The 144179-nt window shown below is 45.8% G+C and overlaps 1 long non-coding RNA gene across 1 annotated transcript; it reads right to left on the bottom strand.

Annotated features, from left to right (window-relative positions):
• Positions 1-30269: 30269 nt before the first annotated feature.
• On the bottom strand, positions 30270-119791 carry LOC141174650 (uncharacterized). Its single transcript, XR_012252932.1, has 3 exons — positions 119638-119791; positions 31628-31795; positions 30270-31157 (listed from the first exon to the last, which is right to left on the bottom strand). It is a non-coding gene; the product is annotated as an uncharacterized lncRNA (long non-coding RNA).
• Positions 119792-144179: the final 24388 nt, after the last annotated feature.

Raw genomic sequence — 144179 nt, 5'->3', positions numbered from 1 at the left:
GTAAGATACAGAACACGCACACTACCTTTCTCTTCGGCTCCAGCCAGACAGTAAACAACTTCCCCACAATCCCCCTAGGGCTCTGCTAAAACACTCATCTTCTCCTGTGACTGTGTTAACCCCTCTAGTTGCTGGATGCTTCTGGAGCACAACACTTCCTGTCCCCTGTGCTTGTGTTTCTTCTAAAAGTTTCTGAATGATTTTAAAGCAACAGCACTACTTCTGCATGTCACATTAAGTTATGAATATATCTGTAACTGGGCTGCATGGTGGCTCAGTGGTTAGCAAAGGGTTCTAATCCCACCAAGGACAACATCTGCAAGGAGTTTGTATGTTCTCTCCGTGATTGCATCCGGTTTCCTCACACATTTTAAAGGCATACTGGTTGTATTTTAACTATTGTATTTCTGGCTTGAAAAAGGGCAAATATTGCTGAAACGTTGCCTTCTCTACTTTGTCTTTTAATTGTTACTATGCTATTTTAACAATGAAATGTTAAAATGTTTTTACATACAAATCATTTTTGATGCCTTGGATTCCTTGGAACTTTTACTTCAAAGACAATGATAGGTGATTTAGATTGTGATCCCCGATGGGGAAAGTGATGATTATATCTGTAAAACGCGCTAGAATTAATGGCGCTATATACACAGAATTATTAGGCTAATGAGTATTTTGATCACATGATACTTTTTATCCATGTTGTCCTACTCCAAGCTGCATAGACTTGAGAGCCAACTACCAATTAAGTAAATCTGGTGATGTGCATCTCTGTAATGAGGAGGGGTGTTGACTAATGACATCAACACCCTATATAAGGTGTGCTTAATTATTAGGCAACTTCCTTTCCTTTGGCAAAATGGGTCAGAAGAGAGATTTGATGGGCTCTGAAGAGTCCAAAATTGTGAGATGTCTTGCAGAGGGATGCAGCAGTCTTGAAATTTCCAAACTTTTGAAGCATGATCACCGAACAATCAAGCGTTTCATGACAAATAGCCAACAGGGTCGCAAGAAGCGTGTTGGCCAAAAAAGGCACAAAATAACTGCCCATGGATTGAGGAAAATCAAGCGTGAAGCTGTCAAGATGCCATTTGCCACCAGTTTTGCCATATTTCAGAGCTGCAACGTTACTGGAGTATCAAAAAGCACAAGGAGTGCGATACTCAGGGACATGGCCAAGGTAAGGAAGGCTGAAAAACGACCACCTTTGAACAAGAAACATAAGCTAAAACATCAAGAATGGGCCAAGAAATATCTTAAGACTGATTTTTCAAAGGTTTTATGGACTGATGAAATGAGAGTGACTCTTGATGGGCAAAATGGATGGTCCAGAGGCTGGATCAGTAAAGGGCAGAGAGCTCCACTCCGACTCAGATGCCAGCAAGGTGGAGGTGGGGTACTGGTATGGGCTGGTATCATCAAAGATGAACTTGTGGGACCTTTTCGGGTTGAGGATGGAGTGAAGCTCAACTCCCAGACCTACTGCCAGTTTCTGGAAGACAACTTCTTCAAGCAGTGGTACAGGAAGAAGTCAGTATCGTTCAAGAAAAACATGATTTTCATGCAGGACAATGCTCCATCACATGCATCCAACTACTCCACAGCGTGGGTGGCCAGTAAAGGTCTAAAAGAAGAAAAAATAATGACATGGCCCCGTTGTTAACCTGATCTGAACCCCATAGAGAACCTGTGGTCCATCATAAAATGTGAGATCTACAGGGAGGGAAAACAGTACACCTCTCAGAACAGTGTCTGGGAGGCTGTGGTGGCTGCTACACGCAATGTTGATCGAAAACAGATCAAGCAACTGACAGAATCTATGGATGGAAGGCTATTGAGTGTCATCATAAATAAAGGTGGCTATATTGATCACTAATTTTTTGGGATTTTGTTTTTGCATGTCAGAAATGTTTATTTCTAAATTTTGTGCACTGATATTGGTTTACCTGGTGAAAATAAACAAGTGAGATGGGATTATATTTGGTTTTTATTAAGTTGCCTAATAATTCTGCACAGTAATAGTTACCTGCACAAACAGATATCCTCCTAAGATAGCCAAATCTAAAAGAACCCCACTCCAACTTCCAAAAACTATTGATCATAGTTGTTGATCAATAATAAAAATAATCCTCTAAAATACAACTTGCTTAATAATTCTGCACACAGTGTAAGTGAGTAAAATAAATATATATAAACTGTAGAAAAAAAGACGCATACTGCAAAAATGGACAAAGTTCTTAGTTAACATTATGATCAGAATGTATCGCGCCCTCAGCAAACCTCTTAGTGAGTCCCTAAACTTAAAGAGGTGGTCTGAAAGCAAAGTCATTTTTCTCCTAACTCCTTATCTACCGTATTTGATGCCTTAATTTAAGCTATTATCTAATACATTTGCTTTAAAAATTTCCTATTGTTCCCTAACTACACTATCTAACAGCTATTCTATTTTTTTTTATTTTCTCTCTGATGGCGAATCGTTTGAGAAAAATGAAAAATCATCAACAGAGCATGGGGCATGGGCTCATCATGCTTGTTTCAGGGGCTGGTCCCTGCTCTATCCTTTTTGCACTGTCCCCTCTCTCTTGAGCACAGTCTCCTGTGCGCTGTCCCCTGTCACCTGCACGCTGTCCCCTGTCACCTGCTCACTGTCCCGTCTCCTGTACGATGTCCCCTGTCACCTGCACACTCTCCCCTGTCACCTTCTCATTATCCCTGTCTCCTGTGCACTGTCCCCTGCTCACTGTTCCGTCTCCTGTGCACTGTCCCCTGTCACCTGCTCATTATCCCTGTCTCCTGTGCACTGTCCCCTGCTCACTGTCCCGTCTCCTGTACGATGTCCCCTGTCACCTGCACACTCTCCCCTGTCACCTGCTCATTATCCCTGTCTCCTGTGCACTGTCCCCTTTCACCTGCACGCTGCCCCCTTTGCGCTGTCCCCTGAGCACTGTCATCTGCTCGCTGTCCCCTGTCATCTGATCATTGTCCTGTCTCCTGTGCGCTGTCCCCTATCTCCTGTGTGCTGTCCTCTCTCTCCTGTGCAATGTTCCCTGTCTCCTGCGCACAGTCCCCTGTCTCCTGCGCACAGTCCCCTGTCTCTTGTGTGCTGTCCTCTGTCTCCTGTGCAATGTTCCCTTTCTCCTGCGCACAGTCCCCTGTCTCCTGCACACAGTCCCCTGTCTCCTGCTCACTGTCCCCTGTGCATAGCATCCTCTCTGTTGTCGACTTAAATGAATAGTAATAAGCCAGCAGCAGAGAGGTGTCAAAATACCCAGTAAAGACCAATGACATTGACGAGCCCCCAGGGCAGTGGGATACTCGGTGTCCAGGCCTATGGATGCTGGGGGGAAATATGTCACAGTGGCTGGCCCGGTCCGTGGCCCAGGGCGGTCAACAAAAAGGGGATAGTTTATATGGGATTTGTAGTTCAATCGTGACGCCACCTGTGGTTTCTGGTAATTTGTACCAGCGCTGCTGCAGACCTCTGAGGCAGTTGATAGGCAGCTAGGATGGAACAGCTCCCCACAGGCGGAGCGGGCCTCATGGCAGTGTAGAGTTTGATGGTGGGTGGTGATGCTGGGGCTTGTAGTGCAGGCGGCATGGCGCAGCAGGAGTAACTGACAGAGACAGGGGATTCGCTTCAATACCTTTACTGGTGCGGATGTCAGGTACGGTCCAGGGTACTCGGTAGGAAGGGTGCACTTCAGGACTTCTCCCCAGTGAGCGGGTATAAGGCCTCCTGGTCCGTGTCTCCCTCTCTCTAAGCTCCTGGCCAGCCTGCAACTGGGCCTAGCTTATGTGTCGTGCTGTTCCTTCACCTGTCGCTTGGTAGTAGGACCTTCTGCTGGCAACCACTATCCCTGGGTGCCGGGGCCTTTGTGGTTCCTGGTCCTGTAATGGGTCTAGCTTCAGGTCGGCCAGGGACTTGTAGTCCTCCTGGTATGCCAGTTATCCCTACTGGGTAGGCGCGGACCCGGTGTCCGGTTTGTGTACTCGGGGGTGAGCCTATGAGGCTCCTCTGCCCCCCTCAACTCCTCTCTCCTCTCCTCTTTTCCTCCGGCCACACTTGGGGCCCTCAATTCGGCAGCTGATGTGCTGCGTCTTCGCTGCTCTTAGCGTCAGCACACTCTCAGACTCTTTGACTCTGTCTGACTAAACAACTCCCTGACTGCTTGGCTCCACCATTCATATATATATCCCTAACGGGCTCCCTCTGGTGGTATGAGGTGGAAGGGTGGAGGTGTTTGTCTGTAATGAGGGCCTCTTGTGGAGAAGTCCATCTGACTCGCCCCCTAGGCCGTGGGGCACCCGGAACCAGGCTTTAGTGCGATGATGGGGGTAGTAGTGGCAACCCGTTCCCGTGGCTCAGGGTGGTCAGACCAAATGCTGTGGCAGTCTATTTGTAGAGTTATGAATGTCCGACTACGCCACCCGTGGATTGCGGTCAGGGATATCCGCCGCTGCAAGGCAGACCGCTGAGGCTGATGTTGGTGTGCAGCACAGGGATAGGATAACCCCCCACGGGAAGAGTGTAGCCTCAGGGCAGCGTATGTGAATGCTAGGGGTGACAGTGCAGGCCGCAGTAATAAGAGTTCAGAGTCCGCTTCAAACAGTCCAGGGTCTTTATTGTAGCTATTACTACTGACCCAACAGGAGTACAGGGTAGGAATGGGCCTGGGTGTCTGAGAACATTCGGGCGAGCCCCACTGGTCAGGGCGAGTGTGAAGGCCTACCGTTCTCTCTCTGCCCTTGCTGACTATCCCCCTTTTCGTGGTGTAATAGCCCACGTCCCTTTGATGGCCGTGTACTTCGCCTGTATGGCTTGCGACTCGGGCCTTAGGTACCTTTTGCTTCTCTGTGCCGTACTGGTCCCTCTGTGTGGTGGAGCCTCCAGGCTTCTTAGGCCAAGGGACCTGAAATCCCTCGCGGGTTGGTTCTCTGCTGCTGGGCTTACAACCCTGACAGCTTCGGACCCCAATGTCCGGTAGTGTAGTTCTCTCAGCCAGGACCGGCTCTCGTCGCCTCTGTCCCTGGCTCGCAGCTTCTCCTCTGCCTCACGGACTCCTTGGCTACAGCTGAACTGTCCCTCCTTCTCTGGGACTAGTCTCAGTCCTGAGCTAGGTCGTCCAGTTCTTTCTAACCCTGCCCTCAGTTCCAGTTTTTATAGGGGCTGCCAGCTCCCCCTACTGGCCTGGGACAGGAGGTGCTGTATGCTAATTGTCCCTGACCAGGGAACCTCCCTCCTGCTCTCAGACACAGCCTTTAATATTTGTGGCATCCAGGCCTGGGGTGACACACATCCATGCACCCTTTTGGGTCCTGTGGTACCTGTGAACAACAGGGTGCCACAACATCACCTGCGGGTACGGCACTGGTCTCCTGCATGCCGGGTATTCTAACACCTCTCTGCTGCCAGCTTATTACTATTCATCTAAGCTGACAACAGAGTGAATGAAGTGCACATGGCACAGCGCAAGAATGAGATGGGACAGCGCACAGGGGACAGAGCAGGGACCAGCTCCTTAAACGAGCATCACTAATGATGTTCTGTTTCAGGGAGAGGAAAGGGGCTGTGACAGTGACCGCAGCCTCTGCCCTCCATCTGATATGGCTGCATATCAGGGAGGGGGCAGAGGCTGTGACAGTGACAGCAACCTCTGCCCTCCATCTGATGTGGCTGTGTTTCAGGGAAGGAACAGGGGCTGTGACAGTGACCGCAGCCTCTGCCCTCCCTCTGATGTGACTGCGTTTCAGGGAGGGGACAGGGGCTGTGACAATGACCGCAGCCTCTGCCCTCCATCTGATGTGGCTGCATTTCAGGGTGGGGACAGGGGCTGTGACAGTGACCGCAGCCTCTGCCCTCCATCTGATGTGGCTGCGTTTCAGGGAGGGGGCAGAGGCTGTGACAGTGACAGAAACCTCTGCCCTCCATCTGATGTGGCTGCCTTTCAGGGAGGGGAAAGGGGCTGTGACAGTGACCGCAGCCTCTTCCCTCCATCTGATGTGGCTGCGTTTCAGGGAGGGGAAAGGGGCTGTGACAGTGATCTCAGCCTCTGCCCTCTGCTCTGATAATGCTTTGTTTGAGTATCCCAGGATGCACTTGGGGCTCTTAAATTAATCATCATCAGACAGTAAATAAAAGAAAATATAGAATAGCTGTTAGATAGTGTAGATAGGGAAAAATTAGGGATTTTTTAAAGAAAATATACAAGAAAATAGCTTAGATAGGGATTTAGAAAAAATGGACGTTCGCATTGGGACCACCCCTTTAATGTTGCAGTGACGCATCAACAGGTGAGTGAACCAGGTGACCCACATCCAGCTGAAATAGGCGGTCATTGGCGGATCACCCTCCCACCCAGGCCCTGTCGCTTATGTTATCGACAGTTCATCCCCTCCACAAGCATAAACGACTTGGTCAGCCTTGATCGTTCCTTGTACACTTCTGTATATGAGACAGGCAGCTTTGCTCTATTCAGTTTGCACAGCACTTATCCTATAACTTCTGCTGGCATGAAAGCAGTTAAATATTGCACTCACTGTGAGTGTGATGGACATTATCCAGAACTTTAAACTACTGGTTCCAAGCTTGGCACAATAAACATTAAAGTTAATTTGTGGTGCTCTTTACTTGATGAGTGGTGTGTGCATGGCTGATTCACATCTCGTGTAGTAACCAGACCTCTCACTGTATATAATTTATAATGTTTACATGCTTCCAGAGCTCTTCTGATTTGCTGCATACATCCCACATTCTGCGGTTTCTATATTATTCCCCAGATTTCAGCACCGTCATTTCCATTTCATACAAATTATTTTGATTCAATCAATGTGAATGTGAGGGATTCTTAGCAAAGCGTGAAAAGTGGCTTGTCTTTAGTCTGTATGTATAAAAATCTACATACTTTAATATTCATGCAACTATTCTTTGCTTAATTTAAGTCATTCCACAGACAAAAAAATCTTCAATTTGCCCTTTTAGGACATTTAGAGGTCAAAGAGGGCAAATCACCGAAAAAATTGCCCATCACCATTTAACACATTGGAAAAGAAGGCTGACATGACTTCAGATAGTTATCACATCACATGGTATAGAGCAGCCTATTAGATGAGACTATCGTAGCCTGTATAAAAGCCAAAGCAGGGATAGCAGCTGCCATTCTATGAGATATGATATTGAGAGCATCTCATAGGTCAGTAATAGTGATAGGAAGAGAAAGTCATAAAACATTGTACAAATACTCCATTCTGTAACGTATTGTACGACTGCAGCAATGAAGAAGATGTGTGTAGTAGTCTGAAAATAATAGAGATTAATTTCAGAGCCTTGTTATTAGAATTGGTGGAGGTCACATCCATCTGTAAGTTATCACCTGTCGTTTGGATAGGTCATAGCTATTAATGTCGGCAATAACCCTTTAATAACTTTCCAACATGTGATAAATGAATGATAAAATTCTGGCAGTCTGAAGTCACCACTAGGGGGAGTTTGAGATCAATAGTAAAGACTGTAGTCAGAAAGCTCCTCGCTCCCCCTAGTGGTAGTTGCAAGCAGATTGAATTTTATAATTTACGTCTAATTCTCTAAAGCTCATCATAAGAAAATGAAGCTTGTACTCCTGTAAATATATATGTTTTTAAATTGATCTGCACCGAAATTTGGGCTGGAAATGACGTGACTCACTATCACTTTACAAAATGGCTCTTTTCAGGATTTATGTGATGTTGTAGACCCTAAACTTACACTGGGCCTTCAAGCAATTTTTTAAAAAGTTACTAAACTTTTATTTATTTTTTTAATAATTCTGTCCAGCATGGAAAGTTATGAAACTTTCAAATACATTTACTAGAGGATAAAATGATAAAAAATACATAAATAAAAGTTTAGTTACTTTCTAAAAATTAGTTTTAAGTCCCAATGTAGGTTTATGGAGGAATGAGGTGATAGGAATGAAATGTCGACGGAAGTTGAATTCCACGTCGATGACGTGATATAATACTTTATTGAACGTAATAAAAAAGTAAATAAAAAATCTAGTAATTAAGTGCCATAGAGAATCTATATACAATATCAAATATATTTATTTAGAGCTAGTTGGGTTAGGGGCCAACAAGCAACCTCAATCTTTTCCTATGGATATAAATGGAAGCGTCTATAGAAATAGTTGCCTTAAATTCAATATGTCGGAGCAAATCTCCACAACAATATAAGGTAATTATTAATGATCTTCTGTGCTTCTTTTTGTTGAGGAAGGACTCGGTCCGGTTCCAAATGGTTAATTTGACAATCCTCGGAGATTTCCTAATGATTCGCGGTGATGTGAGCCTCCATTCATAGTGTTGGCTCACTAATACATTTTCAGGGAACATCGTCAGACGTATTATGACTGGAAGTGATCTTGACAGGGGATGGAAGATTGTCTTTCTCCTTAGAGAAGGCCCCAGAGTGTTCCCTCCATGCGACCTCCTCAGACCTTGGCTCTACATTAGACTTATTGTCCTGAGAGAAGATTCAGTTACGGCACCCAATTCATTTCGCATAGTGCTCTGTACTTTATGCTCGTTGGCAGCTAACTTGTAAAATTTTATTACTAGTCCTTTTTTTTTTTGTTTCCTTGATGGAAAACAATTATTCTATCATCAGCTGTGCGTACAGCTGCATCCCTTGATATATGAATTGCTTATTTTCCCTTCCGATATAACCAATTAGTCAAAGTACAGCCAACGTATGAAGTATGTGTTCGCGCAATGATTTATTTGTATGGGAGCCAATGATACCAAAGTCCATAGAATAAAAAGCAATGGTGGATTTCCCACATTACTGGGTCAAACAGTTTTAAGGTCCAACATTTCGTTCTTTAAGGGGTTTTTCTCGTAAATGGGTGAAATTGCAAAGCGCTTGTTAAAACAAGTAATTTCGCATTTTACCTCTTATTAAAAATCCCTTCCGTACTTAAAAAACAGAGTCATTTTTTATTTTGTAGTTCCCCGCTCATTCAGTCTACAAGTGGTGGTCGGTCTTAAGGAGAACCATGCTTGCATCCTTTTTGCTATAGAGCTTGATAGCGCAGCTTTGAGGCTGGTGGGATCACTAGTGCACAGCTCGAGTCAGCAGCAGAGACATGCCACTGGTACAAACTGTCAATCATCAGGAGCGCAATGCTCCCCCAGCAAGCAGGAAGCCGGGAGGCAGGGGAGCGGCACGCTCCTGATGATTCACAGTTTCAATAATTAGTTGATGGTTCATTAGAATAACTCTTTACAGGAGATATCGATTTTTTTTTCTGGTACAAGGCTTTAAATGCCTTGCTTAACTATACATTTAAAGGAGTTTTCTGGGTCTATGATACTAATGAGCCATCTATATAAGATTGATGGGGATACGATTCCCAGTACTCCTAATTGAAGAGGCCATGGCACTCTGACAAGTTGTTTTGTTTTATTATTATTATTTACCAGGTATAGAGTCTTACACTTTATAGTGTTCGTATCATGGCCGGCTATAGACATGTCCGGTGGACGGCACAACATATACCTACAACGGGATGATAAAGGGAGAGGAAGGCCTTAATGGTAGGGAGTGGGGAATGGGACACCTTCTGCCACCAACCTGTGTCGGCCCCTAAACAGCCCTAAACCCTATGCAGGTCCTTCCCCCCACCGCCTTCATGTGCCTAGTCCCTGGCTGTCACCTTCACTAACCCTGGCTAGTGCACTGGCCCGCAATGACGTTAGCCTTGCCACTGCAGGTAATAAACACAGGGCAAAATACAAACAGGGGACAGGCAGAAAGAAATCCTACTTAGCTTAAAATTCAGCACCAGAAGACGAATTTGCTGCAACACTCTAAAATGGCTCCAGTTAAACAGAACTCCTTCAGTGGCTCCACCACAGTCACAGGAGGACTTCACACCTAGCTGGTCTGCATAGAAAAACTCTATAACCGAAAATTCAGCTGATGGGTCATATGACTATTTAAAGGGAGGTGAGAGTGGTTAAAAACCAACATCAGCTGACCAGACAAAAGAAACTTCCAGCAAGAAACTGACATTAACTCTTGCTGGACCAGAAGAAAAAAACAACAACATTTAAATTCCAGCAACTCAGAGCTGGCTTGAATCCCTTAATGATTCGTGACAGTTTGTGACTGGTACTGTAGCTGTATACAACTCAGAACCAGACAAATCCACTACAAAAATGCAAAAAAAAGTAATAGCCTCTTCAGTCAGCTTATCCATGAAGGTGGCAAGAGTTAAACTCCCACTGATCCAATATTGAGCACCTGTTGTCCAAAGGGGTTGTCCGGCCCTGGGGTACAAGTCTGCAGTCCCTCTATACACAGCACTGTGAAAATTTTCCTGTGCCGACCCTGGGAGCGAACGGTCATGTGACTGAAAGTATGCGACTTGCATACATCCAGCCACATTCCAACTAGAGGTGTCAGGCCTCATTCATTTCACTTGCATTGAACAAGGCTGCGCACGTATAGTCTGCATTTGACCGCATGTATGCAAATTACATACTTGCGATCACACGCCTACTGTTCCTGGCATCGACACTGTAGAATCCTGACAGCACACAATGTGCGCGCTGTGAGGATTCACAAGTCTGCACTTACATAGAGTATTTTTTTACTGGTTGTGCCGAGAATAGTAAAAAATTGGAACCATTACATTTTTAAACATTTTTTTTCTTTTGCCTATTGTTATTGTAGATATGATGAATACAGAATAATGTCCATTTTTTTACCCATTAGACAGAATTAAAATTTTTGAATTTATCAGTGCTCTGATCTATGACGCTCATTTATGAGAATTAAAAATTACAAATATGAAATAATATATCTATTTTTTTCCCCTAAAATTAATTCTTCCTATAATACCCAGTGACTAGTGTTTTCTGAATTTTGTCATTTTTGTGAAGACTGTGTGACAAATAACACATTTAATCCATGGGGTGAAAAATGTTAATTACAAGAACATGCAACCCATGTTAATCCTTAATTGGCTCAATCCCATATGGATGAAGAAGGGTACCTGTCAGGTTTAATGTTTGCCAGAATCTTACTGAAGTCAGTAGGGGACCTAATCTGTCATCTTTAATCAGTGATACAGTCCTGGAGATAGTCACAGCTATACTAGCAGCTACGTATACAGCGTTCTGCTCCAGAACAGAGACATCACATTCCCGGGCACTGACACAAGGGAGTCAAGGAGCTGGTACTGCGATCAGAACAGGCATTTTTCTTCAGCAGTAGAACATTGGATTTTATGCCGGTGCAAATCTAAATCTTGTATCAGTATAAGGGACATATAAGAAAAATGTGTTTAGGGGGCCCAAAGACACCAATATTATATTTGACACACAATAGGGGCCCTGAAACAAATTTTGCATTGCGACTGTGAATGTTTTTTCACAGATAGAGCTCGTAACACCGGTTATAGTCTTTGCGACTATTCACACATGTGTGTTTTTTTTGTTCCTCACCAAAACATGGGAACATGTCCAAATTTGATCCGACTCAAGGATCAAACTAGCCAATGCAAGTCTATGGGTCCGTAAAAAAATCGGACCGCACTCGGATGCCATCTGGTGCCAGCTGTCTGCCATCCATGTACCATTTGTGTGCTGTCCGATTTTCATGTTTGTTTGATAGTAGAGGCTTGAGAAGACTTCTCATAATGCAAAAACAAAGTTGATGAAACTCTAAGGGTATGGCCACACTGTTTCTATTAGTGTTTGGAGAGGTTTCGCCAGGAAAAATGGCTCACAAAACGCTCAAAAGAATCGTCCTATTCATTTCTATGGAAAAACAACTTGTTCATAAGTTTAGACTTTTGAGAAAATTTTAAAAAAATTTTAGGCTTTCAAAAGACACCAAAGAAGTTACCCGACCATTCTTCAGACGTTTTCCTCTTGGAAGATGATCAATACTTTGCAATAGAAGTCAGTAGGAAGGCTAAAAAATGTTTGGAATGTGTGTTTTTGAGTGTTTAGTAAGTGTTTTCACATAAAAAAAATGCTAGCGTTTTTAGTAATTAGTTACTTGATGGTTTTAGAAATCTGAGAAAAAGCCTATGAAAAGATGCCCAAACAAAAATGGCGAAAAGAGGAAAAAGGTTAACCAACACTGCTGTCATTAAAAAATCTAAAAAAAAAATTAAAAAATGATAACAAAAAAGAATTTAGAAGAAGAAAATGCCAGAGACAAGGAGCATGTACCAAAAGTGTCTTCTACTTGAAAAATGGATGATTTCGACTCCAGAAAAAAAATATAGTGTGAACATACCCTGATGGTAAAAACGGACACATTGACCAAACAGTAATGAAAATCTGATCCAAAACACTGACAAAAATTGGTAATTTTTCGCGTACATAAAAAAATCACTGATGTCTGAATAAGGCCTAAATTAGAAGTTACCATCAGAGTAAGTGGTGGCCAAGTGTTCAGGATATAGAATTAGCAAACACTAGCCATCTAACACATGGACAGGACAGTTTCTCCAAAAGGGAAAAATGCCCATTGTAGAGATTTTGTACTCTTACTAATGGAAGAATAAGCCAAGGGAAAGATGTAACACATCCATAATAGGTCATATGTAAAGGTGGTCTTTATGGTAAATAATCCCTTTAATCCCCTCCAACACTAAAAAAAACCCACAATGCCAGGCAAAGTATCCAATCTCTACTTCATCTTGACCTTCTCTTATCTGTTGTCCCTCTGGATTCTGACCCCGGTTTGTCTGACTTCAACGTTGACTGACCTCCTGGTATCTGAACCTGGCTTTTCCTCTGACTTTGGTTTTGTCTTTTGTTTCTGTATCTGTTTTTTTACCTTTTCTATTGACACAGTTTAATTTGACCATCCTTGCCACAGCCTCGCTCCACCGGCCAGCAATCACTCCACAAATGCAGCCCAGTAGGCCCTGTAGTAAGTACAAATCACTGTATAGGGGTTAATGGATAAAAACTTGAGGTCCTCTGAGATCTATTAGACAGAGTGGCTTAAGCCAAGTGCACAGTAGCCTTTTGGGCCGACGGTTTCTGCCATTTACAATGCTATAAAAATAAGCATCTATGCAAATAAATGGCAAAAAGATCTCACAAAGAACATCATTTTATTTTTTTCATTCAGTTGCTCAAATTGTTTCATTGTCTTTTTTATTCTATTATTGTAGCACACATCAACCTAAACCTCAAAAACAGCAACTTTTCGTTTCTAAATTTTTTTAAAAAAAAAAACAAATTTTTTTACGTTTTTTTTTTTTACTTTGCAAGATCACCTCCTTTATTAGACAAATCTCCAACCTTACTCACTGTCCCTATAATTATATCCCTACGAAATAATAAAAAAAAAGCTCTAACAAGAATTAATGATGTCAAAAATAGCAAAAATAGCATTTTCCCAGTAGTATCACAAAGTAAAAAAAAGTGCACTAAATTATTTTCCAAAAATTCCTCGCGGGTGACTAAATAGCCTGTTTGTTCTAATTATTTCAGGAAAGGTAGAAATATATTGGTTGTTTCGGAGGCGGAACGAGCGTATATCTATCAAAAAACAGCAGTGTACGGCCAAGTCAGCAACATTTTTGGAAAGGAGTTCTCCGAAGAGGAAGGTAATAGAAGTATCTGTGCGAAACAATTACAGCCGCGATGGCGGTAATGTAATGTTATACTAATATCATACACGTCGCAATTTCTTCTCCTTGTTTTATCTACAAGACATCAAGCCTTGTTCCCATCACTAAGCTGATTTGATATAGAGCTTTAACTAATATAAAAATATCTGACAGCTTGTCTGTTTGTGGTAAGTGAATATCTGCCGGGTTACACTTCTGAGCCGTTCAATGTATATGTCAGTGTAATAAATTGCAATTAACCTGTGCATCTAAATGTGAAGATGAATCATTTTAATGAAGCGAGACACATAGCTTAATTTCAAGTGGGTAATATCTGGCGCTGCACAGCTCCGAGGAATCATTCAGCTCCCGGTATCTTAAGTGCCTTTTAAAGCCCTGTAGATTTGACATGAGAATGTGACATCAAAATAATGCATTCCAAGAAATACAATGCTTCTGACATTGAGGCAATGATTCTATGGAAAGACATTAGTGGGGTAACGAAAGGCGCGCTGGATGGTTTATTTTTCATAGACTTATCTACCTCACAGTGTCGCTGCTCTTCATACTCCACTGTGCACGTGTCCTTTGCTGATAACCCATTAAGTCCCAGGCGCCTCTGAAATAAAAAACACTTTACCGTGACTTAAAGTGGGAACCTAATGACCAGTCAAGGCCAGGATTTGATACATAACATTACAAATGTTTACAAAAATGATAAAAAAAAAATAAAAAAAAGCCATAATATCATAATCATAATAAATACTTCCATCACTTTCAGACAACTTGATCTTGTTTGATAGATTACATGTTGAACAGACAATATGGAAATAATTTTATTTGAAAATTATGTTTTCTTACTCAGATAAAAAGAATTAAGCCACTAAGTGTCTCCTTTATTTTTAACTTATTGTCCTCTGCCTGCTGTCAAGTGCAATCTGTCATTAACAACAAAGAAGTTGGATAGTTTACAAGAAATGGGGGCAGGGCTTTGTATGTCTGCTCCTGGTCTCCTGTCTGTCAAAGTGTATGCAGCCACTGCCTGTCTCCCTTCTGGCTAACTTGTTGTCCACTGTCTTTTGAAAAGTGTAATCCGTCACTAGTAGCAGAGAGGTCAGATAGATTACAGGAAGTGGGGGTGGATCTTTATCTCTTTCCTCCTGCTTTCCTTTCTGTAAAAAGTAAATACAGGCATTGGCAGACTCCTTTCTGTTTAACTTGTTTTCCACTGCCTGTTGTCAAATGTAATCCATCATTGACAGCAAAGAAATCGGATGGGTTACAGGAAGTGGGGCAGGGCTTTGGCTGTCTCCTCCAGCTCACCATCCATCCATCATCACTATCAGCAGTGAAGTCAAATGGATTGCAGGAAGTTGAGAGAAGGTTTTGTCTGTCTGCTCCTGCTCTCCTTTCTGTCAAAGTGTATACAGGCACTGGCTGTATGGCTTCTGGCTAACTTGCTATCCACTGCTTGTGGTCAAGTGTAATCCATCACAAGCAGCCATGAAGTTGGAGGAGGGCTTTAGCTTTCTGCTCTTGCTCTCCTGTCTGTCAAAGCGTATAAAGGTACTGGCTGTCTCCCTTCTTGCTATCTTGTTGTTCACTGCCTGTTGTCAAGTGTACTACGTCACTGGTAGCAGTAAAGTCAAATGGATCACAGGAAGTTGTGGCAGGGCTTTTTGGTTGTCTAGCCTTACTCTCCTGTCTATCAAAATGTATACAGGTACTGGCAGTCTCTCTTCTGGCTAACATGTTGTTAAATACCTGCTGTCAAGTGTTGTCCATCACTAGCAATAGTGAAGTCAAGCAGATTACAGGAAGTTGGGAGAGGGGGAGGGCTTTGTCTGTTTGCTCCAGCTCTTCTGTATGTCAATGTGTATAAAGGCACTGGCTGTCTCCCTTCTGGCTAACTTGTTTTCCACTACCTTTTGTCAAGTGTAATCCATCACTAGCAGCAGTGAAGTCAAAAGAATTACAGGAAGTTGGGGGAGGGCCTTGTCTGTCTGCTCCTGCTCTCCTGTCTGTTCAGTTAAAGTGTATAGACACACTATTTGTCTTCCTTCTGGCTAACTCGTTGTCCTCTGCCTGTTGTCAAGTGTAAGCCATCACTAGCAGCAGTAAAGTCAAACAGATTACAGGAAGTTGGGGAGGGCCTTGTCTGTCTGCTCCTGCTCTCCTGTCTGTTCAGTCAAAGTGTATAGATACACTATTTGTCTTCCTTCTTGCTAACTCGTTGTCCTCTGCCTGTTGTCAAGTGTAAGCCATCACTAGCAGCAGTGAAGTCAAACAGATTACAGAAAGTTGTGGGAGGTTTTGCCTGTAGGCTTCTGCTCTTCTGTCTGTTAAAGTGTATATAGACACTGGTAGTCTTCCTTCTGGCTAACTTGTTGTGCACTGCTCATTGTCAAGTTTAATCTATCACTAGAAGCAGTGAAGTCAAATAGATTACAGGAATTTGAGAGAAGGATTTGGCTGTATGCTACTTCTCTCCTGTCTATCAAAGTGTTTACAGGCACTGGCAATCTCCCTTCTAGAGAACTTGTTGTCCACTGCCTGTTGTCAAGTGTAATCTATCACGAGCAGCAGTGAAGTAAATTGAATTACAGGAAGTTATAGGGCCTTGTCTGCTCATGGTTTCCTGTCTGTCAAAGTGTATACAGGCACTGACTGTCTCCCTTCTGGCTAACTTGATGACCACTGCCTTTTGTCAAGTGTAATCCTTCATTAGCAGCAGAAAGGTCATATGGATTACAGGAAGTGTGGTGGATCATTATCTTTCTGCTCCTGCTTTTCAGTCTGTCAAAGTATATACAGGAATTACCTGTCTTCCTTCTAGCTATTTTTTTATTCACTGCCTCTTGTCAAGTTTAATCTATCTCTAGCAACAGACAGGTCACACAGATTACAGGAAATGGGGATCGAACTTTGTCCTTCTGTTCATGTCTGTCAAAGTGCATGCAGGCATAATAGAGAGGATTACAGTTTGGGGCAGACAAGCCATTGGGCAATGGATGGAACAATGCATGCTGGGAAGTGTGGGGAAAGGAAGTTCAAGCATCTATAGTGCAGCAGAATGCCTTCTCAATAAGCGTGGAAGTCAAGTTACAGAGCTTGATAATTGGGATGGTTACTGAGGATATTTGACTATTATGTGCAGCAAAAGCAGTTTTAATTTGTTAAACGTATTCTGAAGTCAATTTCTCACAAGCGTAATAGGGGTTGCAAATTCTGGTGCACACTTGAGCGCATTGACATGTATAGATCCCTATGATGCTGTCAATTCAGATCATCAGAACCAAAGTTGTAATATTGTGTCCACTAATAGCCATATAGTTCCCAAAATGAGTCACTTTGTACCTGTATATTGAAAACTGTTTCTAATAACTAGGCACATTTTGCACACATAGTCATATTGTGCACACAGAGTATCATACTTGATGCACATGGATTTCTACTGGGCTTATACAAAACCATTCAATAATCACGTAGTGTATACAAGGTATGTAGTGACATTAAGTGCCCAGACATTGTCTTATAGTCTCAAGTTACCCAGAGCCACTCTTTACAATGGAGAAAACACTTACAGTACTTCCCCTTCCTGCTCCAAGAAATCTTCCATACAGTGCATGATCGTAAGATTTCCTTCCGCTGGCCATAGCATGTAGACCTACATATTAAATTGTTTAAGCACACCTGGTGAGGTGGATCATCAAAGCCTCAGGTCCGGGTGACCACATGGACCCCAGGAGTTGATGCAGCAAGCAGGAAGGCATGTGGAAGCAAGGACTTGGCCCACTCAGGAATTTCAGGATCAGCAGGATGGATGCAGTGGAACCCAGCAGTGATGGAGGCAAGTAAAACACGGTGTGCACAGAAGGTGCAGCACACCAAACATAGAAGTCTAGAGACTCAATCCTAAGACACAGGTGTGTGTTAATGGGCTTTAAATAGGATTAGAGCGATGACGTCAATGTGCTATGCTGGGCAACCTGCAAAACCCGACGTGGAGTACAACAGACAGCAGCAGACCAACGTGAAGGAAGCAGAGCCCGGGATATTGGGACTGGTGCTTAATATAGAGATGATTGAATCTGACAAAATTCATGTTTAGTAAATCATGCAAATTTAATTGGGAAATTCAATTCCCATCAAAGTTATTAGCTGGAAATTGAATGTTCCTTATTATGCACTAGCGTCTCTCCAGACATGAGAACAAAATAAATGTAGGATGTCCTGTTGCCATCAGAAGCTTTCATTGTGTCCTCCAAGCCTCTTCTCTTCATCTTCTTTTATCGCGTACATCCATATCGGCCTGCTTCACTCTACATTAGGGCTTCCAGGGCCTCTGACATCACTGCTTGCTGTGCCTCCACAGTGTGTGCTATAAGTGAAGCAGGCTGAAGAGGATACATATGATGGGGGAGTGTAAAAAGAAGAGGACCAAGTGGCAGGCTGTGGGGATGGCAGAAGAGGTCAATTGATTGTGGAGCGAATTGCAAAAAGTTGGATTCTCAAGAATGCAAATTTTTGTAACAATTTTGCAAAATTCAAAAAGAATTCAATTTCACTGAAATAAATTCGCTCATCGCTACTAGTAGTATCTCACTGACATTACAAACTATACTATAAAAAGTTCCAAGAGTCTCCTTAACTGTAAGGCACAAAACCAAAATCTAGACTATCCTGCCGGTTCCTAGACACTTAAGAAACTAATAATATCATTAAGACATTTTCCACTGTTGACTCTGAAAATGATAGCTAGAACTGTGAAGGAGTTGTGTGTAAGCTATAATACAAGTATACTATTTCAATTGTTTTATTAATACAGAAGCTGAGTTGTATTTTTATCCTTATTCGTAGAGCTGCTGATCATTGCCGTGTCCCAACTGCAAAATTATTAATGTCAAATGTGCCTTCGGGTGCATATAAATCCAGCCTGGAATGTCTTATTAAGTAAGTATCCCCCAAGGTGTTTACTGACTGTGGTTTCTGAATAGACTGTCTTTTTTTTGCATTTTTTTTGCTACCAACTTCCTGTATAAGACACATTCTACTTTCAATGGCTTTAATGGCATAATTTATAGAAATCTCCCCCCTGCTTGTTTGCTTCAGCTAAAGGGATATTGTTAGGCCAAACCGAGGAAAATACCATAATTCAATATATGTGTAATTTTGTTCAGCATATTTGTAGATTAAGTAGGTGTCATTTACAGTTGAAACCAGAAGTTTACATAATCTATATAAAAGGACACATATACATGTTTTTTTCAATATCTGACATGAAATCAGAATAAACCTTTCCCGTTTTAGGTCAATTAGGATTACCATAATTTTTAATATTTGCCAAATGCCAGAATAATGAGAGAGAGAAAATGCTTTAAGGCATTTTTATTACTTACTGACAGTGTTGCTGTCAGAGGTAACATAATTTTGCTGTGACTGAGACATATATTCTATAACGCCCTCCATTTTCTCTTCATTAATATGATTGTCAGAGGCAAAGGAGGCCAATTGTAGCCTGCGTTTGGTAGTATTATTGCCCAGTTGGCTGCTGCCAGTGGTGACGGTACTTCTGCTGCCACTTTCTGTTGCCACATTCTTAACAGTGATATATTTTTGCTTTATTTTGTTTTTACAAAAGCAAAGCTACATTTATGTGTGTGTGCGGGGAGGGGGATTCTGGTCATGTTGGGTTTTTAAATGAAAATTAATTATTATGTTGAGGTTTATATGGTTTATAGGAATAAAACTTAAACTGTAGAAAAAAAACTCGATTTCCGCAGTTATCTAACTTGATGATCTCCACTTTTTTTGTCTTGTAAAAACTATCTAAAAATAGGCAAAAAAAAAGCATTAGACCAATGTGGTCTAGAACATATCATTGTCAAAAACTCAACTTGGTTTTTGAAGGGTGAGATTTAGTATTTGTTTTAGATTTTTTTTTGTCTTTTATTTCCATGAAAATTACTTAAACATAAACTTTAAAAAAATATATTTCTGTCTCAAGGTACCAGGTACCAGTCAGCCTGTGATCATCATATGGACAGAAATTAAATACATAGATAGATGTGAATTTGTATCTGCAATATCAATATGATTTTCTGGACACCACTCGTGTATTTGTAAAGTTGGGGCTTTCCTGGTCAAAAAAGACTAAAGAATATAATCAATAGATCAAAATACACTGTATATAGTCTTGCTGTTTAATAGATTTATACTAATCAATACTGTTTGCCCACTTTTTTTTTACCAGCAATTACCTTTGTTGTTCAATTTTACTGTGTAGGGAAAATATTCAGTGTGAAAACAGTCAGCGAGATGCTGTTGATGGATCCGTTTTTAAATCTGCTGTTGCATTGTGAAGACTGGATCTGTTCCTTTAATTAAGTGTCTTTTTAGTATTTTGATAGTATAATTATGAGCTGTTGTGAATGGGGTGTGGGCCTAGTTGGTTCATTAACATTTAATAACCCCTTGTTATCAATACATGAATAAGAAATGTAGGCACAAGAGAGATATTAATTGTCACCATTTATTTTTCTTTTACTAACAGTAATATATATATATAAATATTTAATATATATATATGTACACATATATATAGATAGATATAGATACAATCTGCCAACAACGTTCTTTTGATGAATGTAGTCTATTGACAAGTTATTACGTCTGAAGGCCTCATCAATATTGCATGATTAAGCAATACAATTGTAAGGGTAGGTATTAATTGTCATGATTTATTTTTAATTTGTTTTACTCTCTGCAGTGAAAAAAAAACAAGTTAAAATGTGGAAATTGTCAACAAGTTGCTATTGACGGATCTGGTCCATTATTGCATTAATATCTCTGAAGGCCTCTTTGGCAGGCTTGGACTGGCCCTCTGGTGAACAGATAAATTCACCGGTAGGCCCCTCTTCAGGTGTAAATCACTTACCCCACAACGTGAGCAGTACTTGGCCCAATACATTTGTTTCTCTATGTACAGACAAAAGCAGCATCTCATCATTCATCCAACAAACTACTTAGTTACTACTGTAAAGAGTCAGTGCTTCACGGTTGGGACGATGTTCTTAGGGTTGTACTCATCCTTCTTCTTCCTCCAAACACGGCGAGTTGAGTTAATGCCAAAGAGCTCAATTTTTGTCTCATCTGACCACAGGACCTTCTCCCAATAAGTCACAGAATCGTCCAGGTGTTCATTGGCAAACTTCAGATGGGCCTGCACATGTGCCTTCTTGAGCAGGGGGACCTTGCAGGCACTGCAGGATTTTAAACCTTTAAGGCGTAATGTGTTACCAATGGTTTTGTTGGTGACTGTGGTCCCAGCTGCCTTGACATCATTAATAAGTTCCCCCCGTGTACTTTTAGGCTGATCTCTCACCTTCCTCATGATCAAGGATACCCCACAAGGTGAGATTTTGCATGGTGCCCCAGATCGATGTCGATTGACAGTCATTTAGCATTTCTTCCATTTTCTTACTATTGCACCAACAGTTGTCTCCTTCTCACCCAGCGTCTTACTTATGGTTTTATAGCCCATTCCAGCTTTGTGCAGGTCTATGATCTTGTCCCTGATATCCTTAGAAAGCTCTTTGGTCTTGCCCATGTTGTAGAGGTTAGAGTCTGACTGATTGAGTCTGTGGACAGAAGTCTTTTATACAGGTGACTATGTAAGACAGCTGTCTTTAATGCAGGTAACGAGATGATTAGGAGCGTCTAACTGGTCTGTAGGAGCCAGAACTCATAATGGTTTGTAGGGGATCAAATACTTATTTCTCACTGCAAAATGCAAATAAATTTATCTAATTTATACAATGTGATTTTCTTGCTTTTTTTTTGATATTCTATCTCTAAATGTTAAAATTAACCTACCCTTAAAATTATAGACTGTTCATGTCTTTGTCAGTCGGCAAACATACAAAAACAGCAAGGGATCAAATACTTATTTCCTTCACTGTATAAAAGCTGCCAACAAGCTGCTATTCACTGATCGTTTTCTATATATATTTTTTATATTCTGTCTCTAAATGAGCCGATAATCGTTAAGATTGTGCACGATAATCGTGTAATGTATATGGTGTCATTGACCTATGATTTGTCAAAAAAATATATATATACAGTATATATATATATTTCTTAACTTTATGGGTCCGATTCATCATTTGTATTTGTTTTAAGTTATTTTGTTATCTTGTGGTATTCGCTGACATTTATTTAGACAAATTCATCAAAATGGTGCACGCTGTTCATGATGTTTTTTGCAAGTCAAAAGTTGTTTTTTTTTAGTCTTTATCCATTTTTGCAACTTTTAGAACTAAAAAGTTGCATCTCTTTTCCAAAAAAAGTATCGCAAAAAGTTACTGAAAAAAATCCTGGCATACATAGAATCACTATGGGGAAAGGAGCGGAACTGGAATTCATTTTGGCAATAAATTTTGCGCTTTTTTGAAATGTCTTAAATTACATTTACGACATTTCGGCATAACATATAAAATGAACTGAGAAAAAATGCCAAATAGAAAGATGAATTTGATGTGGTGAATAAAAAAGGCATAAAACACCTGGAAAAAAGACAGGCGCAAATGCAATAATTAATCGGGCCCTATATGTTAAGGGGGTTATCTGACTTTTAGCATTTTGAAGCTTTAGTCCCCAGTACAGAATTGGGAGTTTATTTTGTAGTTCATAAAGACAGAAAATGTCTTAATAAACAAGAGCAGAATCCCATTAATCTCATCCATAAATAAGATTATATTTTGTATATGACACTTTCCGTAGTAGAATTAATTGCCGCTATATATCTAACCTGTAATCAACTGAACATTATATAGGCTACCGGAGGGGATGGTGTCATCAAAAATTGTCGTCCTACGCTTAGAAACAGTTAAAGTTAATGCACGCTTATTATATCTTTGGCAGCAATTAGTATGCATCATATATTAGGACTAGGTAGGCCCTTGCATGTCAGCTTAAATTATCTTGCCAAAGGCTGAAGCCAAAGAATAACATCCTCAGCAGAAGTATCACATACGATGTTTGCATCTCCTTAAGACTTGAGATGTGGACCTCTGATTGGGCATGAAGTCTGCATACGATATTGGAAGAAATTGTGTAGAGAGCACCAGTTCTACTGCTTTCTGGCAGAGGGGATGCAATGGGATATGTGTTCAGTTGTGATAGTGAGAAATTGCTGAGAAATGTTGAAAACATGGAAAAATAACTAGAATTTGGTTGCATAAAAAGCCTGAAATTAGGTGGCCTTGGGTGTCACGCAAGGTGTGGGAAAGACTAAGTGCAACATGAAGGGATGAGGGGAAGGGAGCCCAGACACTAGGTAAAGGGGGATTGGAGACCTCCTAGGCTCATCTGATATCACCTTGTCTCCCCTATCGTCCCTATATTGGTTCCTCACCAATCGCCGCACAGGAACCTAAAACCCCGTATCTCCTTAGAGCTTGGCCCTGGCTAGGGAAGGGGGGGGTGAGCACTAGTCAGTCCCCACTAACATCTAAAGACAGCAAGGGGAGACCAACACGGGGGGAGATAACTTAGCTTGAGCTGACTTCAGAGAGATTACACCAAAGAACCTCCAAACACCAGAGAGGATGTAATCAGACTGTAATAGCTCCAAGCCTTTACAGGGAAGCATGTGAATATCACCGGTGCCTCCCTATAGCAGACTGAAAGTATTTAAACACCCAAGCCAGGGTATTAATTAGAGTATGTGGGAGGTAGTCGCTGGGTCCTAGAGTGAGACAGATTCTAAGAAGGTGTCTGTAATGCCAAACAAAGAGATCTCTCCTGCAACCAATTGCAGGGCATCTATCTGTCACATCTGACACACCCGTGACATTGGGTAGCTCAAAAATTGCCCATGGGTATCACCAGCCCAAGACAGGAGTAAGAGTATGGTTAGAGGAGAATGAGACAACTAATGGCTAGCATTGTGACTATTCTTTCTAATAACAGGTATGGCCTGTGAACAAAGGTGGCGCTATTTCTCAGGGTAAAAAACAGACCTTATTTTCACTTATGGACTACGCCTTTAAAAACTGTGAATTGTACTCATACTCATTTTTCTGCCTAATTTTTCCTGATGGGCTTTGCTTGCTTCCTGCAGCGCTCTAGTGCTGTACGTCGTGCACAGTGCATGTGACCTCTGCAGCCAATCACTGGCCCTAGTCAAAAGGCCAGGAATGTTTCAAAAATTACTACTGAGGCCAGTGATTGGTTGCAATGGACTCTTGCCTGTACAGAACATGACCGGTTCTCACAAAGGTAGCACAGCCAGAGCTGACCAGTCTACATCTTGTAAGATTTCAGTATCACTCAGATTACCAGATATAGAAGAAATTTGTTGAAAGGGAGATTTAATTGGCAAATTTGAAAATTCTCCGAGAGTCAGGATCAGTCTTGGTTGTACACCTAAGTAAATGACTTTTGGGTTAGTAAAGGCTCCAATGAAAGGAAAAGGGATTAAATAGGAAAAAGATTATACTCAAGATCTAAGGGGGATCGTTTGTACTTGTGGACAGTGCCAAGCCTGCGTAAGGGGAGTTATAGGCCATGCAATGCTCCTCTGGGAATTTAAATATGCAAATGTCCTCTTCAGAGATGACTTAATCTCTAGCACAACCTATTTGACGTAGCAATCATAGAAGACATTTTTGACTCTTTAATGAGCCTTGCCATATGACTTAGGGTAACAAGCCAAACCGGAAATTCCATTTTCAGACACTTGTTTCTGAGTGTTTGCTCCTCATCAGTGCAAAGCAGGAGATCTTATTTGGTTAAGGGAAGGGCCTTTGGCTGGGGATCTAAAGAGGAACGTTTCCCCTTATGAAGAGGGCCAAGCCGGTGCCTGCTTTAATTTCATTTATCAATGATGAAGTTACCTATTTATATTACTGACAGAGGTCATTCTTCTCGGCATGATCTTCACACAGTAGAGCAGACCATTCCTTTATCCGAATTTTTTTTGTACACATATACTTGAATGGTTGAGTCTCATCCAACACACGGAAGAAACTAGTACATGCTGCAAATTGTTTCAAGTACAGTTTCGGTCAGTGAAAAAAATTTCTTATTTGCATTTCTCCGTTGATTAACATTGGTCTGAGTGCTGCCCGAATGGTGCCGCCCAACTACAGCACCAATACACCCACACAAAAAACATCCATAGGGAAAACAATTATGAAACTTTTACGAAAATTCTGGAAAATATTCCTAAAATTGTCTCTATGGGAAAACTGCATTGTGTAGCTTCCTCATTGTAATTCCATGATATTAACTGTATGGTGCCTAGGCGTGGCAGCATATTTTACTGTAGTATTCCTGAATATGGGAAGGAATAAGTTCCTAAAACAGTATGCAATAGAAAATATCACATTGTTTTTTCTGCAGTTTTTAATTGTACCTAGAAACTGAAAATCCACTCAAAATTTCAGTATTGACCAGTCATAACCAATGGTCGCCATATTGCAGATTCATAATATGGCCATGAGCATGAGGCCTTAAAGAGGACCTTTCACCAGGTCAAGAGTGGCCAGCTTTTGCTCTTATTTTATTCCCGCTTCTCCACTGACTATTTCAATTTTTTTTTTTAATCCGCCATAGAGTTCCAGAGTTATGGAACTTTGTATTCCATGCTAATTTTTGTGTATGGCTCACAGGATCCCCAGGGGCGTGTCTTTTGGCTGCTCTGTGTTATTACCTTGTAACCCACGCCTACTTGTAAAGTCTAAAAATTATCACTAAATAAAAAAGTCCATATCTCTGGAACCGAATGGAGGATTTTAAAAAAGTAAAAGGTAAAATACTCAAGAAAGCAGAGGGAATAAAATAAGAGCAAAAATTGCCACTTTAGATCTGATGACAGCTCTTTTTTATCTAAGTTTTACAAATCAACCTTATTACATTATTTACCCTTACCTAATTACATTATGGATGTATGTTATAGACTCTCTCTGTGTCTTTTTTCGAGTCCTAATCATAAAAGTAGTAAAATTACCGCACGTTACACTCATCCCCTGCTCATTATATTCTTTATTTATCTTAATTTTCACCATAAAATGCAAAAAAACAACTAAAAATAAGTAAATTCAATAGGCAGGATGAGAAGCGTAGCACTTATGATCTCTAGAGACTGAGCCTCACACAGATTTTTCACAACTATCTGCCCCAAAATCCATCTGTACAGTGAATAAAATTATTATTTAAAAAAATGTATTTTTGACACCTTTTCTAAATAAAAAAAAAAATATATATATTTTAATAAGAATTAACTCATTTGCATTTTTGTTTTCTGACCGATAAAAATAAAAATATGGGACTTGTGCCTAAGTGAGAGGATAGTACGAAAGACATTATTAAACGTATTAAATTAAGTGCAGTAAATGATCCATATGCTGTGCAAAAAAAAAAATCAAGGTGGAATCCACGCAGAAATTGACCTGCAATACAAATTTTTAACTCTAAACATGGCGATTTACCCAGCAGATTTTCACCAATGATTTTACCCTTTGCAATGCACCACAAATCCACAGCAAAATGAGTGTCAAATTTGAATGCAGATTTATTTTTAGAATATTGCATCGGATTTGTAATAGATTTTGCCAAGGATTTCTATCGAAATTCTTCTAAATTTAATTATTGCATAGATGTTCCCTCAAAATTATTTTTTTCCCTTTTAAAAATAAATATTTATGAAATTTAAAAAAAAATGTAGCCTAATATTGGTTGCTGAAATAATGTCACATAGAAACAATACACTTGTTTTGTCAATTTCACTTTTCCTTTTATGACCCTCTCTTCTCTGTATATCATTTTATGCACTTTTAATCTGATACAAATCAAGGGGGTTATAAATTAACCAAAATGCATCCAGATGTAATAAATTACTGTAAAAAAAAATAATGCAAATACTTACGTTATTAAAAACATATCCACATTGCTGGTCTTGGCCAAACTTAAAAGATTCTTATTCCACGCTATTTGCTTTTCTTCATTTTTATTCTATTAGTCTTTTTTAAGAAATTTCCATCTCAAATTTCAGTTTCTCACATTTTACCCACCCCCCAAAAAAAATAAAAAAGGAAAGTATTAATAAAATAATAATACATTTTAGATAGATAGATATACATATACATATCTATATATATATACATATATACTGTATATATATATATATTTACTTCTTTATTTATTTATTTATTTTAAATCTCTTCCAACATACTTCTCTACTGGTACATGATATAGCAGCATGGAATTTATCCCTCAAAGAGTCACCATTGTTTTAATTTCTATTTTCTAAATCAATAGTACACAGAAAAATAAGCAATTTTATAATATATCTTATCAGAGAATTTTGCTTCTTTCTCCTCCTGGACTGATCCTTCACTCTCATATTCAGTAAAATCAATTTTCCCGTGAAGACAGATTTTTCCATTACTGAGATTGGAGATGACAGTTGGTGCTTTTAATATTCTATGGAGGAAAAGGAGGAGCTTGAGGTTGACACAGACATTCTGCTGCAAGTTCCCAATGAAATGGCTGTTAGGCTATGTACACATGTTGCTTTTTTGATGCGTTTTTTTCTGAAGCCAAAACCTTCTTTCTTGGCAATAAAATAAGATGCTTGCAAAAAGTAGATTTTGCTGCATTTTTTGCTGAATTTAGATGCACAGTATATGTGTCATTTGTCTACAATACATGTTTAATAAAGTTAGTTTCATTCTCACACGGTTTTCTCATTGCTTTCTATGGTGAAAAAATTATCAGTCCAGGAAGAGAAAAAAGATTTCACTTAGAAGATATATTACAAAGTTTATTACTTTCACATGCACTATTGATTTATGAAATTAAAAAAAAATAAAACATCCCTTTAACACCTTGAAGTTACTTTATTTGTGCAGTTTTAAATGACCACATTTTAAAGGGACTGTCCAGAATTTTAATATTGATGGCTTATCCTTAGTATAGGTCATCAATATCAGAACGGTGGGGTCTGACGCCCGACATCCCCACCACTCATGTGTTACTGAGGTCCCACGGCTGAATGTGCACAAATTATGGGGCTAAAAGACCACAGCTCCATACATTGTGCAGTGGTCATTCTCGGGTACTGCAGCTCTTATTGAAATGGGGTCTAAGTTGCAGTACTGGAGAACGGCCACTATGCATGGTAGAGAGCTGTGGTTTATTGGCTCCATACACTGTATATCTGGGTGCTGCTAACCACTGATCGTGGGTGCAGGGTATCGGACCTCTACTGATCAGATATTGATTTAATATCCAATGACACCCCCTTTAACGTCAGTATTATGGCTGAAGGACATGGACCCCTCCATGGTTCTAGTGATCTGAACTTAGGTTACAGTAGAAACCTATTTGGTTCAATAAACCTGTGGGGTCCGAATGTTGGAATAAAATGTTAGCAAATATTCTAAAATATAGCAGAGAAAAAAGAATAGTAACCACTGCGCTAAAATACTGATGGCTACACACTATTGTAGACAAAACTTTTTGTGAATGGACACTAGTGATGAGCGAGTATGTTCTGTTAACCCTTTCGATGAGCATGCTCGGGTGCTCGCCGAGTATCTTCTGCGTGCTCGGGTGTTATGTTTGAGTCACTCCGTGCTCATGATTTGCGACTGTTTGACAGTTTTAATACATGTGAGGGATGCCTAAGAAACATTCCTCACATGTATTAAAGCTGTCAAACAGTCGCAAATCATGCACATGGGAGTGATTCAATCATATCACCCGAGCACGCTGAAGATACTCGGCAAGCACCCGAGCATGCTCGTAAATCTCGAGTAACGAGAATGCTCGCTCATCACCAATGGACACTAAAAAAACTGGCAATTGGTAGTTGGTAAATATTATAAAAAATGACCTAAATATTATAAAATAATAATAATAAAAAAAACCCATAGAATTTATGTTTTTATTTTTTTTCCTTATTTTTGAACCTTCGCTGCTATTCTTTATTTTTATTTATTTATTTATTTTTTCCTTAAAAAATTGTGCTAAATTGACCTGCTATCTGTTAAAAAGGGTTTAAAATCCTCTTAATTTGTAAGGTTTAGATCAATCACACAACCGTCTGGCTACTTTCTCATTTTGAAGAATAACAGTTCCAATGCTGTACTACCCCAAAAACCACTTCAATACTAAAGAAAGACCGAGATAAATGATACCTAACGCTTCCTCTGAAAATAAGCAGAAGACAGGCCGGAGAGAGAGAAAAATGGAAGCGTCAGGATGAATTTGTACTTTCTCATGTGTTTCTTTATATATATATATCATTTTACTCGCTGAGAGGATAAGAAGGATGGTCTTGAAACTAAGACAATCAATACTATCTAACGATCAATGGGAAATGCAAAGTGTAACTGTATATCATACACTGCTTCACATTCACAATTAGGACCCACTGCCTGTGTGGAAGGAGCTGGGAGACACTTGGGTCCTTAAGCGAGTGGATATACTGTACTTCAACCCAAGTTCCTGCCGTTGCTCGTTTGTCATTGATTGAAGACGATGGGTGGGATTTCCGCAAGTCACGAGTTTTATTCTTATTTTTTTTTATTTTATCCTTCAATTTTTTTATTCTTATTTTTAGTCTTATTTTCTCTAAACCTCCACCCAAAAGTCGGGAATAAATACATTCCCCATGACTTATCAATAATGGAGCATCTTTTCTTAGAAATCCATTCCTCTGATATCCCTTTGGAAAATGAACAAATAAACTCATAATCGGTCAGTACCGTACCCCATAAACAGGCTGACACTGTCCAATCACCGCATCAGACTTTAGAGGATTTACCATGGAAATGATATAGACACATTTTTAATTTAAAATACTATTAAATTTTGTTTAAAATATATATGGATAACGGCTACTTTTTATTGATACAAGTAAACCTAAAGAGCAGAAAGCCTCCCATTAATGGAATTAATTGAATAAAATAAATTTATATCAGTAACACTCTGATACTGAAAGAAAAAATGCACTGGATGCACGTTTCGCATCAAGCTTCATCAGAGGATGATTCTTTTTATCATCTATAATTGTATGTTTTTTTGTTTTTTTATATATATATATATACTGTATATATATATATATATATATATATATATATATATATATATATATAATTTTAATAATGTATCAGTAAGGAGTGTCTTTTATCTCTATTTATTAAATATTTAAAAAAAATGCACTGGATGCACGTTTCACATCAAGCTTCATCAGAGGATGATTCTTTGTATCATCTATAATTGTATGTTTTTTTATATATATATATATATATATACTGTATATATATATTATTTTAACAATGTATCAGTAAGGAGTATCTTTTATCTCTATTTATTAAATATTTTAAAAAAATGCACTGGATGCACGTTTTGCATCAAGAGTCATCAGAGGATGTTTCTTTTTATCGTCTGGAATTGTATGTTTTTTTTTTTTATATATATATATTCTTTTAATAATGCATTGGCAAAGAGCATCTTTTATCTCTATTTATTAAGTATTAAAAAAAATGCACCAGATGCATGTTTCGCATCAAGCGTCATCACGGGATGTTTCTTTTTATAGTCTGGAATTGTATGTTTTGTTTTTGTTCATATATTCTTTTAATAATGTGTCAGTAAGGAGTATCTTTTACCTCTGTTTATTAAGTTATGCACTTTTTTGTATAGATTTTGATACGTTGTGCATATAGACGTTATATTTAGCTATGGGACACTTATATAAGTTTAGTTTTTAATTTAGTCATACATTTAATTAAGTCATACATTTCCAGGTTGAATAAGTGAATAATGGATCAATGCACAGTTTAGAATAGAAACTTTATATAAATGAGTAGTTCAAATACATGTAAGAAATGTTGTAATATACTTTTATCAGAGAAATTTTGAATCTGTCTACACTGATGAGCCACTTGTTCATATCCCAGTGTCATAGCACAGTCAGGTGTCAGATTACACAACATATACCAGCACAGTGAGGTATCAGATTACACAATATATTCCAGCACAGTGAGGTGTCAGATTGCACAACATATTTCAGCACAGTGAGGTATCAGATTACACAATATATTCTGTCACAGTGAGGTGTCAGATTACACAGCATATTTCAGCACAGTGAGGTGTCAGATTACACAACATATTCCAGCACAGTGAGGAATCAGATTACACAATCTATTCTAGCACAGTGAGTTGTCAGATTACACAACATATTACAACACAGTGAGGTGTCAGATTACACAACATATTGAAGTCTATGGAGAAAGGAAGACAAAAGAGAGAAGCAGAGTGAGAGGCAGACAATCAGATATAGCAAATTCTAGGAAGTACATTCCAGTGCTGGATTTACAGAAACAATGCTCAGTACAGCTGTATATTGCTCATCAATGGCTCTGCTGCTTCTGTCTGTGTGGTTCCAAAGGTAATATGAGCATGTGTTGTGTATGGTAGACATCATAAGCTCCTCCCATAAGCTCAAAGTGAATAAAGAGATAGAGCCTGCAAAGGAAAAAAAAGGTGAATAATGCAAGCTACAAGTCATATAATGGCCAGAAATAATGTTATTACTCATGTGGAAACACAGAACAGATTATTCCCAAGTTAATCCCTTTATGGCTTTGGAAGGAGTTAATTGCATCGCATTATTCTAAGGGTTAATCTAACGCAAACAGATATCTCCAATACAGGCGAGGTGTGTAGGTTTGTGAAAATAATGCAGCTGCTGGTAATTAATCATTAGAAAGAAACTCATTGTTTGGCTCCTATGTCTGATGTTCTAGTTCCAGCCAGTAATGAATTATAGCGCTGGCTGTATCTCGCCGCTATGACAGGTCACGGCTACCTAATCACCACCATGGAGTACTTATGCAATCAATACGGAGCTAGCAAATAAAACCGGGGAGTATCAGCGTCAGTGTTATGGCTTTATGATCGCTGGCAGTTGTCACTGACAAAAACTGAGCACCCACTTTGCTCAGACAATAGAAGTCCAGGAGTCGTTGTCGTTAAGGTGCTCTCCGGCTGCTATGTCACATCACTCCGTCTGCAGTCATAAATCATCCCGCCAGTGAAGACTTTGCTTTTTCTGCTACTTGAAAATCCACTCAAGGCTTTTCGCTTCCTGCTGAGGGACACCCCTGTGAACATGACACAGATATGAGTTTACTACAAACCTCTGCTGTAATTAATAATAGAGGATATAGTAGTAGAAGACAGATACGTGTCGTTATAGACTATCACTAAAGCTGCAAACTTGGTGCACCCCTAATACATAGCCAGGGGCATAACAACCGGGCCCATACAGGAAGGAGACCCATCGAAGCCAGAGCCTATGTGCATCCAAGAGACCCACCGGCTCCCTGCACTGCAATACACACCTCCAATCAATCAGAGGTCAGCAGCTGACATTGGCATGCCCAACATAAGCGCGGCATGACAATGACATCATGTGCCGCCCATGGCTGTCACGCCAAAGTCAGCTGTAGGCTTTGTAGTAGAATGTACAGTACAGACCAAAAGTTTGGACACACCTTCTCATTTAAAGATTTTTCTGTATTTTCATAACTATGAAAATTGTACATTCACACTGAAGGCATCAAAACTATGAATTAACACATGTGGAATTATATACTTAACAAAAAAGTGTGAAACAACTGAAAATATGTCTTATATTCTAGGTTCTTCAAAGTAGCCACCTTTTGCTTTGATGACTGCTTTGCACACTCTTGGCATTCTCTTGATGAGCTTCAAGAGGTAGTCACCGGAAATGGTCTTCCAACAATCTTGAAGGAGTTACCAGAGATTCTTAGCACTTGTTGGCCCTTTTGCCTTCACTCTGCGGTCCAGCTTACCCCAAACCATCTCGATTGGGTTCAGGTCTGGTGACTGTGGAGGCCAGGTCATCTGGCGTAGCACCCCATCACTCTCCCTCTTGGTCAAATAGCCCTTAGACAGCCTGGAGGTGTGTTTGGGGTCATTGTCCTGTTGAAAAATAAATGATGGTCCAACTAAATGTAAACCGGATGGAATAGCATGCCGCTGCAAGATGCTGTGGTAGCCATGCTGGTTCAGTATGCCTTCAATTTTGAATAAATCCCCAACAGTGTCACCAGCAAAGCACCCCCACACCATCACACCTCCTCCTCCATGCTTCACGGTGGGAACCAGGCATGTAGAGTCCATCCGTTCACCTTATCTGCGTCGCACAAAGACACGGTGGTTGGAACCAAAGATCTCAAATTTGGACTCATCAGACCAAAGCACAGATTTCCACTGGTCTAATGTCCATTCCTTGTATTCTTTAGCCCAAACAAGTCTCTTCTGCTTGTTGCCTGTCCTTAGCAGTGGTTTCCTACCATCTATTTTACCATGAAGGCCTGCTGCACAAAGTCTCCTCTTAACAGTTGTTGAAGAGATGTGTCTGCTGCTAGAACTCTGTGTGGCATTGACCTGGTCTCTAATCTGAGCTGCTGTTAACCTGCGATTTCTGAGGCTGGTGACTCGGATAAACTTATCCTCAGAAGCAGAGGTGACTCTTGGTCTTCCTTTCCTGGGGCGGTCCTCATGTGAGCCAGTTTCTTTGTAGCGCTTGATGGTTTTTGCAACTGCACTTGGGGACACTTTCAAAGTTTTCCCAATTTTTCGCACTGACTGACCTTCATTTCTTAAAGTAATGATGGCCACTCGTTTTTCTATACTTAGCTGCTTTTTTCTTGCCATAATACAAATTCTAACAGTCTATTCAGTAGGACTATCAGCTATATATCCACCAGACTTCTGCACAACACAACTGATGGTTCCAACCCCATTTATAAGGCAAGAAATCTCGCTTATTAAACCTGACAGGGCACACCTGTGAAGTGAAAACCATTTCCGGTGACTACCTCTTGAAGCTCATCAAGAGAATGCCAAGAGTGTGCAAAGCAGTCATCAAAGCAAAAGGTGGCTACTTTGAAGAACCTAGAATATAAGACATATTTTCAGTTGTTTCACACTTTTTTGTTAAGTATATAATTCCACCATGTGTTAATTCATAGTTTTGATGCCTTCAGTGTGACTGTACAATTTTCATAGTCATGAAAATACAGAAAAATCTTTAAATGAGAAGGTGTGTCCAAACTTTTGGTCTGTACTGTAGGCTGTAGAAGAGAAGGACACTGTAGCAGTGGAAGCAGAAGAAGGTAATAGAAATCATTTATTTATTTTTTTATGTGTTGAAAAAAAGCAACAGAATGGACATTACACCAGAAAGGGGCCCAGAATGGGGCGAATTATACCAGGAAGGGGCCCAGGATGGGGGAAATTATACCATGAAGGGACCCAGACTGCGGTGTCATTATACAAGGAAGGGGCCCATGATGGGGGATATTATACCAGGAAGGAGCCCAGGATGCAGGACATTATACAAGGAAGGGACCCAGGATGTTGAACATTATAAAAGGAAGGGGCCCCGGATGGGGGAGATTATACCAGGAAGGGTCCCAGAATGGGTGGCATTAGACAAGGAAGGGTCCCAGGATGTGGGACATTATACAAGGAAGTGATCCAGAATGGGGGACATTATTCAAGGAAAGGGTCCAGGATGGGGGACATAATGCAAGGAAGAGGCCCAGAATGGGGGAAATTATACAAGGAAGGGGCCCAGGATGGGAGATATTATACAAAGAAGGGGCCTCAGGATAGGGGTACATAATTACTGAAAGGGTCTCAGGATGGGGGACATTATGCAAGGAAGGGGCCCAAGATCAGGGACATTATACAAAGAAGGGGCCTCAGGGTGGGAGATATTATACAATATGGGGCCTCAGTAGGGGGAGACATAATTACTGAAAGGGGCTCAGGTTGGGGGACATTATGCAAGGAAAGGGTCCATGATGGGGGACATTATACTAGGAGGAGGGACACTATTCCAGATAGATGCCAAGGACAAAGGACATTATAACAGGAAGGGGCAGGGGATGGAGGACATTATATCAGGGAGGGGCAGAGGATGGGGAACATTATACCAGGAAGAGGCCTAGGAAGAGGAACATGACAGAATTGGGGCCAAGACAGGTAACATTAATAAGGAAAGGGGCCAGGACGGGGTCATTAATACAAGAAGGTACCAGGACGCGGGACATTACAGCCTCAGTAAATTGGCAGTCTGTTTTGTGCAAGACAGATTCTAGCTGTGAATAATGAGTTCAGGAGAAAGTGGGAGGGGGGAGTGGTTCATAAGTGGAGAAAAAGCATATTTCTTTGATAAAATACATTACACAGTTTATAAAGTTTGAAAAGTTTGTTGAAACGACATTAACCATTTAATACCCCATTACATGGTCCAATAATGAACATTCACTCCTGATCATTTGTCATATAAACGTGGTAGCAATTAGCTGACAAATGAGCAAATCGTTATCGGCAGCACATCTTCCTGTGTAAACAGTGGATGTGCTGCCAAAAATATGCAGTCTTTATGGGGACTGAAGGAAATTACAGCCTTCGCACTCCCTTTGCATCGCTTCTGTGGTTTACATTTACATGGTGGTCCTCAAAGGGTATTGCAGTTGGAAAATATTCTCACCTATCCATAGGAAATGTGATAACTTTTAAATTAATGGGAGTCCGATCATTGGGAACTAAAACGATTTCCAGAATGGGCCACTCTTATCATCGGGGGATTGGAGCATCAATGTGCATGCTTGACCTCATGCTCCCTTCATTCTTAATGGGACTGCTGGAGTGCTGTATGACTTTCTTCGGTAGGCTTATAGGTAATAAATTAAGTGGAAATCAGAGCATGTACACTGCCGCTCCATTCAAACAGGATAGAAGTGCCCTATTCTGACAATCAGTGGGGGTCCGAAGTTAGAAAAAAAAAAACGAACAAGGTGATAACTTGTTCCAACCAGAATACTCCTTTAGACTATAGCCTTACGAGCATGAGCACTAACACTTCGTCATATCCTTGTGAACACCCCCCTCAATGATGTCCCTTGGCCCAAATCAGGCATAAAGGAGAGAGTTGACCCACTGAGGCAACCCATTTTAATGCAGATCTATTGATCCCTTCCAAAAGAGGGACAGAGGGTTTTTGGAAGAATTGTATGGATTGTCTTTCCAGAAGAGGGACCATTGGGAGGTAAGATCATTGCAGGCTGCTGTTTTATAGGGTAAGCAGTAGCGCTCGACACTGCTCGGTACTCGCCCGAGCATCTCACTACTTGGGATGTTCGGCGAGCACCGAGCATTTCCGAATTACTCGGGCGGGAGCTCGGGTCTCCGCCCTGCATGTTTGGTGCTCTTTACAGAGCCAATGAACATGCAGGGATTGCCAGCCAGTCACTGTAATGCCGCAGCCATGTTGTTTGTGGGCATTACAGTGATTGGCTGGCCGCACAGCGTCATCTCGAGCATTTAAAACCGGGCGCCGCCATCTTGGACACAGTCGCTCCGGATCAGACAGTGTAGGGTCAGTGCTGCAGAGCTAGGGAGAGATTTATACTGCGAAATAGTTGGTGTAGGGTCTCTAAAGCCTGCCAAATCAAACAAACAGTCCTTCTCAGGACTAATATCCATCCCAGATATCAGGCAGGCAGGCTGTATAGGAGACGCAGTGGTTATACCAACAAACACTGCATTACAGTCCTGTGTGCTCCTGCTGGTCAAATTGCAAGACTTATCCCCAGGTCTCAGGGGCCAGGAAAAATCCTTTTTTTTTCATCTAAATCCTGTTTTCTTTTGTTTTTCCTCAGTCAGACTGTACTAATACCCGTCTTATTAACCTTTTGGTATTCCCCCCCCCAAAAAAAAATTTGAGTGTCTCGCTGACTGTTCAGACACCACTATATCTGTTTAAAAGAGTCTGGTGTAGGCCAGAGAACTAGAACTGTGTTTTTCCTCTTCCATGGTTCAAATCTGGGTGTTATCAACCTGCTTGCCTTTTTTCCATTAAAAAAAAACAGTTTGAGTGTGTCGCTGACTGTTCAGACACAAATATATCTATTTTAACAAGTCTGGTATACACCAGGAAATTATAACTGTGGTTTTGCAGTTCCACGATTCAAATCTCTGTATTATCCACTTTTTTGTCTTTTTTGCATAAAAAAACATTTTCAGTGTCTCACTGACTGTTCAGACACCAATATATCTGTTTAAAAGAGTCTGGTGTAGGCCAGAGAAATAGAACTGTGGTTTTCCTCTTCCACGGTTCAAATCTCCTTTTTATTACCCTTTTGCCATTGATAGTGCGAGTGTAAGCTATTTTACTTCATTTAAAATGGGCAAGGCGCGTGGCAAGGGATGAGGAACTGGACGTTCTGGTGATGGTGCGTGCAGAGGATGGGGCCGTGGCCATGGTGAAAATATGTCACAACCAACAGCCACATCTTCTCGCTTCCAGTTCTTGACCGAATTACTAGGGAAGCACACAACAGCACCACTATTGTGAACTGATCAGTGTGAACAGGTTATTAATTGGATAGCAGATAATACTTCCAGTCACCTGGGCACCACCACCTCCGGTCTGTCTTCCACACGGTCAAGTCTTAGTAGCCGTGAGTCTCGACTGCATACTCCTCCTCACCCTGATGCTCCTTCCTCCCACCATGCCGAGTGTCGTCAGACAGCAACTGATCCCACAGTTGGACACTCTGAAGAGCTGTTCACTGGTCCATTTCCATATTTGTGCCCCTCGCCTGCTCCGCTTGAAGTGGTGGAAGAGGAGATCCCATGTAGCGATGGCCAAATATTTGAACAGCCACGGCAACAGGAAGGCAACTCTAGCAAATTTCTCACAAGAGGTGGACGATGACAAGACACAATTGCCACGAAGTGAGGAAGAGGACCGTGGTGCGGAAGTGGAAGAGGAGGAGGTGGTGGATGATCTAGTAACTGACTCAACGTGGCAGCAGGACACACAGAGCGACGCCAGCAGCACACAGGGGGAGGGAGGCAGAGTGCACCAACAGACAGGAAGAAGCAGTGTGGGGGCCGCAGACAGAAGGCGGGCAACTGTTCCCGTAACACCAACACGAGGGACGTTGCCAGTACAACCGGTAGGTCTTCCAGAGTCTGGAATTTTTTTAAAGACTCTGCTGATAACCCCAAAAAGGCCATTTGTACCACCTGCCAGGCCAGCATCAGCAGGGGTGACAAAACTACAAGCCTGACTACCACCAGCATGATCAGGCACATGTCAGCAAAGCACTCGACTTTGTGGGGCGAACCCCAGGGTCCACGACAAGTGTCAGCGGGTGTCACCACTGCTTCTTCCACTGTTGTGCGTGTAAGAGAACCCCTGTTGTGCGTGCAAGGCTATCCCCTGTCCATACTGCATGCAAAGATGCCCCCTCCTCTCAGTCTTCACTTGTTATGGCAGTTTCTCAAGAAACAGCATCAATGTCCACGTCCACGTCCCACCGCAGCATTCAATTGTCCATATCCCAGAGCTTTGAACGAAAGCACAAATTCGCAGGGAACGCCCCACAGGCCACAGTCCTAAATTCGCACATTTAACAACTGCTTGCGTTGGAAATGCTGCCTTTTAGGCTGGTGGAGACGGAATCCTTCCGCAACCTTATGGCGGTGGCCGTCCCTCGGTACTCGGTCCCCAGCTGACACTATTTTGCCCGGTGTGCCATCCCCACACTACACAAGCACGTGTCCCAAAACATCTGCCGTGCCCTCAACAACGCAGTTACTGGGAGAGTCCACCTGACAACGGACACGTGGACAAGTGCTTGTGGCCAGGGACGGTACATCTCCCTGACGGCACATTGGGTAAACCCAGTCGGACCTTGGGACGGAACACATCCTCCCCACACCGAGGATTGCGGGCCCTATGTCAGTCAGAGTTGCCCCCTCAGTGTACAGCTCCTGCGCATCATCCTCCTCCTCCTCCTCCTCATGTTCAGCCTCCATCTCAGATATCACCACATCAGTTACAAGCTGGAAGCAATGCAGTACTGCCTCAGCCAAGCGGCTACAGGCTGTGCTGAAACTCATAAGCTTAGATGATAAACCTCACACTGCTTGTGAGATGTGGACAGCTGTGAAAGAGCAGGCAGATCTGTGGCTGAGACCGCTGAACCTACATCCAGGCATGGTCGTGTGTGACAATGGCCGTAACCTGGTGGTGGCTCTGAGGCGAGGTGAGATCACACACGTACCATGCCTGGCTCATGTGCTTAACCTCGTGGTTCAGCGGTTTCTTAAATCGTACCCCGAGTTGCCAGATCTGCTCGTCAAAGTACGAAGCCTGTCAGCTCATTTTTGGAAGTCGGCTCCAGCTTCCGCCGCCCTTGCTGTGTTGCAGCAGCATTCGCAGCTTCCGTCACACCGACTGGTGTGTGATGTCCCCACACGTTGGAACTCTACCCTCCACATGTTGCAAAGGATTTGTGAGCAGAAGAGAACAGTTGTGGAGTACCAGCTGCAACAAGGCCGTCTATATTTAGGTCAGACTCCACACATAAGACCTCAGGAGTGGACCTGGATGTCTGACATATGTACCATCCTGACAAAATTTGAGGAGTCCACCAAGATGGTGAGTGGCAATGACGCCATCATTAGCGTCAGCATCCCACTTGTCTGTCTTTTGCAACGCTCTCTGCAGAGAATTAAAGAGGAGGCATTGCAGCCAGAGTATGAAGAGATGGATAAAGAAGCCATAGCAGGCGATTACACACAGCCCAGCCTCATCTCATCCCAACGTGCATTGGGGGACAATGAGGGAGAGGAGGAGGAGGAGGAAAAACAGGAGCTGGTATCATGCGCTGTAGACGGTAGTACCTGTACAACTGTCATACCGTCGGTTCAGCGTGGGTGGCCTGAGGACAGGGGGGGGGAGGAGGGGGAGGAGGAGGAGAGCATGGTCAGTCGTCATCTTGGTGAGGACATGGAAGTCTTGCCCGTTACCAGTCTGGCACGCATGGCTGACTTTATGTTACGCTACCTTAACCGTGACCCTCCCGTTGTCAAAATGTTGGGTGACAGTCATTACTGGTTAGTGACTCTTTTAGACCCCCGCTACAAGGAGAACTTTCACTCTCTTATTCCTGAGGTGGAGAGGTCTACAAAAATGGGGCAGTACCAGAAGGCCCTTGCTGCAGAACTGTTAAAAAAATTCCCATCTGAACACGCTAGCGGCATAGGTCACAGTTCGTTGACCAACCAAGGCGTACAGGTGAGAGAGACGCAACTCCAATCCAGCAGAGGCAGGGGAACACTGTCAACATTCTGGGACAGTTTTCTGAGACCCAGCTTACAGGCCCTGAGGCGTGGGGTACTCTCACAAGGAGTGGAAAGTTTCAAAAGATGGTGAGTGAATACCTTGCCGACCGTACCAGCGTCCTCCGTGATTCCTCTGTGCCTTTTAATTATTGGGTATCCAAGCTGGACACTTGGAATGAACTCGCTCTGTATGACTTGGAGGTCCTGGCCTGCCCGGCCGCTAGCGTGTTATCGGAGCGTGTTTTTAGTGCCCCTGGGGGAATTATAACTGATAAGCGCACTCGCCTGTCAACTGACAATGCTGACAAGCCGACCCTTATCAAAATGAACAAGGGCAGGATTGGGCCAGACTTCTCATCACCACCAAATGACAGCAGAGTATCATAAAGTCAAATCCACTTTGTTGTTTCCGGAGGTGTATTCCCATGCACCGCTTCACACCCAAACATGGGTATACGCTTCCTCATTTAGGCTGTTTTTTGCTCTTCTCCTTATCCTCAGCCTCCACCACCACTATACCACCAGGGTGACCGTGGTCTGTGATGCCAGCATTGCAAGTTCCTCCATCCTAATTTTTGGCAGCTTTTGCTTGGGAGGCATAGGCAAAGACTATGGGAGACCCACTCCCCTATAATGGAAATAATGTTTTTATTATGCTGTACTACATGGCTCTTCTAAGGGGCATTAAAATCATCTTGTTAAGCTACAGTGACCTCCACGTCTCTTCCACGGGGCATTGATATTGACTTTTTATTCCACTGTAAACTCCACCACTCTTCCAAGGGGCATTACAACCGTCTTGTTAAGCTACTGTGACCTTCACGTCTCTTTCAAGGGGCATTAAAACCGTCTTGCTAAGCTACTGTGACCTCCACGTCTCTTCCAAGGGGCATTAAAACCGTCTTGTTAAGCTACTGTGACATCCACGTAACTTCCAAGCGGTATTAAAACCGTCTTGTTAAGCTAATGCGACCTTCACCACTCTTCCAAGGGGCATTGATATTATGTTTTTATTCGACTGTAACCTCCACCACTCTTCCAAGGGGCATTAAAACTGTCTTGTTAAGCTACTGTGACCTCCACGTCTCTTCCACGGGGCATTGATATTGTCTTTTTATTCCACTGCGACCTCCACCACTCTTCCAAGGGGCATTGATATTGTCTTTTTATTCCATTGTAACCTCCACCACTCTTCCAAGGGGCATTAAAACCATCTTGATAAGCTACTGTGACCTCCATGTCTCTTCCAAGGGGCATTAAGACCATCTTGTTAAGCTACTGTGACCTCCACGTCTCTTCCACGGGGCATTGATATTGTCTTTTTATTCCACTGTAACCTCCATCACTTTTCCAAGGGGCATTAAAACCATCTTGTTAAGCTACTGCGACCTCCACCACTCTTCCAAGGGGAATTGATGATGTCTTTTTATTCCACTGTAACCTCCACCACTCTTCCAAGGGGCATTAAAACCGTCTTGTTAAGCTACTGTAACCTCCACGTCTCTTCCAAGAGCAATTAAACCCGTATTGTTAAGCTATTGCCACCTCAACCACTCTACCAAGGGGCATTAAAACCATCTTGTTATGCTACTGTGACCTCCATATCTCTTCCAAGGGGCATTAAAACCGTATTGTTAAGCTATAGCGACCTCAACCACTCTTCCAAGGGGCATTAAAACCGTCTTGTTAAGCTACTGTGAACACACGTCTCTTCCACGGGGCATTGATATTGTCTTTTTATTCCACTGTAACCTCCACCTCTCTTCCAAGGGGAATTAAAACTGTCTTGCTAAGCTACTGCGACCTCCACCACTCTTCCAAAGGGCATTGATATTGTCTTTTTATTCCACTGTAACCTCCACCAGTCTTCCAAGGGGCATTAAAACCGTCTTGTTAAGCTACTGTGACCTCCACGTTTCTTCCAAGGGCCATTAAAACCGTATTGTTAAGCTGTTGCGACCTCCACCACTCTACCAAGGGGCATTAAAACCATCTTGTTAAGCTACTGTGACCTCCACGTCTCTTTCAAGGGCCATTAAAACCGTATTGTTAAGCTATTGCGACTTCCACCACTCTACCAAGACGCATTAAAACCATCTTGTTAAGCTACTGTGACCTCCACGTCTCTTCCAAGGGGCATTAAAACCGTATTGTTAAGCTATTGCGACCTCCACCACTCTTCCAAGGGGCATTAAAACTGTCTTGTTAAGCTACTGTGACCTCCACGTCTCTTCCACGGGGCATTGATGTTGTCTTTCTATTCCAATGTAACCTCCACCACTCTTCCAAGGGGCATTAAAACTGTCTTGTTAAGCTACTGCGACCTCCACCACTCTTCCAAGGGGCATTGATATTGTCTTTTAATTCCACTGTAAACTCCACCACTCTTCCAAGGGGCATTAAAACGGTCTTGTTAAGCTTCTGTGACCTCCACGTCTCTTCTAAGGGGCATTGAAATCATCTTGTTAAGCTACTGTGAACTCCACGTCTCATCCACGGGGCATTGATATTGTCTTTTTATTCCACTGCGACCTCCACAACTCTTCCAAGGGGCATTGATATTGTCTTTTTATTCCACTACGACCTCCACCACTCTTCCAAGGGGCATTAAAACCGTCTTCTTGAGCTACTGTGACCTCCCTGTCTATACCAGGGGGCATTGATATTGTCTTTTTATTCCACTATAACCTCCACCACTCTTCCACGGGGCATTAAAACCATCTTGTTAAGCTACTGTGACCTCCATGTCTCTTCCAAGGGGAATTAAAACCGTCTTGTTAAGCTACTGTGACCTCCACGTCTCTTCCACGGGGCATTGATATTGTTTTTTTATTCCACTGTAACCTCCACCACTCTCCAAAGGGGCTTTAAAACCGTCTTGTTAAGCTACTGTGACCTCCACATCTCTTCCAAGGGGCATTAAAACCGTCTTGTTAAGCTACTGTGACCTCCACGTCTCTTCCAAGGGGCATTAAAACCGTGTTGTTAAGCTACTGTGACCTCCACGTCTCTTCCAAGGGGCATTAAAACCATCTTGTTAAGCTACTGTGATCTCCACGTATCTTCCAAGGGGCATTAAAACCATCTTGTTAAGCTACTGCGACCTCCATCACTCTTCCGAGGGGCATTGTTATTGTCTTTTTATTCCACTGTAACCTTCACCACTCTTCCACGGGGTATTAAAACCGTCTTATTAAGCTACTGTGACTTCCACGTCTCTTCCACAGGGCATTGATATTGTCTTATTTTTCCACTGTGACCTCCACCACTCTTCCAAGGGGCATTGATATTGTCTTTTTATTCCACTGTAACCTCCACCACTCTTCCAAGGGGCATTAAAACCGCCTTGATAAGCTACTGTGACCTCCACTTCTCTTCCAAGGGGCATTAAAACCGTCTTGTTAAGCTACTGCGACCTACACCACTCTTCCAAGGGGCATTAAATCCGTCTTGTTAAGCTACTGCGACCTCCACATCTCTTCCAAGGGGCATTAAAACAGTCTTGTTAATCTACTGTGACCTCCACGTCTCTTCCAAGGGGCATTGATATTGTCATTTTATTCCACTACGACCTCCACCACTCTTCCAAGGGGCATTAAAACCATCTTGTTATGCTACAGTGACCTCCACATCTCTTCCACAGGGCATTGATATTGTCTTTTTATTCCACTGTGACCTGCACTGCTCTTCCAAGGGGCATTGATATTGTCTTTTTATTCCACTGTAACCTCCACCACTCTTCCAAGGGGCATTAAAACCGTCTTGTCAAGCTGCTGCGACCTCCACCACTCTACAAAGGGGCATTGATATTGTCTTTTTATTCCACTGCGACCTTCACCACTCTTCCAAGGGGCATTAAAACCGTCTTGTCAAGCTGCTGCGACCTCCACCACTCTACAAAGGGGCATTGATATTGTCTTTTTATTCCACTGCGACCTTCACCACTCTACCAAGGGGCATTAAAACCATCTTGTTAAGCTACTGTGACCTCCACGTCTCTTTCAAGGGGCATTAAAACCGTATTGTTAAGCTATTACGACCTCCACCACTCTTCCAAGGGGCATTAAAACCATCTTGTTAAGCTACTGTGACCTCCACGTCTCTTCCACGGGGCATTGATATTGTCTTTTTATTCCACTGTAACCTCCACCACTCTACCAAGGGGCATTAAAACTGTCTTGTTAAGCTACTGTGACCTCCACGTCTCTTCCAAGGGCCATTAAAACCGTATTGTTAAGCTATTGCAACCTTCACCACTCTACCAAGGGGCATTAAAACCATCTTGTTAAGCTACTGTGACCGCCACGTCTCTTCCAAGGGGCATTAAAACCGTCTTGTTAAGCTATTTCGACCTCCACCACTCTTCCAAGGGGCATTAAAACTGTCTTGTTAAGCTACTGTGACCTCCACGTCTCTTCCAAGGGCCATTAAAACCGTATTGTTAAGCTATTGCGACCTCCACCACTCTAACAAGGGGCATTAAAACCATCTTGTTAAGCTACTGTGACCGCCACGTCTCTTCCAAGGGGCATTAAAACCGTCTTGTTAAGCTACTGTGACCGCCACATCTCTTCCAAGGGGCATTAAAACCGTCTTGTTAAGCTACTGTGACCTCCACGTCTCTTCCACGGGGCATTGATATTGTCTTTTTATTCCACTGCGACCTCCACCTCTCTTCCAAGGGGCATTAAAACTGTCTTGTTAAGCTACTGCGTCCTCCACCACTCTTCCAAGGGGCATTGATATTGTCTTTTAATTCCACTGTAAACTCCACCACTCTTCCAAGGGGCATTAAAACGGTCTTGTTAAGCTTCTGTGACCTCCACGTCTCTTCTAAGGGGCATTGAAACCATTTTGTTAAGCTACTGTGACCTCCACATCTCTTCCACGGGGCATTGATATTGTCTTTTTATTCCACTGCAACCTCCAACTCTCTTCGAAGGGGCATTAAAACCATCTTGTTAAGGTACTGTGACCACCACGTCTCTTCCACGGGGCATTGATATTGTCTTTTTATTCCACTATAACCTCCACCACTCTTCCAAGGGGCATTAAAACCGTCTTATTAAGCTACTGTGACCTCCACGTCTCCTCCACTGGGCATTGATATTGTTTTTTTATTCCACTGTAACCACAACTACTCTTCCAAGGGGCATTAAAACCATCTTGTTAAGCTACTGTGACCTCCACATCTCTTCCAAGAGGCATTAAAACCATCTTGTTAAGCTACTGTGACCTCCACAGCTCTTCCAAGGGGCATTGAAACCGTCTTGTTTAGCTACTGTGACCTCCACGTCTCTTCCAAGGGGCATTATTGTAGCATCGGCGTCTCTGCCCCTTACTAGGCAGAGACGCTGTCCCTCTCACCTCCCCGCTCCTGGCGTGGCGTCCTCCAGCGCTTCTCTCCCCGCTGCTTTCGGCACGCGCTCCTTCCCCGGCAGTGTGCTTAGGCCGCGCGCGCGCTCCCCCTCTCTTAAAGGGACCGCGCGCGCTGTCCTAAGAAGTCCCCGGCCAATTGCCAGAGGACCTCCCATATTTAAGGCACCTCCTCCAAAATGGAGGTGCCCGAGCAATGTTGTTGCAAAGCCTTCACTCTGCTTCAGCCCTCAGGTCCCGTTACCAGTTACCAGCCAGTCACCTGCCAGATTCCTGCTTGTTACCCGCCAGTCACCTGCCGGATTCCTGCCTGTTACCTGCCAGTTACCTGCCTGATTCCTGCTTGATACCTGCCTGATATCCGTTTACCTGCTTGCAAGCCTGCGGTCCCACGGTCTGCTTTCCTACACCTGTCAGTCTGTCTATGGACCAGCCTGCCCGCTCACCTGGGAGCCCTCATCTGCTACCTGCCTGCTAGCCTACCTGGAGGCTCCGCTGTCACTTGCCGTGACCACCTGCCTGTCCAGAGACTCTCGCCTGCTCACCTGGGAGCGCTCATCTGCTACCTGTCTGCTAGCCTACCTGGAGGCTCTGCCGTCACTTCCCGTGACCACCTGCCTGTCCAGAGACTCTTGCCTGCTCACCTGCTACCTGTCTGCTAGTCTACCTGGAGGCTCTGCCGTCACTTGCCGTGACCACCTGCCCGTCCAGAGTCTCTCGCCCGCTCACCTGGGAGCGCTCACCAGCCACCTGCCTGCTGTCCTTTTACCCAGAGACTGTCCCTGTCACTTGCCGTGACTACCTATCCTTCTACCCAGAGACTGTCCCTGTCACTTGCCGTGACTACCTGTCCTTCTACCCAGAGACTGTCCCTGTCACTTGCCGTGACTACCTGCCCGTCTTCCCTGGGAGCCACCCGCTTCCTTACATGGACTGCCCCCTTGGATAGTTGCACAGAGGTTCCACCTCCCAGACCCGTTACAGTTTGCTCGGGCCATGGAACCCGGTGGCCCCCAGATCTCCGATCTGCACCAGGAAGTCTTACGTCAGAAAACTCAGCAGGAGGTGGTACTGTCCTATCTACGGTCCGTTAACTCTCGTCTAGGCGCATTGTGTGACTTGTCTATGTCTACCTCTGGTCCAGCCGTGCCCATTCCTGCGGTACCGCAATCCAGTCCCTTCATGGTACCCGACTATGGACCTCGGCTTCTGGCACCTCCACGCTTTGCCGGCGAACCTACTTTAGCTCGGGGTTTCATAAACCAGTGCACCCTGCACTTTGAGCTATTGGCATATCAGTTCATCTCCGATCGAGCCAAGGTGGCCTTCATCATGTCCCATCTTACTGGGGAGGCACTGGCATGGCTAAATCCCCTGTGGGAGAGAGGGGATCCCCTGGTGTCCGACCTGCCGTCTTTCCTCGCTGCTTTCCGGAAAGTCTTCGATGAACCTGGACGGAAAACCTCTTCTGCCTCCTCACTGCTACGTCTCCGCCAAGGGAGTCTCACCGTGGGCCAATATGCCATACGGTTCCGCACCCTTGCTTCTGAGCTTGCCTGGGAAAATGAGGATCTGGTGTCCGTCTTCTGGGATGGTCTTTCCGGTCGGATTAAGGACGAGTTAGCTGGTCGGGACATTCCTACCACTCTGGATGACCTGGTGTCACTAGCTACGCGGATTGGCATCCGGTTCCAAGAACGTGCCAAAGAGACTACCCGGGAGAAAGACTTTTCTTGCTCTGCTCCTACTTCCCTGAGACCTGCCTCTCAATCAGTCACTCCGCGGGCGCCCTCGCCTGAACCTATGCAGATCGACCAGACCAAGATGGTCAAATCTCGCCAAGAATCTCGCCGAGCCGAGGAAAGCTGTTTCTATTGTGGCAGTATGGAGCACTTCATCCGTTCCTGCCCGGAGAAGCCGGGAAACGCCAGTGTCTAGGACCGCTCGGAGAGGTCGTCCTAGACAAAAGTAAGCCCTCTCCGTCTCTGACTTTACCGGTCTCTATTGCTTGGGGAGAAAACCGTCACTTTGAACTTGCCCACCTGGATTCTGGAGCTGCTGGAAACCTCATCTCCCAGTCTCTGGTAGAGAGATACCATATTCCCACCAAGTCCCTGGCTGAACCATTATCAGTCGCCTCCGTGGATGGAAGACTTCTCTCGGAGACCATCCTGCTCGTCACTGAACCCATAACCCTGCAGGTGGGAATGCTGCACTCTGAGGAAATCTCATTCCATGTGTTGTCCGGATTTTCTCACTCCCTGTTGCTAGGTCTACCTTGGCTCCAGACACACGAACCCGTATTGAACTGGCGATCCGGTGAAGTACTCCGATGGGGTCCAGACTGCCATAGGACCTGCCTGGTTCCGGTCCGCCCAGTTCGCCCTCCGCCTACTCCAGCTAATTTACCAGGTCTCCCGGCTCCTTACTGGCCCGATGCGGACGTCTTCGGTAAGAAGGAAGCAGAGACATTGCCACCCCATAGGCCATATGACTGCCCGATCGACCTGGTACCTGGCACCACTCCTCCCCGTGGGCGTATCTACCCGTTGTCTGCAGCCGAGACCCGGGCCATGTCTGAGTACATTGAAGAGAATCTGGCTAGGGGATTTATCCGGAAATCTACCTCCCCGGCTGGAGCCGGATTCTTCTTTGTCAAAAAGAAAGACGGCTCGCTACGCCCCTGTATTGACTATAGAGGACTCAATCAGATCACGGTTAAAAATAAATACCCCCTTCCGCTCATCTCTGAGTTATTTGATCGTCTTAAAGGCGCCAGGATCTTCTCCAAGCTGGATCTACGTGGAGCTTATAACCTGGTCCGTATCCGTCAGGGAGACGAGTGGAAAACAGCATTTAATACCCGGGACGGACACTATGAGTACCATGTGATGCCCTTCGGTCTCTGCAATGCTCCCGCCGTCTTCCAAGAACTGGTCAACGACATCTTCCGTGACCTTCTTTACTCCTGCGTGGTGGTATACCTGGACGACATCTTGGTCTTCTCTCCGGGTCTTCCCACACACCGGAGGGATGTTCGTCAGGTCCTGCTTAGGCTCAGGCAGAACCACCTCTATGCTAAATACGAGAAGTGACTTTTTGAGTAGACCTCTCTTCCTTTCTTGGGCTATGTTATCTCCCAGACAGGCTTGCGAATGGATCCCGAGAAGCTCTCTGCTGTCCTAAAGTGGCCCCGTCCGGAGGGCTTGAAGGCGATACAGCGATTCCTGGGCTTCGCTAATTACTATCGTCTCTTCATTCCTCACTTCTCGTCACGGACTGCGCCCATATCTGCGCTCACCCGTAAGGGAGCAAATCCCAAGGTATGGTCATCCGAAGCTGAGGAGGCCTTCCTTTCCCTGAAACAAGCCTTCTCCTCTGCCCCTGTGCTGCACCGTCCGGACTGCAACAAACATTTCTACCTGGAGGTTGATGCCTCCTCCTCTGGTGCCGGAGCGGTGCTCACCCAGAAGTCTTCCTCCGGGAGAATGGTAACCTGCGGCTTTTTCTCTAAAATCTTCTCCTCCTCTGAGCGCAATTACTCCATAGGAGACCGAGAACTGCTTGCCGTTAAATTGGCGCTGGAGGAGTGGCGTTACCTGCTTGAAGGGGCTCTATACCCGGTGATCATCTATACGGATCACAAGAACCTGGCATATCTCCAAAATGCCCAGAGACTTAATCCACGTCAAGCCCGGTGGTCTTTGTTCTTTGCCCGCTTCGATTTCATCCTTCATTTCCGCCCGGCGGACAAAAATGTCAAAGCTGATGCCTTGTCCCGATCCTTCCTGTCCTCCGACCAAGAGGAGGAGCCTATGCACATTATCGACCCCTCCAAGGTGATGAATGTGGCCCCCTTGGATTGACTCGTCTTCCACCCGGCAAGACGTTCGTGGCGCCTCCAGACCGTGAGAGGGTTCTTCGCTGGGGTCATTCTTCTAAACTAGCTGGCCATGCCGGCCAAAAGAAGACCTTCCAACTCATTTCCCGGCATTACTGGTGGTCTACCCTGCGTAAGGATGTGGTAGACTTCGTCTCTGCCTGTTCATCTTGTGGCCGCAACAAAATTCCCAGACACTTACCAGCTGGTCATCTCCTGCCGCTTCCCATACCTGTTGCCCCGTGGCAACACATCGCTATGGACTTCATTACCGATCTTCCTGTCTCTGCCGGGTGTACTGTCATTTGGGTGGTCGCGGACCGCTTCTCTAAAATGGCCCACTTCATTCCCCTGCCTGGTCTTCCGTCTGCACCTGAGCTGGCTAAGGACTTTATTCGCCATATCTTCCGTCTCCATGGCCTACCCCTCCACATCGTGTCGGATCGAGGGGTTCAGTTTACCTCACGCTTCTGGAGAGCCACATGTAAACTGCTGGACGTCACTCTGGACTTCTCCTCCGCTTACCACCCTCAGTCCAATGGTCAAGTGGAGCGGATCAATCAGATCCTTACCAGCTATCTCCGGCACTTTGTTAATGCCCACCATTCTGATTGGGTGGACCTCCTTCCTTGGGCCGAGTTCTCTTATAATAACCACGAGAGCGAATCCTCTTCCAAGTCCCCGTTCTTTATTGTCTATGGCCAGCACCTCCGGATTCCGCTCCCTGTCTCCGTTTCTGTGGACAACCCTGCTGCGGAGTCTCTTGTCAGCGAATTTTCTACTATTTGGGAGAGTACCAGGTCCGCTCTTCTTCTGTCCTCTGAGCGGATGAAGAGATATGCTGATAAGAGACGTCTGGATCCGCCTCAATTCCGTCCGGGAGACAAGGTTTGGCTCTCGTCCAAACGTGCGGCTCAAAGTACCCTCCTTCAAGTTGGGCCCTCGATTCATCGGTCCCTTCGAAGTCCTCAGGCAAATTAACCCTGTGGCCTACAAAATTAAAACTCCCGGCCACCCTACGGATTCCCAACTCCTTCCACATATCTCTCCTCAAACCTGTTGTCTTTAACTCTTTTTCCAATAATCCAGGTGCCCCTCCTGCTCCGGTTTCCGCTGATGACGTCTTTGAGGTAGAGAGTATTCTGGCCTCCAAGAGGGTAAGAGGAAAGACCTTTTTTCTGGTAGATTGGAAGGGGTTTGGTCCTGAGGAGAGAACTTGGGAACCCAGGGAGAACATCAACGCCCCGCTTCTCCTTGAAAAATTTCTTTCTGGCCAAAAAAAGAGGGGGCCTAAAGGGGGGGGTACTGTAGCATCGGCGTCTCTGCCCCGTACTAGGCAGAGACGCCGTCCCTCTCACCTCCCCGCTCCTGGCGTGGCGTCCTCCAGCGCTTCTCTCCCCGCTGCTTCCGGCACGCGCTCCTTCCCCGGCAGTGTGCTTAGGGCGCGCGCGCGCGCGCTCCCCCTCTCTTAAAGGGACCGCGCGCGCCGTCCTAAGAAGTCGCCGGCCAATTGCCGGAGGACCTCCCATATTTAAGGCACCTCCTCCAAAATGGAGGTGCCCGAGCAATGTTGTTGCAAAGCCTTCACTCTGCTTCAGCCCTCAGGTCCCGTTACCAGTTACCAGCCAGTCACCTGCCAGATTCCTGCTTGTTACCCGCCAGTCACCTGCCGGATTCCTGCCTGTTACCTGCCAGTTACCTGCCTGATTCCTGCTTGATACCTGCCTGATATCCGTTTACCTGCTTGCAAGCCTTTGGTTCGACGGTCTGCTTTCCTACACCTGTCAGTCTGTCTATGGACCAGCCTGCCCGCTCACCTGGGAGTGCTCATCTGCTACCTGCCTGCTAGCCTACCTGGAGGCTCCGCCGTCACTTGCCGTGACCACCTGCCTGTCCAGAGACTCTCGCCTGCTCACCTGGGAGCGCTCATCTGCTACCTGTCTGCTAGCCTACCTGGAGGCTCTGCCGTCACTTGCCGTGACCACCTGCCTGTCCAGAGACTCTTGCCTGCTCACCTGCTACCTGTCTGCTAGTCTACCTGGAGGCTCTGCCGTCACTTGCCGTGACCACCTGCCCGTCCAGAGACTCTCGCCCGCTCACCTGGGAGCGCTCACCAGCCACCTGCCTGCTGTCCTTCTACCCAGAGACTGTCCCTGTCACTTGCCGTGACTACCTGTCCTTCTACCCAGAGACTGTCCCTGTCACTTGCCGTGACTACCTGCCCCTCTACCCAGAGACTGTCCCTGTCACTTGCCGTGACTACCTGCCCGTCTTCCCTGGGAGCCACACGCTTCCTTACATGGACTGCCCCATTGTATAGTTGCACAGAGGTTCCACCTCCCAGACCCGTTACAATTATAACCGACTTGTTAAGCTACTGTGACCTCCACGTATCTTCCAAGGGGCATTTAAACCATCTTTTTAAGCTATTGCGACCTCCATCACTCTTCCAAGGGGCATTGTTATTGTCTTTTTATTCCACTGTAACCTTCACCACTCTTCCACGGGGAATTAAAACCGTCTTATTAAGCTACTGTGACTTCCACGTTTCTTCCACGGGGCATTGATATTGTCTTATTATTCCACTGTAACCTCCACCACTCTTCCAAGGGGCAGTAAAACCGTCTTGTTAAGCTACTGTGACATCCACGTCTCTTCCAAGGGACATTGATATTGTCTTTTTATTCCACTGTAATCTCCACCACTGTTCCAAGGGGCATTAAAACCGTCTTGTTAAGCTACTGCGACCTCCACCACTCTTCCAGGGGGCATTGATATTGTCTTTTTATTCCACTGTAACCTCCACCACTCTTCCAAGGGGCATTAAAACCATCTTGTTAAGTTACTGTGACCTCCACGTTTCTTCAAAGGGGCATTAAAACCATCTTGTTAAGCTACTGTGACCTCCACGTCTCTTCCACGGGGCATTGAAATTGTCTTTTTATTCCACTACGACCTCCACAACTCTTCCAAGGGGCATTAAAATCGTCTTGTTAAGCTACTGTGACCTCCACATCTCTTCCACAGGGCATTGATATAGTCTTTTTATTCCACTGTAACCTCCACCACTCTTCCAAGAGTCATTAAAACCATCTTGTTAAGCTACTGTGACCTCCACCACTCTTCCAAGGGGCATTAAAACCGTCTTGTTAAGCTACTGTGACATCCACGTCTCTTCCACGGGGCATTGATACTGTCTTTTTATTCCACTGTAACCTCCACCACTCTTCCAAGGGGCATTAAAACCGTCTTGTTTAGCTACTGCGACCTCCACCACTCTTCCAAGGGGCTTTGATATTGTCATTTTATTCCACTGTAACCTCCACCACTCTTCCCAGGGGCATTAAAACCATCTTGTTAAGCTACTGTGATCTCCACGTCTCTTCCAAGGGGCATTAAAACCGTCTTGTTAAGCTACTGTGACCACCACGTCTCTTCCACGGGGCATTGATATTGTCTTTTTATTCCACTACGACCTCCACCACTTTTCCAAGGGGCATTGAAAACGTCTTGTTAAGCTATTGTGACCTCCACATCTCTTCCACGGGGCATTGATATAGTCTTTTTATTCCACTGTAACCTCACCACTCTTCCAAGGGGCATTAAAACCATCTTGATAAGCTACTGTGACCTCCACGTCTCTTCCACGGGGCATTAATATTGTCTTTTTATTCCACTGCGACCTGCACTGCTCTTCCAAGGGGCATTGATATTGTCTTTTTATTCCACTGTAACCTCCAACACTCTTCCAAGGGGCATTAAACCCATCTTGTCAAGCTACTGTGACCTCCACGTCTCTTACAAGGGACATTAAAACCGTCTTGTTAAGCTACTGTGACCTCCACGTCTCTTCCACGGGGCATTGATATTGTCTTTTTATTCCACTACGACCTCCACCACTCTTCCAAGGGGCATTAAAATCGTCTTGTTAAGCTACTTTGACCTCCACGTCTCTTCCACGGGGCATTGATATAGTCTTTTTATTCTTCTGTAACCTCCACCACTCTTCCAAGGGTCGTTAAAATCATCTTGTTAAGCTACTGTGACCTCCACGTCTCTTCCAAGGTTCATTTAAACCGTCTTGTTAATCTACTGCGACCTCTACCACTCTTCCAAGGGGCATTAAAACAGTCTTGTTAAGCTACTGTGACATCCACGTCTCTTCCACGGGGCATTGATACTGTCTTTTTATTCCACTGTAACCTCCACCAATCTTCCAAGGGGCATTAAAACCGTCTTGTTAAGCTACTGCGACCTCCACCACTCTTCCAAGGGGCATTGATATTGTCTTTTTATTCCACTGTAAGCTCCACCACTCTTCCAAGGGGCATTAAAACCATCTTCATAAGCTACTGTGATCTCCACCACTCTTCCAAGGGTCATTAAAACCATCTTGCTAAGCTATTGTGACCTCCACGTCTCTTCCACTGGGCATTGATATTGTCTTTTTATTCCACTGCGACCTGCACTGCTCTTCCAAGGGGCATTGATATTGTCTTTTTATTCCACTGTAACCTCCAACACTCTTCCAAGGGGCATTAAACCCATCTTGTCAAGCTACTGTGACCTCCACGTCTCTTCCAAGGGACATTAAAACCGTCTTGTTAAGCTACTGTGACCTCCACGTCTCTTCTACGGGGCATTGATATTGTCTTTTTATTCCACTGTAACCTCCACCACTCTTCCAAGGGGCATTAAAACCGTCTTGTTAAGCTACTGCGACCTCCACCACTCTTCCAAGGGGCATTGATATTGTCTTTTTATTCCACTGTAACCTCCACCGCTCTTCCAAGGGGCATTAAAACCGCCTTGATAAGCTACTGTGACCTCCACTTCTCTTCCAAGGGGCATTAAAACCGTCTTGTTAAGCTACTGCGACCTCCACCACTCTTCCAAGGGGCATTAAATCCGTCTTGTTAAGCTACTGCGACCTCCACATCTCTTCCAAGGGGCATTAAAACAGTGTTGTTAAGCTACTGTGACCTCCACGTCTCTTCCAAGGGGCATTGATATTGTCATTTTAATCCACTACGACCTCCACCACTCTTCCAAGGGGCATTAAAACCATCTTGTTAAGCTACAGTGACCTCCACATCTCTTCCACAGGGCATTGATATTGTCTTTTTATTCCACTGTGACCTGCACCACTCTTCCAAGGGGCATTAAAACCGTCTTGTCAAGCTGCTGCGACCTCCACCACTCTTCCATGGGGCATTGATATTGTCTTTTTATTCCACTGCGACCTTCACCACTCTACCAAGGGGCATTAAAACCATCTTGTCAAGCTACTGTGACCTCCACGTCTCTTTCAAGGGGCAATAAAACCGTATTGTTAAGCTATTACGACCTCCACCACTCTTCCAAGGGGCATTAAAACCGTCTTGTTAAGCTACTGTGACCTCCACGTCTCTTCCACGGGGCATTGATATTGTCTTTTTATTCCACTGTAACCTCCACCACTCTTCCAAGGGGCATTAAAACTGTCTTGTTAAGCTACTGTGACCTCCACCACTCTTCTAAGGGGAATTGATATTGTCTTTTTATTCCACTGTAACCTCCACCACTCTTCCAAGTGGGCATTAAAACCGTCTTGTTAAGCTACTGTGACCTCCACGTCTCTTCCAAGGGCCATTAAAACCGTATGGTTAAGCTATTGCGACCTCCACCACTCTACCAAGGGGCATTAAAACCATCTTGTTAAGCTACTGTGACCGCCACGTCTCTTCCAAGGGGCATTAAAACCATCTTGTTAAGCTATTGCGACCTCCACCACTCTTCCAAGGGGCATTAAAACCGTCTTGTTAAGCTACTGTGACCTCCACGTGTCTTCCACGGGGCATTGATATTGTCTTTTTATTCCACTGCGACCTCCACCTCTCTTCCAAGGGGCATTAAAACTGTCTTGTTAAGCTACTGCGTCCTCCACCACTCTTCCAAGGGGCATTGATATTGTCTTTTAATTCCACTGTAAACTCCACCACTCTTCCAAGGGGCATTAAAACGGTCTTGTTAAGCTTCTGTGACCTCCACGTCTCTTCTAAGGGGCATTAAAACCATTTTGTTAAGCTACTGTGACCTCCACATCTCTTCCACGGGGCATTGATATTTTCCTTTTATTCCACTGCAACCTCCACCTCTCTTCCAAGGGGCATTAAAACCATCTTGTTAAGGTACTGTGACCACCACGTCTCTTCCACGGGGCATTGATATTGTCTTTTTATTCCACTATAAACTCCACCACTCTTCCAAGGGGCATTAAAACCGTCTTATTAAGCTACTGTGACCTCCACGTCTCTTCCACTGGGCATTGATATTGTTTTTTTATTCCACTGTAACCACAACCACTCTTCCAAGGGGCATTAACACCGTCTTTTTAAGCTATTGTGACCTCCACATCTCTTCCAAGGGCCATTAAAACCATCTTGTTAAGCTACTGTGACCTCCACATCTCTTCCAAGGGGCATTGAAACCGTCTTGTTTAGCTACTGTGACTTCCACGTCTCTTCCAAGGGGCACTATAACTGACTTGTTAAGCTACTGCGACCTCCATCACTCTTCCAAGGGGCATTGTTATTGTCTTTTTATTCCACTGTAACCTTCACCACTCTTCCACGGGGAATTAAAACCATCTTATTAATCTACTGTGACTTCCACGTTTCTTCCACGGGGCATTGATATTGTCTTATTATTCCACTGTAACCTCCACCACTCTTCCAAGGGGCTGTCAAACCGTCTTGTTAAGCTACTGTGACCTCCACGTCTCTTCCAAGGGGCATTAAAACCGTCTTGTTAAGCTACTGTGACATCCACGTCTCTTCCACGGGGCATTGATATTGTCTTTTTATTCCACTGTAATCTCCACCACTGTTCCAAGGGGCATTAAAACCGTCTTGTTAAGCTACTGCGACCTCCACCACTCTTCGAGGGGGCATTGATATTGTCTTTTTATTCCACTGTAACCTCCAAAACTCTTCCAAGGGGCATTAAAACCATCTTGTTAAGCTACTGTGACCTCCACGTTTCTTCAAAGGGGCATTAAAACCTTCTTGTTAAGCTACTGTGACCTCCACGTCTCTTCCACGGGGCATTGAAATTGTCTTTTTATTCCACTACGACCTACACAACTCTTCCAAGGGGCATTAAAATCATCTTGTTAAGCTACTGTGACCTCCACATCTCTTCCACGGGGCATTGATATAGTCTTTTTATTCCACTGTAACCTCCACCACTCTTCCAAGAGTCATTAAAACCATCTTGTTAAGCTACTGTGACCTCCACGTCTTTTCCAAGGTTCATTAAAACCGTCTTGTTAATCTACTGCGACCTCCACCACTCTTCCAAGGGACATTAAAACCATCTTGTTAAGCTACTGTGACATCCACGTCTCTTCCACGGGGAATTGATACTGTCTTTTTATTCCACTGTAACCTCCACCACTCTTCCAAGGGGCATTAAAACCGTCTTGTTAAGCTACTGCGACCTCCACCACTCTTCCAAGGGGCTTTGATATTGTCATTTTATTCCACTGTAACCTCCACCACTCTTCCCAGGGGCATTAAAACCATCTTGTTAAGCTACTGTGATCTCCGCGTCTCTTCCAAGGGGCATTAAAACCGTCTTGTTAAGCTACTGTGACCACCACGTCTCTTCCACGGGGTATTGATATTGTCTTTTTATTCCACTACGACCTCCACCACTTTTCCAAGGGGCATTGAAACCGTCTTGTTAAGCTACTGTGACCTCCACGTCTCTTCCACGGGGTATTGATATTGTCTTTTTATTCCACTACGACCTCCACCACTTTTCCAAGGGCATTAAAACCATCTTGATAAGCTACTGTGACCTCCACGTCTCTTCCACGGGGCATTGATATTGTCTTTTTATTCCACTGCGACCTGCACTGCTCTTCCAAGGGGCATTGATATTGTCTTTTTATTCCACTGTAACCTCAACACTCTTCCAAGGGCATTAAAATCGTCTTGTTAAGCTACTGTGACCTCCACGTCTCTTCCACGGGGCATTGATATAGTCTTTTTATTCTTCTGTAACCTCCACCACTCTTCCAAGGGTCATTAAAATCATCTTGTTAAGCTACTGTGACCTCCACGTCTCTTCCAAGGTTCATTTAAACCGTCTTGTTAATCTACTGCGACCTCCACCACTCTTCCAAGGGGCATTAAAACCGTCTTGTTAAGCTACTGTGACATCCACGTCTCTTCCACGGGGCATTGATACTGTCTTTTTATTCCACTGTAACCTCCACCACTCTTCCAAGGGGCATTAAAACCGTCTTGTTAAGCTACTGCGACCTCCACCACTCTTCCAAGGGGCATTGATATTGTCTTTTTATTCCACTGTAAGCTCCACCACTCTTCCAAGGGGCATTAAAACCATCTTGATAAGCTACTGTGATCTCCACCACTCTTCCAAGGGTCATTAAAACCATCTTGCTAAGCTATTGTGACCTCCACGTCTCTTCCACTGGGCATTGATATTGTCTTTTTATTCCACTGCGACCTGCACTGCTCTTCCAAGGGGCATTGATATTGTCTTTTTATTCCACTGTAACCTCCAACACTCTTCCAAGGGGCATTAAACCCATCTTGTCAAGCTACTGTGACCTCCACGTCTCTTACAAGGGACATTAAAACCATCTTGTTAAGCTACTGTGACCTCCACGTCTCTTCTACGGGGCATTGATATTGTCTTTTTATTCCACTGTAACCTCCACCACTCTTCCAAGGGGCATTAAAACCGTTTTGTTAAGCTACTGCGACCTCCACCACTCTTCCAAGGGGCATTGATATTGTCTTTTTATTCCACTGCGACCTCCACCACTCTACCAAGGGGCATTAAAACCATCATGTTAATCTACTGTGACCTCCACGTCTCTTCCAAGGGGCATTAAAACCGTATTGTTAAGCTATTGCGACCTCCACCACTCTTCCAAGGGGCATTAAAACCATCTTGTTAAGCTTCTGTGACCTCTACGTCTCTTCCAAGCGGCATTGATATTGTTATTTTATTCCACTGTAACTTCCACCTCTCTTCCCAGGGGCATTAAAACCATCTTGTTAAGCTACTGTGATCTCCACGTCTCTTCCAAGGGGCATTAAAACCGTCTTGTTAAGCTACTGTGACCACCACGGCTCTTCCACGGGGCATTGATATTGTCTTTTTATTCCACTACGACCTCCACCACTTTTCCAAGGGGCATTGAATCCATCTTGTTAAGCTACTGTGACCTCCACGTCTCTTCCACGGGGCATTGATATAGTCTTTTTATTCCACGGTAACCTCCACCACTCTTCCAAGGGGCATTAAAACCATCTTAATAAGCTACTGTGACTTCCACGTCTCTTCCACGGGGCATTGATATTGTCTTTTTATTCCACTGCGACCTGCACTGCTCTTCCAAGGGGCATTCATATTGTCTTTTTATTCCACTGTAACCTCCAACACTCTTCCAAGGGGCATTAAACCCATCTTGTCAAGCTACTGTGACCTCCACCACTCTTCCAAGGGGCATTGATATAGTCTTTTTATTCTACTGTAACCTCCACCACTCTTCCAAGGGGCATTAAAACCGTCTTGTTAAGCTACTGTGACCTCCACGTCTCTTCCACTGGGCATTGATATTGTTTTTTTATTCCACTGTAACCTCAACCACTCTTCCAAGGGGCATTAAAACCATCTTGTTAAGCTACTGTGACGTCCACATCTCTTCCAAGGGGCATTAAAACCGTCTTGTTAAGCTACTGTGACCTCCACGTCTCTTCCAAGGGGCATTGAAACCGTCTTGTTTAGCTAATGTGACCTCCACGTCTCTTCCAAGGGGCATTATAACCGACTTGTTAAGCTACTGTGACCACCACGTATCTTCCAAGGGGCATTAAAACCATCTTGTTAAGCTACTGCGACCTCCATCACTCATCCAATGGGCATTGTTATTGTCTTTTTATTCCACTGTAACCTTCACCACTCTTCCACGGGGAATTAAAACCGTCTTATTAAGCTACTGTGACTTCCACGTCTCTTCCACGGGGCATTGATATTGTCTTATTATTCCACTGTAACCTCCACCACTCTTCCAAGGGGCAGTAAAACCGTCTTGTTAAGCTACTGTGACCTCCACGTCTCTTCCAAGGGGCATTAAGACCGTATGGTTAAGCTATTGCGACCTCCACCACTCTACCAAGGGGCATTAAAACCATCTTGTTAAGCTACTGTGACCGCCACGTCTCTTCCAAGGGGCATTAAAACCATCTTGTTAAGCTATTGCGACCTCCACCACTCTTCCAAGGGGCATTAAAACCGTCTTGTTAAGCTACTGTGACCTCCACGTCTCTTCCACGGGGCATTGATATTGTCTTTTTATTCCACTGCGACCTCCACCTCTCTTCCAAGGGGCATTAAAACTGTCTTGTTAATCTACTGCGTCCTCCACCACTCTTCCAAGGGGCATTGATATTGTCTTTTAATTCCACTGTAAACTCCACCACTCTTCCAAGGGGCATTAAAACGGTCTTGTTAAGCTTCTGTGACCTCCACGTCTCTTCTAAGGGGCATTAAAACCATTTTGTTAAGCTACTGTGACCTCCACATCTCTTCCACGGGGCATTGATATTTTCTTTTTATTCCACTGCAACCTCCACCTCTCTTCCAAGGGGCATTAAAACCATCTTGTTAAGGTACTGTGACCACCACGTCTCTTCCACGGGGCATTGATATTGTCTTTTTATTCCACTATAAACTCCACCACTCTTCCAAGGGGCATTAAAACCATCTTATTAAGCTACTGTGACCTCCACGTCTCTTCCACTGGGCATTGATATTGTTTTTTTATTCCACTGTAACCACAACCACTCTTCCAAGGGGCATTAACACCGTCTTTTTAAGCTATTGTGACCTCCACATCTCTTCCAAGGGCCATTAAAACCATCTTGTTAAGCTACTGTGACCTCCACATCTCTTCCAAGGGGCATTGAAACCGTCTTGTTTAGCTACTGTGACCTCCACGTCTCTTCCAAGGGGCACTATAACCGACTTGTTAAGCTACTGCGACCTCCATCACTCTTCCAAGGGGCATTGTTATTGTCTTTTTATTCCACTGTAACCTTCCCCACTCTTCCACGGGGAATTAAAACCATCTTATTAATCTACTGTGACTTCCACGTTTCTTCCACGGGGCATTGGTATTGTCTTATTATTCCACTGTAACCTCCACCACTCTTCCAAGGGGCTGTCAAACCGTCTTGTTAAGCTACTGTGACCTCCACGTCTCTTCCAAGGGGCATTAAAATCGTCTTGTTAAGCTACTGTGACATCCACGTCTCTTCCACGGGGCATTGATATTGTCTTTTTATTCCACTGTGATCTCCACCACTGTTCCAAGGGGCATTAAAACCGTCTTGTTAAGCTACTGCGACCTCCACCACTCTTCGAGGGGGCATTGATATTGTCTTTTTATTCCACTGTAACCTCCAAAACTCTTCCAAGGGGCATTAAAACCATCTTGTTAAGCTACTGTGACCTCCACGTTTCTTCAAAGGGGCATTAAAACCATCTTGTTAAGCTACTGTGACCTCCACGTCTCTTCCACGGGGCATTGAAATTGTCTTTTTATTCCACTACGACCTACACAACTCTTCCAAGGGGCATTAAAATCATCTTGTTAAGCTACTGTGACCTCCACATCTCTTCCACGGGGCATTGATATAGTCTTTTTATTCCACTGTAACCTCCACCACTCTTCCAAGAGTCATTAAAACCATCTTGTTAAGCTACTGTGACCTCCACGTCTTTTCCAAGGTTCATTAAAACCGTCTTGTTAATCTACTGCGACCTCCACCACTCTTCCAAGGGACATTAAAACCGTCTTGTTAAGCTACTGTGACATCCACGTCTCTTCCACGGGGCATTGATACTGTCTTTTTATTCCACTGTAACCTCCACCACTCTTCCAAGGGGCATTAAAACCATCTTGTTAAGCTACTGCGACCTCCACCACTCTTCCAAGGGGCTTTGATATTGTCATTTTATTCCACTGTAACCTCCACCACTCTTCCCAGGGGCATTAAAACCATCTTGTTAAGCTACTGTGATCTCCACGTCTCTTCCAAGGGGCATTAAAACTGTCTTGTTAAGCTACTGTGACCACCACGTCTCTTCCACGGGGTATTGATATTGTCTTTTTATTCCACTACGACCTCCACCACTTTTCCAAGGGGCATTGAAACCGTCTTGTTAAGCTACTGTGACCTCCACGTCTCTTCCACGGGGCATTGATATAGTCTTTTTATTCCACTGTAACCTCAACACTCTTCCAAGGGCATTAAAACCATCTTGATAAGCTACTGTGACCTCCACGTCTCTTCCACGGGGCATTGATATTGTCTTTTTATTCCACTGCGACCTGCACTGCTCTTCCAAGGGGCATTGATATTGTCTTTTTATTCCACTGTAACCTCAACACTCTTCCAAGGGCATTAAAATCGTCTTGTTAAGCTACTGTGACCTCCACGTCTCTTCCACGGGGCATTGATATAGTCTTTTTATTCTTCTGTAACCTCCACCACTCTTCCAAGGGTCATTAAAATCATCTTGTTAAGCTACTGTGACCTCCACGTCTCTTCCAAGGTTCATTTAAACCGTCTTGTTAATCTGCTGCGACCTCCACCACTCTTCCAAGGGGCATTAAAACCGTCTTGTTAAGCTACTGTGACATCCACGTCTCTTCCACGGGGCATTGATACTGTCTTTTTATTCCACTGTAACCTCCACCACTCTTCCAAGGGGCATTAAAACCGTCTTGTTAAGCTACTGCGACCTCCACCACTCTTCCAAGGGGCATTGATATTGTCTTTTTATTCCACTGTAAGCTCCACCACTCTTCCAAGGGGCATTAAAACCATCTTGATAAGCTACTGTGATCTCCACCACTCTTCCAAGGGTCATTAAAACCATCTTGCTAAGCTATTGTGACCTCCACGTCTCTTCCACTGGGCATTGATATTGTCTTTTTATTCCACTGCGACCTGCACTGCTCTTCCAAGGGGCATTGATACTGTCTTTTTATTCCACTGTAACCTCCACCACTCTTCCAAGGGGCATTAAAACCGTTTTGTTAAGCTACTGCGACCTCCACCACTCTTCCAAGGGGCATTGATATTGTCTTTTTATTCCACTGCGACCTCCACCACTCTACCAAGGGGCATTAAAACCATCATGTTAATCTACTGTGACCTCCACGTCTCTTCCAAGGGGCATTAAAACCGTATTGTTAAGCTATTGCGACCTCCACCACTCTTCCAAGGGGCATTAAAACCATCTTGTTAAGCTTCTGTGACCTCTACGTCTCTTCCAAGGGGCATTGATATTGTTATTTTATTCCACTGTAACTTCCACCTCTCTTCCCAGGGGCATTAAAACCATCTTGTTAAGCTACTGTGATCTCCACGTCTCTTCCAAGGGGCATTAAAACCGTCTTGTTAAGCTACTGTGACCACCACGGCTCTTCCACGGGGCATTGATATTGTCTTTTTATTCCACTACGACCTCCACCACTTTTCCAAGGGGCATTGAATCCGTCTTGTTAAGCTACTGTGACCTCCACGTCTCTTCCACGGGGCATTGATATAGTCTTTTTATTCCACGGTAACATCCACCACTCTTCCAAGGGGCATTAAAACCATCTTGATAAGCTACTGTGACTTCCACGTCTCTTCCACGGGGCATTGATATTGTCTTTTTATTCCACTGCGACCTGCACTGCTCTTCCAAGGGGCATTCATATTGTCTTTTTATTCCACTGTAACCTCCAACACTCTTCCAAGGGGCATTAAACCCATCTTGTCAAGCTACTGTGACCTCCACCACTCTTCCAAGGGGCATTAAAATCGTCTTGTTAAGCTACTGTGACCTCCACGTCTCTTCCACGGGGCATTGATATAGTCTTTTTATTCTACTGTAACCTCCACCACTCTTCCAAGGGGCATTAAAACCGTCTTGTTAAGCTACTGTGACCTCCACGTCTCTTCCACTGGGCATTGATATTGTTTTTTTATTCCACTGTAACCTCAACCACTCTTCCAAGGGGCATTAAAACCGTCTTGTTAAGCTACTGTGACGTCCACATCTCTTCCAAGGGGCATTAAAACCGTCTTGTTAAGCTACTGTGACCTCCACGTCTCTTCCAAGGGGCATTGAAACCGTCTTGTTTAGCTAATGTGACCTCCACGTCTCTTCCAAGGGGCATTATAACCAACTTGTTAAGCTACTGTGACCACCACGTATCTTCCAAGGGGCATTAAAACCATCTTGTTAAGCTACTGCGACCTCCATCACTCATCCAAGGGGCATTGTTATTGTCTTTTTATTCCACTGTAACCTTCACCACTCTTCCACGGGGAATTAAAACCGTCTTATTAAGCTACTGTGACTTCCACGTCTCTTCCACGGGGCATTGATATTGTCTTATTATTCCACTGTAACCTCCACCACTCTTCCAAGGGGCAGTAAAACCGTCTTGTTAAGCTACTGTGACCTCCACGTCTCTTCCAAGGGGCATTAAAACAGTCTTGTTAAGCTACTGTAACATCCACGTCTCTTCCACGGGGCATTGATATTGTCTTTTTATTCCACTGTAACCTCCACCACTCTTCCAAGGGTCATTAAAACCGTCTTGTTAATCTACTGTGACCTACACGTCTCTTCCACAGGGCATTGATACTGTCTTTTTATTCCACTGTAACCTTCACCACTCTACCAAGGGGCATTAAAACCATCTTGTTAAGCTACTGTGACCTCCACGTCTCTTCCAAGGGACATTAAAACCATCTTGTTAAGCTACTGTGACCTCCACGTCTTTTCCACGGGCATTGAAATTGTCTTTTTATTCCACTACGACCTCCACAACTCTTCCAAGGGGCATTAAAATCATCTTGTTAAGCTACTGTGACCTCCACATCTCTTCCACGGGGCATTGATATAGTCTTTTTATTCCACTGTAACCTCCACCACTCTTCGAAGGGTCATTAAAACCATCTTGTTAAGCTACTGTGACCTCCACGTCTCTTCCAAGGTTCATTAAAACCGTCTTGTTAATCTACTGCGACCTCCACCACTCTTCCAAGGGGCATTAAAACCGTCTTTTTAAGCTACTGTGACATCCACATCTCTTCCACGGGGCATTGATACTGTCTTTTTATTCCACTGTAACCTCCACCACTCTTCCAAGTGGCAATAAAACCGTCTTGTTAAGCTACTGCGACCTCCACCACTCTTCCAAGGGGCTTTGATATTGTCATTTTATTCCACTGTAACCTCCACCACTCTTCCCAGGGGCATTAAAACCATCTTGTTAAGCTACTGTGATCTCCGCGTCTCTTCCAAGGGGCATTAAAACCGTCTTGTTAAGCTACTGTGACCACCACGTCTCTTCCACGGGGTATTGATATTGTCTTTTTATTCCACTACGACCTCCACCACTTTTCCAAGGGGCATTGAAACCGTCTTGTTAAGCTACTGTGACCTCCACGTCTCTTCCACGGGGTATTGATATTGTCTTTTTATTCCACTACGACCTCCACCACTTTTCCAAGGGCATTAAAACCATCTTGATAAGCTACTGTGACCTCCACGTCTCTTCCACGGGGCATTGATATTGTCTTTTTATTCCACTGCGACCTGCACTGCTCTTCCAAGGGGCATTGATATTGTCTTTTTATTCCACTGTAACCTCAACACTCTTCCAAGGGCATTAAAATCGTCTTGTTAAGCTACTGTGACCTCCACGTCTCTTCCACGGGGCATTGATATAGTCTTTTTATTCTTCTGTAACCTCCACCACTCTTCCAAGGGTCATTAAAATCATCTTGTTAAGCTACTGTGACCTCCACGTCTCTTCCAAGGTTCATTTAAACCGTCTTGTTAATCTACTGCGACCTCCACCACTCTTCCAAGGGGCATTAAAACCATCTTGTTAAGCTACTGTGACATCCACGTCTCTTCCACGGGGCATTGATACTGTCTTTTTATTCCACTGTAACCTCCACCACTCTTCCAAGGGGCATTAAAACCGTCTTGTTAAGCTACTGCGACCTCCACCACTCTTCCAAGGGGCATTGATATTGTCTTTTTATTCCACTGTAAGCTCCACCACTCTTCCAAGGGGCATTAAAACCATCTTGATAAGCTACTGTGATCTCCACCACTCTTCCAAGGGTCATTAAAACCATCTTGCTAAGCTATTGTGACCTCCACGTCTCTTCCACTGGGCATTGATATTGTCTTTTTATTCCACTGCGACCTGCACTGCTCTTCCAAGGGGCATTGATATTGTCTTTTTATTCCACTGTAACCTCCAACACTCTTCCAAGGGGCATTAAACCCATCTTGTCAAGCTACTGTGACCTCCACGTCTCTTACAAGGGACATTAAAACCATCTTGTTAAGCTACTGTGACCTCCACGTCTCTTCTACGGGGCATTGATATTGTCTTTTTATTCCACTGTAACCTCCACCACTCTTCCAAGGGGCATTAAAACCGTTTTGTTAAGCTACTGCGACCTCCACCACTCTTCCAAGGGGCATTGATATTGTCTTTTTATTCCACTGCGACCTCCACCACTCTACCAAGGGGCATTAAAACCATCATGTTAATCTACTGTGACCTCCACGTCTCTTCCAAGGGGCATTAAAACCGTATTGTTAAGCTATTGCGACCTCCACCACTCTTCCAAGGGGCATTAAAACCATCTTGTTAAGCTTCTGTGACCTCTACGTCTCTTCCAAGCGGCATTGATATTGTTATTTTATTCCACTGTAACTTCCACCTCTCTTCCCAGGGGCATTAAAACCATCTTGTTAAGCTACTGTGATCTCCACGTCTCTTCCAAGGGGCATTAAAACCGTCTTGTTAAGCTACTGTGACCACCACGGCTCTTCCACGGGGCATTGATATTGTCTTTTTATTCCACTACGACCTCCACCACTTTTCCAAGGGGCATTGAATCCATCTTGTTAAGCTACTGTGACCTCCACGTCTCTTCCACGGGGCATTGATATAGTCTTTTTATTCCACGGTAACCTCCACCACTCTTCCAAGGGGCATTAAAACCATCTTAATAAGCTACTGTGACTTCCACGTCTCTTCCACGGGGCATTGATATTGTCTTTTTATTCCACTGCGACCTGCACTGCTCTTCCAAGGGGCATTCATATTGTCTTTTTATTCCACTGTAACCTCCAACACTCTTCCAAGGGGCATTAAACCCATCTTGTCAAGCTACTGTGACCTCCACCACTCTTCCAAGGGGCATTAAAATCGTCTTGTTAAGCTACTGTGACCTCCACGTCTCTTCCACTGGGCATTGATATAGTCTTTTTATTCTACTGTAACCTCCACCACTCTTCCAAGGGGCATTAAAACCGTCTTGTTAAGCTACTGTGACCTCCACGTCTCTTCCACTGGGCATTGATATTGTTTTTTTATTCCACTGTAACCTCAACCACTCTTCCAAGGGGCATTAAAACCATCTTGTTAAGCTACTGTGACGTCCACATCTCTTCCAAGGGGCATTAAAACCGTCTTGTTAAGCTACTGTGACCTCCACGTCTCTTCCAAGGGGCATTGAAACCGTCTTGTTTAGCTAATGTGACCTCCACGTCTCTTCCAAGGGGCATTATAACCGACTTGTTAAGCTACTGTGACCACCACGTATCTTCCAAGGGGCATTAAAACCATCTTGTTAAGCTACTGCGACCTCCATCACTCATCCAATGGGCATTGTTATTGTCTTTTTATTCCACTGTAACCTTCACCACTCTTCCACGGGGAATTAAAACCGTCTTATTAAGCTACTGTGACTTCCACGTCTCTTCCACGGGGCATTGATATTGTCTTATTATTCCACTGTAACCTCCACCACTCTTCCAAGGGGCAGTAAAACCGTCTTGTTAAGCTACTGTGACCTCCACGTCTCTTCCAAGGGGCATTAAGACCGTATGGTTAAGCTATTGCGACCTCCACCACTCTACCAAGGGGCATTAAAACCATCTTGTTAAGCTACTGTGACCGCCACGTCTCTTCCAAGGGGCATTAAAACCATCTTGTTAAGCTATTGCGACCTCCACCACTCTTCCAAGGGGCATTAAAACCGTCTTGTTAAGCTACTGTGACCTCCACGTCTCTTCCACGGGGCATTGATATTGTCTTTTTATTCCACTGCGACCTCCACCTCTCTTCCAAGGGGCATTAAAACTGTCTTGTTAATCTACTGCGTCCTCCACCACTCTTCCAAGGGGCATTGATATTGTCTTTTAATTCCACTGTAAACTCCACCACTCTTCCAAGGGGCATTAAAACGGTCTTGTTAAGCTTCTGTGACCTCCACGTCTCTTCTAAGGGGCATTAAAACCATTTTGTTAAGCTACTGTGACCTCCACATCTCTTCCACGGGGCATTGATATTTTCTTTTTATTCCACTGCAACCTCCACCTCTCTTCCAAGGGGCATTAAAACCATCTTGTTAAGGTACTGTGACCACCACGTCTCTTCCACGGGGCATTGATATTGTCTTTTTATTCCACTATAAACTCCACCACTCTTCCAAGGGGCATTAAAACCATCTTATTAAGCTACTGTGACCTCCACGTCTCTTCCACTGGGCATTGATATTGTTTTTTTATTCCACTGTAACCACAACCACTCTTCCAAGGGGCATTAACACCGTCTTTTTAAGCTATTGTGACCTCCACATCTCTTCCAAGGGCCATTAAAACCATCTTGTTAAGCTACTGTGACCTCCACATCTCTTCCAAGGGGCATTGAAACCGTCTTGTTTAGCTACTGTGACCTCCACGTCTCTTCCAAGGGGCACTATAACCGACTTGTTAAGCTACTGCGACCTCCATCACTCTTCCAAGGGGCATTGTTATTGTCTTTTTATTCCACTGTAACCTTCCCCACTCTTCCACGGGGAATTAAAACCATCTTATTAATCTACTGTGACTTCCACGTTTCTTCCACGGGGCATTGGTATTGTCTTATTATTCCACTGTAACCTCCACCACTCTTCCAAGGGGCTGTCAAACCGTCTTGTTAAGCTACTGTGACCTCCACGTCTCTTCCAAGGGGCATTAAAATCGTCTTGTTAAGCTACTGTGACATCCACGTCTCTTCCACGGGGCATTGATATTGTCTTTTTATTCCACTGTGATCTCCACCACTGTTCCAAGGGGCATTAAAACCGTCTTGTTAAGCTACTGCGACCTCCACCACTCTTCGAGGGGGCATTGATATTGTCTTTTTATTCCACTGTAACCTCCAAAACTCTTCCAAGGGGCATTAAAACCATCTTGTTAAGCTACTGTGACCTCCACGTTTCTTCAAAGGGGCATTAAAACCATCTTGTTAAGCTACTGTGACCTCCACGTCTCTTCCACGGGGCATTGAAATTGTCTTTTTATTCCACTACGACCTACACAACTCTTCCAAGGGGCATTAAAATCATCTTGTTAAGCTACTGTGACCTCCACATCTCTTCCACGGGGCATTGATATAGTCTTTTTATTCCACTGTAACCTCCACCACTCTTCCAAGAGTCATTAAAACCATCTTGTTAAGCTACTGTGACCTCCACGTCTTTTCCAAGGTTCATTAAAACCGTCTTGTTAATCTACTGCGACCTCCACCACTCTTCCAAGGGACATTAAAACCGTCTTGTTAAGCTACTGTGACATCCACGTCTCTTCCACGGGGCATTGATACTGTCTTTTTATTCCACTGTAACCTCCACCACTCTTCCAAGGGGCATTAAAACCATCTTGTTAAGCTACTGCGACCTCCACCACTCTTCCAAGGGGCTTTGATATTGTCATTTTATTCCACTGTAACCTCCACCACTCTTCCCAGGGGCATTAAAACCATCTTGTTAAGCTACTGTGATCTCCACGTCTCTTCCAAGGGGCATTAAAACCGTCTTGTTAAGCTACTGTGACCACCACGTCTCTTCCACGGGGTATTGATATTGTCTTTTTATTCCACTACGACCTCCACCACTTTTCCAAGGGGCATTGAAACCGTCTTGTTAAGCTACTGTGACCTCCACGTCTCTTCCACGGGGCATTGATATAGTCTTTTTATTCCACTGTAACCTCAACACTCTTCCAAGGGCATTAAAACCATCTTGATAAGCTACTGTGACCTCCACGTCTCTTCCACGGGGCATTGATATTGTCTTTTTATTCCACTGCGACCTGCACTGCTCTTCCAAGGGGCATTGATATTGTCTTTTTATTCCACTGTAACCTCAACACTCTTCCAAGGGCATTAAAATCGTCTTGTTAAGCTACTGTGACCTCCACGTCTCTTCCACGGGGCATTGATATAGTCTTTTTATTCTTCTGTAACCTCCACCACTCTTCCAAGGGTCATTAAAATCATCTTGTTAAGCTACTGTGACCTCCACGTCTCTTCCAAGGTTCATTTAAACCGTCTTGTTAATCTGCTGCGACCTCCACCACTCTTCCAAGGGGCATTAAAACCGTCTTGTTAAGCTACTGTGACATCCACGTCTCTTCCACGGGGCATTGATACTGTCTTTTTATTCCACTGTAACCTCCACCACTCTTCCAAGGGGCATTAAAACCGTCTTGTTAAGCTACTGCGACCTCCACCACTCTTCCAAGGGGCATTGATATTGTCTTTTTATTCCACTGTAAGCTCCACCACTCTTCCAAGGGGCATTAAAACCATCTTGATAAGCTACTGTGATCTCCACCACTCTTCCAAGGGTCATTAAAACCATCTTGCTAAGCTATTGTGACCTCCACGTCTCTTCCACTGGGCATTGATATTGTCTTTTTATTCCACTGCGACCTGCACTGCTCTTCCAAGGGGCATTGATACTGTCTTTTTATTCCACTGTAACCTCCACCACTCTTCCAAGGGGCATTAAAACCGTTTTGTTAAGCTACTGCGACCTCCACCACTCTTCCAAGGGGCATTGATATTGTCTTTTTATTCCACTGCGACCTCCACCACTCTACCAAGGGGCATTAAAACCATCATGTTAATCTACTGTGACCTCCACGTCTCTTCCAAGGGGCATTAAAACCGTATTGTTAAGCTATTGCGACCTCCACCACTCTTCCAAGGGGCATTAAAACCATCTTGTTAAGCTTCTGTGACCTCTACGTCTCTTCCAAGGGGCATTGATATTGTTATTTTATTCCACTGTAACTTCCACCTCTCTTCCCAGGGGCATTAAAACCATCTTGTTAAGCTACTGTGATCTCCACGTCTCTTCCAAGGGGCATTAAAACCGTCTTGTTAAGCTACTGTGACCACCACGGCTCTTCCACGGGGCATTGATATTGTCTTTTTATTCCACTACGACCTCCACCACTTTTCCAAGGGGCATTGAATCCGTCTTGTTAAGCTACTGTGACCTCCACGTCTCTTCCACGGGGCATTGATATAGTCTTTTTATTCCACGGTAACCTCCACCACTCTTCCAAGGGGCATTAAAACCATCTTGATAAGCTACTGTGACTTCCACGTCTCTTCCACGGGGCATTGATATTGTCTTTTTATTCCACTGCGACCTGCACTGCTCTTCCAAGGGGCATTCATATTGTCTTTTTATTCCACTGTAACCTCCAACACTCTTCCAAGGGGCATTAAACCCATCTTGTCAAGCTACTGTGACCTCCACCACTCTTCCAAGGGGCATTAAAATCGTCTTGTTAAGCTACTGTGACCTCCACGTCTCTTCCACGGGGCATTGATATAGTCTTTTTATTCTACTGTAACCTCCACCACTCTTCCAAGGGGCATTAAAACCGTCTTGTTAAGCTACTGTGACCTCCACGTCTCTTCCACTGGGCATTGATATTGTTTTTTTATTCCACTGTAACCTCAACCACTCTTCCAAGGGGCATTAAAACCGTCTTGTTAAGCTACTGTGACGTCCACATCTCTTCCAAGGGGCATTAAAACCGTCTTGTTAAGCTACTGTGACCTCCACGTCTCTTCCAAGGGGCATTGAAACCGTCTTGTTTAGCTAATGTGACCTCCACGTCTCTTCCAAGGGGCATTATAACCAACTTGTTAAGCTACTGTGACCACCACGTATCTTCCAAGGGGCATTAAAACCATCTTGTTAAGCTACTGCGACCTCCATCACTCATCCAAGGGGCATTGTTATTGTCTTTTTATTCCACTGTAACCTTCACCACTCTTCCACGGGGAATTAAAACCGTCTTATTAAGCTACTGTGACTTCCACGTCTCTTCCACGGGGCATTGATATTGTCTTATTATTCCACTGTAACCTCCACCACTCTTCCAAGGGGCAGTAAAACCGTCTTGTTAAGCTACTGTGACCTCCACGTCTCTTCCAAGGGGCATTAAAACAGTCTTGTTAAGCTACTGTAACATCCACGTCTCTTCCACGGGGCATTGATATTGTCTTTTTATTCCACTGTAACCTCCACCACTCTTCCAAGGGTCATTAAAACCGTCTTGTTAATCTACTGTGACCTACACGTCTCTTCCACAGGGCATTGATACTGTCTTTTTATTCCACTGTAACCTTCACCACTCTACCAAGGGGCATTAAAACCATCTTGTTAAGCTACTGTGACCTCCACGTCTCTTCCAAGGGACATTAAAACCATCTTGTTAAGCTACTGTGACCTCCACGTCTTTTCCACGGGCATTGAAATTGTCTTTTTATTCCACTACGACCTCCACAACTCTTCCAAGGGGCATTAAAATCATCTTGTTAAGCTACTGTGACCTCCACATCTCTTCCACGGGGCATTGATATAGTCTTTTTATTCCACTGTAACCTCCACCACTCTTCGAAGGGTCATTAAAACCATCTTGTTAAGCTACTGTGACCTCCACGTCTCTTCCAAGGTTCATTAAAACCGTCTTGTTAATCTACTGCGACCTCCACCACTCTTCCAAGGGGCATTAAAACCGTCTTTTTAAGCTACTGTGACATCCACATCTCTTCCACGGGGCATTGATACTGTCTTTTTATTCCACTGTAACCTCCACCACTCTTCCAAGTGGCAATAAAACCGTCTTGTTAAGCTACTGCGACCTCCACCACTCTTCCAAGGGGCTTTGATATTGTCATTTTATTCCACTGTAACCTCCACCACTCTTCCCAGGGGCATTAAAACCATCTTGTTAAGCTACTGTGATCTCCGCGTCTCTTCCAAGGGGCATTAAAACCGTCTTGTTAAGCTACTGTGACCACCACGTCTCTTCCACGGGGTATTGATATTGTCTTTTTATTCCACTACGACCTCCACCACTTTTCCAAGGGGCATTGAAACCGTCTTGTTAAGCTACTGTGACCTCCACGTCTCTTCCACGGGGTATTGATATTGTCTTTTTATTCCACTACGACCTCCACCACTTTTCCAAGGGCATTAAAACCATCTTGATAAGCTACTGTGACCTCCACGTCTCTTCCACGGGGCATTGATATTGTCTTTTTATTCCACTGCGACCTGCACTGCTCTTCCAAGGGGCATTGATATTGTCTTTTTATTCCACTGTAACCTCAACACTCTTCCAAGGGCATTAAAATCGTCTTGTTAAGCTACTGTGACCTCCACGTCTCTTCCACGGGGCATTGATATAGTCTTTTTATTCTTCTGTAACCTCCACCACTCTTCCAAGGGTCATTAAAATCATCTTGTTAAGCTACTGTGACCTCCACGTCTCTTCCAAGGTTCATTTAAACCGTCTTGTTAATCTACTGCGACCTCCACCACTCTTCCAAGGGGCATTAAAACCGTCTTGTTAAGCTACTGTGACATCCACGTCTCTTCCACGGGGCATTGATACTGTCTTTTTATTCCACTGTAACCTCCACCACTCTTCCAAGGGGCATTAAAACCGTCTTGTTAAGCTACTGCGACCTCCACCACTCTTCCAAGGGGCATTGATATTGTCTTTTTATTCCACTGTAAGCTCCACCACTCTTCCAAGGGGCATTAAAACCATCTTGATAAGCTACTGTGATCTCCACCACTCTTCCAAGGGTCATTAAAACCATCTTGCTAAGCTATTGTGACCTCCACGTCTCTTCCACTGGGCATTGATATTGTCTTTTTATTCCACTGCGACCTGCACTGCTCTTCCAAGGGGCATTGATATTGTCTTTTTATTCCACTGTAACCTCCAACACTCTTCCAAGGGGCATTAAACCCATCTTGTCAAGCTACTGTGACCTCCACGTCTCTTACAAGGGACATTAAAACCATCTTGTTAAGCTACTGTGACCTCCACGTCTCTTCTACGGGGCATTGATATTGTCTTTTTATTCCACTGTAACCTCCACCACTCTTCCAAGGGGCATTAAAACCGTTTTGTTAAGCTACTGCGACCTCCACCACTCTTCCAAGGGGCATTGATATTGTCTTTTTATTCCACTGCGACCTCCACCACTCTACCAAGGGGCATTAAAACCATCATGTTAATCTACTGTGACCTCCACGTCTCTTCCAAGGGGCATTAAAACCGTATTGTTAAGCTATTGCGACCTCCACCACTCTTCCAAGGGGCATTAAAACCATCTTGTTAAGCTTCTGTGACCTCTACGTCTCTTCCAAGCGGCATTGATATTGTTATTTTATTCCACTGTAACTTCCACCTCTCTTCCCAGGGGCATTAAAACCATCTTGTTAAGCTACTGTGATCTCCACGTCTCTTCCAAGGGGCATTAAAACCGTCTTGTTAAGCTACTGTGACCACCACGGCTCTTCCACGGGGCATTGATATTGTCTTTTTATTCCACTACGACCTCCACCACTTTTCCAAGGGGCATTGAATCCATCTTGTTAAGCTACTGTGACCTCCACGTCTCTTCCACGGGGCATTGATATAGTCTTTTTATTCCACGGTAACCTCCACCACTCTTCCAAGGGGCATTAAAACCATCTTAATAAGCTACTGTGACTTCCACGTCTCTTCCACGGGGCATTGATATTGTCTTTTTATTCCACTGCGACCTGCACTGCTCTTCCAAGGGGCATTCATATTGTCTTTTTATTCCACTGTAACCTCCAACACTCTTCCAAGGGGCATTAAACCCATCTTGTCAAGCTACTGTGACCTCCACCACTCTTCCAAGGGGCATTAAAATCGTCTTGTTAAGCTACTGTGACCTCCACGTCTCTTCCACTGGGCATTGATATAGTCTTTTTATTCTACTGTAACCTCCACCACTCTTCCAAGGGGCATTAAAACCGTCTTGTTAAGCTACTGTGACCTCCACGTCTCTTCCACTGGGCATTGATATTGTTTTTTTATTCCACTGTAACCTCAACCACTCTTCCAAGGGGCATTAAAACCATCTTGTTAAGCTACTGTGACGTCCACATCTCTTCCAAGGGGCATTAAAACCGTCTTGTTAAGCTACTGTGACCTCCACGTCTCTTCCAAGGGGCATTGAAACCGTCTTGTTTAGCTAATGTGACCTCCACGTCTCTTCCAAGGGGCATTATAACCGACTTGTTAAGCTACTGTGACCACCACGTATCTTCCAAGGGGCATTAAAACCATCTTGTTAAGCTACTGCGACCTCCATCACTCATCCAATGGGCATTGTTATTGTCTTTTTATTCCACTGTAACCTTCACCACTCTTCCACGGGGAATTAAAACCGTCTTATTAAGCTACTGTGACTTCCACGTCTCTTCCACGGGGCATTGATATTGTCTTATTATTCCACTGTAACCTCCACCACTCTTCCAAGGGGCAGTAAAACCGTCTTGTTAAGCTACTGTGACCTCCACGTCTCTTCCAAGGGGCATTAAGACCGTATGGTTAAGCTATTGCGACCTCCACCACTCTACCAAGGGGCATTAAAACCATCTTGTTAAGCTACTGTGACCGCCACGTCTCTTCCAAGGGGCATTAAAACCATCTTGTTAAGCTATTGCGACCTCCACCACTCTTCCAAGGGGCATTAAAACCGTCTTGTTAAGCTACTGTGACCTCCACGTCTCTTCCACGGGGCATTGATATTGTCTTTTTATTCCACTGCGACCTCCACCTCTCTTCCAAGGGGCATTAAAACTGTCTTGTTAATCTACTGCGTCCTCCACCACTCTTCCAAGGGGCATTGATATTGTCTTTTAATTCCACTGTAAACTCCACCACTCTTCCAAGGGGCATTAAAACGGTCTTGTTAAGCTTCTGTGACCTCCACGTCTCTTCTAAGGGGCATTAAAACCATTTTGTTAAGCTACTGTGACCTCCACATCTCTTCCACGGGGCATTGATATTTTCTTTTTATTCCACTGCAACCTCCACCTCTCTTCCAAGGGGCATTAAAACCATCTTGTTAAGGTACTGTGACCACCACGTCTCTTCCACGGGGCATTGATATTGTCTTTTTATTCCACTATAAACTCCACCACTCTTCCAAGGGGCATTAAAACCATCTTATTAAGCTACTGTGACCTCCACGTCTCTTCCACTGGGCATTGATATTGTTTTTTTATTCCACTGTAACCACAACCACTCTTCCAAGGGGCATTAACACCGTCTTTTTAAGCTATTGTGACCTCCACATCTCTTCCAAGGGCCATTAAAACCATCTTGTTAAGCTACTGTGACCTCCACATCTCTTCCAAGGGGCATTGAAACCGTCTTGTTTAGCTACTGTGACCTCCACGTCTCTTCCAAGGGGCACTATAACCGACTTGTTAAGCTACTGCGACCTCCATCACTCTTCCAAGGGGCATTGTTATTGTCTTTTTATTCCACTGTAACCTTCCCCACTCTTCCACGGGGAATTAAAACCATCTTATTAATCTACTGTGACTTCCACGTTTCTTCCACGGGGCATTGGTATTGTCTTATTATTCCACTGTAACCTCCACCACTCTTCCAAGGGGCTGTCAAACCGTCTTGTTAAGCTACTGTGACCTCCACGTCTCTTCCAAGGGGCATTAAAATCGTCTTGTTAAGCTACTGTGACATCCACGTCTCTTCCACGGGGCATTGATATTGTCTTTTTATTCCACTGTGATCTCCACCACTGTTCCAAGGGGCATTAAAACCGTCTTGTTAAGCTACTGCGACCTCCACCACTCTTCGAGGGGGCATTGATATTGTCTTTTTATTCCACTGTAACCTCCAAAACTCTTCCAAGGGGCATTAAAACCATCTTGTTAAGCTACTGTGACCTCCACGTTTCTTCAAAGGGGCATTAAAACCATCTTGTTAAGCTACTGTGACCTCCACGTCTCTTCCACGGGGCATTGAAATTGTCTTTTTATTCCACTACGACCTACACAACTCTTCCAAGGGGCATTAAAATCATCTTGTTAAGCTACTGTGACCTCCACATCTCTTCCACGGGGCATTGATATAGTCTTTTTATTCCACTGTAACCTCCACCACTCTTCCAAGAGTCATTAAAACCATCTTGTTAAGCTACTGTGACCTCCACGTCTTTTCCAAGGTTCATTAAAACCGTCTTGTTAATCTACTGCGACCTCCACCACTCTTCCAAGGGACATTAAAACCGTCTTGTTAAGCTACTGTGACATCCACGTCTCTTCCACGGGGCATTGATACTGTCTTTTTATTCCACTGTAACCTCCACCACTCTTCCAAGGGGCATTAAAACCATCTTGTTAAGCTACTGCGACCTCCACCACTCTTCCAAGGGGCTTTGATATTGTCATTTTATTCCACTGTAACCTCCACCACTCTTCCCAGGGGCATTAAAACCATCTTGTTAAGCTACTGTGATCTCCACGTCTCTTCCAAGGGGCATTAAAACCGTCTTGTTAAGCTACTGTGACCACCACGTCTCTTCCACGGGGTATTGATATTGTCTTTTTATTCCACTACGACCTCCACCACTTTTCCAAGGGGCATTGAAACCGTCTTGTTAAGCTACTGTGACCTCCACGTCTCTTCCACGGGGCATTGATATAGTCTTTTTATTCCACTGTAACCTCAACACTCTTCCAAGGGCATTAAAACCATCTTGATAAGCTACTGTGACCTCCACGTCTCTTCCACGGGGCATTGATATTGTCTTTTTATTCCACTGCGACCTGCACTGCTCTTCCAAGGGGCATTGATATTGTCTTTTTATTCCACTGTAACCTCAACACTCTTCCAAGGGCATTAAAATCGTCTTGTTAAGCTACTGTGACCTCCACGTCTCTTCCACGGGGCATTGATATAGTCTTTTTATTCTTCTGTAACCTCCACCACTCTTCCAAGGGTCATTAAAATCATCTTGTTAAGCTACTGTGACCTCCACGTCTCTTCCAAGGTTCATTTAAACCGTCTTGTTAATCTGCTGCGACCTCCACCACTCTTCCAAGGGGCATTAAAACCGTCTTGTTAAGCTACTGTGACATCCACGTCTCTTCCACGGGGCATTGATACTGTCTTTTTATTCCACTGTAACCTCCACCACTCTTCCAAGGGGCATTAAAACCGTCTTGTTAAGCTACTGCGACCTCCACCACTCTTCCAAGGGGCATTGATATTGTCTTTTTATTCCACTGTAAGCTCCACCACTCTTCCAAGGGGCATTAAAACCATCTTGATAAGCTACTGTGATCTCCACCACTCTTCCAAGGGTCATTAAAACCATCTTGCTAAGCTATTGTGACCTCCACGTCTCTTCCACTGGGCATTGATATTGTCTTTTTATTCCACTGCGACCTGCACTGCTCTTCCAAGGGGCATTGATATTGTCTTTTTATTCCACTGTAACCTCCACCACTCTTCCAAGGGGCATTAAAACCGTTTTGTTAAGCTACTGCGACCTCCACCACTCTTCCAAGGGGCATTGATATTGTCTTTTTATTCCACTGCGACCTCCACCACTCTACCAAGGGGCATTAAAACCATCATGTTAATCTACTGTGACCTCCACGTCTCTTCCAAGGGGCATTAAAACCGTATTGTTAAGCTATTGCGACCTCCACCACTCTTCCAAGGGGCATTAAAACCATCTTGTTAAGCTTCTGTGACCTCTACGTCTCTTCCAAGGGGCATTGATATTGTTATTTTATTCCACTGTAACTTCCACCTCTCTTCCCAGGGGCATTAAAACCATCTTGTTAAGCTACTGTGATCTCCACGTCTCTTCCAAGGGGCATTAAAACCGTCTTGTTAAGCTACTGTGACCACCACGGCTCTTCCACGGGGCATTGATATTGTCTTTTTATTCCACTACGACCTCCACCACTTTTCCAAGGGGCATTGAATCCGTCTTGTTAAGCTACTGTGACCTCCACGTCTCTTCCACGGGGCATTGATATAGTCTTTTTATTCCACGGTAACCTCCACCACTCTTCCAAGGGGCATTAAAACCATCTTGATAAGCTACTGTGACTTCCACGTCTCTTCCACGGGGCATTGATATTGTCTTTTTATTCCACTGCGACCTGCACTGCTCTTCCAAGGGGCATTCATATTGTCTTTTTATTCCACTGTAACCTCCAACACTCTTCCAAGGGGCATTAAACCCATCTTGTCAAGCTACTGTGACCTCCACCACTCTTCCAAGGGGCATTAAAATCGTCTTGTTAAGCTACTGTGACCTCCACGTCTCTTCCACGGGGCATTGATATAGTCTTTTTATTCTACTGTAACCTCCACCACTCTTCCAAGGGGCATTAAAACCGTCTTGTTAAGCTACTGTGACCTCCACGTCTCTTCCACTGGGCATTGATATTGTTTTTTTATTCCACTGTAACCTCAACCACTCTTCCAAGGGGCATTAAAACCGTCTTGTTAAGCTACTGTGACGTCCACATCTCTTCCAAGGGGCATTAAAACCGTCTTGTTAAGCTACTGTGACCTCCACGTCTCTTCCAAGGGGCATTGAAACCGTCTTGTTTAGCTAATGTGACCTCCACGTCTCTTCCAAGGGGCATTATAACCAACTTGTTAAGCTACTGTGACCACCACGTATCTTCCAAGGGGCATTAAAACCATCTTGTTAAGCTACTGCGACCTCCATCACTCATCCAAGGGGCATTGTTATTGTCTTTTTATTCCACTGTAACCTTCACCACTCTTCCACGGGGAATTAAAACCGTCTTATTAAGCTACTGTGACTTCCACGTCTCTTCCACGGGGCATTGATATTGTCTTATTATTCCACTGTAACCTCCACCACTCTTCCAAGGGGCAGTAAAACCGTCTTGTTAAGCTACTGTGACCTCCACGTCTCTTCCAAGGGGCATTAAAACAGTCTTGTTAAGCTACTGTAACATCCACGTCTCTTCCACGGGGCATTGATATTGTCTTTTTATTCCACTGTAACCTCCACCACTCTTCCAAGGGTCATTAAAACCGTCTTGTTAATCTACTGTGACCTACACGTCTCTTCCACAGGGCATTGATACTGTCTTTTTATTCCACTGTAACCTTCACCACTCTACCAAGGGGCATTAAAACCATCTTGTTAAGCTACTGTGACCTCCACGTCTCTTCCAAGGGACATTAAAACCATCTTGTTAAGCTACTGTGACCTCCACGTCTTTTCCACGGGCATTGAAATTGTCTTTTTATTCCACTACGACCTCCACAACTCTTCCAAGGGGCATTAAAATCATCTTGTTAAGCTACTGTGACCTCCACATCTCTTCCACGGGGCATTGATATAGTCTTTTTATTCCACTGTAACCTCCACCACTCTTCGAAGGGTCATTAAAACCATCTTGTTAAGCTACTGTGACCTCCACGTCTCTTCCAAGGTTCATTAAAACCGTCTTGTTAATCTACTGCGACCTCCACCACTCTTCCAAGGGGCATTAAAACCGTCTTTTTAAGCTACTGTGACATCCACATCTCTTCCACGGGGCATTGATACTGTCTTTTTATTCCACTGTAACCTCCACCACTCTTCCAAGTGGCAATAAAACCGTCTTGTTAAGCTACTGCGACCTCCACCACTCTTCCAAGGGGCTTTGATATTGTCATTTTATTCCACTGAAACCTCCACCACTCTTCCCAGGGGCATTAAAACCATCTTGTTAAGCTATTGTGATCCCCACGTCTCTTCCAAGGGGCATTAAAACCGTCTTGTTAAGCTACTGTGACCTCCACGTCTCTTCCACGGGGCATTGATATAGTCTTTTTATTCCACTGTAACCTCCACCACTTTTCCAAGGGGCATTAAAACCATCTTGATAAGCTACTGTGACCTCCACGTCTCTTCCAAGGGGCATTGATATTGTCTTTTTATTCCACTGCGACCTGCACTGCTCTTCCAAGGGGCATTGATATTGTCTTTTTATTCCACTGTAACCTCCAACACTCTTCCAAGGGGCATTAAACCCATCTTGTCAAGCTACTGTGACCTCCACGTCTCTTCCACGGGACATTAAAACCGTCTTGTTATGCTACTGTGACCTCCACGTCTCTTCTACGGGGCATTGATATTGTCTTTTTATTCCACTACGACCTCCACAACTCTTCCAAGTGGCATTAAAATCATCTTGTTAAGCTACTGTGACCTCCACATCTCTTCCACGGGGCATTGATATAGTCTTTTTATTCCACTGTAACCTCCACCACTCTTCCAAGGGTCATTAAAACCATCTTGTTAAGCTACTGTGACCTCCACGTCTCTTCTAAGGTTCACTAAAACCGTCTTGTTAATCTACTGCGACCTCCACCACTCTTTCAAGGGGCATTAAAACCGTCTTTTTAAGCTACTGTGACCTCCATGTCTCTTCCACGGGGCATTGATACTGTCTTTTTATTCCACTGTAACCTCCACCACTCTTCCAAGGGGCATTAAAACCGTCTTGTTAAGCTACTGCGACCTCCACCACTCTTCCAAGGGGCTTTGATATTGTCATTTTATTCCACTGTAACCTCCACCACTCTTCCTAGGGGCATTAAAACCATCTTGTTAAGCTACTGTGATCTCCACGTCTCTTCCAAGGGGCATTAAAACCGTCTTGTTAAGCTACTGTGACCACCACGTCTCTTCCACGGGGCATTGATATTGTCTTTTTATTCCACTACGACCTCCACCACTTTTCCAAAGGGCATTGAAACCGTCTTGTTAAGCTACTGTGACCTCCACGTCTCTTCCACGGGGCATTGATATAGTCTTTTTATTCCACTGTAGCCTCCACCACTCTTCCAAGGGGCATTAAAACCATCTTGATAAGCTACTGTGACCTCCACGTCTCTTCCACGGGGCATTGATATTGTCTTTTTATTCCACTGCGACCTGCACTGCTCTTCCAAGGGGCATTGATATTGTCTTTTTATTCCACTGTAACCTCCAACACTCTTCCAAGGGGAATTAAACCCATCTTGTCAAGCTACTGTGACCTCCACGTCTCTTCCAAGGGACATTAAAACCGTCTTGTTAAGCTACTGTGACCTCCACGTCTCTTCTACGGGGCATTGATATTGTCTTTTTATTCCACTGTAACCTCCACCACTCTTCCAAGGGGCATTAAAACCGTCTTGTTAAGCTACTGCGACCTCCACCACTCGTCCAAGGGGCATTGATATTGTCTTTTTATTCCACTGCGACCTCCACCACTCTACCAAGGGGCATTAAAACCAACATGTTAAGCTACTGTGACCTCCACGTCTCTTCCAAGGGGCATTAAACCGTATTGTTAAGCTATTGCGACCTCCACCACTCTTCCAAGGGGCATTAAAACTATCTTGTTAAGCTACTGTGACCTCCACGTCTCTTCCAAGGGGCTTTAAAACCGTCTTGTTAAGCTACTGTTACCTCCACGTCTCTTCCACGGGGCATTGATATTGTCTTTTTATTCCACTACGACCTCCACCACTCGTCCAAGGGGCATTAAAACCGTCTTGTTAAGCTACTGTGACCTCCACGTCTCTTCCACGGGGCATTGATATAGTCTTTTTATTCCACTGTAGCCTCCACCACTCTTCCAAGGGTCATTAAAACCATCTTGTTAAGCTACTGTGACCTCCACGTCTCTTCCACGGGGCATTGATATTGTCTTTTTATTCCACTGCAACCTGCACTGCTCTTTCAAGGGGCATTGATATTGTCTTTTTATTCCACTGTAACCTCCACCACTTTTCCAAGGGCCATTAAAACCATATTGTTAAGGGATTGCGACCTCCACCACTCTACCAAGGGGCATTAAAACCATATTGTTAAGCTACTGTGACCTCCACGTCTCTTCCAGGGGGCATTGATATTGTCTTTTTATTCCACTGTAACCTCCACCACTCTTCCAAGGGGCATTAAAACCGTCTTGTTAAGCTACTGCGACCTCCACCACTCTTCCAAGGGGCATTGATATTGTCTTTTTATTCCACTGTAACCTCCACCACTCTTCCAAGGGGCATTAAAACCAACTTGTTAAGCTACTGTGACCTCCACCACTCTTCCAAGGGGCATTAAAACTGTCTTGTTAAGCTACTGTGACCTCCATGTCTCGTCCAAGGCGCATTGATATTGTCTTTTTATTCCACTACGACCTCCACCACTCTTCCAAGGGGCATTAAAGCAGTCTTGTTAAGCTACTGTGACCTCCACGTCTCTTCCAAGGGGCATTGATATCGTCTTTTTATTCCACTGTAACCTCCACCACTCTTCCAAGGGTCATTAAAACCGTCTTGTTAATCTACTGTGACCTACACGTCTCTTCCACAGGGCATTGATACTGTCTTTTTATTCCACTGCGACCTGCACTGCTCTTCCAAGGGGCATTGATATTGTCTTTTTATTCCACTGCAACCTCCACCACTCTTCCAAGGGGCATTAAAACCATCTTGTTAAGCTACTGTGACCTCCACGTCTCTTCCAAGGGGCATTAAAACCGTCGTTTTAAGCTACTGCGACCTCCACCACTCTTCCAAGAGGCATTGATATTGTCTTTTTATTCCACTGTATCCTCCACCACTCTTCCAAGGGGCATTAAAACAGTCTTGTTAAGCTACTGCGACCTCCACGACTCTTCCATCCGGCATTGCATTTCCTCCTAATTTTAGTCAGCTTTTGCTTTTCAATGCATAGTCGAACACAAAGGGAGACCCACTCCCCAATAATGGGTAGAAGGTTTTTAGTACGCTGTAATCCACGTCTGTTTCAAGGGGCATTGCATTTCCTCATAATTTTTGGAAAGCCTTCCATTCACTGCTTAGGCCAACAGTGTACAGGAGACCCAGTTGCTATAAATGGAAAAAACGGTTTAGTTAAGGCCCTCTGACCTCCATGTCACTTCCAAGGGGCATTGGAGTGCCTCGAAATTTTTGGTAGGCATTGCACTCACTGTATGCCCTATAATTGTGTAGCCGAACCGCTCATTTTGGTACAGAAACATATCCTACAAGACATGTGTTGTTGACTGGCCTGATATTGATGTGAATGGTCCCTGTTCCTCCTGCTCTTTCTCCTTTGCCACCAACTGATCCATCATTCATCACCTGAAGCTTTGTTTTAACGGGAGTCATAGAACTGGGATAGTAGCAGGAAAACATCCAGCAATCCTCGGAGGAGGTAGGATATGCGCCAAAATGCTGACCACCTCAGGCCTAGCCGCTACTACATACATGCGCTTGCATTCCAAGGAACAGAAAGCTAATGAGATTGATGGCCTCATGATCATGAATAATATACTTGTTGTGTAGGAGGCCGACCTCTGCTGCTGTCTACCTTCTGAACTTTGTGTTGAAGCCTGATTGACCCAGGACCCGCAATCCTCTATGTCTGGAGGACGTGTTGCATCCCAGTGTCCAACTGTGTCCCGTCTTCCACAATATTAACCCAGTGTGAAGGCGTCAGTGAGATGGACCATCCCTGGCCACATTCACTTGTCCTCTTGTTTGTGGTTAGGCTGTCCTTCAAATAGGGGCGGCTGGGGACCATTTATGGACACCTGGCCGCCCCCAGGCGGCTGGGGACCGTGTGTGGGCACGCGGCCGCGGGGCGGCTGGGGACCGAGTATGGACACTCGGCCGCCCCCTGGCGGCTGGGGACCAAGTGTGGACACCCGGCCACCGGGCGGCTGGGGACTGAGTATGGATACCAGGCCGCCGACGAAGCCATGACGTGGTGGCCAGATTGCGCCTCCACATGCCTAAAAGGCCCAAGGTCAAGTGCAAGCAAGCTAGCAGTATGGTATTTCAGCCTGGGGGTGGGTGGGTTGCAGGCTGAATACTTGCGCTTGCATTGCAAGGAATGGGGGAGGTACAATTGAACACTGCCCTGGGACAAGGACTTGCACAGGGATAGTTGCAAGTCTGCATCTTCTGATGCGGCAAGGATCACTTCTGATGGGCACACTTTTAGGCAGTGACCTGGGTGTCAGAGATGCTTCCAGGGGTCTTCCCCATGCTGTTCCCATGTCTTTTCAGCACTGTATGCATGTGTCACACAGCACATGGCCAGATAAGGTTGTAAAATGTTAAAATGACGTTTCCCGGTGAATGCATTTGTCACGGTTGAAAGCAATACAAAAGTGCAAAAACGCATAAAAAATGCTACTTGTGAACATAGCCCAAGGTGTGGAGGAGTATTTTTGTTTTTGGTTATTTATTTTAGCTTATACACAAGTCTTTACCCTGGGAAGGATGTTCCTTAACATATTTCACAGGAAAACCGTTTCAGTTTCGTTTTTGAACGTTTTATTGTCAGCTCGTAAAAGTGGCTTAATACCTCTCACCACATTGTTGACAGCAGTGACCTGGGGGTCAGAAATGCATCCTGGGGTGATCCCCATGCTGTCCCCATGTCATTTGAGAACTGTCACTATCTTTTTGGGCACTTTTTAGGCTTTCTACAGACTGCCGGGGGTGCCGCTGCAAAAATGCTCGGGTCTCCCATAGACTAACATTGGGCTCGTTGCTCGGGTCGAGCACCCGAGTATCACGGTGAGCTTGGCCCGAGCTTTGAGCACCCGAGCATTTGAGTGCTCGCTCAACACTAGTAAGCAGATATCCATGAGAATAAAAACACACAATTCACTGCACATGAATCTGAGACCTTATCCTATTCTGAATCTTATTATTGTATTTGTCTATGGGGCGTGTTTTGTGGTTTCTTCTCTTCCTTGTATATAGGTCAATCTGTTTTGGTCTTGATATTTGTGGTTGTGAAGCCCATTTAAGTGTTTCTGTACAAAATGGCAGATTCGGTATCCATGTACTCTCCAGGGATGAAATCTGTTTAGCCATCTTAGTATCAGCTCGTTCTAAAAGACCTCTGGTTCTGTGATCACTCCCAGATTACAGTGGGATTTCGGATAACTCCAGCCACATGCTATGTAATAATGTAGATCTCTAACACTTTGGCAGTCAATGTTGCTCTAACTCTGGTTCTAAGGAACCGCGGAAGGTCCAAGTTGTACGTCCGTTATACAGTAGCAAAAAACAACCATATTACGACTGAATGCGTCATTATTATATGTCTCACTAATATCAGTCTAAATGTGGGCATAATATTCATCAGGTGTCTTCTAAAATAAAACAAAAAGTTGGGCATTGGGGGATACATGGTCAATGATGATGTGGATCATGAGTGAATAGGACCTTGGAGATGTAGGTCAAATTAGACTCATTTTATTTTGCCATGGTTGTATCAAATTCATCTTTTAATATTTAGCTCTTAGATACTATCTCAAAAAAGTTGGCGGCCTCCACACCCTAGGCATTTAGAGACTTCAGTTCAGATTATTGAGACCAAGAGAGCAGAAGATGGCTGTAATGGTGGTTGTCATCAAACATTTCCTCTTTTCTTTCTCTCTCGCCCCAACAACAAAGAAGAGGCAGGACGTGGAGCTTCTCAGGGGCCGCCTCTGGCACCGGAAGAGGTAGCTACTGAGCAAGTGACGTCTGATTGGCTGTTAAAGGTAATTTCCTGCTAGAAAAGAGCAGTGAGACACACACATTAAAGTGTTTGTCTGGTGGAATCAAGTCATCACCTTTCGGTAGAGATTCGACCACTCTGGATCGACCTGCAGGACAGGGAACTTTTATATCTATTGGATTGGATTAAAACTGCACATACTCCACCTCAGCTCCATTCATTTTTTATAGTGCTGCCGAATGTTTGGCTTTCTCCAGCAGTCCCATAATGAATGGAGCAGTGTCCAGTCATCTGACCCGACGCATCTTTTTGTAATGTGGATAATAGTTCCCTGGTGGGAATAACAATTCCCCGTTCTGCAGCTCAGTCTGGGTCCCAGTGTTTGGACCCCCACCGGTAAGTTACCATCTCTCCTCTGAATAGGTGATAACTTATTTTCTACTGGACAACCCTTTTAAGGGTTAAAGAGCTTGTCAAGTTGACAGTTCAAAAAGTCAATTAGGTGGAGTTCAACTTCTTGGAATCCCAAATTTCCGCATAAGAGCAGGACAAGTGACGAGCCCAGGGGATGGGGGCAACTCGGCGCCCGGGCCTAGTTAACGGTGCTGGGGGATGCCGCGGTGGCCGGCTCCCAGGCCCGTACCCTGGGGTCACTCTTGAAAGAAAAGGGGGAAAGTTTATTTGGGAAAGGGGAATGTTCGTGACGCCACCTGCGGTTTCTGGTGAGGACCACCAGCGCTGCAGCAGTCCTCTGAGGCCGGTGTTCCGGCAGCTAAGATGGCGTAGCTCCCCACAGGTGGAGCTGGGCCTCAGGGCAGCGTAGGTAGAGGGAATGCAGGGATGCAGGACAGAGGAGACCCAGCCGGGTCAGAGTAAGAACAGGGACAAACACGATAGTCACTTCAGTACATTTTACTGGTGGTATTCAAGGCACAATCCGGAGCACTGTAGGGTGAGGGGTGCACATCAGGACTCTCCCCAGTGAGCGGGTGTAAGGCCTCCTGTTTCTTGCCTTTTATTGATAAGTTTATGACCCGCCTGGAGCTAGGCCTAACTAGTCTCTGTCTTGCACCGGCTGACTTTGTGGTAGGGCCTTCTGTTGTAGGTCACTCTCCCTGCTTGCGGGGCCTCCGTGACTCCTGGCTCTGGTACGTATCAGTTTCAGGTGAACTTGGGACATGTAGTTCGCCAGGGGTTCCGGTTGTTTCTGCTGGTCCTAGAGATCCTTGCAGACACGGACCCGGTGTCCGGTATATGGTTATGGGGTGAGCTCGTTAAGCTCCTCTGCCCCCTATGTAGCTTGCTCACTCCACTTGCCTTCGGCCATGCTCGGGCCCTCCCTAGGCTTCCCACTGGCAGTAGGCCTCGCTACTCTTCACCGCTCTTATGGCGTCGGCACTAGTGTTGAGCCACCCCCGTAGTGTTCGAGTTCGGTTCGGTTCGTCGAACACCCGTGTGTTCGCCGAACTGTTCATCGAACTGTTCATCGAACACCTTCGAACACCGTTAAAACCAATGGCAGGCAAACAAAAACACATAGAAACACATAGAAAACACCTTCAAAGGTGTCCAAAAGCTGACAAACTGCTCAGAAGACATAACTAACACATGGAAAAGTGACAAGTACATATAGTCATGCGAAAAGAAAAGAGGTGGAGGAGTAAAAGGAGGGGGACACACAGATATAGGCATGTCATGCCCTTCTAAAATCCAAAAAGTGAGAAGCCGACACGGCCAGTCCGTTCCTGCCCGTGCCACCTCCGTGTCGCCGGGTTTGTGCCAGAGCCGCGGTGGACCCTGACGGCCAGCCCCCATCTCCCAATACTGGTGCCTGTCCGCTGGTGGGTCGAGCGAGCCCCCCTGTGGTGGAGGCAGCTCTAAGCTTTTTAATTTAAATTGTCTCTCTAATTTGAATGAATACACTTTAAATCCATTTACAAGGATCTATTGGAGGGCAAGTCTCATGCCAGCAGCCGCGTAATTCCAGCTCCAGTAGCGTCCACTAAAGCTGCTGCAGTTAAAAAGCTTTTATAAGGATCGAGCTCGGCTGTCCACCGCAAGGCATCCTACTGCCAGTCCCAGCCCCTATGCCTTGGGGTGCCTCCTGATGCTCTTCACTGAGTATCCCATGGTCCCGAAGCATTTCCTTTGAAAAAATTAAGTGTCCAAACTACAGGTGGTGTAGCTTGCTTAACAGCCGGGATAATCCGCTGACTAGCAGACACTGCTACTAGGCACAAAGTATTTCCTGGGCTAGATGCAGTTAAAAATTTGTAATTAGATACTCTCATTGGATGCTGAGAAAGCATTCCATAGAGTCTCCTGGCACGCCATATATTATTCTCTTAAAAAGTTTGGGGTAGGGGTCTAGGGGACCCTTTTATAGCCAAAATCACGGCCCTGTATCGCAATACGTCACCTAGGCTCAAGATAAATGGAACTGTAGCACCCTGAGGGCTCGGTTGCTACAGAGGTATTGCACCTCACCCAGAGGTGTGATATCTCACTCTCAGGTAAGGATGGAGTGTGGATCAGGACCCGACACCTGCATGCATTACACCACATTGCCAGGGGGCAGGGCGACCAATATGCCCCTGAGATGGGCATGACAGTCCCTGTCCCTGGCTGGAGTGGGGGGAGGGAACACTGAGGAAGGGGAACCCTGTAGTGCAGGAGCAGGGAGGAAGCAGTTCCTGGGTGCATTGAGAAGGGAGTATAAAAGGTGGGCACCATCTTAGTTCAGTGCAGAGAAGTCAGAGCAGAAGTGCCAGGGAGCATGAGCTCTGTATGAGCTCTGCTCCGGAGGCGGGCCTAGTAACAGAGGCCCAGGCCTGGAAGAGGGAGAAGGAAGGAAGAGGAGCGGAGAAGGCTCCAGGAACGAGGAACGAAGGGATCCCAGGGGTGGGGACGGGCGAGTCGCCACCGCACGCCCGAATCCACCTGCGTGGAGGGGTCAGGCCAAAGGGGGAGACCGGTCCCCGAAACTAGTGGAGGCAGGAAACGACCCTCAGCTAGAAACCGGAGGCTGTGACATTTTATGTGGCTCAGCCCCTCGCTACACCCGCTAGGATGGCACCACATAGGGTCAGGGAAATTGGCGCCAAGTTTACCAAGAGGAGGCCCGAGGCAGCCGGATAGAAGGGTTGGTAAGAAAGGCCAGACAAAGGACACACAAAGGGGGTCCTGTGAAGCGCTCCAAAGTTATCTGGGAGTTGTCTGAGGCCCTCACCTGGTGAGCACAGTACGACGTGGGCAGCCGTTACCTGCAGACGTGGTCTGGATAATAAGAACTGTGAGTAAAGGCCCTGGACTGCATCACTGACTCCGTGTCATTACTGTTGCTGCCCTGCACCATCACCCCCATCCTCCGCATACACTGCCCTGAGGCCATACTCCTCCCGTGGAGAGTTATGCTACGCTCTGCTGCACCCACAACACCAGCCTCAGCGGTCTGCCCTGCAGCGACGGTTCACTCTGACCGCAATCCACGGGTGGCGTAGTCGGACATTTAAACATCAAAACCACATAAATAGTTCCGCCACTGGTTTGACCGCCCTGAGCCACGGAACTGGGTCGCCGCCACGGAGACTACAACCACCAGCATCCAACAAAAAGGGTCCGGCTCCGGGTGTCCCAAGGCCCAGGGGGCGCGTCAGAACATTTTCATCACCTTTCATAATCACCAATGGGACAAGGCAGGGATATCCTCTGTCCCCTCTCCTATACATCCTAGTGACGGAGCACCTGCTCTCATCAATTCGCCATAACCCCAATATTAGGTGGATTGAGGTGGGAGGCACTGAGTACAAGTGCTCTCTATTTGCTGCTGATGTCCTAGTATATATCACTCAATCACATATATCCATCCCTGCTGTTATGGCTGAAATAGATCACTTTGTTACATGGTCAAATTTTAAAATCAATGCAGTGAAGTCTGAGGCCCTCGATGTCTCCCTCCCCAAATCCATACAGGATTCCATCCAGTCCAACTTTCCCTTTGCCTGGCCCTCACAGGGTATCAAATACTTAGGAATTCCTATTCATAGAGACCTCTCCCATCTTTGTTATCTTAATTTTGGGCCCTTTATTGAACAACTCCATACAGACCACGGTTGGCAAGTTAGAACTGTAAGATTCACTACGTGAACCACTGGTGTTTTGTGGAAAAGCACATGTACACTGTGTTCCAAATTATTATGCAAAAAGTGTTTAGGAGTGATAAGGGAAGAATTTGTTTGTTTGTCAGTTAAACTCATTGATGGTGATGTGTGTCAGGGCTCTTTATATCACTGTAAGCAATTGCAGACACCTGTGCTAATTAGTTTGGCAGGTGTGTCCAATGAAAGGCAAGACTACTTAAGATGGCTGTCCCACATTATTAAGCAGCCTACATTTTCTGCCAAAATGGGAAAGAAAAAGGATGTGTCGGCTGCTGAGAAGCAACAAATTGTGGAGTGTTTAGGTCAAGGCATGACTACAATCAACATTGTGCGATGATCAGGATGAAGTGTCTTGGCAATCAAGAAGTATGTAGCTGATTCACAGTACACACGTGTGTGTGCTGATAAGGGCAAATTGAGGACTCTTTCCTACAGGCAATTACGTCAGGTTAAAAGAGCAGCGGCAAAAAAGCCTTGTCATAGCAGCAGACAAGTTTTTGAAGCTGCTGTTGCCTCCAACGTCCCCCGAACAACAAGATGCAGGGTCCTTCAGAGGTTTGCAGCTGTGCATACGTCATCCTGTCGACCTCCTCTATCCACTTCACACAAGCAGAAACGGCTCCAGTGGGCCAAACATTACATGAAGACTGATTTCAAAACTGTTTTGTTCACGGATGAGTGCCGTGCAACGCTCGATGGTCCAGATGGATGGAGTGGAGGATGGCTGGTTGATGGACACCCAACGCAAACACGGCTACAGCGCCAACAAGGAGGAGGTGGAGTAATGTTTTGGGCTAGAATCATGCGGAGAGAGATTGTCGGCCCCTTTAGGATCCCTGAAGGGGTAAAGATGAACTCCATAATGTATGTGGAGTTTCTCAAACAGCACTTCCTGCCATGGTTCAAGAAGAAGAACCGTGTATTCCACAGCAAGATCATTTTTATGCATGATAATGCACCGTCTCATGCTGCACATAACACATCTGCATCTCTGGCTGATATGGGCATAAAAGGGGACAAACTTATGGTGTGACCCCCATGCTCCCCTGACCTCAACCCCATTCAGAACCTCTGGAGCATCATCAAAAAGAGTGTCTATGATGGCGGGAGGCAGTTCATATCTAAGCAACAGCTCTGGGAGGGTATTCTGTCCTCATGCAAAACAATTGAAGCAGAAACCATCCAAAACCTGACAAATTCAATGGACGAGAGAGTTCAGAAGCTCCTTTCGAACAAGGGGTCCTATGTGCAAATGCAACATCACCTAGAAAAGAGTTTTGAGTTGAAAACTGTTTGATTTCAGTTTCTAATAACCTGCTAATGCTTATAATTTCAAAAATGACCATTTTTTTGGTCTTTATTAAAATGAAAATGTTGATCGAAGAGTGTGAGGGATCTAAGAGTGTGGCAACCCAGTAGTCAGGATTACTTCGAATTCTGACAATCTGAGGGTCATGTTGCAGGTAGTGCAGCAAGAAGGCACTTATGTGTCTTGCACATCTCGGAGCCCCAAAATTATTTTCCGGGCTAGATGCAGCTAAAAATTATTATTAATTTTAAATCTGGTGGAGCTTAGTATAGATGGCCTAATAGAATCAGTACTGCACACTGATACAAAGCCCAAATTATTTTCCAACCAAGATACAGATAAACATGATTAGTAATTTTAAATGTGGTGGAGCTTAGTATAGATGGCCTAATAGAATCAGTACTGCACACTGCTACAAAGCCCAAATAATTTTCCAGCCAAGATACAGATAAACATGATTAGTAATTTGAAAGCTTAAAATGGTTGGTGAGGTGATTTTAACCAATCATCAAGCTTTTACTCTCCCCAGGATGACACAGGGGTAGAAAAGTCATTTCGGATCCATGATTTGTTCATCTTTATAAACGTGAGTCTGTCTACATTATCAGTGGAGAGCCGCGTGCGCTAATCTGTCAGCACACCACCAGCAGCGCTGAACACACGTTCAGACAGAACGCTGGCTGCGGGGCATGACAAGATCTCCAAGGCGTAAGTGGCTAGCTCCGGCCATTTATCCAGATTGGAAGCTCAAAAAGAGCAAGGGTCCAGTGACACAGTCGTGGCTTCAATGTTTACTTGGAGATACTCCTGTACCATCGTCTCTAGGCGTTGACTATGTGTCAGACTTCTTGTCTCCTGTGGCCTTGCAAAGGATGGGCTAAAAAAGTGGTGAAATGATTCCGCAAAATTGATGTTACCAGCAGATACTGTGTTTCTGTTACGGATTGAGTGCTGAACACTCGACGGTCCCACGGTTGGCAAGTTGGAACTGTGAGATTCAGTACGTGCACCACTGGTGTTTTGTGGAAAAGCACATTTAAGATTCTGCAACAGTCTCTGCTGATACTCCTGCATGCGTGCATCCCTTTCTATGGCAGGAATAATTTCTGCAAATTTACTTTTGCACCGGGGATCTAACAGTGTGGCAACCCCGTAGTCAGGATTATTTCTAATTCTCACAATTCGAGGGTCATGTTGCAGGTAGTGCAGCAAGAAGGCACTCATGTGTGTTGCGCATCCAGGAGCACCAAGTCCCTGTTGTGTTGGTGGCGAGGTAACAATCATGCTTCCTTCCTCTGTCCTCTCCCCCCAACCTCGCACAACAGAAATGTGATCAAGGTCTCCCTCATCTGATGAGTCTTCCATCAGTTCGTCCTCCACTTCTTCCTGGGCTCCTGCACCTTCCTCACTAGTTTGGCTGCTACCATGCGCCCTGGTAAAACCATCTCCCCCACCCTCACATGCCTGCCGCCTTGGTGCTGCCGACCGTCTGGACCTTGCAGATGTTAGCCTTTACACATACAACTCCTCCTCCTCTACTTCCTCCACCTCCTCTTGTGCCACCACCTGACTCCGAATTCTGTTTAACATGTGCTCCAGCATGTAAATCACCGGAATAGTCATGCTGATAATGGCATCGTCAGCACTAAACATCTTCGTCGCCATTTCAAAACTGTGCAGAAGGGTGCATAGGTCCCTGATCTGAGACCACTCCTCCAGCGTGATTTGCCCCACCTCTGGACCTTGTTGGCCCAGGTTATACGTCAGAACGTATTGCACCAGGGCTTGTTGGTGCTGCCACAGTCGCTGCAACATGTGCAGAGTTGAATTCCACTGGGTAGGCACATCGCATTTTAGCCGGTGAAGTGGCAGGCCCAACGACTTCTGTAGAGATGTAAGTCGCTGAGCTGCGGGATGCGAACGGCGGAAGTGAGCACACAGCGACCGTGTCCTCTGCAGAAGGCCATCTAGTCCGGGATAGTGGGCTAAAAATTGCTAGACAACCAGGTTCAACACGTGAGCCATACAAGGCACGTGTGTGACATTGCCCCGGCGAAGGGCCGCACCCAGGTTTGCAGCATTGTCGCACACGGCCTTCCCTGGTTTCAGGTCCAGTGGAGACAACCATTCATGAAATTGGTTCTCCAGAGCTGACCACAACTCCTCAGCTGTGTGACTCACATTTCCCAGACATTTCAAAGTAAAAACCTCCTGATGACGTTGAGCCCTACTGCCAGCATAGTAAGGAGGTGTGCAGGATCCCTTCTGCGCAGTTAGAAAGCTTGTGGCATGACCAGACAGGCTTTGGGTGCAGGTGGAGGACCGAGAGGATTTTGAGGAGGCAGAAGCAGTGGAGGAACTTTGAGATAAAGAGGATTGACGCACAACTCGTGGGGACGGCAAGACTTGGACAGCAGACCCTTGTCCTGCTGTCACCATAGTTACCCAGTGCCCAGTCAGCGACATGTTACGCCCCTGTCCATGCCTACTCGTCCAAGTGTCTGTGGTGAAATGCACCCTGTCACACAGAGAGTTTCTCAAAGAAGCGGTGATGTTGTGTGCGACATGCTGGTGGAGCATAGGCACACCTTTCTTTGAGAAGTAGTGCCGACTGGGCATCTGGTACTGGGGCACTGCGACGGACATAAGGTCTCGAAAATCCTCTGTGTCCACCAGGCGGAAAGGCAGCATTTCTGTAGCCAAGAGCTTGCAGATGGTGAAATTCAACCTCTTAGCTTTCTCATGGCTAGGAGGAAATGGTCTTTTACTTGTCCACATCTGAGGGACCGAGGGCTGGCTATTGTGCTTAGACGGGGTTGATAAGGGTGTCCCCGGCAAACTGCTGGTCTGTGAGGAAGATGTAGGCGGACATGTTAGGTTGCCTTGATCCAAAGGTGGTGCTATCGATGTCGCACAGCGCTCAACACCAGCTGGTGTTACCACCTCCAAAGAAAATGATGACCTGCCAATCACGCTGGCTGTTGTGGGTAAAGAGGTGGCAGGTCTGCGCCCCAAAACAGGTGTGACTGCGGTCCCCCCAGTCACAGAGGATGAAGAGGCCGCGGATGCACAAGATATGGCAGACGGTGGTAGGCCCGGCCGGCTAGGCAGCATTGTAGCACAGTGAGCTTCCCACTGCTACTTATGCTTCATGTCCATGTGCCGGTTCATGCATGAAGTACTCAAACTATGTATTTTTTGGCCTCTACTTAGCTTTTGCTGACAAATGTTACAGATAACACGAGTTGGGTCATCTGAAACAATGCCCAGGCTATGCAAGGCTTAGCACCCATGCGACCTGAAGAGCCACCACGACTTGTGGTGAGAGGCAGAGTTGTGTTTGAGGATGCAGTTGTTGACGTGCTTCCAGTACTACGTGTCTGTCCAGGAAGGCGCAACCTGACCTCGTCGTCACTAGCATTCTCCTCCACCTTCTCTGCTGACCTCATCTCTTGGCTGACTGTGGGTTGACAGTAAGTGGGATCTCCAACCTCATCATCATCACCCTGTGCGTTATCACACCCGTCGTCCTCAGAGCCAACCTGTTCCTGCCCTGACAAAAAACTAAAGTTGTCGCTCCAATCAGGTATTTGAGTCTCATCATCGTCTTCCTCATTGTCTCCACCAACAGGAGTTACAGTTTGGGAATGAGGGTCTACATTATGGTCAGAACCTTCTGCGTCTGGTCCTTAATCCGACTCATTAAGATTCTGGGCATCAGTGCAGATCATTTCCTCGTCTGGATTCACAGAAGCGCTGGAGCCGACCTCTGATTCCCAGGCTATAGTATGAGTAAACAGCTCTGCAGACTCAACCATTTGTTCTACCTCATACTCAGACGGGCAGCTGGAGATTTGGGAGCTGTGAGGAAGCAAGTGCGATTGGGGTGACACCTTTGAGGACTGGAGTATTTGTGATGTTGGAGTTGATGTGGAGGAGAGCCCACTTAAAGGAGCACTTGATATCCGTTGAAGCACCTGCTGTTTTTGTGCCTCATCTGGAATTTGTAGCGATTGGCGTGGCCGTAAGAAAGGGATCTTATCACATTGTCCGCTAAAAGAAGTAGACATTTTAGTTTGGCTGGAAGATGGTCTTTCTTCTGCAGATGTTACTGTTGCTTTAACACCTACCCCACGGACACAACCTTTTTTCCCCTTCCCAACACGCCTATTCCCCTTTCCACCAGCAGCAGGCCTTTTTCCACTCATTTTGGTGGTTAACTAATTCACAACTCTGGAGTTGTTTGCACAAAAAAACAATGGATGGGAACCGAGCAGAGCTGAGTGGCCAAACTGTGGTATTAGGCCAAAACTATTGGCTGGGCTAGATGCAGAAAAAAATTACATTCAATTTGCAACCTGATGGAGGTCAGTATAGATGGACTAATAGACCAAGTCCCACACACTGCTAGAAGGCCAATTATTTTTTCAGAGCTAGATGCAGACAAAAATTTTTTTTTAATTTGCAACCTGATGGAGGTCAGTATAGATGGACTAATAGAACAAGTCCCACACACAGCTAGAAGCCCAAATATTTTTTCAGAGGTAGATGCAGAAAAAAATTATATTCAGTTTGCAACCTGATGGAGGTCAGTATAGATGGACTAATAGAACAAGTCCCACACACTGCTAGAAGGCCAAATATTTTTTCAGAGCTAGATGCAGACCAAAAAATATTTTGAATTTGCAACCTGATGGAGGTTAGTATAGATGGACTAACAGAGAAAGTCCCACACACTGCTAGAAGGACAAATATTTTTTCAGAGGTAGATGCAGAAAAAAATTATATTCAATTTGCAATCTGATGGAGGTCAGTATAGATGGACTAATAGAACAAGTCCCACACACTGCTAGAAGGCCAAATATTTTTTCAGAGCTAGAGGCAGATAAAAATTATTTTTAATTTGCAACCTGATGGAGGTCAGTATAGATGGACTAATAGAGAAAGTCCCACACACTGCTAGAAGCCCAAATATTTTTTCAGAGGTAGATGCAGAAAAAAATTATATTCAGTTTGCAACCTGATGGAGGTCAGTATAGATGGACTAACAGAACAAGTCCCACACACTGCTAGAAGGCCAAATATTTTTTCAGAGCTAGATACAGACAAAAAAATATTTTTAATTTGCAACCTGATGGAGGTCAGTATAGATGGACTAATAGAACAAGTCCCACACACTGCTAGAAGCCCAAATATTTTTTCAGAGCTAGATGCAGAAAAAAATTATATTCAATTTGCAACCTTATGGAGGTCAGTATAGATGGACTAATAGAATGATGCTATGCCCAAAAGGTTTTACTTCACTAGGTGCAGTAAAAAAATTGGTATTCTATACACAGGTGGTGTATCTTGCAACACAGATAGGCTACTCCACTGACTAACACACTCTGCAATAGGCCAAAAAGGATTAGCTTTGCTAGATTCAGCCAAATGCTGTGAAAAAAAACTTGCACAGCACTGGCACAGACCTGCCTGGCAAAAACTGATAGGAACTGATGTAACTTAGTCCTGAAAAGGACTGCAATTACAATTAGTCTTTACTCCCACAACCTATCTATTTAAGAGCACAGACCAGCCTGATAAAAGTCATAGGAAATGCTGTAACCTAGTCCTTAAAAGGACTGCAATCACAACTATTCCCTACTCCCAAGCTATCTGTAGATTTGTGCGAAAATTGGCTTGAAATTAACAAGGTATAGCGCACACAGCAACAGCGGTGCCGTCTAACACGCAGCTGCAGCAGTGAGAAAATGGCGGCGATGGGGAAAATGGCTGGGTCTTATAGGGCAAGGACATGTGACATACACTGCGAATGACACATGCCCTTGCTTGTGTGAAATAAAGCACTTCGCTCCGTGTGTGCGCTGCTGATAGGCTGACAGATTGCACCTCCCCACTGTAAATGCAGGAAAGAGAAAAAAAAATGGAGATCTTCTTTATTCCTGCAGAGATCCATCTCCTGCCCCTCCCCCCCGCCCCGCTGTACACTCAAACTGCGTATTAACATTAATTTTCATCATTACGGAGAAAAAATCCAGTTATGATTTTGGTGCATGAACAGTTATCGAACATAACCTCGAACAGCCGAATTTTTCTCAAATCGTTCGTGGTCGCCGAACGGCTCGAACACCGCCCAAAACAGCTCGAATTTGAGATTGGCGAACAGTTCGAGTCGAACAACGCTCATCTCTAGTCGGCACGCCTTGGACTCACTAACTTGAGCTTCACTCTAGGCTTTCTCACTAGAGGAACTGAACTGAGAACTCTGTCCCTCTCTGGCTCTGAGCAGAGAATCTGTCCTCAAGACTGAGCTCGACTCTGTATTCAGATCTGTACTTGCTGAACTCTCCAGAGGAACTGACTGCCTAGCTCCACCTTCCCTTTTTATATCCCTAACGGGCTCCCTCTGGTGGTCTGAGGTGGAAGGTGGAGGTCTGTGTTTGCTGTGAGGGCTTCTTGTGGAGGAATCCATCCATGCACCTGACGCGCCCCCTGGGCCAGTGTTGTTTGGGGGATACCCGGAGCCGGATCAGATGGGGGTTGTAGTCTCCGAGTGGCGGTGACCCGGTCCGTGACCAGGGTGTCAAGCTCAGTGTGTGGCAGTCCTACAGATGTTGCTGGATGTTCTTTAGTGTCGACTACGCCACCCGTTGATTTGCGGTCAATACGGCCGCCGCTGCAGCAGGGTCCGCTGAGGCTGGTGGTGTGTGTGCAGCTTCTGGTAGTATAACCCCCAACGGGAGGGGTATAGCCTCAGGGGGTCAGTTGTAGAGGGTGGTGGCTGTGGTGGTGCAGTGAGGGTGGTAATAAGACTCCGAGTCGGGCTGTGCAGTTCAGGGTTTTTACTTACTGCTGTTGTTCTGGTCACTCCGGCCTTGAGTGACCGCCCGAGCCGTGCTGCATCCACCAGGTCCTGGACTCGGCCAACCCCCAGGTAATTCTGGAGCGTGATCCTGAGCTCCCTTTCTGACGTTCCTTTTCTCTGGCCTTCCCCACCAGGGATCCACCTATGTCCGGCTCCCTCGGGTCTCTTGGTGGGTACACCTCTTCTGGGTTCCCTGACCCTATACTTGGTCTGCCTTTCGGGTGGATTTAGTGGGGGGTCGTGGCAGATCCTGCCCACAACCTCCGGTCTCTGGCTGAGGATTAGTGCCCTCCACCAGCTTGGGATCCGGTACCCTTGTGCCAACCCTTCACCCTGTTGCTTGTATTTGGGCTCTTGGGGTTCCCTCTTCTTCTCCTCTGGGTCCTTTTCTTCTCCTCTCTCTCTTCTTTCAGGACTGCTTGACCCTCTACAAAAGACTGACTGGTAGCTGTCTGCCTGTCTGACCCTGATCTAAGATGGTTCCCACCTTATATACTCCCTCTATGTGTGAGCTCAGGTGACCAGCACCCAATGAGCTCCTAGCCTTACCCAGACTGCTCCCCCTATCTGCCCCTACACTACTGGGATGTTCCACCCCCCTCCCACTCCAGCCAGGGACAGACACTAACGTACCTGCACATAAACTGGTGGGAGTACCGTTGATCTGTCCCCCGGAAATGGGATGTATGTAGTGCATGCAGCCTACTGAGCTCAGTTCCACACTCCATCCTTACCCGGGAGTGGAATATCACACCTCTGGCTTGAGGTGTAATACCCCTGTAGCAGCCGAATCCTCAGGGTGCTACATTCCCCCCTGGTAAATCACAGCACGTCCTCGGGCTGTAAGAGAATAAACATCCAAAACATACAAATATTTTTTTTTCATAAAACATAAACATATAAAACAATATATATATCCGCATAAAATTTTTTCATATAAACATTTTTCATAAATAACACTCTTGTTCTTCCGGCCACAGTGCAACTTGTGACCGGGTAAAGTGCGACTGTCTCTTCAAGAAAAACAACAGTTTCCTATAAAACCGGTAGGGGGCGCCTTAGAAAGCGCAACTATCTACAAGGGAAGGTATGGCCGCTCTCAGTCCTCGGTCAGTGGGATTAAGGGAAATACAGGTAACAGTTTACACTTGTCCCAACGGGGACATATTTAAAGCAGCAACAGTTCACTGTACCCCGACGGGTAACTATTTACAGTCTCTTTACCGTACTTTAACGACGGCGTCCTCCTGCTCCTTCTTTATCTTCAGACCCGTCCGGGTCCTCTTGCTCCTCCTCACACCGCAGCTCCTCCTCCGTCAGGCGATGCACATGGAGGGCGTAGGGTCCTTTGGCACACTTGTGCCGGGTGAACGTGACCTCGTCCCCTACGTACAGGTCATGACCTCTGTGTCCCTCCGGCAGATGGCTTTCTACGTCTCTGCGGGTTACAAAGACGTCGCCGGGGGTATGATGGTCTCTTATGAAGCCCCACCCATGCTGCAGGTTGAATTTAATCACAGTCCCGGTGGTACGGGGACCATGAGCTGCACGGGGGTTCCTCCTGGTCCGGCTCTTCTGCCCTGCGCTCTGTTCCTGCAGCCGCTGCTCACGGATCCGCCTCTCTTTCCGCTCTTGCTCGAAGGCTGGCAACTGCTGGCGGCAGCACTCCACTCGCTCTGCTGCAGCTGCCCGCGTTTCTTGAGTGAACCCCATGAGGTCTCCTCCGGTGGGGTCCCACTCGAATTGTGCTTCTTCTAGCGAGAGCGGGGTTCTCCTGACGGGCTTCGGAGCCGGAATCAGAGGCTCGCACAGGGGCCTTGCTCTTTGGAGTTCCAGTTGGTAGTACTCCTGGGGCCATACAAAGGGCTGCCCATCCGGGCACGTGTGCTGGGCAAATAGATCTTCGCCCAGGTGCGGCACTCGAGATGTTGAGGGCGCGTTGATGGCAGCGGCGCCCGGGTTGACCAGGCCTTGCGACCAGGCTTGGGGCACCCTAAAGGTAAAGGGCACCGTAAGGACGGCGGCGCCCGGGGGTACTCGGCCCTGCGACCAGGCCGGTGGCTCCGCGGAGGTAGGGGGCGCTGTTGGAATTGCGGCGCCCGGGGGTACTAGGCCTTGCGACCAGGCCGATGGTATTTCCTGTTTGGTCGCGCTCAGGGTCGAGGCGTGTGACGTCACAGGGGTCGCGGCCGCGGCTTCTACTTGAGGCCTAGTCCGGCACGGTGACGATGCAGCGACGGGCACGGCAGGGGGAATTTCGGGCTCTGCGACGGGGAGCTGGGGCAGGTACACGGTTTCTTGGCTCGGGGTAGAGACGTCCCCTTTACCTGCCTCCGTCCATTCAGCTCCCTTCTCGGCGCCGTCTCCGGCCTTCACTCCTCCTGCACCATCCTCAGAGGCGGTCTGTCTCCTCGTCTCGGGTGGCGTGCTCCGCTGACGGGTTCCGGTCTGCTGGGCCATCTCACGGCTCCACTCCGTCAGCGTGTCTTGCTGCACCTGGGCCATCCTCCGTGCGAGGCCCTCCAACGCGGTCTGTGCACACTCTCGGTCTCGGGGGAGCTGTGCCAGGATTTCCACTAAGCCTAGTGGCGTTGTTGCTTGCAGCAGGCTCCTGACCACTGGGTCGGTGCTGCCTGTCTCTCCCTCCATCTCCGGGTACGACTTCTCCGGAGTCCTCTCCAGACTTCTTGTCTCCGGGTTCGCTCTCTCCAGACTCCTCCAGGCTGCACCCATCTTCGTTCTTTTGTTCTGTCTCCGCCCACATTGAAGGTGGTCCCGGGGCAACTTTGTGATTGTCAGTTCCAGGGACAGTTCTCTCACGCTGATGGACATATCAATCATCACAGTCTCTGCTGGTGGGGGCGGTTTCCGCTTTTGGCGCCATTCCTTGACCTGGCCCACGATGGGAGGTGACCTCTTGCCACCCTCCGGCACGCCCATAATGGCATCCGCTCTTCCAAGGCGGGAAATCTTCTGGAAATGGCGGGAAAAAGCTGCAGATGGCGGGCAACCGGCGGGAAACGATCCGTGATGGCGTTCCATGGCGGGGACCCTCTGGAACCGGCGGGAGACTTCTTTTTAAGGTAACGGTGAACTTTTCTTCAGGCACGCAGTACCCGGTTGTTGCGGGCACGAAATCCTGCCGACTACGCCAAAGTTGACGCGCCCCCTGGGCCAGTGTTGTTTGGGGGATACCCGGAGCCGGATCAGATGGGGGTTGTAGTCTCCGAGTGGCGGTGACCCGGTCCGTGCCCAGGGTGTCAAGCTCAGTGTGTGGCAGTCCTACAGATGTTGCTGGATGTTCTTTAGTGTCGACTACGCCACCCGTTGATTTGTGGTCAATACGGCCGCCGCTGCAGCAGGGTCTGCTGAGGCTGGTGGTGTGTGTGCAGCTTCTGGTAGTATAACCCCCAAAGGGAGGGGTATAGCCTCAGGGGGTCAGTTGTAGAGGGTGGTGGTTGTGGTGGTGCAGTGAGGGTGGTAATAAGACTCCGAGTCGGGCTGTGCAGTTCAGGGTTTTTACTTACTGCTGTTGTTCTGGTCACTCCGGCCTTGAGTGACCGCCCGAGCCGTGCTGCATCCACCAGGTCCTGGACTCGGCCAACCCCCAGGTAATTCTGGAGTGTGATCCTGAGCTCCCTTTCTGACGTTCCTTTTCTCTGGCCTTCCCCACCAGGGATCCACCTATGTCCGGCTCCCTCGGGTCTCTTGGTGGGTACACCTCTTCTGGGTTCCCTGACCCTATACTTGGTCTGCCTTTCGGGTGGATTTAGTGGGGGGTCGTGGCAGATCCTGCCCACAACCTCCGGTCTCTGGCTGAGGATTAGTGCCCTCCACCAGCTTGGGATCCGGTACCCTTGTGCCAACCCTTCACCCTGTTGCTTGTATTTGGGCTCTTGGGGTTCCCTCTTCTTCCCCTCTGGGTCCTTTTCTTCTCCTCTCTCTCTTCTTTCAGGACTGCTTGACCCTCTACAAAAGACTGACTGGTAGCTGTCTGCCTGTCTGACCCTGATCTAAGATGGTTCCCACCTTATATACTCCCTCTATGTGTGAGCTCAGGTGACCAGCACCCAATGAGCTCCTAGCCTTACCCAGACTGCTCCCCCTATCTGCCCCTACACTACTGGGATGTTCCACCCCCCTCCCACTCCAGCCAGGGACAGACACTAACGTACCTGCACATAAACTGGTGGGAGTACCGTTGATCTGTCCCCCGGAAATGGGATGTATGTAGTGCATGCAGCCTACTGAGCTCAGTTCCACACTCCGTCCTTACCCGGGAGTGGAATATCACACCTCTGGCTTGAGGTGTAATACCCCTGTAGCAGCCGAATCCTCAGGGTGCTACACACCCCTCTAGGATCTGTGGCACCAATGCGCAGCAGGGCGCCACACAAGCATATGACTCGCCCCCTGGGCCGTGGGGCACTCGGATCTGGGCAATAGGGAACGATGGGAGTAGTAGTGGCAACCCGGTTCCGTGGCTCAGGGTGGTCAGGCCAGTGGTAGTCCGTTATGTGCTGTTGATTATGTCCGACTACGCCACCCGTGGATTTGCGGTCATTAGGAACCGCCACTGCAAGGCAGACCACTGGGGCTGATGATGTATGCAGCTGGGATGGTGTGACTCCCCACGGGAAGAGTGTGGCCCCAGGGCAGTGTAGTGGATGGTGGGAGTGATAGTGGTGAGAGTTCCAGTGCTGATAGTGCTGGAGGAGCAAGGAGCACACAGACAACAGGTTGCAGTCCAGTGTCTTTACTAGAACAGGTAAATTGACCCACAAACAGTCCCGGCTAGGAGGGGACCTGGATGCCTGAGAGCAATGGGGAAATTGGCCCTGGTCAGGGTGAGGGTGTAGGCCTACCGTGCTTTCTGCGCTCCTTCTGGCTATCTCCTCCTTATAGGATAACAGCCCACGTTTCCGAGCTCTCCGTGTATTCTCGCCTGTATGGCCTGTGACGTGGGTTCCTTTCTGCTCCCAGCCTGGTACAGCTGTGCGGGTTCCTTCTGTTGTGGCAGAGCCTCCAGGCTTCTTAGGCCAAGGAATATACAGTCCCCTGCGGACTGGTTATCTGCTGTAGGATGTGGAATCCTCCCAGCCTCAGACACCAAAGTCTGGTAAATTAAGTCCTCTATCTGCCAAGACAGGCTCACTTCGCCTCTTGTCTCTGGCTTGTGGCTCTCCTCCTGCCACACTTCCTCTTAGGTGCAATACAACTTTCTGTCCCTGCTCTGCTCCGGGACACGTCTCAGTGCTGAGACAGGCCATCCAGTTCTCTCTAACCTTGCCCCCAGCACCAGCTTTTATAGGGGCAGCCAGCTCCCCCTACTGGCCTGAGACAGGAGGTACTGCATGCTAATGTTCCCCTGACTAGAGAACCTCCCCCTTGCTCTCAGACACAGCTTTATTACATTTTGTGGCATCCAGGCCAGGGTGACACATTCCCCCCTAGTAAAATTTAGTATTCCGGGACTAAACAGTAAACAAGGATTATATGCATGACCATAAAACATTAGTATACAAGCGACGCACAGATTGAGTTCTTAAGGTCACAGTGTGGTCTGTGACCGGGTGTCCATATCACCAATACAACGGGGAGCCTTAACCAGGTGGGGGTCTGTCCTACCCCAAGTCCTTTACAGTCTTAGTTCATTCCTTGGTTAGACTCCGAACGCAGTCCATACAAGGTCCCGGTTATAAAAAGCCCATAACCTTTGAGTCCTTACGGTAGCTGTAAGAAACTGAAATACACTATTAATAAAAATGCAGGCAACTTGGCAAACATTTCAACATTTGGCAACAGGGTTATTTACAATTTTAGTGCACTCTATATTTTCCAGCGAGCGGGTATCAGCCCCTTTGTGCTCCTGGTTGACCTCCTTAACCCACTGTCTGGTGGTGGACCCCCACTAGCGTTAGGGGTGCAGCTACCAGCTGGGTGTACAGGTAGGGCAGGCAGCTGTCTGCGTGTCCTTTGGCTCACCGCAGGCATGGCAGGCTCACTGTCAGCAGAGGGTTGATTCTCCTGGGCTGCTGGTTCAGGCTCTTCTGCCTCTGGAACTGCTTGCTCCTCTTCACCTTCCGGCTCTGGTGCAGGTTGTTGCGCAGTCGGTTGCAGGAAATGCAGGACTGGTATCACTATGGCATCATTTATGCGAGTCCAGGACTGAGGGAACTCTCCGAGAACGGTGCTGATCATTTCTTCCTTGTCCTCTGCGGGTTCATGGTCACTCTGATCCTCTTCTGCACTACGGAGTTGCTCGGGGCATCTTTTGAGGTGGTCTCTGGAGACGGTGCTAGTGGCTTCTCCTCCGTCCTTGGTGATCATGCACACCTTCGGGTTGTCGTGATCAGACTGCAGTACGGTGTAGGGTTCCCTTTCCCACTGGTCGTCCAACTTATGTAGCCTTCTCTTCCGCTTCAGGACCTGCTCACTAGGTTCCAGGGGACCAGCAGGGGCGTGTTGGTTGAAGAGTTTTTCTTGCCTCTCTCTCACCTGGGCCAGGCTCTTCTCCACACTTTCCTGTACCTTCTTGTACTGCAGTTGCCTTTCCGTATCCCAGTCTGCATCCGGGGAGGTGTCCTCAGGTGTTAGGACTCCCATCTCCAGGTCTACGGGCAGCTTACCTGGTCTGGCTCGCATCAGGTAAGCCGGGGTGCAGTTGGTAGCGTTCACCGGGATATGATTGTATAAGTCTATCAGGTCCGGCAGTTTTTCTGGCCACAGGCTGCGTTCCTCCAGGGGCAACGTCTTCCCGTTGGTTTGTGGATGGTAAGGCGTTGTCCGAATCTTCTTACAGCCATAGAGGTTGCAGAACTACTGGAAGATTTCAGCTTCAAACGCTGGACCCTGGCCTGTCAGGACCTGTTCCGGATACCCGTGTGGACGACAGAAGTATTGCTGGAAGGCTCTGGCCGCTGTTTGGGCTGTCAAGTCTTTTACCAGGACCACCACGAGAAAACGGGAATAGTGGTCCACGATTGTCAGGGCATAGATGTATCCTGACCGGCCAATTTGACATGGTCCAGAGCTACCAGCTCAAGAGGCTGCGTGGTGACGATAGGTCTCAAGGGTGTCTTCTGGCTGGCACGGTCCTTCCTCCTTAGGTGACAAGGGCCACAGTCTCTGCACCATTTTTCTACTGCTCCTCTCATGCCGACCCAAAAGAACCTTCTTCTTAGTAGGAACTCCAGTTTCTTCCAACCGAAGTGTCCCGCTCTGTCATGGTAAGCCCCCAGGACCATAGCTGCATCTCGTCTTGGGACCACGACTTGCCAGGTCAGCTCGTGCATCCGGTGGTTGACAATCCTTCTGCACAACTTGCCTTCGTAGAGGAACAGCTTGCTCTTCTCTTTCCATAGCTGCTTGGCTTCCTCTGGGGCATCTGGATCTAAGCGGGCGTCTTCCCGGGTCAGCAGATCTTTCACCAGGCGGATTGCAGGGTCACTATCTTGGGTCTCGGCCCAGCTGTGGTGAGGTAGGGGATTGATCATCACGGTTGTTAGATCCTCCTCCATCACGCGGTGGGAGTATTAAGCGGCTCCATACCGGTGAAACGCGGGGAGTTCTACCTCCTCCAGCTCTTCTGGGTCTTTGTCACCTTCAGGTAAGTGAGGCATCCTCGATAGGGAGTCAGCGTTGGCATTGGTTTTGCCGGCCCGGTACTTGATCACGAAGTCATAGTTGGAGAGACGGGCCATCCACCGCTGTTCTAGGGCACCCAGGTGTGTCAACGGGTTGTTGTCCGTGTACACGGTGAACTTTGCGGAGGCCAGGTAATGCTTGAAGCATTCTGTCACGGCCCACACCACCGCCAAGAATTCTAGCTTGAAGAAGCTGTAATTCTCCGGGTTCCTCTCGGTGGGCCTCAGCTTCCGGCTGGCGTACGCGATCACCCTTTCTCTGCCCTGTTGGTTTTGGGACAGTACTGCTCCCAGCCCCACATTACTGGCGTCCGTGTGAAGAATAAAAGGCTGACCATAATCAGGGTAGGCCAGGATCTCATCCCCCGTGAGGGCCATCTTCAACTGGCGGAAGGACTCCTCTTCCGGTTTATCCCACTTGAATGGCGGCTTTTGGCTCCTGGACTTAGACTGTCCGATTAGGAGGTCCTGCATAGGAGCTGCCATCCTAGTGAACCCGGGGATGAACCTTCGGTAGTAGCCTACCAATCCGAGAAACTGTCTCACCTCTTTGATGTTCGAGGGGCTTGGCCAGCTCTTGATTGCCGTGACCTTGTCAGGGTCGGGGGCCACTCCTTCCGCGCTTACCACGTGCCCTAGGTACTGGACCTTTGGTTTCAGCAGGTGACACTTCGATGGTTTCACCTTCAGGCCATAGCCTGCCAGGGCTTCGAACACCTCGGCCAGATGCTTTAGATGGTCCTCGTAGGTTTTCGAATAGACGATCACGTCGTCCAGGTAAAGGAGGACCGTCTCGAAGTTTCGGTGCACTAGACAGCATTCCATCAACCGCTGGAAGGTCCCTGGTGCGTTGCAGAGCCCAAAAGGCATACAGTTGAACTCGCTCAGTCCCATCGGGGTGGTGAAGGCGGTCTTCTCCTTGTCAGCCTCTGCCACAGGAACCTGCCAGTACCCGCTAGTAAGGTCCAAAGTAGAAAAGAAGCTAGCTGATTTTAGTGCGGCTAAAGACTCCTCTATTCTAGGCAGCGGATATGCGTCTTTGTGGGTGATGCGGTTGATTTGTCTATAGTCGACGCACATTCTCATGGTGCCGTCTTTCTTTTTCACCAGAACCAAGGGGGTTGCCCAGGGGCTACAGCTGTCTCTAATGACCCCAGCTTCTTTCATTTCCCGCAGCATACCCTTGGCGTTCTGATAATGTGCAGGGGGTACAGGCCTGTGTCTCTCTTTTATTGGTGGGTGGCTCCTCGTGGGGATGTGGTGTTCTATCCCTTTTACTCTGCCGAAGTCTAGCAGGTGCTTACTAAAGACTCTCTCGTACTCCTGTACCACCCGGTAGACTCCTTGTTTTTGGTGCAGGGGAGTGGAGTCAGCCCCCACGTGGAGTTTCTGGCACCAGTCCTCCTTTTGTTTCTGGGAGCCATTACCCTCCGCCTGTGGAGATGGAGGCAAGGGTTCCACGGCCCTGATAGCTTTGTGTTCGACAACAAACAGTTTGGCGAGTGTAGCGTACCTGGGTAAGTGTACTTCCCTCTCCCCAATGTTGAGGATGCGGACGGGCACCCTCCCATGACGGACATCAACCACCCCCCGGGCTGTCAAAATGGTGGGCCTGCTGTCTGAGTACACGGGTTCTACCATGGCTTGGTAGTCTCTACCTCTCAACCCGATTGCAGTCCGACACCAGATCATCATTTCACTTTTGGGAGGCATGGAAATGGGGAATGGGTCTCTCAGTCTTACGCTACCGATCTCACCACCAGACAGTTCTACCTGCTGCCGTCTCATCAGGGCTTTTATCTCCTTGTTGAGGACTCTCTGTTGGCTGGAACTAGCATTCACCGCCACCTGTTGTAGAATTACAATTACCTCTGAAAGACAATTTTCAATTACATTAGTACCCACAGTAATTTTAGGGTGACTTTCACGACGGTCAATGTCCACAATAATTACTCCCTGTGCCGGCAGTTCAACTTTACCAATTTTAATGGTCATCTCCTTGAACCCCATCTGCGGCACGGGTAAGAAGTTACTGGCGATGATGCTCAAGTTACTGTCTGGATACCGTGTGATATCAGCATCAGTCCAATACTGCTTAAAAAGTACATATGGGATAGTGGTTACTTGCGACCCAGTATCCAGCAAGGCGCTCATGGGTATACCGTCCAGCACCACGGGTAAAACCGGGCGTCCCCCAACGTACTTATCATGCCAATTATAAGGGCCTGGTGATCTTATGCCTGGGGGTTGGCCCTCTGCCCCAGGTTGGACCCGTTTAAATTACAGTACCTGGAAATGTGTCCGGGCTGGTTGCATCGACGGCAAATGGGCTGTCCATCCTCTGCGTAGCGGTCTGTGGGCCTCTCTCGGAACGACGGGATCCTCCTCTGTCGACGCCACGGGACATCCTCCGGACTTGAAGCCAGCTCGATGGGTCTTGACGGGTCCACTTGTATTGCCTGGACGGTCCTGGTCAACACCGCGACGCTCCTGGTCAGCTCCTGGACTTGGTGGCGCAGATCTTTCGATGGGGCTTGGTTCAGGGCCTGTGCATCAGCCCCCACGGAGTCCATAGAGGAGGGCGCCACCTCCTGATGGTAGGTGAGAGCAGGGCGCCGGGGGTTTATAGCGCCACTTGTTGCGGGTTCACGGAGCACCCTTATGGCCCTGTCCTTGAATTGGGCAAAGGTCAGACAAGGGTTCTGAAAGAACATGAGGCGCAGCTGGGTCCTGTGGGCGCTAGACAGCAGACCTTCTATGAATTGTTCTGTTAGGAGCTTATCCGTATCCTGCACGCTGCCTGGGTCAGCTTGTTGGATGGCCCTCAGGGCTTCCTGCAAATTTAGGGCATAGTCTCTGATGCTGTCCTGTGCCCGCTGCTTACATCCATAGAACCTCATTTTAATTTCAGCGGAGGTACGTGTGTCAAAGGTACCCCGCAGCCGGGCCAGAATACCCTTCAAGGTCCTTTTCTCCTCAGTGGGCCATGATTTTACCTCCCTTTGGGCTGCGCCAGTTAACTGCCCTGTTAGTATGCTGACCTTCTGTTCCTCTGTCTGGGGGTAGACTTGGTACAAACTGTACAGCCTTTCCTTAAAGTCAGTTAGGGCATGGGGCTCCCCTGAGTACTTGGGCAGCCAGGCCGCTCCATTGATGTAGGGCAGGGAAAATGGCATCACCGCTGCTGCAGCTGCGTTGGTGGTAGTGGGCGCCTCTGTATCCGACATCTTCCTCCCCCCTAGTTAAGCGTGGCCTACCTTCCGACGATCCTCTTCTGCTGCTGCTCTGGACGAGGACCTTGCGTCGCGTCCTGATGACGTCAGCGTCGCTCTCTCTCCCTTCCAGGACCTTGCGCAGTGTCGGTGCGTGGGGCGGAGCTTCGGATCTCGCGCGGTTTGGACGTCCACGCCCCTCTTCTTCCCGCGCGGTGTCCTGAAGATGGCGTCCGATGGCGGGAAAACGGCTGGAGATGGCGGGAACCGGCGGAAGATGGCGGGAGACGGCTGGAAATGGCGGGAAACCTCTTTTCAGGTAAGTGCAAAGTCTTTTCTAGGCACGCAATACCCGTTTGTGGCGGGTTGGTTGCAATCCTGCCGACTACGCCAAAGCTAACTCGCCCCCTGGGCCGTGGGGCACTCGGATCCGGGCAATAGGGAACGATGGGGGTAGTAGTGGCAACCCGGTTCCGTGGCTCAGGGTGGTCAGGCCAGTGGTAGTCCGTTATGCGCTGTTGATTATGTCCGACTACGCCACCCGTGGATTTGCGGTCATTAGGAACCGCCGCTGCAAGGCAGACCGCTGGGGCTGATGATGTATGCAGCTGGGATGGTGTGACTCCCCACGGGAAGAGTGCGGCCCCAGGGCAGTGTAGTGGATGGTGGGAGTGATGGTGGTGAGAGTCCCAGTGCTGATAGTGCTGGAGGAGCAAGGAGCACACAGACAACAGGTTGCAGTCCAGGGTCTTTACTAGAACAGGTAAATTGACCCACAAACAGTCCCGGCTAGGAGGGGACCTGGATGTCTGAGAGCAATGGGGAAATTGGCCCTGGTCAGGGTGAGGGTGTAGGCCTACCGTGCTTTCTGCAGTCCTTCTGGCTATCTCCTCCTTATAGGATAACAGCCCACGTTTCCGAGCTCTCCGTGTATTCTCGCCTGTATGGCCTGCGACGTGGGTTCCTTTCTGCTCCCAGCTGTGCTGGTCCCTTCTGTTGTGGCAGAGCCTCCAGGCTTCTTAGGCCAAGGAATATACAGTCCCCTGCGGACTGGTTATCTGCTGTAGGATGTGGAATCCTCCCAGCCTCAGACACCAAAGTCTGGTAAATTAAGTCCTCTATCTGCCAAGACAGGCTCACTTCGCCTCTTGTCTCTGGCTTGTGGCTCTCCTCCTGCCACACTTCCTCTTAGGTGCAATACAACTTTCTGGCTCTGCTCTGCTCCGGGACACGTCTCAGTGCTGAGACAGGTCGTCCAGTTCTTTCTAACCCTGCCCCCAGCACCAGCTTTTATAGGGGCAGCCAGCTCCCCCTACTGGCATGAGACAGGAGGTACTGCATGCTAATGTTCCCCTGACTAGAGAACCTCCCCCTTGCTCTCAGACACAGCTTTATTACATTTTGTGGCATCCAGGCCAGTGTGACACACATACACCATCCATTTCCATAAAGAATGAAAGCATTGGGAGCGTGTCCCTTATGTGACAAGGTCCAAATATTATTGAGGTGTTTCATTACTAGTAATATGTTAAGAAATTGTAATATTTGCAACTTTCTAATATATTCTGCAAAGTATCTCTATAGATGGAGCTAACAATAACAATACCGACAAAGACCAGGAATAGCGCTCTCAATAGATAACGCGCTGCCTCTATCAGGTCTCCAAACATCGTCTCACTTTCTTCAATGTCGTTTTCATAATGAAGCAGCAAGAGGTGAACAAGAAGCGTGCCCCCCTTACACACTCCCAGAAGCCCTGTTGTGCATGCCCCTCCGAAATACAAGATGCTTCCTCTCAGTACAACTGAACAGATCCTGCCACAAGAGGCAGCCGCTGACCTTCATTAATGAAGCACACCCCATGTATCACAGAAGTGCCATAAGAAATTATTAAAATGTAAAGTGATGAACAAGAAGTATGGGAAAAGGCAATCATTGTAACAGCAGTGCTAGTAACAACTGTTAGTCTAAATTCCCAGGGCTGTCACAGTCTGTGGCTACCATTTGTCACACCTGTTTAAGTCTTCATAACGTTGGATGCCCAAGGAAACAAGGAAGACAATTTCATAGTGACCTCCAAAGCATCTATCTATCTATCTATCTATCTATCTATCTATCTATCTATCTATCTATCTATCTATCTATCTATCTATCTATCTATCTATCTATCTATCTATCTATCTATATGGACATCAGCTGCAGAGGTTCCCTGTAAAAGATCCTTGCTTTTTAACTGCTAGCTTGGTTACATGTATGGTACGTGTAGTTATTGAGCAAATCTGCCAAAATTCGAATTTGGCAAATTTGCTAAAATTTGGCCAGGAAATTCAATCTGCATCAAATTTATTTAATGTAAATCAAATGTGCCTTATTGTGCCTTGGGGTTTCTCAAGACCCCATTTGTATTTGTGGACTTCTGAAAAAAAATGTTCTTACCTTGACGCTCACCGGTCCCACCACCAAAGCACCTGCTCACTTGTCCCACCATCTAAGCACCCCACCACGCACATGTCCCACCACCGAAGCTCCCTGCCGCTCACCTGTCCCCTTACCAAAGCTCCCCGTTGCTCACCTGTCCCGCCACCAAAGCACCCAGGCACTAAATTGCCCCACCACCAAAGCTCCCCACTCACAGCTCACCTGTTCTGCCACCAAGGCTCCCAGCCTCTCACCAGTCCCACCACAAAATCTTCCAGCTGATTGCTTGTCCTACCATCTAAGCACCCCACCACGCACCTGTCCCACCACTGAAGCTCCCTGCCGCTCACCTGTCCCATTACCAAAGCTCCCCGTTGCTCACCTGTCCTGCCACCAAGCACCCAGGCACTCAATTACACCACCACCAAAGCTCCCCACTCACAGCTCACCTGTTCTGCCACCAAGGCTCCCAGCCTCTCACCAGTCCCACCACCAAAGCACCCAGCCGCTTGCTTGTCCCACCTTCTTAGCACCCCACCACTCACCTGTCCCACCACCAAAGCTCCCTGCCGCTCACCTGTCCCATTACCAAAGCTCCCCATTGCTCACCTGTGCCACCACCTAAACTCCCAGCTGCTCACCTGTTCCACCACTAAAGCTCCTCACCGCTCACTTGTATGCCTATCTCAGCACTCTACCTGGTCATCCAATCTCTCTCTACAGCTCTAATGTCCTCTTTTCTTCAGGTGTGGTGATGGACATCCTCTTCTAGGCCTTCAGGCTTCACCGACCAAGTGCCGGGGGATGCATGTTGTTTCGTGGCCCAACACTTAGTTGGTGCAGGAAGCTCTAGTGAAGGCTGAAGATCTGGAAGAGAACCATATATAAAAAAAAAGTAGACACTGGAGCAGCAGGAGAAATCGGGTGGGGAGCTGTGGCAGCAGGATGGGTGAGCAGCGAAGTGAGAATAATTTTTTTTAACTCCTTCCCAGTTCATAGGTATGCAGAGAAATGGAGCCTGGCCCACCACAATTTTGCTGGTATTGCTAAAAGCTAAATTTGAGGTGTATTCAATTTGTATTTGTTGTTGATCTCACCTGACTGATACATATTTGTGATGTTGCTATAGATTACTCGAAGCTCACCTGTTTGCATGCTACCCGTGATGCCTACAGGAGCACCTGACTGACAACTGAACCTCACCCACGACCCACTCCTTTTCATACTGCCCAGACATATCTAGAACCATATTGAAACTTTAGAAACTTCTACCTCCCCCCAAACCATTTATAACACTGTGTGGTCCTTTAAAAGATAAAGAAACTAATTCCTTTATGACCCCAATGCGATGCTCCAGCAACGAAAAATCACTTTTTGAAGTTCAGTATACATCAGACTGGAAAAGCGTTGGGGCGAGATGATGCACTTACATCTTCTCAGCCTCAAGCTGTATTCCCCGTCTAGAGCCACCCTCCTTTGCTTGATTGACAGATCGTTGTTCTTGTATTAGAGCAAATGACCTGTTAATCAACAGAAGGAGGATGGATCTAGGCAGGGAATACAGCAGAAGGCTGAGGAGCTGTAAGTGCATCATTTCACCCCAATGCACTTCCAGACTCATGTATACTGAACTTCAAAACGCGATTTCTCACTGCTGGAGCATCGCTTTGGGTCATAAAGGGATTAAATGTCTTATCTATTGAAGGTCTACACGGTCTTATAAATTGTTTGGGGGAGGTGGGGTAGACGTTTTTGACAGGTTCCCATTAACACTACATGGTATTCAGCACTACTTATTGGGTTTCTTTTTTTCCATATTTGGGACTGTAAATCTCCATTAGGTTTCCACATTCTCACCTCCATCACCTTTTACCTCCTAACACTTTTTTACTCCTAATTTCTGAACCTCCATCCTGCTCCTTTGCCTTATCAGATGACTTACGCTTTGACTACATGGATCTCACAACATCTTCCCTGTGGAACGGGAAGTCAACTCTTCAATGAATTTCTTTGTGAGCCTCATAGGAGTGCACAGAGAGATGGACTTCCGGCTCGAGTTTGGGTCACATGATTATCTGAGAACCGGAATGGAGGCTCGGAAATTAGAAATAAAGCATCTAGTAAGAAAACTAATGACACTACTATTTACCGGAGCCCAGAGCAGAGCAATTAATTGATGGCATGGGAGTGCCACCACTATTTTGGAAGTGGCACTTTCTCGCTCACGGACTTCTAGCCAATGCACAAAGCTTCTTGCACAACAATGACTTATCATTTGCGAATATTTTTTTTTCCCAAAATTCTAGTTGGATCTTCTTCTATGACTTGCCAGAATCATGCCAGAATATACCGTAGCTGTACATTTTAGGGTACGTAAACACAACCGTCCTGTGTGCACATACCCTTTTAGGAGAGAACTGCAGTCTGACAACTCAATGATTGTGGATCCTTTTATTTGATACCAATTCTTTCCCCGACTTCTAGATGTTACTTTTTTATAATTAGAAAAAGTAAAGAAGAAAATGACAAATTCCATCTATTTATTCCTTGTTTATAACATTTGGCACAGCATATCGCTTTGACCTATTTTATAGGTTATGGATGATAGAAATATTGCATGTGTCTTTCTTTCCTGGAAAATTTATATTCTGACATTTGAGCAGGATGTCTTAACTTCTCCACGCTAGCTCTCTTTTACCATAAATCCGAGCGAGCGCTTCCAATATACGAGCTAACAAACTTGATTTTTCCAGTAATATAATTTTTTTTTTTTTGTACCCAGTTATTTCCTTTTTTCTCTTTCTTTTTTTTTTAACACCTTTACGCTTCCTTCCTTATTTGGACAGCTTCACACTCCACATTTCATGACCTCACCTCGCTCGTTTCACGTGTTTAACAAATCCCGAAAGAGTCGCGGGGATAATAACTCACTGCGCATTTTACATTGGATCAAAGTCCCCCTTAATATTTACACTGCCGCACATAAGGCTGCGGATCTTTTTCAATCAGCTCTGCTGGCAGTCATTTAATTATATGGATGTTATATCCAGCCATAAATAATGTCCTGTGCAAATCCAGTTTAAAATACAGAACTAAGTATTCCTCCCCGAAAACATAAAAGACTAATAGAAACGAGACGTTTTGTTGTACATAAAGGGAATTTGTTCTACAGCATCTAACAGGAATTCTGCAGATTTATGCTGCGCTCTGCCAGTTGGATCTCAGTGTAGATACATTGTAACAGGGAGCGTTGGAAGCCATATGGAGCTGCATTAATGCTTCTAGAGCAGCAGATCGCCCCAAACAGTACTGACTCCACAGAATCCACCCGTCAAATAGGTCACACCTTAGGTCGTGATTGGCTGAAAATGTTCGTTTTTGTAAAAGTGAAACATTGCGATCTGTCTTAGGCTGTGTGCACATTGTGCGTTTTTGGTGCATTATTGAGGATTTTTTTCTGCGTGGAATTGGCCCAAAAATGCTAGGGAATCCTTATGCCTGCTTAGTCAATGGGAATCCTGAATTGCTGTGCACATTATCAGTAATTTTCCTTTCATGATTTGCTGTGCGTTTAAATCTGCAGCATATCAATCCTTTGTGCGGTTTTGCTGCGTTTTTCAACCGTTGACTTCAATTGAGCCAGACAAATCTGCGGCAAAAATGCAGGTATAAAAATATTTGTGGATTAGGTGCGGATTTTTTCTGCGTATTTGACTGACTCAATTGAAGTCAATGGGTCAAAAACACGGCAAAAATGCACTTGACACATTTTTGCCGTTGATCACAGGTGTCGGCTGATGAGAGACTACTCCTCCCATCAGCCTACGGCATATCCTTATTGTGTGTAAAATCCTCTGCAGCCTCCTCTTGTACTTCCCTAAAGTTACTCCTCACACTTCAATCATAAATAACATATTAATATACAAGGCGTCTGTTATGATCCCGCACCTCGCCACCCTGCCCAACGTCACTACTACGTCGGAGGGATCACGCAGTATGGTCTTCTCACTTGCACCAATGTGATGTTCCACGGACACGTTAGGTCATCTTGGCACAGTTGTACACAGACACCCCCTGTCCACATGGGCCCAGGGAGGCACGGGAAGTGAGAGGATGTGGCCGACGTAGCTGCAGACGTGGCACCACAGTCGCTCACAACCCTGACAGGCTGAGAGACCCCATTCACTACCACCAATGAAACAGCGCCTTGTAAGCCCGGTAGGACAGTCATCAGTTCCTTGTTAGATATAAGCCTGGTCCGTTAACAGGATTATATCAGGCCAGAAACCAGCCCCAGTAGCATGGAAAGTTAAAATAAAGAACATGGATGTGTGGATTCGTGGATCGAGATAAAAGAGCAGCCCAAGGGTAAATTATATATTTAATCTCCTTAAGGGCACACTAGACAAAACACTATATACAGTACACAATGGTTATACATATACAATGTTCAGATATGCAAATGCAGGTGAAGTACAAAAGATATAAGCAGATGAAACATGTCAGTTACAGGTTTGATGTTAGAACATGTGTGGTGGGCTGGATGGGGCATGGGTTGCCAGCTGGTTCCCGTTCCTTCCCGCAGGTTACTTAACATCACCCACCTTTAGAAGTGAACAGCAAGCATGACAAAGAGAGAGAGACAGCACATGGCCTTACACAAGCCTTTAACCCCTTGGTTGGTCACATCTTTTCCGCCCCCAGGATGGTCCTTATCCCCCTCCCCTGGGTATTTGTAGCTAAAACTCTCAAAACCTGTGAAGGATCATAACATCCCAACGGAAGGTCATAGGATGGATGTTCTGGCGCCATTGGATCTGGCCGGTTCCCTTTTAAGCTTGTACTCCATTTTCTCCTTAAATCTCCTTATGAGATCCTATCTGACTGGAAGCAGTTATACAGCATGGGCTCCACAGGAGGTCATCGTGTATGAGCTTGGATACTAGCTGGTGTGGTTGGACCACCTGCTGAGCCAGGTATCGTGTTACAGCTACACATGCTGAAGGAGGATTGTCAATTGCTATTAAATCTCCCCATATCCTTCAAAGCATCTATTATCTACTGTATATATCTATTTATCCATCCATTTATATATCCAGATTTATCTATCTAGAGATAACAAAATTTGCAACACTCCTTGCTCTGTTTTCTCAGTGTATACATATAACAGTATCACAATACTCTTCAGCTTTCCATTCACTGACTTCCTGCTGAGCGGTTGATAGATGTGTTTATACCTAGCAAGCAGCCAATCAGGGGAGACAAAGATTCAGACAAAGAGGGAGAAAGCAGCAGCCTCTACCAATGATGAGACAGGAGGGGTGTCTCAGACTACCACAGACTCCTGTAGGTGCTGTAGCTAAGCTGTAGTCACACATCACAGCTCTGCCCAAATGCAGCCAAGGAGTAAGTACTGGGGATAATAAACAACAGGTAAACATCATAATCCTTTGTAGGAGCTGACTTATATATCATACATATTTTTAAGCTTATGACCGCACAGTCCCTTTAACACCCCCACATGCTTGTTGGTTATAGCGATTACATCGTATTTGTGGATTTCAATTTTTTTCCACCCCTTTCCATATTGTAACCTGGAGGTGCCATACTGCTGCTGTCTGTCAATATGTGGATGCCAATATGAGACTATTCATCGCCTTGATTATAGATCGATGTTAGATATTAATCGACATGTATATAACTCATCAGCTGCATTTATGTATCTGTAATCCAGGTCCACACCATTTTAACATCTCAGTTCTCTGGATGAAAAAAAATTGTAAAATTGGCGCCTCTTGTCCACAGGTAAAACTGAAAAAAAATACCCTGATGTCCTTGGCTTATTATCGCTGGTAGGTGCTGGTGATGTTTACTGCACATCTTTATTAAAAATACATGAGGGGAAGGAATTAATTGAACGGGAAGATGATTGACATGTGGCTTTGATGTCTACTGCAGGGAACCAGAAGACACCAAACGTAGTGGCTGACAACTCTCGGTTTGTAAAAATAAATTGTCAGTTTGCAATGAACTTGTCACCGGAGTCAATCTGTCACTTACTCTATAGGACTGCTGTGCTAATCTCAGAGAGGTAAAGGGGATGAAAAAACTGACATAAAATTGCGCATTTATATGTGCTGATCTCAAAAGATTGAGCGTCCATTGGAATTCCTCAACTTCAAGTCTTATAAGTGTATTAGGAAGGTTGTCACATGTGGACAACCTGTTTCTAGTTAGGGGAAAATGGTAATTAAAGGGTTATTTCCCCTAAAAAACAATTGTCCCCTACCATTTGGATAGGGAATAACTAGCTGACTGCTTGGGGTCTGACTTATGGGATCCCAGATATCCACTAGATCGGAGCTCTGGAACCCCAAGAATGAAGCCCTGTCCTGATTGGAGAAGAGGTCCACATGATCAGCCTCCTCTCTATTTATTGTCATTGGGAGCCGAATACAATGGTCGTCTATTCCTGGCAGTCCCACAGAGAATGAAGGAAGCAAAAGTCGAGCATGCGCACCTGCCCTCCATTCACAAAGGGATATGCTGGTCCTGGTTCTTGAGTCTCTTGAGTCCCCATCTCAGCATGTTAAAAGGATAAGGGGCTGGGGAGGTGATGGGTTTTAGAAGAGACACCTCCCCTCATTTCCAACCTATTACATGCCACTGTCACCATTGACAGTGGCATCTAAGGGGTTAAACTTCAGAAATCATAGACAGTTTTGATCGCAGCAGTTACTCTCAGATGCTTGCTGAATAACACAGTTCGTGAGCCTGCTCCATACATGCAGTGCGCACATCCATCTTCAGTTAATGGTGAATATAGCAAATTGCAGAGGTCTCAAAATTGTTAGGGTTTTAGAGGTCCGACCCTCACCAATCATAAAATAATGCTATATCTTAGCAATAGGAATAAACCTGTGGTGGTGGATTTTCTTAGACATATGTCTTGATGAGCAGCACGGACCTGAGGCTATGGTGCAGCAGGGCGGGTCTCGATGGATAATACATGGATCAGGACAGCAGGTTATGCAGGTGGCAGACTTCCAAGAGGAGCAAGCAGCGCAGAGCTAGTTGGATACACATAGTATAAAAAAAATGGTATTTTCCAGCTCTGAAGCAGTTAATCACAGGAAATTAGTCTGGTATCTTCTGGCAGGGCAATGCTTAAACAACAATATAACACAAACGTAAATGCAGTCTGGTATCTTCCAGCAGGGCAATGGTTAAATGCAGCAATGTAACAGATGTAACACAAAAGTAAATGCAGTTTGGTATCTTCCAGCAGGACAATAGTTAATAACAGCAATGTATCAGAAAAATAAATGCAGTCTGGTATCTTCCAGCAGAGCAATGGTTAACAGTAGTGATGAGCGAGTATGTTCTGTTACCCCTTTCGGCGAGCATGCTCGGATGCTCGCCGAGTATCTTCAGAGTGCTCGAGTGTTATGTTTTAGTCACTCTGTGCTCATGATTTGAGACTGTTTGACAGCTTTATATGTGAGGAATGCCTAAGAAACAGGCATGTTCTCCCAGTGTTTGCGTGGGTTTCCTCCGCGTTCTCCTGTTTCCTCCCACAATCCAAAGACATACTGACAGGGAATTTAGATTGTGAGTGCCAATCTTGTCTGTAAAGCGCTGTGGAAATTAATGATGCTATATAAGTGAGTAAAATAAATAAATGTATTAAAGCTATCAAACAGTTGCAAATCATGAGCACAAAGTGACACCCGAGCACACTGAAGATACTTGGAAAACACCTGAGCATGCTCGTAAATCTTGAGTAACGAGCATGCTCGCTCATCACTAGTTGACAGCAGTATTTTAATAGAGAAGTAAATGCAGTCTGGTATCTTACAGCAGTGTAATAGTTAATAACCGCAATGTAACAGATATAATAGAAAATTAAAAGCAGTTTGGTATCTTACAGCATGGCAATGGTTAATAGTGGAGATGTAACAGAGAAATAAATGCAGTTTGATATCTTGCAAAAAGTCAGTGATTAGTCTCAGGAATGGAATGAAGCATAGGCAAACTAGAGATTAGCTTGAAAAGATGAATTACCTTGATTTCAGAGACCAGGTGTGAACAGTTGTGAAAAGTTGGTAACTTGCTGACAGGTTGGTGTGGACGACAGGTTGGTGTGGACAACACCTAAGTAAACTAAACTGAGCTTAGAAATGTATCTGGTCGTAGCATTTAGGCAGAAGAAGCAGAGGAAATCACAGACATCTGTCTGGAGCTGGACCAAGTGAAGTAGCAGCAAACTCCTGACAAACTTGAAGCAACTGAAACAATGCTTAAAAGGCCTATGCTGATATTGCCAGAAAAATTTGCTAGGTTACCTGAGATACGCGGCACCGACTACTGCAAAAGAAGGTGGTCATCGGAAAAGGGAGCCAGGGCCAGCTCTTATGCAGGTTAGTATCATCATGGACTGAGGGCACATTCTGACACATCGCTTCGGCAAATATCCTTTCCAAACCCTGAGTATAAATATGCATGGCCCAGTTTATTATCATCATTTGTGAGATCTTTTTAATTCATATGCATAACCTTTAACATTTTAGGCTAATTTATTTATTTTTTGGTCCTTTTTATTAGCATTTTTTTGCTTATTCTTCTGTGTTTTTATGAAAATGGCAATAATATATTTTAATGTCATTTTAAAAAAAGCAAGAAAAGCCATAAAAAAGCACGTATTAGGCTTTGACAATAGATTATAATCCTTAATTGACAAACTTATGTGCGCTACATCCGTACATCAGTCCATCAAACATAGGATCATGCTGGTTCACACCCTGATGGTTATCAACGCCCTTTCACCCTGAGGTTCAATGGCTGATGGTGATTTAGACTCGAAAGAGGAAACGTATGTTCCCAATCCACATCCATACATATATCCTATGGGAAATGTCACCTGTGGGGGTCACGGCCTGAGCTATAATAAAAAAAATACACCTGTGCTATAAAAAAAAACCTACCACCTGGATGTAGGAGAAGACAACATATGGTTCTAGGCTCAGGGGCCTCATTTGGAGGAGAGTTACAGTTCATTAGAAAGACATCAGGGAATCATCATATGAATCAAATGTGTAAATCTTTCATCTGGATGAACATAACAGCAATGGCCGGGATGAACCTTTAGAGTCCGAGGCCAAGTCTTGACCAAATTCCCAGGAGACGAGCACAACACTCGTGTTATATAAACTATTCTCAAAATGCGTCTGTCATCAGAGAGCGTAGACAAAAGCCACGGTGTAGACAGCAGAGACTGTGGCTGCCGCATATTTCACTCTCCATCTAACGAGGGCACAAGAATTGGAACGGAAGACGACGCTCTTGTTTCCCCTTTCATTATCGAATGTGTCGAGTAGGAAGCAGCTGCCTTCCTGCCTATGAAGAGGAGGACTATTGTGTAACGCTCAGTGAGTAAACACACTCACACTCAGCAGGTCGATGGCAAAGGGTGGGGAGGACGGTAATTAGAGGTGGCAATTAATGAGAAGAGAATACAGATCCTGCCGTATGAAATGATAAATATTCTGAAAGGCTGTACAAGAAATGTTGGAATGGCAGAAAATTGTCACTAGGTTCCAAAAATGAAAAATTTCAAAGAGACTGAAATAAGCCGATGAATTTGTACTTATTGATTGGATTTTTTAAGTTAATTTTATATAAAAATAGCAATAATATTATTATTAATAAAAATAAGAAGAAGAAAAAGAAGAAAAAGATGAAGAGGAAAAAAGAAGTAGAAGAAGGAGAAGAAGAAAAAGAAATACAATAATTTTGGCAATAGCATCTCTTATAAATAAGAAGAAGAAGAAGTAAAAGCAGAAGATAAAAAAGAAATACAAACATTGGCAATAACAATTTTTATAAGTAAGAAGAAGAAGAAGAAGTAGAAGCAGAAGATGAAAAGGAAATACTAAAATATTGGCAATAACATTTTTTATAAATAATAATAAAGAATAATAAAGTAATTCTTCCACAAACTAAATATTTAGAATATTTTTTTTCATTAAACATTTATATTTTCCATTGTATTTATTTTTATTAATAATATTATTCATATTAAAGAGGCATAGTCCCTAAAATAAATGACATAATAATAAATAAATGTGCCAGATTAGCAAATGTTCTGGATTTTCAAATGACCATAGAAAAGTGTCTGAGATTAATTCACGTGAGAAACATAGATCATATTTACAGTAGATTATAGATAAAGTAAAAGATAGACATACTTAGATATACAGTAGATAGATAATAGATGGATGGATAGATAGATAGATAGATAGATAGATAGATAGATAGATAGATAGATAGATAGATAGATAGATACAGTGGGTACGGAAAATATTCAGATCCCTTTAAATTTTTCACTCTTTGTTTCATTGCAGCCATTTTGTAAATTCTAAAAAGTTAATTTGGTTCTACTCCTACATTGGAGTCCAGCTGTGTTTAACTAAACTAATAAAACTTGATTTGGAAAGGCACACACCTGTCTATATAAGACCTCACAGCTCACAGTGCATGTCAGACCAAATGAGAATCATGAGCTCAAAGGAACTGCCCAAGGAGCTCAGAGACAGAATTGTGGCAAGGTTCCTAAGAGCACAGTGGCCTCCATAATCCTTAAATGGAAGAAGCTTGGGACCACCAGAAGTCTTCCTAGACCTGGCCATCCAGCCAAACTTAAGCAATCGTGGGAGAAGAGCCTTGATGAGAGAGGTAAAGAAGAACCCCAAGATCACTGTGGCTGAGCTCCAGAGATGCAGTAGGGAGATGGGAGAAAGTTCCACAAAGTCAACTATCACTGCAACCCTCCACCAGTCGGGGCTTTATGGCAGAGTGGTCCGACAGAAGCCTCTCCTCAGTGCAAGACATATGAAAGCCCGCATAGAGTTTGCTCAAAAACAAATGAAGGACTCCCAGACTATGAGAAATAAGATTCTCTGGTCTAATGAGAAGAAGATAGGACTTTTTGGGGATAATTCTAAGTGGTATATGTGGAGAAAACCAGGCACTGCTCATCACCTGCCCAATACAATCCCAACAGTGAAACATGGTGGTGGCAGCATCATGCTATGGGGGTGTTTTTCAGCTGCAGGGACAGGATGACTGATTGCAATTAAAGGAAACATGAATGCGGCCAAGTACAGAGATATCCTGGATGAAAATCTCTTCCAGAGTGCTCTGGACCTCAGACTTGGCTGAAGGTTCACCTTCCAACAAGACAATGACCCTAAGCACGCAGCTAAAATAACAAAGGAGTGGCTTCAGAACAACTCTGTGACCATTCTTGACTGGCCCTACCAGAGCCCTGACCTAAACCCAATTGAGCATCTCTGGAGAGACCTGAAAATGACTGTCCACCAACGTTCACCATCCAACCTGATGGAACTGGAGAGGATCTACAAGGAAGAATGGCTGAGGGTCCCCAAATCCAGGTGTGAAAAACTTGTTGCATCATTCCCAAGAAGACTCATGGCTGTACTAGCTCAAAAGAGTGCTTTTACTCAATACTGAGCAAAGGGTGTGAATACTTATGACCATGTGATATTTCAGTTTTTCTTTTTTAATAAATTTGCAAAAATGTCTACATTTCTACTTTTTTTCAGTCAAGATGGGGTGCAGAGTGTAATGAGGCAAAAAGAGAACTTTTTGAGAATTTACCAAATGGCTGCAATGAAACAAAGAGTGAAAAATTTAAAGGGGTCTGAATACTTTCCGTTCCCACTGTATATAGATAGAGAGATAGATACATAGATAGGTACATAGATATGGATAGATAGATAGATATATACATATATAGATAGATACATAGATAGTGAAAGGGATAGATAGATGGATAGATAGATAAAATGTGATTATCACAGGCATTTAATCAGGTATATAATCAGTTAAATGTAGCTATATACATAACACTATATAGGTACATATATACTGACAGTACATAGACACTGTATAGGCACATCTATACTGACAGTACATAGACACTATATAGGCACATATATACTGACAGTACATAGACACTATATAGGCACATATACACTGACAGTACATAGACACTATATAGGCACATCTATACTGACAGTACATAGACACTATATAGGCACATCTATACTGACAGTACATAGACACTATATAGGCACATCTATACTGACAGTACATAGACACTATATAGGCACATATATACTGACAGTACATAGACACTGTATAGGCACATATACACTGACAGTACATAGACACTGTATAGGCACATCTATACTGACAGTACATAGACACTATATAGGCACATATATACTGACAGTACATAGACACTATATAGGCACATATACACTGACAGTACATAGACACTATATAGGCACATATACACTGACAGTACATAGACACTATATAGGCACATCTATACTGACAGTACATAGACACTATATAGGCACATCTATACTGACAGTACATAGACACTATATAGGCACATATATACTGACAGTACATAGACATTATATAGGCACATATATACTGACAGTACATAGACACTATATAGGCACATATATACTGACAGTACATAGACACTATATAGGCACATCTATACTGACAGTACATAGACACTATATAGGCACATCTATACTGACAGTACATAGACACTATATAGGCAAATCTATACTGACAGTACATAGACACTATATAGGCACATATATACTGACAGTACATAGACATTATATAGGCACATATATACTGACAGTACATAGACACTATATAGGCACATCTATACTGACAGTACATAGACACTATATAGGCACATATACACTGACAGTACATAGACACTATATAGGCACATCTATACTGACAGTACATAGACACTATATAGGCAAATCTATACTGACAGTACATAGACACTATATAGGCACATATATACTGACAGTACATAGACATTATATAGGCACATATATACTGACAGTACATAGACACTATATAGGCACATATATACTGACAGTACATAGACACTGTATAGGCACATATACACTGACAGTACATAGACACTATATAGGCACATGTATACTGACAGTACATAGACACCGTATATACATTTGCCACCTTTTCATGTGTTAATATTACTTTCACATATCTTCCATAAAGCTCCTGATTCCTAAACATCCAATATAGGACAATAAGCGTCGGAGTCAAGATTTCCTTCCTGATCCTCAAGTGAGGATTATGGGGAACCCTTGGATAATCTATCCCTGCATGAATAAATAATTAAGACTACTGGAGATCTTCAAGAGGGTTTAACTCTGAATTTGTGATGGGTTAAGCAGAATAAAAGGTTTAACCACTTCACAGCCAGACATGCCAGACAGTGAAATGCCAGTGCTCTTACACCTTCAGGAGCTGGCAGCGTGCCCGCCACCAACAATTAGCTCCTCGGTTTGGGGGATTTTTTTTTTTGTTATTAAAATCAATGAGTCTCATAGGGTTACAAACCATTATGTGAGACAATGAGAGCAGAGAGATCGAATCAAAGCTGTACAATTTCCAGGGTGGGAGAGGCCATGCTGTATGTGCTGCAGTTGTGTTATGTCAGATTTACATAGGACTGCATTATCTTATCTCTGGGCACAAACAAATATTATTTTCTGTTATCTTTGTACTTAAATCACCAGGATAGTTTTTCGTATGTTTGATATGTTTGTTCCTGCAAGATAGATGTCAGCCTTTATTATAGGATCCTCAGGGGTTATCTCTCACCTTTCCCAAATTCCTAGCTGGTAAATATATACAGCTACAACAGGAGTATGACATGTAGAAAAGTTGGTCTCCTCTGGGCAGTGAATTTTCCCTATATTAATACCCACTAACCGTCCTGTTCCAACAAAAGTTGTGGGTTAGCATTAAAACGGAGTTTGTGGCAGATTTGGGGCGATTCTAGGTTAAGCGGGGGTGGGACTTACAAAAAAATTCTGTATTCTATGCATATTGATTGTCATTCTTCTTTCCTAATAGCAGATATAGCCAAATCTACCAACAGTCCTGCAAAACAGGGATATGGCTGATGTACAATTCCATGAGACATCCAAGAACAAGAGGACTGCTGCTTCTACAACCCCTGTGAATAGGATTTACCTGCTGTCCTAAAAACTAAATACCTGCATTTCTCAAAAATTATTTTTTTCTTAGAAACACTACATCAAGCTGTTACTCTATTATTCTCCTGGAAATATATAAAAAATGTAACATCCAAGAATTATTATTCCCTTTGTCAGTTGTGTTCCTCCCTTGACACACTACAGCGATGTCTGCATCTATCGGGAGGTGCCATCGCATTCACTATGCGGGAAGATGCAACATTTTTTAAATCACTGGGTTGCACCTACACTGTGCAGCTGGGAATACTGGTGTGACTGGGATTTGTGGTGGCTCAGTCAAGGAGCATACTCAGCTACCTGCTGTGACCTATGGAGCAAGACTGTGGCACCCCAGGGGTCTGGTTTCCACAGTAATGTAATGTTATGTCTGAGAGCAGGTGGGAGGTCCTTTGGTCAGGGATCCTGTGCATGCCACACCTCCTGCCCAGTCTTGGGAGGGGAAGAACTTCCCCTATATAAACCCGGGGCTGAGGCAGGGTTAGGAGTCAAGGAGAGTAGAGACGAGAAACAGTCATAGGAAGAAACAGCAGAAGCTCAGTGGGAGCAATACTACTACGAGTCAGGGGCTGGCAGCTGCAGAGCTCGCCCTGACTGAGAAGCTTTCTTACCGGACCCGGCGTCCGAGGCTGTGGGGACTAACTCTTACCCAGCAGCAGAAGCCGACCGGCAGGGGATTTCAGGTCCTCAGGCCCAGAAATCCGAAGGCAAGGTCACACGCGTGGGACCAGCACCGCCATCGTGGAGCGGAAGCCATTAGAAGGCCCCGAGTCACCGGCCATACGGGTGAGCACCACACGGCACACTCAGGGACGTGGGCTACTTATATCCGCTTCTAGTAAGGTAGCCAGAAGAGTACAGTCAGTTTGGGAGGCCTACAACTCCGCCTGGCCAGGGGAGATCCCATCTGCTCAAGGACTGACCAGGCCCCGCTCGCTAGCAAGTACTCCGGGAGGGTCTATCGTTGTTACCAGTAAAGACCCTGAATTACACCGCACCGTCTCTGAGTGGTTCCTGCTACCCCCATCTTCCACGTCGGCTGCCCTGAGGCCATACCCCTCCCGTTGGGGGTTATACTATCACGCTGCACAATTCTACACCGGCCTCAGCGGTCTGCCCTGCAGCGGCAGCTCCATAGCTGCAAATCAACGGGTGGCGTAGTCGACACTCAAATAACACCTATCAAGACTGCCACACACTGAGTTTGACTCCCTGGGCACGGACCGGGTCCCCGCCACTCGGAGACTACAACCCTCATCTGATCCGGTTCCGGGTAAGCCCCCGTGCGCGAGACGCTGCGCGACATAGCAGGCCCAAGGGCGCGTCAACTTTGGCGTAGTCGGCAGGATTTCGTGCCCGCAACCACCGGGTACTGCGTGCCTGAAAAGCAAAGACTGTTCAAACTTACCAGTGGTGAGGTTTCCCGCCATCCGGCGCCATCTTCTGCCTTCTTCCCGCCATCCGCGAAGTTTTCCCGCCATCCGGCGCCATCTTCGGCCTTCTTCCCGCCATCCGTGGAGTTTTCCCGCCATTGGACGCCATCTTGAGGATGCCGCGCGGGAAGAAGAGGGGCGTGGACTCCGAAAGCGCGCGAGAACTGAAGCCCCGCCTCACGTCCGGACGTTGCGTAAGGTCCTGGAAGGAGCCCAGCAGACGCCGACGTCACCGGAGCGCGACGGAAGGTCCTCAACCCTGACGATCTACTGCGGAGCCGCGGCCTACGGAACAGGATCATCGCAAGGTAGGCCACGGTCCACTAGGGGGGAGGAAGATGTCGGATGCGGAGGAGAGCTTCACTGCCTCAACCCCCGCCAGCGCCACCGCTGCTGCAGTTATGCCCTTCACCATGCCCTATATCCCGGGAGCAGCCTGGCTACCCCAGTACTCAGGGGAGTCACATACCCTGAATGACTTTAAAGAAAAGCTGGATAGCCTCTTCCAGGTGTACCCCCTCACAGAGGAGCAAAAAGTGAGCATCCTGGTGGCCCAACTAGCCGGGGCAGCCCAAAGGGAGGTAAAGTCCTGGCCACCTGGGAGGAGGACTGTCGCAGGGATACTAACCCGGTTGAGGGACACCTTTGATACCCGCACCTCAGCCGAGATTAAGCTTAGATTCTATGGGTGCAAGCAGCGAGCACATGAGAGTATAAGGGACTATGCACTAAACCTACAAGAGGCCCTGAGAGCCATTAAGCAGACCGACCCTGACGGCGTGGGAAACGAGGACAGGCTGTTGACCGAACAATTTATAGAGGGACTATATTGCAATGCCCACCGAACCCAGTTGCGGGCAACGGCCTTACAGGATCCTCTTCTGGACTTTGCACAGTTCAAGGACAGAGCCATCCGGGTGCTCCGAGAACCGGCACCGGTTGGCGTTGTGACCCACAGGCACCCAGCTATCACTTACCACCAGGAGGCGGCGCCCTTGTCGGCAGGGCCTGTGGGGGCTGATGCGCAGGCTTTGAACAATGACCCGGCTCCAGACCTGCACCATCAGGTCCAAGAGCTAGCTAAAAGCGTTGCTGCGCTAACCCGAACTGTGCAGTCTTTACAGGTTTCCACCCCAGGGAAGATCCAGCTGGCATCCGGACCGGAGGACATCCCGTGGCGTCGACCAAGGAGGACCCCACCGGCCAGAGGAAGACCCAGTGACCGATACAGCGAAGACGGACGACCCATCTGCCGCCGCTGCAGTCAACCCGGACATATGGCAGGGTACTGTTCTTTAAACGGGCACAACCTGGGGTAGAGGGCCAACCCCCAGGAAAAAGATCACCAGGCCCATCGAACTGGCGCAACAGATATGTGGGAGGACGTCCAGTCTTGCCTGTGGTACTGGATGGCATTCCTATGAGTGCCCTACTGGACACCGGGTCACAGGTCACCACCATCCCGTACGTGCTCTTTAAGCAGTACTGGAATGACTCGGATATTACCCGCTACCCTGACGACGACTTGAGTATCATCGCCAGCAATGGCCAGCCCGTGCCACAGATCGGATTTAAAGAGGTGACCATCAAAATCGGTAGAGTCGAACTGGCAGCATAGGGACTGATCATTGTAGATATTGACAAACATGAGAGTCACCCAAAAATAACTCTAGGAACTAATGTAATTGAAAATTGTCTTGCAGAGGTGATTTTCCTTTTACAGCAGGTTGCCAAGAACGCCAGCTCCGGCGAGCAGCGGGTGCTCCAGAAAGAGATCCGGGCACTGATGCGACGGCAACAGGTGGAACTCTCCGGCGGTGAGATTGGTAGCGTAAGAATGTGTGACCCTTTTCCTATTGCCATGCCCCCAAAAAGTGAAATGATGATTTGGTGCCGGGCAGCTATTGGTCTGAGAGGTAGGGATTACCAGGCAATGGTAGAACCAGTTTACTCGGACAGTAGGCCCACTATTTTGACAGCACGGGGGGTGGTTGATGTACGCCATGGGAGGGTGCCCGTTCGCATAATAAATATCGGGGAGAGGGAAGTGTACCTGCCCCGGTATGCCACGCTAGCCAAATTATATACCATTAACCAAAATTCTATACAATCTGTGGAACCCTTGCCTCCATCTCACCCGGAGGAAGGTAACGGCTCTAAGAAAAACATGGAGGACTGGTGTCAGCAACTACATCTGGGTACTGACTCCACTCCCGCACACCAGAAACAAGGAGTCTATCGGGTGGTTCAAGAGTACGAGAGAGTGTTCAGTAAACACCCGTTAGACTTCGGGCGAGTCAAGGGGGTAGAACACCACATCCCCACGGGAGACCATCCTCCTATAAAAGAGAGGTATTGACCCGTACCCCCTGCCCACTACCAACACGCCAAGGGGATGCTTAGAGACATGAAGGAGGCTGGGGTGATCAGGGATAGCTGTAGCCCCTGGGCAGCTCCACTAGTCTTAGTCAGAAAAAAAGACAACACCATGAGGATGTGTGTAGATTACCGGAAAATCAACCGTATCACACACAAGGATGCGTACCCCTTACCAAGGATAGAGGAGTCATTGGCTGCTTTAAGATCTGCTAACTTCTTCTCTACCTTGGATCTCACTAGCGGGTACTGGCAGGTTCCTGTAGCAGAGGCGGACCGGGAGAAGACCGCATTCACCACCCCGATGGGACTTAGCGAGTTCACCTGCATGCCGTTCGGACTCTGCAACGCACCAGGAACCTTCCAACGACTAATGGAGTGTTGTCTGGGCCACAGAAACTTCGAGACGGTCCTGTTGTACCTGGACGATGTCATCATATATTCCAAGACGTATGAGGACCACCTAAAACACCTGGCGGAAGTGTTCGAAGCTCTGGCGAGTTACGGCCTAAAGGTGAAACCCTCCAAGTGTCACCTCCTGAAACCAAAGGTGCAGTACCTGGGACACGTGGTGAGCGCTGACGGAGTGGCTCCCGACCCTGATAAGATCACCGCAATTAAGGAATGGCCAAGCCCCTCCAGCGTAAAAGAAGTGCAGCAGTTCCTCGGGTTGGTAGGCTACTACCGAAGGTTTATTCCCGGTTTCACCAAAAAGGCAGCACCTATGCAGGACCTCCTGATAGGCCAGTCCCGGAAGGCCAAGAACCAGAAGCCGCCTTTCAAATGGGAGTAGCTGGAAGAAGAGTCCTTCCGCCAGCTGAAGATGGCCCTCACGGGGGACGAAATCCTGGCGTACTCGGATTATAGCCAGCCCTTTATCCTCAACACTGACGCCAGTAACATCGGGCTAGGAGCCGTACTGTCCTAGATCCAGCAGGGGAAGGAACGAGTAATCGCCTACGCCAGCCGAAAGCTGCGACCCACCGAAAGGAACCCCGAGAATTACAGCTCATTTAAGCTAGAGTTCCTGGCCGTAGTATGGGCAGTCACCGAGCGCTTTAAGCATTACCTCGCTTCTTCCCGGTTCACCGTGTACACGGATAACAACCCGTTGACACACCTGGACACGGCAAGACTCGGTGCCCTGGAACAGAGGTGGATGGCCCGTCTGTCCAACTACGAGTTCACAATCAAATACCGGGCCGGACGCTCCAATACCAACGCGGACGCCCTGTCCAGGATGCCCAACCTGCCGGACGAAGGAGAAGATCCAGAGGGACTGGAAGAAGTCGAACTCCCTGCGTTCCACCGGCTTGGGACTATCCAGTATTCCCACCGGGTAAGGAGTAAGCAAGCCGCTACGTTTAACCCCTTGCCTCACTACAACTGGGAGGAAACGCAAGACAGTGACCCTGCCATCCGACTGGTGAAGGAGATGCTGACTCGGCCAGAGGCTCGCCTTGACCCAGACGCTCCGGAGGAAGCCAAGCAACTGTGGGCTGAGAAGAGTCGACTGTTCCTTTATAAGGGGAAGTTGTGCCGCAGAATGGTTAACTCCCGGACGCATGAACTAATCTGGCAAGTAGTGGTGCCACGAAGAGACGCAGCCATGGTGATGGAGGCATACCACGACGGGGCTGGACACTTCGGATGGAAGAAGCTGGAGTTCCTGCTGCGCGAGCGGTTCCACTGGGTAGGCATGAGGGGAACCATCGAGAGGTGGTGCAGAGACTGTGGCCCGTGCAACCTAAGAAGGAAGGACCGTGCCAGCCAGAAGACTCCCCTGCAGTCCATCGTCACCCGGCAGCCGTTGAAACTGGTAGCCTTGGATCATGTAAAACTGACCCCAAGCAGAAGTGGCTACGTCTACGCACTAACCATCGTGGATCACTACTCCCGGTTCTTGGTTGTCGTCCCCGTCAAGGACTTAACAGCTCGAACAGCAGCGAGAGCCTTCCAGCAGCATTTCTGCCGTCCACACGGGTACCCGGACCAAGTGTTGACAGACCAGGGACCTGCCTTTGAAGCGGAGGTCTTCCAAGAATTCTGCATATGGCTGCCGTAAGATAAGGACGACACCCTATCATCCGCAAACTAATGGACTTTGTGAGAAAATGAACCAGGTGGTAATGGATCTTCTGAAAACGTTGCCCCTGGAAGAACGCAGTCTGTGGCCTGAGAAGCTGCCCGATCTGGTGGACCTATACAACCACATCCCGGTAGGTTCCACCAACTGTACCCCGGCTTACCTAATGAGGGCGAGACCTGGTAAGTTGCCTGTTGACCTGGAGATGGGAGTCCTGACACCCGAGGACACTTCACCAGAAGCAGACTGGGACAGAGGCAGCAGCAGTACCGGAGAGTACAGGAGAGCGTGGAGCGAAGTCTCTGTCAGGCTAGGGAAAGACAAGAGAAAACTTACAACCAGTATGCTCCCGCTGTTCCCCTGGTACCCGGAGAGCAGGTCTTGAAGAGGAAGAGACGGCTCCACAAGTTGGTCGACCAGTGGGAGAAGGACCCGTACACCGTACTGCCCTCAAGCCACGAGAACCCGAAGGTTTGTACCATCAGTAAAGACGGAGGGGAAACCACAGCCATTGTATCCCGGGACCACCTGAAGAAGTGTCCCGAACAACTGAGGAACCCTGAAGAGGAACAAGAAGACCATCGACCCGTAGAGGAAAGGGAAGATATGGTTAGTACTGTGCTCGGGGACTTCCCTCGGTCTTGGACTCAAGTCAATGGTGCAGTTGTGGTACCCGTACTCACCTTCCTCCAACCAGCATCCCAAGCACCTACGGAGCAACAGGTAGAGCTGGAAGAACAGCCGGTCCAGGAGGCAGAAGACCCCACACCCGCAGACCAGGAGGATCAACCCTCTGCTTGCAGTGAGCCTGCCATATCCCTAGTGAGCCAAAGAGCCGGTAGACAGCTGCCCAGTTTACCCTTGACAGCTCCTACACCCTGTAGTTCAGGGCTAGACAGTCAGCTCCGTAGGTCCACTAGGGCCACTAGAGGCCAGTTACCCGCACGTTGGAGGATTTGAAGTGTATAAATAGTTTTATTTATGTTTACCTGTGTATTGTTGCTTGTGTATAATTTTGTGTTTCTAGTTATTTGTAGGAGTCCTTGGTGGATTTACCGGGAATCCTTTGTACATAGTTGGAGCGTAACCCAGGACGGACTAAAGACTGTTAAGGACTCGGGGCAGGACAAACCCCTACCTGGTTACGTCTCCCTGTTTTGGTGAAATGGACATCTTGCTTTTCTTCAAAGACTACACCCGGTTACGGACATGCCGTGACCACCTTTATGTGTTTCTTCTTATTGTACTATTATTGTTGTTATATCTTGTTATGTTTTTCTAAAATATGTTTAGTCCCGGAGTACTAAATTTCACTAGGGGGGAATGTGGCACCCCAGGGGTCTGGTTTCCACAGTAATGTAATGTTATGTCTGAGAGCAGGTGGGAGGTCCTTTGGTCAGGGATCCTGTGCATGCCACACCTCCTGCCCAGTCTTGGGAGGGGAAGAACTTCCCCTATATAAACCCGGGGCTGAGGCAGGGTTAGGAGTCAAGGAGAGTAGAGACGAGAAACAGTCATAGGAAGAAACAGCAGAAGCTCAGTGGGAGCAATACTACTACGAGTCAGGGGCTGGCAGCTGCAGAGCTCGCCCTGACTGAGAAGCTTTCTTACCGGACCCGGTGTCCGAGGCTGTGGGGACTAACTCTTACCCAGCAGCAGAAGCCGACCGGCAGGGGATTTCAGGTCCTCAGGCCCAGAAATCCGAAGGCAAGGTCACACGCGTCGGACCAGCACCGCCATCGTGGAGCGGAAGCCATTAGAAGGCCCCGAGTCACCGGCCATACGGGTGAGCACCACACGGCACACTCAGGGACGTGGGCTACTTATATCCGCTTCTAGTAAGGTAGCCAGAAGAGTACAGTCAGTTTGGGAGGCCTACAACTCCGCCTGGCCAGGGGAGATCCCATCTGCTCAAGGACTGACCAGGCCCCGCTCGCTAGCAAGTACTCCGGGAGGGTCTATCGTTGTTACCAGTAAAGACCCTGAATTACACCGCACCGTCTCTGAGTGGTTCCTGCTACCCCCATCTTCCACGTCGGCTGCCCTGAGGCCATACCCCTCCCGTTGGGGGTTATACTATCACGCTGCACAATTCTACACCGGCCTCAGCGGTCTGCCCTGCAGCGGCAGCTCCATAGCTGCAAATCAACGGGTGGCGTAGTCGACACTCAAATAACACCTATCAAGACTGCCACACACTGAGTTTGACTCCCTGGGCACGGACCGGGTCCCCGCCACTCGGAGACTACAACCCTCATCTGATCCGGTTCCGGGTAAGCCCCCGTGCGCGAGACGCTGCGCGACATAGCAGGCCCAGGGGCGCGTCAAGACCACACCCTATTTAAACTCCCAGTTTACTGAGAGTTTCCACTTGTTGTATTTGATTTCTCTATACTGTTGGTATGCTATTGTGGCATTCTGTTCTGAGACCTGGTCTCCTACTTCATCTTTCTCTGCTATGCCCTCTGATCCTACTCTTGGCTAGTTTGACTAACTTTATGGTATCTGACCATGACTATTTTCCTGACTATTGTTTTTGTCTCCTGATTCATTTCTTGATTCTTTCCAATCAGTTACCTAACTAGCTAGTTTGACTTTTCTTGCCTCAGGCTCACTCCTCTGGCCAGCAGCTATTCTTTAGATGAAGCTCAGTGAGGATTTTTGTAAGTCCAGATCCATGTATATGGGGTTGAATGGTAAAGGCTGCAATTCCTCTAAGATCTAAGACCTGCTAGATAAAACGGCTTTTGCAAAGTCAGTCCGAGATTGCCTTTTAGAACCGATAGCCTCAGACAGACTCGCTCTGGGACTTGCATACTGTGTCAGAGTGTTTGAGTGGGCGTTCTTTTCTCAAGAGGAACAGTAGCACCCAGTTGTCAATTTATTCATCCGTTTCCAGGAAGAATACCAGAAGAACTGCACAATACACAATTCTAAGATGCTGAAGTAGTGTCACTTCTTCAAGGAGGTTGGTTCAAGAGTAACTAATCATTTTTTTATTATTCGAATCAATTGTTGTAATATTTTTCATTACCTTATTTTGCTTTCTTCTCTCCCAATCACCATGATGCAATGCTATTTCAAAAGGCAAATTTATGCTCCTTTAGAAGCTCCTTTCAGCTGCTGCTGCTCCGCTGGATTCATAATTACAGAGCACGGGTATTCCACTGCACAGGAGTAGAGAGCAGAGAGGCTTAGGAAGGGAAATTCCTCTACACTGATTGAAAAACTTAATATGTTTTTTGTTGAGCAGCAGTTAAAAGCAACTTCAAAAGGAGTATGAATTGGGCATATGAAACAGCACTACGTCATGATGTTTGAGAGGGTAAGGAAGTAAAATAAGGTAATGAACTACATTACAAAAACTCCTAATTTTGCAATGTGCAATATCAGTGCCGGCGTCCCTGCACGATTACCCTTCCTCATCCTGGCTGGGACGTCGATGTGTTCACAGCCCTGCTGTTCTCGTCCCCACTGCAGCTTCTTTCCAGGACCTGAGCAAGACACGCAGGTCTCCCAGGAGTGCACTTAGGGCGTGTGCTCCCTGCTTCGAAAAGGGGCAGTGCGCGCACTTCAAAAGATGTCCCCAGCCAATAGCTAGGAGACATCAAGTACTTAAAGGGAATCTGTCACCACTTTGGAGTTATCAGAACTCTACTATGGCCATACAGGGTATAGAAAAGTAAATCTATACATACCTGTATGGCCCATAGCAGAGGTCTAATTGCAGATAAAAGCACTTTAATCAATTCTTTTTTCCACAGGCTTGGCGTCCTTGGGACGCCAAGCAGTCCCCGCCTATGTGCTTATTATTTCTCTAAATCCCCACCTCTCTGCTTAATTATCATATCCCCCCCTCCCCCTCCACTGTGCTCCCTGACTTCCGGGCATGCGCAAAGCCCCGTCTTCAAGTGCTCTGCGCCGCAAGGTTCTATTGCACAGGCGCTGGGGAGTCACTGTCACTTCCCGGCGCCTGCGCAATAGAAACCTGCGGCGCAGAGCACAGGTAGACGGGGCCGGAATGAAGCAAAGCGCGATCTATGTGAGCGGCGCTTTGCGCATGCCCGGAAATCAGGGAGCACAGTGCACATCACAGGCCTTGTCACAGGGCCCTGTAACGTGCAGGGGAGGGGGGGAATATAATAATTAAGCAGAGAGGCGGGGATTTAGGGGAATAATAAGCACATAGACAGGGATTGCTTGGCGTCCCCCAGACGCCAAGCCTGTGGAAAAAATAATTGATTAAAGTGCTTTTCTCTGCAATCAGACCTCTGCTATGGGCCATACAGGTAAGTTTAGATTTACTTTTCTATACCCTGTATGGCCATAGTAGAGGTCTGATATCGCTCAGGGGGGTGACAGATTCCCTTTAAGGCACCCTTGCCTGTAGGGAGGTGCCTGAGCAACGTTAGTGTTTAGTGTGTACACTTCCTACTTAGTTGCAAGGTCCCTGTATCCATCCTGCCTAAACCTGATCCTGTCTGTCCTGTCTGAACTTGACCCTCAACCAGTCCTGCCTGTACCTAATCTTGATCTTCCTTGTCCACATTTGTACTTCGTTCCTCTCCTGTCCAGTCTGAACCAGTACCTGTGATCATGTACCTGAGTCCATCCTGTGTTCTTGAACCTGCCCTGCCTGTACCTGTTCCGGTACCTGTTCTGTCAACCAGCCATAGTGCATCCATCCATTATGTAAACCAGTTTCTGGCCGGTCTGATGCTCCGAGTTCATCCCTGCCTCCCTGCCCCTTTGGGGTCAGCTGTTGCACCTCCACGGTCTGTCCTGGGGTAGAACCTGGCGTCCACCTGTGGCTCAAGCCTAACCACACCATCAGGAGCTCTGGTGAAGAACCAGGTAGTCACTTAGGTACGTCCCTTCAGGCTCTCCCCGGTCTGTGACACAGTGGTTCCGCAACCACCAGCATGACACAATGCCTGGAGGTCAAATAAATACTGAAACAGTTTAGATACTCCTTAATACATAGCACCAAAATAACCAAGGGGCCATTGACCTTTAGTGAACCTTTGCTCATAAGGTGGATCTTCACTTGCTTATGAGGAATTTGCACCATTGTCGATTAGGGAGTCGCATTAGTAGAGTTTCCCTGACATCCATTCTTATGTACGATGGTATATAAATACCATCTGTCCTGTAACGGAGCTCTACTATTAACTACACAGTAAAACAGTTTGACTGTGATGCTGAATACCAGCTCTTGTCATGCTGGCGGCTAGTGCTGGGGCAATGTTCCACCCGTGACTGGTCTGCTGGCTAACATTTCTGCAAGCCTTGCACTAAAGTGATCAGTAAGAGATGTATAATGAACATTCCTCTTCCTTAAGAACAGACACATTTCCTGATGTCGTTTCCACCGCTCTGCACAGTAACGCGGAGGCATTTGCAGTGACAATGCCTTTGGGTATCGGTAAAGTCCGACTTTGCTTTATGAATATTAACAGATCTGCAAATCGTGCATGAATGAAGCCAGAAACCAATCCAATGGCTTCATCTGATTACAGGAGACACTTCTGCTGAATGTGTGGTACATTACTGTATCCAGTATGTGTGCAGCACCAGCTGTATGAGCCTCACATCTACACCCGGGCAGCATAAGAAACATGCAGGATCATTCATTCCAAATAGGTTATCAAATCATTAGCTCTGAATTGACCCAGATGAGGAGACGTCTTTGATGTGTCATCTCCTCTCAGTTTGCTTTCAGCCGATCTTCTCCTTGTAAAGTGGCACCAAACAATTGCCACCAGGTTTGTGACCCAACTTCTCCAGAGAGATTTGGCATTCAAAGGTCTAACTCATTACCCGTATGGGAAAAAGGGATATAGACAATGTGTCACGGGTGTATCAGGTTTGACAGACAGTCAATCTGGATCCGGCTGTAGAAGGTCACTGCGCTTGGCCTTGCAGACACCTTCTTGATCCTTTCATCATCCCTCCCTCTCTAGGACCCAGCAGTGATCTCCACCTTCTGCTGCTAATTAACACACCCTTGCTGGATCTTTAAATATCCTCGCTTTCTCCAGAGAATCACTGGTGATAGAGTAATTTCCTCTGTTCAGGTCTGGAGTTCTAGCAGTCGGCTAGATTCTCCTTGGAGTTCCTTTGTGGATTGTAGTCGTGATCTCTCTGGTGTCTACCCAAAGCTAAGTGTATCCCCTTGTCTGTTTCCCTTGTTTGTCTTTAGTTGCAGTGGCGCTGACTAGTGCTCACCCCTCATTCTCCCTTCCTAGGGCCTAGCTCTAGGGACAGCCAGGGCTAAGGTATCCTGTTCGGCGATAGGGACAATAGGGGAATCAGGGTGTTGTTAGATCTGCGTAGGGGTCTCCATTCTCCCTAGTTGCAGGGCTTCTCCCCTTTTCCCGTCATTGTACGCTGGGTCATACCCATACCTAGCATGACACAATGGTGGCCACTACCGGATCCCTGTGTGATGCCATCAGAGTTTTGGCATGGTGGATACTTGCCAACTCTGAATTATGCCAGTCTGAAAGAAAAGTGATTGTTGAAATGTTTTCCCTATAACTATGCCTCTTTTATAAGACCTCATCTATGTGCATTTTGGTGCCAATGGATCCTGTTTTCCAGAATGATTTCAAAGTCTTTGGCAGATTCTTCCAAGATGATTTCAAAGTCTTTGGCACCTGGTAGATTTGCCAACTACCCTTTACTCCAGAAGCTGCCAGGATATTCCAGAAAGAATATCTCAAATGAAAGGGGTTGTTTTTTTTGGCTATATCTTATTCCTGTATAGCAGAGACTGTTTTCATAGGGTGAGAAGTGTGACACTTGTTCCAGATTTCTGCTTTCAGCAGAATCTTTCAGCACGTATTGCGGGAAAACAAACTGTTTTACTTGGGACATACATCAACCATTCAGAACATGCAAGAATGCAATAAACTAGAGGAGTCCTTCAATACAGTCTAAAGAAGAACTAAACATATATCTATAAGCTGTCACAGTTAGAACGGCGGCAGCTGGTGTTTGCTCAACACAATCCCTTAGTATAAGCCTGCAGCTGTTGTGTACTCCACGACACCAAGAAGGCATGTAGAAGGGGTTGGTATGTGAGCAAAGATTGTTCAGATGAAATACCCTTTTAGGTGACACCATCACATCTATGTGACTTCTTCACCATGAGAACCCAGATCTGTGAGTCTCCCCCTGCCCTTGCCAAGTCACAAAAGAGATAGATTATGCAGCTGGATAAGGGAAAGGGGATTGGACCAGGTTTGTTATTTCCCTTATGTAATGGGTTGGAATCTGTGCAGGGATCCCCGGCTTCTCCACAGATGCTGAAAACAAGGATGTAGAAATTAACCAGAAGAAAAAATTGTGGGTTTAAATAAGTCCTTCGTCCTCTGTCCTGGATAAATAAAGTATATGTGCCATCTATCCTGGAACATCTATGAGGCTTTGGGAAAAAAATTAAAACCTCCTGAAAAGTTGGCAAATCTCCCTGGTTCTGCCGAGTCCTCTAAAAACCTCTCAGGAATTGAAGCTTCATTAGTGGAAGGGTGTTAAAGAGGTATCGAGGATGATGACCTCAATCACAGGCCTCTTATAAAGCTAAATCAGTTGTCTTGCTTTGCACTGAGGAGGGGGCAATACCCTGAAACACGTGTTTTCAAATTGAGATTCTGGTTTGGCATTAAATCCTAAGTCATATGTCAAAGCTCGTTAAAGGGTCAATATTGCTTTTTAGGATCGCTTCTTTTAACACATTACACTAGAATTCAAGTTCTCTTCTAGTGATGAGCGAGTATGTTCTGTTAACCCTTTCGGCGAGCATGCTCGGGCGAACACCGAGTATCTTCTGCGTGCTCGGTGATATGTTTGAATCACTCCTGTGTGCATGATTTGCGACTGTTTGACAGCTTTAATACATGTGAGGAATATCTGGTTCTTAGGCAATCCTCACATGTATTCAAGCTGTCAAACATTCGCAAATCATGCACACAGAGAGACTGAAACATAACACCCAAGCACGCTGAAGATACTTGCTGTTCGCCCAAGCATGCTCGCCAAAAGGGGTTAACAGAACATATTCGCTCATCACTTTTCTCTTCCTCTCTGAAGAGGCAATATGCATATTTAAATTCACAAAGGAGCATTGCATGGTTAAGTCTCCTTACACTGGCATGCCAGGCATGTCACTCTACACAAGAAGACCCCTGGAAAAAAAGTCACTTTTTTGGGCTAAAATTTCCAGTGGTGGACCATTGGAAATGTTCCTTCCAAGTGATCTTGTCGAGGAGTTTGCAGGTATAACCTGCACAAGAAGAGAAGGGGGCATCAGTTTTAATTTTTGATTTGGATGATGTAATATAATTAAATATATATGCATAAGAAAGTGAATAATTACATTCAACATGCCAAGGAAAGCCAAATATGATGTCATTCGGTACCTCCAAGCAAATGCAGAAGACGGAGAAATAACCCAATTGACCAAAGTTGGAATTCAGTAAAATTTCGAATCCTTCTTGGTATTTTGACCCTGACAATAGTCTAAAGACTTGGAGAAATTAGCACTGCCTGCTTTGATGTTTGGGAGTGGGGGGTCTCATGGGAGGTCGGTAATGTCCACAGACCCCATGATAACTTGTTATCTTACAGGAACATGTGTAGGTTATAGCAACATTCGGATCATAAACCCATTCTGCTTATTTTCTATCGTCTGGCTCAGGCCAAGCTTCACTTCTGATTATTTTCACTAAAAATAAAAGGATGTTTCCTTTAATAAATGATGGTTTCCTGCATTTCGAATGGGAAAAAAAATGGATTAAATATCAACGTTCACCTTAAACCACAGATGTAGCAGAACTGACGGGGTTATGTGCCATCTGTTATTCTCCATAGGACTATAGGTAAACCTATAAAATTATTTTTACTTAGAGCAGGGACATAACTAGTGGGCGGCCAGGGTGGATAAAAAATGGATGGCGGTGCAAGAGAAAGGGCAAAAACAATCCATTTTGGCTAATTATATGAAATGATAGAGAGAAAAACTGAATATTTGCCCCAGAATAAGGGAGATCCTAAACATGGGGACAAATATGCAGCTGCAAATGTTATACCAGGTTCACACGTTGCATATTTGGTACAGATTGTACAAGCAGATCTTTAGACTGAAATCCAAAGCATTTCTGCTCCAAAAATCCGTGTGCATTTTCCACAATTAGGGCTCGAGCAGACGACTGAATTTTCAGACCTAGTGAGATCCGCCAAAACATTGGATCACACTCGGCCATGGGGGCATGCACATGTCCAATTTTTTCCTCGGACCGAATCTGTCTGAGAATAAAAAAAGGCAGCATGCTTGATTTACATCCGCAAATCTGATCGCACTCGGTCATGCAAGTCAATGAGTCAGTGGAAAACATTGGACTGCACTCGGATGACATCTGAGTGCAGTACTATTTTAACGGACTGACAGAATGGAGAAGATGGAGATTTTTGTTCCAACTTCTCCATGTCCGAGAAAATCGGATCACACTCTGATCGAGTGTGATTAGCATAATCAGACCGATTCTCCCAGATGAGAGAAAATACGGTCATGTGACCCTAACTTTGTTCATGCTTTTTTTATGTGAGTTTTTTGTTGCAGAAAACACAACAAAACAATGTCTGGTCATCAGTTTAACCTGGTAATTTAGGGTCCCCATTGAAATAAATGAGTAAAATCTGCACCACAAAAGTGCATTTTGAAATGTCATATAATTAAAGGGGTTGTCCGGTCTTAGGGTACAAGTCTGCTGTCACTCTGTGTGACTGCAGACTTGTGAATCCTCACAGCGAGCGGTGTTGGTGTTGGGAGCCGGCGGTCATTTGACCACAAGTATGTGATTTGCATACTTCCGGACACATTTCGACTAGACTTGTGCAGCCTCTCCCACGTCTAGTCGGCATGTGACAACATGTATGCAAATTGCATACTTGTGGTCACGCACCTGCTGCTTCCGGCACTGGAGAATCCTAACAGTTCACACTGTGGGGATTCACAAATCTGCAGTCACATAGAGTGACCACAGACTTGTACCCAAAGACCGGACAACCGCTTTAATTATATGACATTTCAAAATGCACCTTTACGGTGCAGATTTTACTCATTTATTTGAAAGGGGACCCTAAACTTTTACTCCAAGACTGGACAACCACTTGGTGCAATCCGCACAAAGTCCAAAAAAAGGAGCTATTGGTTTGAAAAAAAAGGAACCGGTTTCAAAGTCTGATACATGAAAATGAAAACATTTACCGCACTACACTTCTGTGGATAATTAGTTCTGAATACTTCACTCATCACCAGATATTGCAAGGTGCATTTCTGCAACAGAAAATGTAAATGATGAAAATGTTAAAAAAAAAAAAAGTAGCAAAAGTCATTTTTTACACCGACTGCACACCCTCTACAAATAAAAAACGCTATATGTGAACAATACTAAGTAAAACTCTATCCACTTTGCTGGTACTGTAAAATGCTATGGGGTTTATGCCCGTAAAATCCACAAAAAATATTAGTAAAATCCGCAAAAAAAATAGGGATTGGGAACAGTGACGCCCTTGACAAAATTTTCTTAAAAGTCCACCCCCCATGGATAAAGAGACTATAGCACCAAGTTGCCCCCCATCCTATTTACAGTTAAAGTTGCCTTTCGAAACGACAGGTTCATCTATCTATGATTCAATAATTTAACCCTGAGCGATCCAGCTGTAACCAAGCTGAATGACAAATGTCTGTTTAGAGGACAGGTGGGAAATGACACCGCCAGAGTGTCTTCTGTCTTCTACACATTTCTACAATTTCAATTAAGTGGTTTCCTGTTCACTAGATGTAATTACACGCATTTTAAACATGTTAAAAATTGTAGCAGTCAGCCATCTTAAATGGCATGCCACAAAAAAAAAAAAAAAAAGGCATTACACGTGTTTCCTCTCAAGAGTGGCTTTTATTTGTGGTTAGACCCTAAATGGGAGACGATAATGTCCTTCCCTGAACTTGTGGGACTTTGCAAGTCTCAAATAACACAGTTGCTTTAATTGTGCCGCAGTCCCCATCCCACGCGCGCCCCGTCCAATCCAAGAACTGCAAACCTATCATAACGGAAGCTGCTGAAGAGATACTATGAAAGGTGCCAGGTCAGCAATCCCCATGCAAAACAAATCTAAAAAAGCATAAAGACAGTACACCCAAGGAAGAGATAAATGGATTAGAGGTGACATGATGTCCGTCGGAGGCTTCCTGAGGACAAGTAAATCGTGTTGACAACAATCTATTGGCGCAGAACTCAAACTCTTCCATTCCAAAGAAAATTGTCTCCAGGCTGTTCTCCGTCTTCCTCCAGGTTGGAGACGTTGCAGAATATAGGATGCATTGGGGGGGGGGTTGTGATCGATGCATTGTTAAATGTGTTACAAATGAGTTGACATCTGAGATTATCATAAATGGTAAGAGCAGCCGGGACAGAAATTAACATTGACGTGAATCTCTAGCGCTCGACATCGGTGGGGATTTCACTACATGAGCCAAAATAGTGTTAGGGGAAAGAAAAGAAACTGTGGAGTCGACAGCTCAAGAAAGTGTTAGTGACGAGATGATGTGACGGTTTGTGATCGAGGGGGCTCAGATAAGGAAATAAAATGCAAAATGCACTTGTAGTCTACACAGAGAGCAGTATTAGGAAGTATAATATACGTTGTATTTGAATTCTTCATCATTTTTAAGATCCTTGCATGCACTTCATGAATGGGAAGACCATTTCGATCCAAGCATCCAGTTGAAACAGGGGCAAAGCTCAAGAGTTGTGTCAGTAAAGAGTTATGATAGAGACACTCATCCCCTCAGCACCCCCCGGGTTAAAAAGACACCTAAATGCCAATATACACATTAACAATCATAATGGCAACAAAGTAATATACATTTTGGTACATATTGCCCATTTCGTGATTCTTCCTGGCCACATATGATCAGAAACGCCTGAGCCACCATATTACCTCTTATTGTTATTCTACCTGGCCAGACATGTTCAGAAACTCCAGGGCGACTATATTGCCCGTTATTGTCACTCTACCTAGTCAGACATGTTCAGAAACGCCGGGGCCATATTACCCATTATTGTCACTCTACCTGGTCAGACATGTTCAGAAACGCCGGGGCCATATTACCCGTTATTGTCATTCTACCTGGTCAGATATGTTCAAAAACGCCGGGGCCACCATGTTGCCCATTATTGTCATTCTACCTGGCCACACATGTTCAGAAACGCCAGGGCCACCATATTGCCCGTTATAGTCATTCTACCTGGCCACACATGTTCAGAAATGCCCGGCAACCATATTGGCCGTTATAGTCATTCTACCTGGTCAAGTATGTTCAGAAACGCCAGGACCACCATATTACGCGTCATTGTCATTCTACCTGGCCACACATGTTCTGAACCGCCGGGTCCGCCATATTGCCCGTTATAGTCATCCTACCTGGTCAGACATGTTCAGAAATGCCGGGTCCACCATATTGCCAGTTATAGTCATCCTACCTGGCCAGACATGGTC

Source organism: Phyllobates terribilis, unplaced genomic scaffold, assembly GCF_046119375.1.
Source record: "Phyllobates terribilis strain yellow unplaced genomic scaffold, ASM4611937v1 Scaffold_13__5_contigs__length_258822181, whole genome shotgun sequence".
Lineage (NCBI taxonomy): Eukaryota > Metazoa > Chordata > Amphibia > Anura > Dendrobatidae > Phyllobates > Phyllobates terribilis.
The sequence above is the reverse complement of the archived record's forward strand: the minus strand, read 5'-3'. Positions and strand labels throughout refer to the sequence as shown.